This window comes from Furipterus horrens, unplaced genomic scaffold, assembly GCF_987537825.1.
Source record: "Furipterus horrens unplaced genomic scaffold, mFurHor1.1.pri manual_scaffold_1, whole genome shotgun sequence".
In the NCBI taxonomy this organism is placed as follows: domain Eukaryota; kingdom Metazoa; phylum Chordata; class Mammalia; order Chiroptera; family Furipteridae; genus Furipterus; species Furipterus horrens.
Genome location: NW_028327171.1, coordinates 149,041,768 through 149,185,946, shown reverse-complemented (window position 1 = coordinate 149,185,946; position 144,179 = coordinate 149,041,768). Strand labels below are relative to the sequence as shown.

At 37.6% G+C, this 144,179-nt stretch overlaps 2 protein-coding genes and 1 long non-coding RNA gene across 7 annotated transcripts; 2 read left to right on the top strand and 1 right to left on the bottom strand.

Annotated features, from left to right (window-relative positions):
* Window positions 1-44,510: 44,510 nt before the first annotated feature.
* Window positions 44,511-50,400, bottom strand: LOC150022042 (uncharacterized). Of its 2 annotated transcripts, none has more exons than XR_016509158.1 (3): window positions 50,213-50,400; window positions 46,507-46,743; window positions 44,511-44,808 (listed from the first exon to the last, which is right to left on the bottom strand). It is a non-coding gene; the product is annotated as an uncharacterized LOC150022042 (long non-coding RNA). The 2 variants fall into 2 exon arrangements; XR_016509159.1 differs by lacking the exon at window positions 50,213-50,400 and adding an exon at window positions 50,029-50,205.
* Window positions 50,401-50,524: 124 nt separating this feature from the next.
* On the top strand, window positions 50,525-100,186 carry STAM2 (signal transducing adaptor molecule 2). Of its 3 annotated transcripts, none has more exons than XM_090279803.1 (14): window positions 50,525-50,689; window positions 67,363-67,447; window positions 68,235-68,310; window positions 68,416-68,514; window positions 69,429-69,575; window positions 71,189-71,258; window positions 71,837-72,023; window positions 80,633-80,727; window positions 86,190-86,272; window positions 86,385-86,472; window positions 87,440-87,494; window positions 89,793-89,946; window positions 92,412-92,581; window positions 99,190-100,186. In XM_090279803.1, exons 1-14 carry the CDS (start codon window positions 50,650-50,652, stop codon window positions 99,281-99,283), a joined length of 1,443 nt encoding a protein of 480 aa, XP_090135929.1. In that variant the 5' UTR covers window positions 50,525-50,649; the 3' UTR covers window positions 99,284-100,186. The 3 variants fall into 3 exon arrangements, with proteins under 3 accessions (XP_090135929.1, XP_090135921.1, XP_090135913.1); XM_090279795.1 differs by lacking the exon at window positions 99,190-100,186 and adding an exon at window positions 94,009-95,613 and having other exon boundaries at window positions 86,193-86,272; XM_090279787.1 differs by lacking the exon at window positions 99,190-100,186 and adding an exon at window positions 94,009-95,613.
* A 16,794-nt stretch (window positions 100,187-116,980) lies between these two features.
* Window positions 116,981-136,094, top strand: LOC150022040 (voltage-dependent L-type calcium channel subunit beta-4-like). Of its 2 annotated transcripts, XM_090267432.1 has the most exons (4): window positions 116,981-117,181; window positions 117,688-117,771; window positions 134,253-134,352; window positions 135,830-136,094. In XM_090267432.1, exons 1-4 carry the CDS (start codon window positions 117,122-117,124, stop codon window positions 135,886-135,888), a joined length of 303 nt encoding a protein of 100 aa, XP_090123558.1. In that variant the 5' UTR covers window positions 116,981-117,121; the 3' UTR covers window positions 135,889-136,094. The 2 variants fall into 2 exon arrangements, with proteins under 2 accessions (XP_090123558.1, XP_090123565.1); XM_090267439.1 differs by lacking the exon at window positions 134,253-134,352.
* Window positions 136,095-144,179: the final 8,085 nt, after the last annotated feature.

Sequence of the window (144,179 nt, the reverse complement as noted above, 5' to 3'; positions counted from 1 at the left end):
AAATGAGGTGATAAATGCAAAATGCTTATTACCATGGCCAGAACATAGGAGGTCCTTAATATAAAGTAGCAATTATATTATGCTTTAATGATTTGAGTAGTTTTGTATGTTTTTACTTGAATAATTTAATAACCTATTTATCCAAGGGTTTTCACCAACTTCTTATTATAGGAAGTTTGCATCTCACTGTGTATTTGAAGACTGTTGTATGAAATAATATTAGTTACTGCCACTGAAACTTAAAAATTCCCTGAAGTTTCAGCAACTTAATGTAATAGTTTATTTCTTCCTCACTCAGCATCCAAAATGGGTACTGCTTGTTGGTGGTAGGCTGCTTCTTTAAGTAGCAATTCAGGACCCCAAGCTTATTATACTTTGTCAATTTGCCATCTTCAATGTGACTTCCATATTCACTTAGATTTAACTAGAAAGGGAAAGATTATAGAACTTTCTTACAGATGGAAGTCTTTTTGGAACCATGTTTGAAAGGGCCAACATCACTTCCAATCACATTTCATTGACTAGAAATTAGACACATGGCCAAACCTAACTTCAAAGGATTTTGATGTTTAGCTAAGAGCTCAGGAAATTTGGTGAAAGATATCAGTCTCTGCCTCATAAACTATAGAAACAAGATGACAAATAAGTGACACACACAAAAAAGGAGAATACGTTGTTTCAAAAAGTGTGTGTATACTTTTTCCCCTTGTTTAGTATTCAACCACTCTCTACTAATTGTAGTATCTTTATTTCCAATGTAAAGAACCCTCCAGATCAAGATGTAGATTTGTAATCCTTAGCTGGCTATCGTTATCAAGATTCTAGTGTCCAGAGCAGGAAAAAAGAGATGTGATACTTTTAAAAGATGGTTGTTTTAAAAGATTTCTTTCTCTGTAGGTATCTTACACAAGGTGGGGCAAAAGTAGGTTTACAGTTGTCAATATGCAAAACCCAGAGTTTATTCTTGTATTACTTATGTATTATTGTATTATTTTCCATAAGAACAATTGTAAACCTTGCTGGTTTTTGTAGCCAGAAGTTATGGGGACTTATCTTCCTGGCACTGGAACCCTGGGCTGGAAGGTCTGGTGTGGGGCTAGGACTCCTTGCTCCTGAGATAGCCCTTCCAAATTTTTATCATCCACATATAGGTGTGGGACAAGCCCATTTCATGTCTCTGCCTCTCCTGCCAGTCTGGATGGATGTGGTTTCCTTAAGTCCATAGTTGTCAGACTTTCATTCAACTCAACTTTTTATGGTTCTGAGTGATGGTTGTTCTATAATTTAGTTATAATTTTGATGGGGTTATGCAAGGAGGCAAGCTGTGTTTACCTATTTACGTGCCACATAAATGGTAAAGTAACCAAGTGGACGGGCCTGAGGGCAGCCAGCTGACTTGGGGAGCCTCATTGTTGGGTGGAGGATAGGGGGTGACCTTCCTGGACCCAGAAGCTGAGAGAAAAGAGCCATCTTGACCCAAAGTCTCCACTCCTTAAGTTTTTAATGGGAAAAAAGTCCCACCTCTATTTTTCTTCTTGTTTAATTCATTGGTATATTTGAGCAGGTCATTCATCATTCCCTACCTTCCATACATTCAGAGTGGTAGTTATAAGAGAGAGTAGCAAGGACATGTTCTGAAACCAGTTGGAGATCTGAAAGCTACATAGCTTAGAATACCTTGAGAAAAATTCTAAGAAAATACAAGGTAGAATAGGCTGGTACAAATATGATGACCATATTTTTCAGGCCAAAAAATCAGAACATGAGATCTGACAAAGAATTTTTAATTTATGTGTGAATTTGTTCATATACAGTCTCACAGAGGTGTACTAAATTTGATATCTCACTGACTACATGCCACAGTGACTTCTTGTTTGAAATCAGTGTCTTTTGTCTGACAACACTCAGGTGAACTTGAGATCTTTCCATTCCATTTCCATCTCCTGGAGGGTGATCTAAAACCTTAAGGTACCTATCACATATGTAATTTCCTGTCATGGAGAAGTAAATGTGCTTGACTTCGTGGACTTCCTTTGAGTTGTTCGTTTTACTCATCTGTTTATTTGCCATAGTGTCTGAAAGTTCTAGGAACATTTTTCTCTTGGTTTCTGGGTCCAGCAAGGTCACTCTTTATCCTCCACCCAACACTGAGGCTCCCCAAGTCAGCTAGCTGCCCTCAGTCTCATCTACTTGGTTACTTTGCCATTTATATGGCACATGGGGCTTGCTGTGAGGTTTGCAAACTCCTTGGCCATATCTGTGGAAACCATGTAATGGTCCTTCTTCTCCAGGATTCCAACTCTTGCCCAATTTATTCTAAGTTTCTCTCTCAGCCAACTGCCCCACTCCACACTTTAGGACTTGGTCCAGGACACTGGGCCATTTGTCAAAGACAATCCATAGCAAACCTTAGACATATTCATTCACTCAGCTTCTTTCCCACCACTAGAAAGAAAAAAAGTACTTCTTTTTCTATTTGTGAAGAGATTATTCTTACCATCATGGCTTTTTTTTTTTTTTTTGCTACCCTGGCTTTCCATATAGACTGTTCTCTCAAACTTGGCTCTTGATACTCAAAATCAAGTTTTTAGAATTAAAAACAATCCACAAAAACAACACTTCTCTCTGACTGCATTTCATACAACTCAAAAGTGCTTTGGCATTCAAACTATTGCCTTGGTTATGTATTTTTACAGTCTTCTTAAAAGCTTAAAGCCAGGAATTTGACCAAATACTTTCTCTCTGTGTCACCCCAGACTGGAGAAGAGCGCATAGAGTAGTCTTCATGCTGTTTAAATGATCAGGAAAGGGCAGGGTAAATGAGATTTTTTTCAAATACATGACTTAATATCAAAATATTTTTCTTCTGCAGAAACCTAAAAGATTAATTCATTTATGTTGTCCTTAAATCCCATAAAACAATACGTGTGTGTTTTAAGTAACAGCCCACTAGTATTGACTCAATGGTCCTCACATTTACTGTTCTGAAGAATCATTCAGAAAAGTTGTTTAAAAATGCATCTTATTAAAAAATGCCGACTCCTGAACTCATCTCCAGAGATTGACTGGATAAGTCAGGGTAGGACTCACTAAGCAGTTTTAAAAGACACCTAAATTATCTCAATTTGGGTGGTCCTGAGATCACAGCGTGGAAAACATCCCAGATCAGGGAAGGCAAAGGTTCAGTCCCCCAGCTACCTTGTTCCATAACAAAGCTGCTGTAACTCAACATCATGGATCACCACCCACACACAAGGCAATGATCCTATGGCTTGCCAGGGTTCACTTAGAGAGCCTATCTGCTGGGGCAAGTGGGTGTGTACCCACAATATCCCATGCAGAATCAGCATCTCAACACCACCTGTGATTCAAGGATTTGCTCAACATTTTGGCCATCTGGACCCAAACTCGTACAGCAGATGGTGATGGGATTACCAATTAAATTACCTATACAGCAACAAGTTTTTCTTCAGCAATTGGACATCTTTTGTTCTTTACCAATAAGTTATCACTCTTAGAGACCTGGCTTTTTTCCCTATAGTAAGATACTGTCTCTTAATTCTCTAAAATTTAGCTATTATATATGAAATATTCTTGTTGCTATCAAAATACACTGAAAATTGCACTTACTTTATTAGCATAGGAAGTATGAAAGGAAGACAATATTTATCTTCATGAAAAAAAAAAAGAGGACAGGTGAAGCCATTGGCTATTTTTTGTTAAGATTTGGTGTTGTTGCTGCTGCTGCGTTGCTGTTAGCATTTTTCAAGGGTCAAAATTCACAAGAACAATCTCATTTCTGAGCATTATAAAAACATGAAATACAGACTTTTTTTCTTCATTTACAATATCAATAATGCCAAAGATTTGCAAAGGGCATTTTATTTTATTCTAAAGGTGCTAGCTACATTTCTAGACATCCATCTAAGTGAAACAGACAGTGTGTGCTCAGGTGCATTGTGCTAACTCAAGTCAGTCGTAATAATTGGACCAAGAGAGCTAGTACATAAAATATTGGACTGGAATGAAACAGGAAACTTTATAGGGCTTTGTGAAAATACAGTGGTGCTTATTTCAAAGTGCCTTACTGGGAGAGGCGTTATTTACTCTCACGAGTTATAAGTAATGAGGTGAAATGAAATAAAATAGGAATATGCAGGAAGCCTATCTAACTTCCTGGTAGTGAGATATTTACGGTGAGCTATGTTCTGCCAAGAAAAAAAAAAACTCACATCAGATGAAGCATTGAAAACCAGCCTAGACAATGCACTGGAAATGTATGGTGAAATCCTTTCTAGACAAACAGGAAATCAATGCACTAACCAAACTTAATATACCCTTTGTGCTACATCACAATCACCCCATTTCAGCATTCTAGGACCTAATGTTCCTAAAGAAATCATTTCTTCCCATGCATATGTCAGCACAGGAAACTATTAAATTTAAAAACCTAAAGAAATTTATTTTAAAATTGCTAGGGTACCTAGAGAAAGTGGAGGTAATAGAAAATATCCAAGCAAAAGGTTCAATAAGCAGCCCATAATGAATTGCTGGGCTTTGCCACTGTTGAACTCCATCTACCTCATTTCCCTCAGCTTTCCATAGCTTGGTCCACAATTTCTTTCAGCCTTGTCTCAGTCCTTAGGCTAATTCCAATACATTGCCCTCTCACTTTTTCTCTTGTCTCCAATCAAAGGGGACTTAATATTAAGTCCATATTTAGGCTAGGGCTCTGGAGACTCAGTGACTACTGTTGCAACCATGGGTTTTTGTTCAGAATTTTGGATCCCTGCTCATACTTCCTTATTGCCATGAGTAGACAGCCATCATTATTTGGCAACTTTATGCCCAGGTCCTAAGTAATAACAACTACTTTTGCTGGTACTTCCTACTGGTATTACCCATGGCTCTTAGGCCTTATACATCTGTGCTAAGGTGCTAAGCCCTTTCTTAGAGTCTGCCATAGATAGACCTTCATAAAAAACAATGGGCCATTTATTTGTAAGAATACCACCTTACTATGAGGCTGAGCATCTATTAGGGTACATTTCAAAATCTAGGTTCAAAGTTGTCCAAATGGGTAAGATCTTAGCAGATCTTGGTTTTAGATATATTTGCCCAATCCTTTCAATCCAAGCCTTTCCAGATTTAGACTCTATTGTTTTTTACTGTGTTTTTGTTTTTCTATCCAACAAATCTGTCTCTGCTTAAGCTCACTGGGCCACTGAAGAAATAGTGTTTCTACCAAGTTCTTAAGAACCTGTCAAGCCCTGGCTGATGTGGTTCAATGGGTTGCATGCCAGCCTGCAAATCAAAAAGATTGCCAGTTCAATTCCTGGTCAAGGCACATGCCTGATTATAGGTTTGGTTCTGGTCTGGATGCCTTAGGAAGGCAACCTATCAATATTTCTTTCTCACATTGATGTTTCTGTCTTTCTCCCTCCCTTACCCTCTTTCTAAAAGTAAATAAATAAAATCTTCAAACAAAAACTTTTTTAAAAGGGCCTGTCAAGACCTCAAGTACACTTTGTCCAACATCTTTCACACCATCAGTTTCTCTCTTGTCTCTAATCTTTTCACCAGACTCTGCTCTGTTCTAACTCTGTCTCATTCCTTTCTCTGATTCTCCTCTTAACTTGTCATCTTCTCATTTGAAGGCCCACAACCAAAGTGTCTTTCCCTGGAACCCAATCTCTCCTGGCTGAATAGGCTATGCCTGCCAAAATAGCAAATGTAAGCACAGAAATTTCCGAACAAGAGCATGAGTTATGCAGTGTGTCACACACAAACTGGGGACATAGGTGGCATAAAGACATTCCTGAAATAAACAAATTTAATTCAGGCCTAAAAAGATTGATATGGACCTAGGGTTAATATAATTGTATTTGTCTCAAATGTAGATGTCCAAAGAGAAAAATGCAAATAGCCATTTATGAGAGTGGTGCAATTAAGCAGAATGCTAGCATGCAGGTCTGATGGGGATGAAGGGAAACAAATGCTTCCATGTATGCTTAATGGAAATGGAAAGCAGCATGAATTTTGGAAAATATATTGGACAATATCCACTGAAATTTAAAAGGTGCATGCCTATGAAGTGCAAATCAAAACTACAATGAGATACCACATCACATCTGTTAGAATGGCTATTTTCAATAAAGCAAAAACAAAAGAACAAAACAAAACAAAACCAAAAAAAGTGTTGGTCAGGATGTGGAGAAAAGGGAAGCCTTATGCACTTCTGATGGAACCGTAGAGTGGTACAGCCACTGTGGAGAACAGTATGGAGGTTGCTCAAAAAAATAAAAAATAGAGCTACTATATGACTTGGTGGCCCCTCTTCTAGGTATCTACCTGAAAATTTTGAAAGCATTTATTCATAAAGATATATGTACCCTTATGTTTATCACAGCATTGTACTTGGTGGCCAGGACATAGAAACCTTGGTGTCCTCCAATGGATGATTGAATGAAGAAGATGTGGTTCACAGATTATACTGAATGGATCTTGTTCAGATCCTGACCTCTCCCTTCCAAACAACATTTTAATTTAAAAACAAAGTATTAAATGGTACCAAGAAATAGGGGTAATAGTGGCATTGTAAATATAAGAAAGTTAACATTTTTAGAGATGCATACTGAAGTACATGGGGACAAAATGGCATGATCAATGGGATTTGCTTCAAAGCAGTGTAGCAAAGAAAATAAAGGGATAGCCCTGGCTGGTGTGGCCCAGTAGACTGAGCGCTGGCCTGCAAACTGAAAGGTTACTGGTTTAATTGCTGGTCAGGGCACATGCTTTGATTGCAGGCCAGGTCCCAGATGGAGGTCATGCAAGAGGCAACAGATGGATGTATCTTTTGTGCATTTGTGTTTATCTCCCTTTCTTTCTCCCTTCTTTACCTTCTCTCTAAAGACAAATAAGTAAAATCTTTAAAAGCAAAAGAAAATAAAGGGATACAAATAAATGCACATTTGGACTTCCAGTCAAGATGGAGGCACAGGTTAACATACTTCATCTCCTCACACAATACAGAAAAAAATTAAAACTAGACTACAAAAGATATCACCAGCACCATCAGAAAATTGAGCTGTCTGGAAATCCAACAACCAAGGATTTAAAGAAGACACATTCATCCAGGTGGGTAGGAGGGGCTGAGATGCAGAGAGAAGTGGAGAGGCAAGAAGCTGTGGGAGTGGTGTGGAGAAGCAGTGGAACAGGCAGTCCCACATTCACATGTGGTGGGTAAAACTTAGGAGGGATACCTCAGGAGTCAGGTATGCCAGCCCCAAACCAGACCACCCAGAAGTCCAGGGTTCCAGCACCAGGAAAATAAATACCCACAACTTCTAGCCGTAAAGACCAGTAGGTGTTGGGGCAGCAGAAGAGACTGCCAGATTATCAGGAGATTCCTCTTGGAAGGCCCACGTGAATTTAGGACTCATGAAGACCCACCCTCTCTAGGATTCAGCAACAGGGCAACAGCTGGAAGGGCACAAGTGGCATATGGGAAGAAAGTGAAGTGACTGGAAACAGGGTGAGTGCCAGGAAAAAACTACCTCCTGGGCAAACCTCCAGAAGTGAGGCAGCAGCCCTGTCCCCTCTCCCAGACAAGGTAAAGCTAAGGGAGTTCATTATCACCAAGCCATTATTATATGAAATGTTAAAGGGACTTATTTAAGAAAAAGAAGATAAAAAATAGCATCTATTTTAAAGGGAGCAATGATGAAGAGTCTAGTATTTATGGACTTACTAATTTTCATTTACTTTGGCATATGTCTGGTAAGTGTATATCTGTGTGGGGAGCTGGATACACACACAAATGTACATTATACGAGTATATTTATTTACACTGTGTATATATAAAATAATGTTTATTTTTTCCCTTTTGGAAACTACAGAATGCAAAAATAATAGGCAAACTGAGACTGTTTTTAAAAATCATTATATGTATTTATCTACATAGTTGTATATGGCACTATAAATTGATTAGTTTATTCCCACACAGAATAATTCTCAATATTTACTTATTCATATGAAAATGGAACCATCTCATCCATTTTAACATTTTTGGCCACTAAAGTTGTACTATTTTCCAAATATGTTATCAAGTACGATTGCAAAATAAGCAGATGAGGTATTTTATAAAATATTTTAAGATGTGTCTTTTAACATTTAAGCACCTTAAGTTTACTTTTAATAAAAGGAATAAGTCACTAATAATACATTGTTGTTTACTATGTTAATTCATGTAATTCAGAACTCATGATGAATCTCATAAATGGACCAAGTTTATAAAATGTGTAAAAAGCTTTATCGGCCCCGGCTGGTGTGGATCAGTGGGTTGGGTGGTGGCTTGCAAACTGAGAGGTTGCCAGTTCCATTCCGGCCGGGGCGTGTGCCTGGGTTGTGGGCCACATCCCCGGCTGGGGGTGTGCGATTGTTTCTCTCACTCAGGGACATCTCTCTCCCTCTCTTTCTCCTTCCCTTCCCCTATCTCAGAAAATAAATAAAATAAAATGAGTGTTTTTTTAAAAAAACTTGATCAAAAATGCTGAATATGCATACTTCGTAATTTAAAGGTAACTTAAATAAGTCCCTGGTTAAATAAGAGCATCTAAAATCTGAAACAAACAAGGAGCAAAAAAAGAACTTTAAGAGAAATTTGAAAATATTTTTCTCATTTTTGTATAATTTATTAAGATTTCTTTCTTTTTTATCACATTATGTTTATACTTTGGATATCCATCCAATTTATAATTATAATATATGAAGCACAACAGAAGACACATGAAAAGTAACTGGATTTTTAAAAATACACAGAAGCAAACATTGATTTCTGATAATACATCGTATCGTATCGGCAGCCGTCCGTCTCGAGAGACGATGGTGTAGCTTCTTAAGAGTCTATCTGCACCGCCGAGAATGGTTGTGCAGTCCGACTCGGGAGTGACACAGTATCTGTCTCCTCCCGTGTTGAATCGACATCTTGCGATGACGCTGGAGTGTCCTCTCCAGTGAAGCTGAAGCTACAGAGCCTGGGCAGGGTGATATGGAGGGTCTGCTGTTGCCCATGCAGCAGACCCCCCCTCTCTTCGCAGCTGAAGGGTCCAAGGGAAAGACGGAGTCAATACAGCTTGGCTTCAGGTGCGCCGCAGGAGTTGCCGGTGTTGACTACAACGTCAAACCGCCTTAGGGACTCCGGCTCCGGATTTTCTGTCAGGGTTTACTCCCTTAGCCTTTCCCCTGAAGAGGTATGCCGCAAGGCAGCGGAGGTTTTTTGGAGTCAGAGTTTTCCTTCTCTGATGTGCCCTGACTGGAAGATCGAACCAGCGACACTTAGCTCGCAGGCCGACGCTCAATCCACTGAGCCAAACCAGCCAGGGTTTCTGATAATACATAACACCTCAGAATCATCTTAAATATGAATATAATTGTTTTGCTGACTGCCCTTACACCACAGCTTTCTCAAGCCAAACTGCTATTTCAAGCACAACATTGCTATACTCTTATGAAATTCTGAAATGTTTAGGAACTCAATACCGAGTTATTTTTAAAATAAGCATTGCATATGTCTTTGAGTTGCTGAGCAGAAATGCCAAAAAATGTTTTGGTCCATTGTCCTACCTTTAGACAGTGTCTATCTAATCATCCTAAAGAACTTAGATGTTATTTTATTATTTAAAAAAAAATTCAATCATGATGATTTCATAACCTCCCTTGTAATCTATTCTAGTATTTAAAATTCCTTTTTCTTAAGAATCCCTTTTCTAAGGTAAGCTAGAAGAAACAGTAAAAGAGGACTAAAAGGACTTTAAAATATTCATTTCTTTTAAAATAAAAACAAAATGGATATTCTCATAGGGAACTTTACTGTCCTGAGTCAATTAAGTGTTGACTTAAGTGGGAAGGTCAGTCTTATAAACTGCACTCTGGGAGGCGCCTTCCCCAGGGAAGGCAAACTTGGACTCACAGTTGCTGGTGATCCAGTGCCCTACTGGACAGAATCCCAAGGAGGTGATACCATGTTTACAGCTCTCCCCTGGCTAGGCTCAAGCATCTGCCCTGTTAGAGGCTTTTCCTGCCTCTTTTGGTCTCCCCTGTCTTCACTATGAACCCCAAGATATTATAAGAAGCAAGCAAGGGAAAGCACTCTGCAAGAGTAAAGTGGTATGGAATTTTAATGTCTTTGTTTATTACCATCCCCAGGTTTGCTCCCAACCTTTCATCTTTCCTCTCTGTACCTTCTACCACTACACTTGTACATTTACAAACACTGGAACTGGAGATTATTTCTAGAGAGCCTTGTTCTGTACCAATCAGATAAACAAATCCCAGTAAACCCAATTACCATTTATCATCATATTAATATATTACCACTATTACATTTGCATTTTTTTTTCTTTTTTTTTTTTTTTTTTTTTTTTACCAGGCCTTTTATCTCGTGGACTTTTATTACCTTTGAAAGTCAGTCCCAGTTGCTCAGGGCTTTTTGGTAACAACCAAAGCCCAAGCATGTCTCCTTTAGGCATGACATTCCAGTCAAAGTCTTAGTCAAAAAAGTCGTTGTTAACAACTGGTCTTATTAGTTTTATGCAAAGAAACTTAGGTCATTGCTTACTTCTTTACAATGCCAAATTCTGGAGGGATCAGATAGGGAGAAAATATATACAGTGTGAAGGAAAAACCTTGTCCTTCTAATATTCACTGAACTTGCATTTCTATTCTTTTTATTTTTATTTTTTCCCCCCACTAAAAATTTTTCTGTTTGTTTGTTTTTCCATTACAGTTGTCTCACTTTTTTCCCCCTCTTGCTTCTCTGCACCCTGCCCCTCCCTTCTCCCACATTCAGTCCCCACCCAGTTGTCCATGTCCATGGGTCATTTATACATGTTCTTTGACTAGACCCTTCCCCTTCTTACCACTTCTCTCCCTCCCATCTCCCCTTTGTTACTGTTAGTTCATTCCTCGTTTACATACCTCTGGTTCAATTTTGCTCATTTGTTTGTGTTGTTCATTAGTTTCCTGTAACAGGTGATAGCATAAGGTAATTTTCTTTCGTTGCCTGGCTTATTTCGCTAAGCATAATTCTCTCTAGTTCCAATCATGTTGTTGCAAATGGTAGAAGTTCCTTCTTTCTTTCAGTACTTATTCATTGTCATTTTCCCCCTTTGTACTCGTGTTCCTCTCTGTCTCTCTCTGTTTCTTCATCTTCTTAAAGCAGACCCTTTAGCATCTCTTGCAATACTGGTTTGGTGGAGATGTATTCTTTTAACCTTCTTTTGTCTTGGAAACTCCTTATTTCACCTTCCATTTTGAATGAGAGCCTTGCTGGGTAGAGTATTCTTGGTTGTAGGCCTTTGTTTTTCATTACTTGGAATATATTTTGCCATTCCCTTCTGGCTTGTAGTGTTTCTGTTGAGAAATCTGATGATAGCCTTATTGGAGCTTCCTTGTGTGTTATTAGTTGTTTCTCTCTTGCTGCTTTTAGGATTCTCTCTTTGTCTTTGAATGTTGGCATTTTAATTATGATGTGTCTTGAAGTGGGCCTGTTGGGGTTCATCTTCATTGGGACCCTCTGTGCTTCCTGGACTTGCATGATTCTTTCTCTCTTCATGTTAGGGAAGTTTTCTGTCATTAGTTTTTCAAAGAGGTTTTCTATCCCTTGCTCTTCTTCTTCTCCTTCTGGAATTCCTATGATACGGATATTATTACGTTTCATGTTGTCCTGCAGCTGTCTTAGAACCTCTTCAGTCTTGTTCAGCCTTTTTTCATTTTGTTGCACTGTCTGTGAGTTTTTGTCTACATTGTCCTCCAGCTCGCTGATCCGATTTTCTGCTTCCTCTAGCCTGTTTTTAATTCCTTCTACTGTGTTCTTCAATTCAGAGATTGTATTCTTCATTTCCTCCTGGCTCTTATTGATAGCTTCCATGTCCTTTTTGATGCTGGTATAATTCTCAGTAAGTTCCTTATAGTTCTTCTGGAGTTCACTGTAGTTTTTCTGGAGTTCTTTGTAGTTTCCGCTGAGCTCATTGAGCTTCTCCATAATACATGCTTTCAATTCCACATCTGATAGTTGGCTCCCCTCTATTTCATTTAGTACTCTTTCTGGGGACTCTACCTTTCCTTTTGATGGGGGGTTGTTTCTCTGTCTCCCCATTTTTGTGACTCCTATTGTTTGTTGGTGCTTCTTAGAATGATCTGCACTTCCTGGATCTGCCCCTGGTGGCGTCAGATCCTGTACCAGTCTGGGTCTAAGCAGGCTGTTGGAGACTTCCAGGGATCTATTGCCTTTGTCTGGCTTCTTAGTTGTTAATCTATTCAATCTGTGATTAGCCATCAGGCTTAAGGACTGTGGGTGTGGCAGCTTAATTCCTGTAGGCAGGGCCTTTGCTTCCCCTCAGGCTGATGCCACTTGGAGGGGAATGTTCTGCCTGCAGTGTGGGGATGAGTCAGCACTGGGACCCAGTCAGCTGCTTCCCCAGTTCTCCCCTCAAAGCCACCACACCAAACTCTCCCCAAGCATCTCCAGTCCTCTCTGCCTTTTCTCCGCTTGAGCCCAGGGTAAGTGGGGGCCAAAATATTTTTGTATGTGATCCGCTTAAGAGCTCTTTTTCTCCAGCTGTTTCTCTCCGGCTAGCAAGAAACCCTGTGGCTTTTCGCTTTTCTTAGCTGGATACTATTTTACTTTCCACTCTGTTTCTATAGGCTGGGAAGCCCAGCTGGGGGTTTAGACCCCGCCCTTCTCAGGGGGAATCCCCGGATGCTGAGCTGTTTCTCAGTCCCTTCAGCTGCCACCCGTGTGAGCCCAGCCAGCCCTTCTGTGTCTCCGTACTCCCTACCGGTCACGTTGTGATGTAGCGGCCTTTTTTGTCTCTCCGTGGTTATAAGACTTCTCTCCAGCTGGTGTTCGGTTGGTTATTCCAGATGATTTCTCCAAAATTACATTGTAAGTCCAGACTAGTTCTGGGAGGAAGTTAGTGTAGCTTCCACTTACTCCTCCGCCATCTTGTTTCTCTCCCAAAATATTTTTGTATGTGATCCGCTTAAGAGCTCTTTTTCTCCAGCTGTTTCTCTCCGGCTAGCAAGAAACCCTGTGGCTCTACATTTGCATTTTAAAAGGAACTTTCTTCAGGTAAAATCTTATAAAGGCACCTTGGTGAGCTAAAGGGCAAGGTAATTTTAGTTCAGAAAGGTAAGTCTCATTAATAGTTTACTCATGGCAATGAGAAAGGAAGGAAATAAATCATTACCTTTGTAAAAAGCATTAATTTGTCCATGGAAAATGCTAGTATGCTGTTTGGTAAATTTAGAGTGTATTTTATTCCTTTTCTGCTTCTAGTGTACTGTTTAATTCCTATTACTTTTATTTCTGTGTTAAGAAAGCAAAGTTAGTTATATCATTCTCAGTGCTAATAAAATTGATGCTGAAAATCTAACAAAGAAAACAGTTGGGTTTTTTCCTCCAAAGATCCATCAAATCTCTATCTGCAGCCAGGCCTTGTTTCCTGGATCCTACGTGTTTTATTGTTTGATGCAATTGAAGACATATCATGGACACAATAAAAAGGCCAGATTGATTTTTTTCCCCCTGGAAGGGCATTCTCTCACACTCATGTTACTTGTTTATTATAATTTAGGAGAGTCAGATGACAAATTTCTGAGCTACAGAACAGTAGAATATCTGAGTTCTATCCCCAGATTTACCATTAAAAACTCCAGGCCAAACCACCTGATTTTTCTTAATGCAAATTCTAATTCAGTAGTGTTAAGGTGGGGCTTCTGATTCTGTGGTTCTAACATACTCCTCCGATGTTGGTGCTGGTTCTCAGATCACAGAGCAGTAAGACCTAGGATACCTAACTCGTGTGTGTAACTAACAGTTGTCCTTGTTACATGTTGCAACTGTGTAGCATAGCACCTGAGAAGATATTTGGAAATTAAAAATCTATGTAAGTGTTAAGTTTATTACTTAAGATATTTTAGCACCTTGATTTTGAAACAAACCCAATGTGAAAATATAACTTTGCAAAATAGATCAATAATTAAGAGCTAATTTATTTTCTTGATGACTCTCTGCTTTATAGGAGATGCCACAGTGATTTTTTAAATTATTGAGATCCCCTAATGTATTTAAGGTGATTCAACATTAAAAATTACGTTTAATTCATGGATTTTCATGAGTACAACCATTTCCTAAGTCTGTATGCCAATAATTTATCACAAACTTAAATGATATCTGCAGTCAGAGTCTATTTAATACCTAGGTGATCATTCTGTTTCTGTCTACCTGATCTAAAGTCTTAATGGAACTCAATTCAAAGAATTAATTTGACTGTTTTTCCCCACTGAGTGGAGGAAGGGTAGCTACAGCACTTTGTGTAGGTGAAGAGTGCATGCATTTACTATTGGACTGAAGGAATTAATTCTAGCTGGAGGAGTAAATGTACCACCCTAGAAATAATGGTCTATATTTTAGAGACTCACAAAGGGAATATCTCTTCATTACTTTGCAAAATTTCTCTATATGATTTTAAGCCTATGCCTAGTTCATCCAAGATTTATGGTGAGATATTAAAAATAAATAGTTCTAAATTTCTGACGCATACAAAGTCAAAATCTTTCAGTTGATGAAGAGAATAAGAAAGAGAGCACTGAAGATATGTGTGTGTTAATGTGAGGACTGTTTTTTGCCAACTACTATAGTTCTTACAATTTACATTGAGCCAGTGAACCTAAGAATGAAAACAGTACATGGATCATTAAGGACTGCTTAAGCAGAGAAACGAATAAAACCACAGATGTCCTGGATATGTGGATTAGGAGTTGGCATGAGGTATTTATTGAGCTGTATCTAAAAATTATAGCATCAGTTCAAGTGATTTTGCAATTTGGCCTCTGAGCAGAAAAACAAAAATAAAAGTAAAAAACCTAGTTTGTTTAAAAGTCATACTTTAAAGAAGAAAAAAAATACATATTTGCTGCCCTAATTGATCTGAGTAGCAGTAGCCTGGCACTTCCATCCTATCCCCCTTTCCAATAGGTAATTGATCCATTGGAAATATTTTGTAAAACATAGTCTTTTCTTTTTTTGATGTTAATAGCTCCTTGTTTATATTACTGTATGTGGTATTGATTATAAAGACATTTGCTGGATTCTAGTTTTATACTTATACATTTATAGGAACATAGCAAGGATTAGGAGAGACTATATTTTCTCTATTCATTGAGTAGTAAAACCAGGAACAAAGAAATAAGAGAAGTCAGAGATTAGATGACAATGTACTGACTTTGATTGAATCCAGTACAGGAAGACAGTTAACTGCTTCCAAAAGTATTTATAAAAGTTTTGGCCATAAACTGTATATTTGAGCCATATTTGACTAGATATCAAATGCTGTTTGATGTACACATGTTCTTAACAGCACTATTTACAATAGTCAAAAGATGGAAACACCCAAATGTTCATCAATAGATGAGTGAATGGATACACAAATTGTGACACATATAATATTCTGTTATGTGTGATATATATTATATATTATTATATACAATGGAATATTATTCAGACAGAAAAAGGAATGAAATACCGATACCTGCTGCAACATGGATAAACCTCAAGAGCATTATGCTAGTAAAGAAGCCAGCCAAAAAAAAAAAAAAAAAAAGGTCACTTATTATATGATCCTATTTATATAAAATATCCAGAGTAGATAAAGCCATAGACACAGAAAAAAATTGGAGGTTAACAGGGGCTAAGAGACTGAGAGACAAGAGAAGAGGACAGGTGGCTTATCAGATATGTGACTTCTTTCTGGAGTGGTGAAGATGTTTCAGAACTAAGAGATAGTGGTTGTACAATGCTGTGGATGTATAAACTAAATACACTAAATTTCACCTCAATAAAAACAGTCTGAGAATAAACAAATACAAGTGCAATTAATTAACACTTAATGCCTCATCAGCATAATGCCTGGATGGTAGTAGGTATTCAATCAACATTCATTGAGTGATGAATAAGTAATAAGATTACAGTTCTCTTGCTACATGGCCTCTTTTCAGAAAGACAGTTTTGGGATTTTTGGCTTATTACCCACTTCAAGAAACAGTGGTACCCGAAAGTATTATTAAAATGACAGGATTTAGAAGGGGAAGAAATGTTAGATGACAGAGTCTAACCTCATTATTTTACAAGGCCCACAGATGTGAGTGGCCTTGATTAGATAACACAGCCATTTAATCTCATTAGCAGACTAGAATACAAGGCTCTGAATTTCCAGCTCTCTTTTTTACTCCCCACTCCTCAACCATGACCCAAGATCCCTGAGAAGGGTGGAGTCTGATGGAGAAGGAAAGAGTTGGCCAGACAATAGCTGTAATAAAATTAGTTTACTCTTGTGGATCAGGACTCAGGCCATATTTGGGTGTGGAGGGAACATAGCCGTACTAAGAAGACGAAAAACAAAGTGGATGGTGAATAAATTATTAAAAGTATAAAATGTAAATATCCCAATGGTAGATGCAATTCTATTCCCAGGAGGCAGATATTTAGAATTCTTAATTCTTATTCATAAGAGAGGTTAATATTGCTTGAAAGAAGAAAGATGAAGGTAGATCTCACTTAAAGCCAAGGGAAATAAATACGTGTACACATCATACAAATTTATTAAAATTCTTTAAAACTTGATAGAACTTGACGATGAAGGTCTATTTCAGAGGAAATTTGGCTAAAAGTAGGATTTATACTCCTGTACTTTATAATAATGCAATTTGCTTGAAGGTGAGTTCATTTTTTATTCCTTATCCTTAAAGATACTACTTTAGAATTTTCATTTAAAAAAATCCATCATAAGGAGGCTTTTCCTGGTATACACTTTAATGACAAGAGATGAAAGTTAACATAAAAGGAATATTATTTCTTCCTTTTTATTAATACTCACCTGAGGATATGTTTATTGATTTTAGGGAGAGATAGAGATAGAGACAGACATCGATGTGAGAGAATAACATCGATCTGCTGCCTCTTGTATGCACCCTGGCGATTGAACCCATAACCTAGGTATGTGCCCTGATGGGATGGAACCCGCAACATTTTGGTGTATGGGAAGACATTCCAACCAACTGAGCCACTCAGCCAAGGCTCTTCTGTATTTTATTAATACTAAAACAAATGTGAACCAAGCTTTAAAAGTGTGTGTGTGTGTGTGTGTGTGTGTGTGTGTGTTTGTACATTGAATTTCAGTGCTGATGGAAATGGGCCAAGGACTGTAGTACTAAGAACTGGCTCTTTGCCAAGTGACTTTGGTTTTAGAGAAGGTAAGAGCCTGCAGAGAATGCTCTCAGCACTGGTGGGAGGTTGTTTGAAGTTGAAGAGGTCAGCCTATTTGATGCCCAGGAGCAGAAAGAAAAAATGGTTCTCTGATAATTAGGATAGTAATCCCAGCAGGGGAGCCCATCAGCATTGTCTTCTCAGAAGTTTCTCCTCTCTACGCTTAATCTTGCAAGGCCTCTAACTTTGAGGACTCATAATATCTTTGTATGCTTCAAACTGATTCTTTGTGTTTACTTAGCAAACTTTTTCTTCTAACAACAGACATTATAGAAGGTGAAATTTTATGACTTGATCTTGTTCAAAACATTTTGTAAACCATAGCAGCAGTAATACCGCAAAATCACTAAAACGAATGCATATTTCTTGTCAGCCTACTTATGTATGTCTAATTCTCTCTTCTGTCCTTCATTTCTTTCTCTTTTGATATCTTTATTTCTCTTTTTATGTAATGTCAATTGATTCTGTCTTCTTTTTCCCCAAGCCCTCCTTCCATCTGTATTCTCATTATTAAAATACTTTTCCAGCCAAGGCTGGGTAGCTCAGTTGGTTAATAGTATCATCTGGATATGTCCAGGTTGCAAGTTCAATCTCTGGTCAGGGTACATACAAGAATCAACCAATGAATACCTAAATGAGTGAATAGCAAATAGATGTTTCTCTCTCTCTCTTTCTCTTTCTCTCTCCCTCTCTCATCAATAACACAAGAAAAAAGTAGAATACTTTTCCAGGCTTGATCCTTTAATTGCACATATAATATTTCTTATCCTGGAACTTTCTAAACTTAAATATTAAAATCAAATATGAAGTCCCACTTCTAGGATTTCTTATCATGCCATGTGCACTCATATAGCCCAAATCCAACCTTTTCCTAGGTTTAATGCCTATGCTATTTTTTTCCATATCTGTATCACCTATATCATATTTCTGTGACTTTCTTTATTGATCTGACCCTTCAACATTGTCTTTTGTTTTTAATGTTTTTTATTGATTATATTGTTACAACAGTTCCAATTTTCACCCCCTTGTTCCCCTCCACCCAGCACCCCCCACCCCCAGCAATCCCCCCCAAGTCCATACCCCTGGTTCGTAAAAATTAACTATCCCCCCCCTCTCAAATATTAGGACCCTTTGTAATCTTGTAAAGGACAATGGGCGAAGGTCTCAAGCTCCTCTAGCTGCTTCAAGCTGGACATGGTCGTCGTCCTACCTACCCTTGGGTCCAGAAAACCCTAATAGCGCGCGGGGCCCGAGCGCGGCGGGGGCGGCGCTGCGGGTGGAAGCGGCGGTCCGGAGCCCTCCCCTCAACATTGTCTTTTGCATTGAGTAAAGTTCAGTTTTCACTTTAAAGTTTCTTTTGACAGTGACTGTAAAACTCACATTTTTGTGATTTACATATACTACAATTCAGTGGTACTGTTCAAATTTTTCTATTTTTAACACAGTTTACCTCCTATTTCTGCAAGTTCAGTTCTTATACAGAGCTATACCCCTTTATTGCTGAGGTAACAGTCCCCTAAATCTTTGGACAAAATAGAACAAACATGTTGAAGTCTGTTAGCAGCTACTCGTGTCTAGACTTTTCTCCTCCAGAGTTTCCTTGGTACTTCATCTGAGCCTGAGCTCCCAAGTGCGATAAGCTAAGTTCTCCATTACAGATGGTTTTCTGACTCACAGTAAACAACAAAATTTTGGGTGGAAAGATGCCATCACAGCAGAAACTAATGTTAATGGGGAAATACTGAAAAGCAGCCTCTTATATGCAACAAGGTCAGGAAACAATGAACAGTAAGATGGCAGACATCACATACTCACTGTACTTAGAGACGCTAATGGGTTCTGCACATGCTTTGCACTTAGGCCAAAAAAATTAGATATTAGTATTCCATAAAGAATAATAAAAATACTTTAAATTTGCAGAAATCCTTTCCTCCCAAGAGATCAAATTACTCTAATACACCTGAAAGCCAAGGACGATTACTAAGAGGAAACCTGAAAAGCTTAGAGAAGTTGAGTTGACAGAGCAAGTCAGTGGCCAAGATGTAACTGAAATTTAAGCCTTTACTTATTTCAGAGAGTTGGCAATTACTCGGTGATTGTAGGAAATGTAGACAAGCAATAAAATGTCCCTTTTCTCCCAGATCATTCTGACCAGTAACTAGGGCCTTAAACTATGCACAGAAAATTAGTTGGCTAGACAGAGATTCAGAATGAACACACACAACCATGCCACTAGTTAATCTTTACAATATAGGGAAAATATGACATTTCATGAATATTGCATTATTAAGATTTTTATTTAAAAGATTTCATTAAAGCATAATTACATTAAAAAGATAGAAAAGCTTATAAAGCATAAGAACCTATTTATGTTAAGAAATAAATGTGTCATAGTGGTTGTCATATCACTTTATACAGCTTGCTGAAGCCAAGAGAATCCTATGTGTTTTTAATACCAATTTAACTTTTAAATCGAAGATTTTCCCAATTACAGTACAATAAAAGTAAAGTAATGAAAATGACAACCTTATATGGAATTATTCTAAGAGGCTTATAGTGAAAAAGAACTTAAACTTAAGATAATAATAACATTTAGAGAAGCAAGTGAGACATTTGTGACATTCTGTAAGTGTATAAGATAATCTTTCCTTAATTAACATAAGTGGCAGACTGAGAAAATTACTAATTCAGTGTAAATGAGCTGGCTGTAAAACTGGTTACTTGACATTCAGTTATTTTGCACATTTAATTCCATTTTATTTTGAGTTAAGAATAAAATTTAACATTAAAAATGCTTTGGGATACAATTGGCTTCTTAGGAATTATAAGTAAATAGTAAAATAGCTATAAATGAAACTTAGAACCCTAAATAAGCACCAGTTACTCAAATTTTGATTACCCAAAATGGGGGTCATGTCTTCTGAAATATATATTTCACAAAAATTTCTCTTACTCAAATTTCCAATTATTAGATGAACTCAATCTTCTTATCCTTGACCTATGATTAGCTGAGAAATTATTTACTTTTCTATTAGAATTTTAGTGATTAACATAATTATTATATTGGTGATTTATCAAAATGTGATATTTATTTCTACTTTCACCATCTTTCCAGAAAAAGCTAGAATCTTAGAACACTTAAACAATATTTTATCCCTCCTAAAATACTATTGTTCTTCATTTTTCTCCATATTTTAAAGATCAAAAATCATTATTACTATTTATGTAGTAAATATTCATTTAGATTTACTCAAATGTTTAAATATCATTGCTTCACTGCTATATACATCCCCAACTGGGATGATTTCTTTTTCGACTTAAAGAATATCCAATAGGATCCTGGTTAGTGTAGATATGCATGTGACTAATTCTTTCAGTTTTTGTTTGTATAAATATGTCTTTATTTCCCCTTCATTATTGAAGAATATTTTCACTGTGCATGAATTTCTCATTTTGTTATTTTTTTTTTTCAGTGTCTTGAAGTTTTCATACCATTGTGTTCTGACTTCCATTGTTTCTGTTGAGAAGTTAGTTGTTGGTTCTTAGTCTATGTATTGCTCCTTTGGCAGCAATCAGTCTTCTTTTTCTCTGGCTGCTTCCTCCATAACCTTGGTGGATTTTTTATTTTTTATTTTTCTTTCCTTTTCACAAATTTTTCTGTGATAAACCCAGGTGTGACTATCTTCTGGTTTATTCTGTTTAGAGTTTATAGGAATTCTTGAATTTTAAACTTAATCTTCTATAAATTTTGGGACAATTCTCAGCTATTATCTCTTTAGATATATCTTTTTAGCCTCTTCTTCTTAGATTCAGTTATATCTATGTTTTCCTTTTACAATTTATCCTCTATGACTCTTACACTTTTACCTATAATTTCCACCCTTTTGACTCTTGGTGCTTCATCCTCAATGTATCTTTTGTTCTAATATGTCTAACTTGAGTTTTAATTCCAGCCATTAATTTTTTAATTCTTTTTATTTCTTGGATTCCATTTGAAAACATTTGCAAGTATTTTATTTTATCTCTGAAAACTTTTAATCTTACCTTTTACCTTCTTAAACATGGTAAGCATACTTATTTTAAAGTTTATTTCTGATAACAACAATGGATCCTGAGGACCTGATTCTGTTGTCTATTATTTCTGCTGGTTCTCAATTATATTGTCATATCCTTTGGGGTACCTGGTTATTTTTTATTGTATGCTAGACATTGTATTTAAAAAAGCTTATACAAACAATTTGATGCTTACAACAATATTATCACACTGCATAGTAAATTTATTTTTCTTCTGCCAAGCTTTGGGATACCAGCAATCTTGAATAATCTTAATCAAATTATAGGGATTCAAATAACACAAAACCTAGTCCCTGAGGATTGATCTATATTCTATTCACTAGTTTCCCCAGGGTTCAACCCTTTGAGATTCCAGCCCTATCATGGAGAGTGGTTTACTATGGGTTACTCCTCCCTTGCAGATCCTTACAGATCTTGGACTCCAACTTTTGTCATCCTAATTCCATTGGTCTATGAAATGTACTGATCAGACTCCTGGCTTTTCTTCTTTAATAGGCAAGCTTTCCAAGGGAAAAGTCACTATGAGTAACAAGCTTACTTTGGATTTTCAGCTTTTTTCAAATATTATCCTTAAAGTTTTTGAATTTGATGTTTCCAAACAATTTTATTTTGGAGTTTTGCTTTATTTATTTGTTTGGTTGGTTTGGTTTGGTTTTTAGCATTTTCCTAGCAAGTTATCTTCAGCAGGATAATTGGTCCAAATTACTTAGTTTCTAATCACTACAGGTAGAAGTTAATCTCATAGTTAGGCATTTCAGACACAACCAACTAAAGATAAATATGTAAATTTGAAGACTACTAACTATTACCTCATTCTCAATCTAACACATTTCCCTAGAGACAACTAGTTACTTAGGAATGCAAGTTGATTTAGGACCAATCTAGAACTTTGGTTTTGCTCTAGAATTTATACATTGGAGGTAGAATGTCAGTCAGTTCTCATGATTACTGCAGAATTGGGTATTTTGAAGCGTCTATCTATATGTTCGGTGTGCTCTGTGTTAAAATTGTCTGCTAGAGATGGATATAGACTTTGTCCTAGGCACTTGCCTCATAAAATTAAAATCTAAGTTGATTATATATTTACACAGGAGTTTCTCTGATAACTAAATGAACTCAAAATGGATCAAATACCGAAAGGCAATAGCTAAAATAATAAAAACTTAGGAGAAAAGATAGAAGTAAATCTTAATGACCTTGGATTCAGCAATGTTGTCTTAGATATAACAGCAAAAGCACGAGCAGCAACAATAACAAAATAGATAAATTTAACTTTATCAAAATTAAGAACATTTGTGTGTCAAACCACACTAACAAGTATGTGAAGCAACAACTCACAGAATGGGAGGAAATATTAGCAACTCATATATTGGACAAGGACTTTTATTTAGAATGTATAAAGTACTCACCACTCAATAATGAAAAGCCAAATAAACCAATTAAAAATGGGCAAAGTGCCCTGAATGGTGTGGCTCAGTGGGTCAGGCATTGTTCCACAGACTGAAAGGCCACCGGTTCAATTCCTGGTGAGGGCACATGCTTGGGTTGTGGGCCGGGTCCCCAGTTGGGAGCATGTGGGAGGCAAGTGATTGATGTTTCTCTCACATTTTGATGTTTCTCTTTCTCTCCTCTCTTCCTCCCTCCTTTCCCTTCTCTCTAAGAATTAATAAGTTAAAATCTCTTAAAAATTGGGCAAAGGATCTGAATAAATATGTCTCTAAAGAAAATATACAAATGGCCAATAAGCACATAAACATTATTAATTATCATAAAAATGCAAATCAAAACCACAAAGAGATATCACTTCACACCCAACAGAATTGTTATAATCAAAAAGACAGAAAATGAAAATGTTGGTAAAGATATGAAAAAATCAGAACCCTCAGACTGCTGATAACAATGTATAATGGTACAGTTACTTTGAAAACAGTCTGACAATTCCTCAAAAATTAGACATGGAGCAATTCCACATCTATGTATATACCCCCCAAATGAAAACATATGCCCACACAAAAACTTGTACATGAATAGTCATAGCAGCATTATTCATAATAGCCAAAAGATGGAAACAATCCAAATTTCCAACACATGTGGTATATTCATACAACAGTATATTATTTAGCCATAAAAATAAATACTAATAAATGTTACAACATAGATAAACGGTGAAAACATTATGCTAAGTGAAAGAAGGAAGTTACAAAAGAGATCATATGATTTCATTTATATGTAATGTCTAGAGCAGTCAAATCTATAGAAGCAAAAAGTAGATTAGTGATTGCCTAGAGTTGGGTGGGTGGGAGGAAGATAGAGGGGTTACAGGTATTAGGGACAAGATTTCTTTATAAAGTGATAAAAAGTTTCTAAAATTGTAATGATGATTGCCTATATCTGTGGTATACTAAAAACCATTCACTGTATGCTTTAAATAGGTGAATTGTATTTGAGTTTATCTTAATAAATCTTAATAAAGCTATTACCAAAAAATTTAGATGATAAAAGGCAGCCCTTCGTTATACTGACATATCACAGTCGTATCAATAATTTTTGTGCAGAAAGCGATAGTAGCAAATGTAATATCTTGAAAGTTAGTCTAAATAATGAAAAATCTGGAAAAACAAGGTGAGGTAAATCTGTACTTAACATTGAAGTTAAGAAAAGGATAGAGTAAGTCTTCACTTAAAGTCATGGTTAGGGTCTGTGACTTTAAGTGAAACACATATAATGAAACCAATTTTCCCATAATTAATATAAACAAGACTTTATATTACCAAACTTCATCAGTGTAATAATGAAACAATGTTGAAAAAAAAAGATATTATTTGAGGATGTGTACAAGCAATTTCTGTTAAAAAGAGCCATAATTAAACTTTATTTCCTACATACTTTAATGATAAAAAATGTTTTAGTAATTTTTGCTGCTTATCTACAGTCAGTCTAGCTGAATATATCATGCAAATATAATTCAGAAAATAAGATTTTCTCAGAGGTTTGGAAACATGTGATGCCCCTGTAACTAGGGTCACAACCAGCTTGAGTAGGTATGAACACTGAGAGACAACCTCTCCTCAATGCATTCACACTTTGTTCCAATATAGCTATAAAACTAGCATAAAATGCTGAAACTTATGTGTTCAATATTGTGAGTTGCTATGGATAGGTCAAATCATAAGCCTTGTCTTTTTATTTTTATTTTTTTTAATGCAAGGTAAAAATGGACTTGAATGCTCCTTTGAAAATGACAAATGGTTTAACTTTGACTCATTGGGACATATTATGAGGTAAATATGGTACTCCAGGGGTACTTTTTATAAGATTCTAATCTGATTTTTCACATCTAGCTAAGTGATTTGATACTTTAAATAAAATTATAAAATGAAAATATGTAAATTCACCCACCTATCACATGGAGAACATAAGTGTATATGAAGAAAGTAACTTCTTTAGTAGTCAGGAAAGAAGACCAGCCTTTGCAGGGACTTGGAGGCTATAATCAGGATTCTTTGATGTATCAGAAATAATATCTTTTGAGAAACCTGAGTCAACATTCTTTTTTTTTGTTATTTTTATTATTTTTAAGGTATATTTTATTGATTATACTGTCACAATAGTTCCATTTTGTCCCCCTTGCTCCCCCACATCCAGCACCCCCCTCCCCCATCAATCCCTCCCTTCCCTAGTCCATGCCCATGGGCCATGCATGCAATCTCTCCAGTTTCTCCCTTTCCTATATTATTATTGTTTTAGAATTAATTCATTAGTTGATTTCTTTTTATAACAATAAAAAAAGTAACATTCCCCCCCCCCCCAGACTTTAGACCCTTTATAATCTTATAGAGGACAGTGGGCGACGGTCTCATGCTCTTCTAGCTGCTTCAAGCTGGGCATGGTCATCATCCTACCTACTCTTGGGTCCAGAATTTCCTAATAAGAGTGGGGATGTGGGGGGTAGGGTGGCTTCCCATATGGGGAAGGTTCTTGCAGACTCCAGGTCAGTTGGCTGTCCCTGGACAATGGCATGCCTGGTTTAACAGGCTGGCATCCTTGTTGTATTCTGGGGGCAACAGATTTGGCAACAGGGTTAGAAGGCATCATTCAATCCATAACCACTAGATGACAAAAGTCAGGGATTAATTTTTCAATGTCCCCAATTAGGGAAAAAAGAGTGGCTTCTTTGGAGGAAGGTGTGCCAGGCACATCATACCTGTCCAGAACCCCTTTGTCCACAGAATAGAGAAATCTGTTTTAAGGTAAAGCCCACAGACCATCCCATTCTTCACCAACCCAGCCACTTAGTTCAGCCAAACCGTTGAATCTCAGGAGGCAGCGATGCAGACAGGATTAAGTGAGGCCTATACCTACAATCACTCAAGTAGTGAGATCCTAGGCTTATGCCCTTTGAAAACAGAAAACACATGTTAATTTATGTAACATAACCCACAAACCATTCTCTAAATCTGTAAAGCTATCTTAATGGGAAGACAACCAGTTGCAAGGCATTTGACATTCTTCTTGCCTGTAGATTAAGCATCTTTAATGATGTCGCAGATCTAGTTTAACTTGCAAATGAAAGGTAACTTTAAATGAAAAGAAACTTTAATTACAGTTAGCTGTATTACTTTACAGTCTACCAATGGGCATTGTGATTTTCCTTGGGTCATAATTTTTCTCCCTAGGATTACCCCCCTTGTCATTAAAAGGACTGCATTTGGTCCATTTTTAATTTAAGGATATATTACATGAACTCAACAAAAGCAGCAAATAATCACTTATGATCTTTAAGTCTGCTTTGCTGGAACTTACACATGGAACACTTAGGGTGACATTCAGTCTGCCCTTCAGGGCACAGAAGCTGAGTCATATACCTGCCATTCAGCCTTGCCTGTAAACACCTGTCTTTTCCAAGCCCTTCAGGTTTTCCATTGTGCTTTAAGGTCACTTTTAGCCATCTTTCAGGAAAGCAACCTTCATTCCTTTCCTGGAAAGATTGCCATGGACCACACATCCAACCTAGGTCTTTTTCCTTATGGGCTTTTATTACCTTCTAAGCTCACCCTTGTGAAACAACATTCTTTTAAAAAGGTCACGGTGCATCATCATGTGGGCATATCACTACAGTCATTATCTAGCATCTAAAATTGTATACTGCTTTATACTGAGCACTTTATGTTAGAATATTTCTTCATATAAGAAAATTTAGATAATTTTTGGATAATAAAGAGCGAGACTTGTTTTCCTTGAGGACATTGGTATGCTTCATGATTAAACATAAAATATTATCAAAATTTTGCAAAATAATAGTGCCTAGAGATTCCTATATGTATCCTGACAACACATATCTATTTTCACAAATGTAGTTACCACTTAAATGTAACTGATTTCATCTGGAATATTTTCAGGTGATTATTAAGGGAGACAAAGTGGAACCTGAAAGCAGGATTTGATAGTAGGGCTCAGCAAATTGTGAAGCCTGTGCTCTGCTGTGGTTTCCACACTTAACTTCCTGATTTCTTTTCTCTCCTTTTATTGCCTAAGAGTCCTTTACCTGGCATCCACTTTAGACTTCATGCTGCCCTCTGTTTCTCTTTTGGAGGAGAATCTCTGATAATAGAATTCACTTTAAGATGCCAGCAACCTGAAGTTGTCCCTCCAGAAATCTTTGTGTGTTTGAAAAAGCAGTCCTGTCCCAAGGAAAAAAATATGAGTTCAGACTTATGCAGGGAACATAGTTCAGACAAAATCTTGGCACGTAATTTCTTTCTGCTTAAGAAGTCAATTAGTTTATTGCCAAGCATATTAAAAGAATCAAATTTCATCAATATGCCTAACTTTATGAAATGCTTATTTTGATATTTCAGCTGTTACGTGCTTAAATAAAAAAATACCATCAGCCTAGAAATAAATACACCACAGAGATAGGTTAAAAGCAGAAAGAAAAAGGTCATCACGGTGCATCAGCAACACTTCTTCCTCCACGTAGCAATCAAAAGCAGGATGAAGACAGGGAAAGTAGCATATTCATTATGTGTAGTGAGTTTCTTCCCACTTATTTATGAGGAAGGGAATTGAAGACATTGTTGAATTTCTAGTGAAAATCAAAGTGGTAGATTCAGGAGGAGTGGATCTGGGGAGGAAATAAATTAGGTTAGTGATCTGTGTTTTCCAATCTTGTATGTGAAGCGGTTTCATGCTCTGGTTTCATTTTGAATATCTGCAATTACCAAAAAGTTTGAACATTTAAAAATATGTTTATGAGACTTTTCTGCTTCATCTTATTGAAATTTCTGGTTATTTCTGTTAACTCTCTTGCTATTGGAGCATCTATATTTTCCTTATTGAGTCTCAGAAATTGTTTGTATATTTTGGACTAATTCTTTGTTGGTTATATGTATTTCAATTATCTTTTCACTCTTAATGGTGTCTTTTGATGAACAAAAGTTCTAAACTTTAATATAGTTGGTTCATTATTTTTTGTATGATTATTGGCATTATTATTTTTTTTTAGGTAAATATGATTTGCTAATGGGTTGTTTAGGGTTTTTGCATTTCAATTCATGAAGGGCATTGGCTTGACCAGATATCGAACCCACAAACTTTTGGTGTATGGGACGACACTCCAAGGAAATGAGTCACCCGGCCATGGTGAATGTAGTTAGTTTTTGTATTTTTTAATCTAGTTGTGTAACAGTATAAAATTGTAACCCACCCCACCATTCTTTTGACATTGTTTCTGTAAGTGCTGACTATAATATGTAGTTTATAGGTAACAGCATGTTTTGTATAAGAATTCTAGGAACTAACTTCAAAAGATACAGACTTAAACCTTCAGGCATCCCAGCTCCTGGAGATTTGCTGACCTTCAACCATGGAGTCAGGATGGCATAAAACCACAATGACGTGGGGCCAGGATGACTAAACCAGGATGACACACACCGGACCATCACTTGCGTTATTGGAATGGACTGTGCTAGTCTGCACATGGAGAACATTACAACCCCCTTCTTTGATCTCTTTGTTCTGTTCCCCTCTCCCTCCTTATAAAACCCTCTGCCTCCACTGAGAGGTGGAGATGGGCTGGGAGACATGAGTCCCCCATCTCACAGGTGGGCGGCACCTGAAAATAAACCACTTCCCTTTACATCAGCACCTGCCTCTCAAGTATTGCCTTTCGTAGCCCCAGGCAGTCAGACCTGCATTGGGTTATAGCCAGAGTTCCAGTCTCTTAGGAGTTTACTCACCTATACTGGGAAAGAAACTTTTCCATATCTTTAGTTACAAGATCATGTTTTAGGAAGAAATGTTAGCTAAACAGACACTTAAAATCTAGTGACAACTGAAGGGAGTAAAATAAGCCCTGGTACTACACATTTATTGATGAAAGAGTAGAAGTGCTTTTGCCCATTCTTGCAGCAATGCCACACTGACCACCCTACTCATAGGCTTTTTAGGGTTGTTCCTAAAGACAAGAAAGACTGTGAATAAGCTGGGGTGATTCTGTCATAAGCCTTTCAGATGTCTATCTCAGTATGGTTTATTGTAAACCACTGACATTCAGTGTGGAGAAAAACTCCTCTGAGATAGCGTTCAACTCCTGGCTTTCTCATGATCATCATAGTCACCAACAGATTAATAATGTCGCAGCAACAATTTCCCAGAGCAGACATTACTGTTTTAATAGTGCTTTCTAGGTGGCAGAGGTCATTTACCTCAGAGACATTTCAAGAGTATTCATTACTGTCTTTTTGTTTTGAAGGATGGAAAGGTGAATGAATGCCTGAAGGCTGTACAAACCACTGGGGTAATGTGTGGAGGGGCCTCAGGAGCACTAATGGCTTGTTCGGAGGCATCTAATGATACACTGTATAGGATGCTGGACACATATAAATACTAACCTTGTCAGAAACATTCTTTTTTCATTGTTCTCATGTTTACTAATGAAATAATCTCAATAAGACTTGGCAAGTCTAGAAATAGAACTTCTGGTCAAGATGGAGGCATAGGTTAATATGGCTCTCCTCCTTGCACAACCACAGCAAAAATTACAGCTAGACTACAAAACAAATATCACCTGGAATCATCAGAAAATTGACCTGTATGGAAGTCTGACAACCAAAGAACTAAAGAAGCCACATTCATCAGACCGATAGGAGGGCTGGAGATGCAGAGAGACTCAGAGACACAAATGGGCGGTCCCACATGCAACTGTGGTGGATAAAAATTAGGAGGGATGCTGTGGGAGCAGGGGATCCCTGACCACCCAGCCCAGGATCCCAGCACCAGGAAGATAAGTCCCCATCACTTCTGGCTGTAAAAACAAGTGGGGGTTGGGCAGTAGAAGAAATTGCAAGATTCCCAGGAGTCTCATTTTAAAGGGCCCACAAATGACTTAGGACTTACACAGACTCACTCCCTCTGGGCTTCAGCACCAGGGTAAGGGCTGGAAGGGCACCAATGACATATAGGGATAAATTGAAGTGTCTGGCATCAAGGCAAGTACCAGGAGACAGTTTCCTCTGGGACAAAACTCCAGAGGCCAGGCAGCAGCATTGTCCCTTCTCTGAGCCTTCCCCAACGCAGAGCCACAGAGCAGTGACACGGATTGCCCTGCCCTGACAATTATCTAAGGTTCTCCCCCACCCTACCTAACAGTGCATTTTTCTACAGGGAATACTAAGACAGGGAGTCAAAGCAGCTCGACCTAATACACAGAAACAAACACAGGGAGACTGCCAAAATGTGGAGACAAAGAAATATGGCCCAAATGAAAGAACAGATCAAAATTCCAGAAAAAGAACTAAATGAAATAGAGATAAGCAACCTATCAGATACAGAGTTCAAAACACTGGTTATTAGATGCTCAAGAACTCCCTGGGTACTTCACCAGCATAAAAAAGACCCAGGCAGAAATGAAGGTTACACTAAGTGAAATAAAGAAAAATTTACAGGGAACCAACAGTAGCATGGATGAAATTGAGAATCAAATCTATGATTTGGAACATAAGGAAGAAAAAGAAAATGTTCAATTAGAATAGCAAGAAGAAAAAGTAATTTAAAAACATGAGGATAGGCTAAGGAGCCTCTGGGACATCTTCAAACATACCAATATTTGAATCATACAGGTGCTGGAAGGAGAAGAGAAAGAATAAGAAATTGAAAACTTATTTGAAAAAGTAAGAAAACTTCCCTAATTTAGTGAAGAAAATAGATATACAAGTCCAGGAAGCACGAAGAGTCCCAAACAAGATAGACCCAAAGAGGACTACACCAAGACACATCATAATTAAAATGACCAAGGTTCAAGATAAAGAGAGAATCCTAGAAAGAGCAAGAGAAAAATTAGAGTTACCTACAAAATATTTCCCATAAGACTGTCAGCTGATTTCTCAATAGAAACTTTTCAGGCTGGAAAAGACTGGCAAGAAGTATTCAAAGTGATGGAAAGCAAGGACCTACAACCTAGATTACTCTATCCAATAAAGCTATCATTTAGAATCGAAGGGCAGATAAAGTGCTACCCAGACAAGGTGAAGTTAGAAGTGTTCATCATCACCAAGCCATTATTATATTAAATGTAAAAGAGATTTATTTAAGAAAAAGAAGATCAAAACTATGAACATTAAAATGGCAATAAATTCACAACTATCAACAATTTAATCTAAAAAGCAAACCAAACCAACAAGCAGAACAGAAACAGAATCACAGATATGGAGATCATTTGGAGGGTTATCAGTTGGGAGAGGGAAGGGAAAGAATGGGGGAAAGGGTGAAGGAATTAAGAAGTACAAATTTGTACGTGCAAAATAGGGGGATGTTAATAGCGGTATAGGAAATGGAGAAGCCAAAGAACTTACATGCATGAACCATGGACATGAACTAAGGGGGGTATTGCTGGAGGGAATAGGAGTGTAACTGGTGGAGGGGGACAAAGAGGGAAAGTTGGGACAACTGTAATAGTATAAGCAATAAAATGTGTTTAAAAAAACACAAAACTTGGCAAGTCTAAAAACGTTCCAAGATCTTTAGTCTGTACTTCTTATAATATTTATGGGTAAAAGCTAATGTTCATGACTGTGAGAGAAGTTTGTGCCCTTTAAATTTCAAATCTTGTGTGTGTGTGTTTAAATGGACAGTTTTATGTCATGTTTAAATATTTTAAAGCAGTGTTTCTCAAGATGTGGCCCAGTGACACCCTGCATTAAAATTTCCTGTGGTATTGCTTTAAAAAAATGCAAATTCCTAATCTTCCCTCAGCCCTAGAGAATTAAAATCACAAGTAGGGAGAGTAGGAGAGCTAGAACCTTTTATTTTTCTTTGTCAGCTCCCCCAGGTGAACCCCATGCTCGTTAAAGAACTACACAGGCACACCTCAGTTTTATTGTGCTTCACTTTATTGTGTTTCACAGGTGTTGTTTTTTTACAAACTAAAGGCAAGACACCCCTCCCCCAGCAAAAACAGATTATAACTCACTTTATTGCCATACTCACTTTATTAGGGTGGTCTGGAACCAAACCCACATCTCTGAGGTATGCCTGTATTGGATTCTCAGGAAGATATTCTTTAGCATAAATATGATTGTAAAATGATTTAATAAATTCTGATATTTTTAAATTTAATACATTTACTATATATCCTCAAAGTACAGAATACCATGCTTGGTGCTGGTGGGACATAAAGCATGGAGGTTTCATTACTCAAGGCAATTCTTCTAAGGGTGCCCATAATAGCTTAATTAGGAAAAAACAAAACAAAACAAAACACTGAAGGTTCTAACTGGAGTTGTGGTTTGGAACAAATGTGTCTCAGGTCCTAATGTTTAACGGTTTCTTGAGGTATCTGATGTCAAAGAAAAAGAAAAGTCAAGTTAATGAGAGACTATCTTATAGATCCACCTCAGAGATAGCTGTAATGTCTGAGACCCCCAAAAAGAATAGAATTCCAAACAAGGCCCTGACCAGATAGCTTAGTTGGTTAGATAGAGCATTGTCCTGATATGCCAAGGTTATGGGTTCAATCTTTGGTCAGGGCACACACAAAAAACAACCAATGAATGCATCAATAAGTGGAACAACAAATTGATGTTTTCCTATCTCTCTTAAAAAAAAAAACTAAAAACTGTTTTTAAAAAATTCCAAAGATATTTAAAAATAGATTTCCTCAGTGTCTCAATTCAGTGCCTAGAAGCAGAGCCTAAGACAGAGATTTATGTGCAATTGGTTTATTGAGAGTACTTTCTTGAAACACTAAAAGGAAGTGAGGGTAGCAGGAGAGGGCAGGGGAAGAAGCCAGAAAAAGGTGTATTTCAGAAGAGGGTCTAGTCTCAGCTTCGTCTGCCTCTACAGGCATCATTCAAGCAAGCTGGGAGCAAGAGTGAAACACTTGCCACAGAGGTCTTCCTGCACACCTGCACAGCCACTGATGGGCTGTCAGCCACCTCCAGCAGCCTCCCAGGCCTCCTAATCATCTCCTGTCAGACCAGGGCAATCCTTTCCCAAAGGATGCAGCTGTGAGCTACTATTCATGGTGGCTGGGGACAGTACACTGCCCCATAAGGGGATCAGGGAGAACACTGAAGGTGTCTGCCCCACTCACCCAATGCCTGAAATGATTCTTCCTTTGTGCTGTACTGATTCTTCTACTCAGGATACATAGGAAGACCTCCTGGGTTCAAACCTCAGCTTCATCCCTCATTGGCTGTCCTACATTAGCCTCTTTGTACTTCAGCATTCTCACCTTTAAAATGTAATTTATAAAGTTAACTATTAGAATATTGCAGAGAAGATAATCAGATAATTCACACCAAGTGGTTTGCACAGTGCCTGGCATATAGCAAGCATTCAACAAATTTTAGTAAATATTATCTATTATTTTCATTCCCTTACTATACTCCTGATTAAGACATTGATTACTCTGTCTAGGATTTTCTATGAGCTTCCTGTCTGGTTTCTCTGCCTCAGACACTGCCTCCCCTCTCCACCAAAACATACTAAACAGACACATACATCTTTTTCAAAGTATCCTACATACATAAGCTTATATACCAGAGTTCTCTTTCTAAAAATTGCCTTTCATCATATTATCTCTCTAATCTAGACTTCATTACCTCTATGGAAAAAAATCCTTATTTTAGCCTGCAGTCCAAGTTGTTCCACAGAGTGGCTCTCATTGCTTTTCCAGTTTTTCCTGTTGCTATTCTTTTACACCAGAGGTTCTCAAAATTTTGGTCTCATGACCACTTTTTGTTCTTAAGAGCAGTTTCTATCTACTGATATTTATCATATTTTAAATTATAACTGAGAAGCATTGAAAAGATTTAGCGATTGATTCATTTAAAAATAACAATAAAAATAGTTTTATGAAAAATGAAACTACTTTCCAAATTAAACAGATTTAGTGAAAAGAATATCACTCTCACTTTTTCCAATTTGTTTAAGAACTGGCTTAATAGAAGACAGCTGCATTCTGAGGTCTGTTTCTGTATTCAATATGTTGTTTTGGTTCAAGTAAATCAAGAAAGCCTGGCCTCATGCAGATATGTAGTTGGAAAAGGGAGATGTACTATATACCAGTAGAATCCTGAAACACAAATTCAGAACAACCTATGCACCACTATGTTCACAGCAGGGCTACTTACAATAGCCAGATACAGGAAACAGCCTTAGAGCCCAACAGTGGATGAGTGGATCAGAAAAACTGTGGTACATTTGCACAATGGAATACTATGCAGCAGAAAGAAAGAAGGAACTCCTGCCTTTTGCAACAACATGGATGGAACTGGAGAGAATTATGGTTAATGAAATAAGCCTGGTGGGGAAAGAAAAATACCATATGATCTCACCTAATACAGGAAACTAATAAACAAAACAAATGAGCAAAATAAAACCAAAGGCATGGAAACAAGGAACAACAGACTGACAGTGACCAGAGGGGAGGGGGGAGGGGGAGAAGGGGGAAAAGAAGGGGAAGGGTTTAGTCAAGGAACTAATGTAAATGAACCATGGAAATGGACAATGGGGTGAGGATTTAAAAAAAAAAAAGAAATAGAAGGGAAATCTATAATAATGATGGGCCTAATTTAATAAAGAATAAAGGAAGAATTTGGGATTATCATAGGCCCAACATAATAAAGGAGGGCACATTTAAGAGATAACAGTGTAATCCTGAGATAAAAGTGCAATCACTGGAGGAAAAGATCAGGGGCAAGAATTACAAGGAGTTTTTTTTGGAGGGAGGGGGACATTGTACTATTTCTGTTTATCACTATACAAGGTTAAATTGCTTTATTCAATAAGTTGTAACATAATTTAAACATGATTGGATGTTAAAATGGAATTACCGTTAAGTAACAAGTGACATTGCTGAACAGCAAGACAAGCAAGTGTCGTGGTGGATCACTCTCCACAGTAAAGTATTTAAGATTTTTCAAATAGAGAAGACATTCAGAAGTAATGCAGGAAACACTTATTTACTTTTCTATAAAACCATAGTCTAAAAGCTGTGGAAATATTTTTAATGTTCTAGTTATATGGTACATGAAGAAGGCTAATGACTTTCAAAAAAAAATCCAGAAAGGCATCATCAGATAAATTATATTGGGGGTCTACCATATGAACACCAGCCAAATGATTGAGAAACACGGATGTTAAGATGCCTGATCAGAGTTTTTAAACTATAGCTCACACATATATATGGCACTATTTTTCAAAACACTGTCACACAGTATTTCATTTGCTTATAAAAATTTAGTAAAAATTAAACATTATAACCTTCTTTTAAAAAATAAACAGCATGCAAAACTATGAAGGTAATTGAGAAATGAAAATATACCTCTTAACAGAATATTAATGTATTATAAGTGGGGGTGTTTCTCTGTAGTTTGTAAGAGAGCCATTAAGACAATGAGCATAATGACCATGAAATGTTATACAGTAGACAATAAATTTGAAACACTTTTTTCACTCAATAAGGTTAAGTCCTCAAAGTTAAGAGGTTCTAAAGGAGACTAAGATCAATTAGTAAATGATATATCCAAAATGAGTTCTTAGAAGAAAATAGAGGACAATATTCTTCCATAAATTATCCCCATAGTCTAAGAGAAACCTCTGATGCTAAAACAACTCTCACATGAATCCAAATAAATTGTTGTATTTTTCTAAATACCTTGTATGGGAGTCTTAATACAGTACCAAATTACTATTCTAGGACTAACCTTTAGTCATAAGATTAATATCTTTCATATTCTACTTAAAATAAAATGATCCTAGCTTCTGAAATTCATTAACACGCTAGCAGAATCCAGGCATAACAATGATTAGAGAAATGGCAAAATGAAACTCTAAGTGTAATTAATGAATAATTTTACCACTCCTACACTGAATACACGTGTTCCCTACTCTTGCCCCGACTCAAAAATAAAATGTTCATGTCTTTGTAGTCATAAAATGATCTGGAGGTTTAAACAGAGACAAATGAAAAAATAACCTTTTTCTTTTTTAAACAAAATTTTATTTATCTTTAGCTAGTCTCCAAATACCTGTTAATTTGTTGTTGTTTATTGGTTACATCTAACCTAACCGTAGTACAAATTAAGCTGTGATATTGAGCCAAAGCTGAAGAAAGGAAAATATAGGTCCTAAATATTCCATCATAATCCTGTGTTTTTAAGCTACAGTATATGACATTTATGAGGTGTTAATATTTATTTCATAACAATCTTTCAAATAAGACTCATTAGCTAAATTAAAGTATTGCCCCTCCAAGGGGTAGCTAATTCTTAAAGATAGCAAATAGCTTCCTTTGGAGCACAAGCACAACGTTAGTACTCAAACCAACAAATCTTGTGTCCATACCCCTTTTTATTTCCTTTTATCAGGTTTCTGAAGTCCAGGACACTACCACCCTGCTCTAAATCATCCCACGGCAAGGTATTGGACAGCTAGAGACCACACCTGTAGCCCAGAGCCCACAGAAATTATTCAAACTATCTGATCCAAAACACGCTCAGCAGCTTACCCTGTCTCATGCATTCCTTCCCATGAAAACCACAGCAAAGGCTTTTGCCCATACCTTCCCCCTCTCTTGTTCTGCCTGCTGACAGACCCAGTGCTTCCTGCAGCCCTGCATGGCGTGGCATGCCCTCCTCCTGAAGACTGTAAGTAACCAACTCTTTTTTTTTTTTTTTAAGTATATTTTATTATGTCGTTACAGTAGTGCCAATTTTTTTCCCTTTCCCCTCCTCTGCCCAGTACCCCACTTCCCTTCAGCAATTCCACCCTACTTAGTTCATGTCCATGGGTCATGCATATGAGTTCTTTGTCCTCACCCTTTCCTATATTATTCTTAACTTCCCTCTGTCTTTGCCAACCAGTTATGCTTCTTAATCCCTGCACCATTTCCCCATTTCTCCCCCTTTCACCTCCCAGGTGATAACCCTCCAAATGATACCCATACCTATGATTCTGTTCCTATCTGGTTTGCTTAATTGGATTTTGTTTTTATTTTTTAGATTCAGTTATTGATAGTTGTGAGTTTGTTGTCATTTTAATGTTCATAGTTTTGATCTTCTTTTTCTTAATAAACCCCTTTAACATTTCATATAATAATGGCTTGAAGATAATGAACTACTTTAACTTTACCTTGTCTGGGAAGCACTTTATCTGCCCTTCCATTCTAGATGATAGCTTTGCTGAATAGAGTAGTATTGGTTGTAGGTCCTTGCTTTTCATCACATTGAATACTTCTTGCCAGTACTTTCTTGCCTGCAAAGTTTCTTTTGAGAAATCAGCTGACAGTCTTATAGGGACCCTTTTGTAGGTAACTTTGCTTTTCTCTTGCTGCTTTTAAGATTCTCTATCTTGAACCTTGGTCGTTTTAATTATGATGTGTCTTGGTGTGGTCCTCTTTGGGTCTAGCTTATTTGGGACTCTGCACTTCCTGGACTTGTATGTCTATTTCCTTTGCCAAATTTGGGAAGTTTTTCTTCATTATTTTTTCACATAAGCTTTCAATTTCTTGCTCTTCCTCTTCTCCTTCTGGCACTCCTAAGATTCAGGTGTTGGCACGTTTAAAGTTGTCCCAGAGGTTCCTAAGCCTCTCCTCATTTTTTTTCAATTCTTGTTTCCTCATTCTGTACCAGTTGACTGTTTTTTTCTTCCTTATGTTCCAAATCATTGATTTGAGCCCTGGTTTTCTTCTCTTCACCATTGGTTTTGTGTTGATTTTCCTTTGTTTCATTCAGCATAGTCTTCACTTCTTTCTTTATGCATTTGCCATACTTAAGCAAATCTGTCAAGCCTGTGAGCATCTTTACAACTAGTGCTTTGAACTCTATGTCTGTTAGGTTGGCTATCTTCTCATCGCTTAGTTCTCCCACTGGAACCTTGATCTGTTCCCCCTTTTTGGGCCCTACTTCTCTTTCTCCTCATCTTGACAGGCTCCTATGTTAGTTTGCCTCTATGTCTTGGGTAGAGCTGTCGCACCTGTTATGTTGTAAGGGGCAGAGCCTTAGATATTCATTAGTACAGGTGACCTGTTTCACCACATTGTGGTGCTGTATGTGGGGGAGAATCCTGAGAGGGAACAATGCCGCTTGCTCAGCACTCACCCCTTTTCTGAGCACTTCTCCTATTTCCATATGGGACTGGCACCTCTCTAGCTGTTGCCTTGGTCTTCATTCCCAGAGTGGATGGATATGCAGATGTTCTAGGATCATGGGGGCCCTTTAAACAAGCAGATTCTGCTGAGAGACCAGTAGTTTCTTCCTCCACCCCAACTTCCACTGGTTTGCACAGTCAGAAGCAATGAGGCTTTATTTCCCCCAGCGCTGGAACCATGAGCTGTGCAATCTGGTTTGGGCTGGGAATGCTCCCCAGGTGTCCCTCCTGACTTTTTAAACATGTGACTGTGCTTTCCGCTGTCCTTCCACTGCAGCCGCCACCATACCATGTCCTCTCCAACCTGGCTCTGCCCCTCCTACCTGTCTGAATGAGTATTTCTTCTTTATATCCTTGTTTGTTGGACTTCCATGCAGCTCGATTTTCTGGAACTTCTGGTCATCTCTAGTTTTGAGGTAGTTGTATTCCTTTTTAGTTGTGGAGGGAGACACAGCATTTCTGTCTAGGCCTCCAGTAATCAACTCTTTTTAATTGCAGTTGTCTCCTAATCAGTTGGCCTCCCCATAACCTGAGTAAAATGAACTTCCAGGTACAGTTTAAAAACAAGAGATGCAGAATGCAAAAGGTATATAAAGAAGTGATCTCTGAGTGAGATAAAAATCATGCTACAAAAAAATCACACTTGAGAACAAGGTCCTCTCAGGGTACAATAGCCCAGTGGTTGCTAATGTAACAGACTAAGAAAGGGTCATTGATACGGTGCCAGACTGTTCATTTTAGCTGATCTTTGATGTTACCACTTATTGAATATTGGTATTGTATCATAGAAGAATATCGACAGTTATCTGAAAAGCTTTTAAAATACAGTATTTGGGAAAAAACAACCTAAGCTGCATGAATGCTGGGTTAGAAGTCATGTTTTAATTATGAGTTAGAATTTTGAAGTTGGTTTGCTAAAAGAAATAGTTCATGCTCAGCATCTTCAAGAAATTATTGGAAACCAAGAATGGAAATATACTCCGTCGGCAGCCGTCCGTCTCGAGAGACGATGGTGTAGCTTCTTAAGAGTCTATCTGCACCGCCGAGAATGGCTGTGCAGTCCGACTCGGGAGTGACACGGTATCTGTCTCCTCCCGTGTTGAATCGACATCTTGCGATGACACTGGAGTGTCCTCTCCAGTGAAGCTGAAGCTACAGAGCCTGGGCAGGGTGATATGGAGGGTCTGCTGTTGCCCATGCAGCAGACGCCCCCTCTCTTCGCAGCTGAAGGGTCCAAGGGAAAGACGGAGTCAATACAGCTTGGCTTCAGGTGCGCCGCAGGAGTTGCCGGTGTTGACTACAACGTCAAACCGCCTTAGGGACTCCGGCTCCGGATTTTCTGTCGGGGTTTACTCCCCTAGCCTTTCCCCTGAAGAGGTATGCCGCAAGGCAGCGGAGGTTTTTTGGAGTCAGAGTTTTCCTTCTCTGATGTGCCCTGACTGGAAGATCGAACCAGCGACACTTAGCTCGCAGGCCGACGCTCAATCCACTGAGCCAAACCAGCCAGGGTACCCATTTGGGGGTAAATATTCATAAAGCAGCAATTTTAAGTCATAGTATCTGCGCCTATCATAGTCCTGAAATGTCCATGTCCTCTACAACTTTTCATAACAACAGGATATAAAGGCTCTTTTAGCCCTGACCAGTGTGGCTCAGTTGGTTGGGTATTATCTGCAAAGCGAAAGTGGGTTGTGGGTTCAATCTGGTCTGGTCGAGGGGCATACAAGAGGCAACCAACCTATATTTCTCTCTCACATCTATGCTTTTCTCCCCTTGTCCTCCTCTTCCCCTCTCTAAAAATAAACAAACAAAATATTTTGCTTAAGGCTATTTTACAACTAGAGTATTTATCACATACACAATGTATTCGTGTGAAGGACAATTATGAAGAACATAATACAGCCAGGCAGAATTACCTATTCATCTTCCTCAGGCCCCTCAGGCTGTTAATGAAGGGAGTGGTTTTGTAGTTCCAAGTTAATGCTCACAGTTTTGTGTGCGCTGGCGAGTGCACACAAAATCCTTGTGGGCGCCAGTCCACAGTAGCATCCTCTGTTTACAATACAACTGGGCAAAGGTCAAGGAGCCCAGGGTGGATTTGTAGTACCACTGGGTAAATAGTCTAGCTTATCAATGTAAGCAAAGCAATTAACTACAAAAACCTCATTAAATAACAATAAGAGTGTTTTCGAATAATACTGCTGGGAAAGAGAAAGAATAACTTTTTTTCCCCCAAAGGCAAAAGAAAGCCTGGTATAAAATCATGTTACATCTCTACCTGGAATGTTTCACTTCAAGTAATACTGCAGTAATTATGAAAAGGGTCAAAATAGGAAACCCAAACTGGACAGGAAACAAAGACAGTTATCTTTTAAAAATAATTATTCTTCTGTATTTTGGAAAAAGAAATATTTTAAAAGATAAAATCTTAGGAGGATATAGCTGAGTACAAATATTAAATAAATCCTAATTACTAAGATTGAATGTACCCTTTAAAGCTAAAAAGAGGTAAATTTTAGGACAACTAATGTAACTACTCCATAGCATGTGTAAATATGTCCATGTATTGCCTTAAATCAACATTTTAAATCTCAAATGTGTGTTGAGATTTTTACCTGTTTTAGTGCCCTGCCCAGAAAACTGCTCTTCTGATAGTACCTCTACAGACATCCATGGAGTTCTGCTCATCATAGGCATAATAAACATTGTTATTATGAATGACCAGCACAGAGGAATTACGTAGAAATAAATACTGTACTTACATTAAAACTTGAAATGAGACAATTAAATCCTCATGATAAAAATTAAGTGAATATATATATTTTTAAATTATTTATTTGTTAGTTTTTTAATTTATTTTTAGAGAGAGGGGAAAGCAGAAAGAGGGGGACAGAAACATCACTGTGTGGTTGCCACTCACTTGTGCCCCCAACTAGGGACCTGATGTGCAACCTAGTCATGTGCCCTGACTGGGATTCGAACCAGTGACACTTGGTTCACAGGCTGATGCTCAATCCACTGAAAAATTGAATATTAATTTTAAAACAACATGTGCTGATTTATGACATTCATTGGTAAAATGAATTAGTCAACAAATACTATTAGTGTAAAATAAGTAAAAACTTGGTACATATTTTTTTGAGAAAAATTAGAAAATCACAGATATAGCCCTGACTGGCGTGGCTCACTGGATTGGGCATCATCCCGCAAACTGAAAGGTCACCGGCTTGATCCCCAGTCAGGGCACATGCCTGGGTTGCAGGCCAGGTCCCTGTTTGGGGGCGTGTGAGAGACAACTAGTCGATGTAGCTCTCACACATTGATGTTTCTCTATGTCTCTTTCTCCCTCTCTTCCCCTCTCTCTAAAAATGAATAAATAAAATCTTTTCTGAAAAGAAAATGAAAATCACAGAGGTAGAAGAGAGTCGTAGAAGAAATGGACTTCAGGAAACAAGTTACAGCAAAAGAAGGGCCCTTGGAGTTTACAGGAGAGAGGAAAGGAAAAGGTGCTGGGGGCTAAGGGGATGGGGAAAGGCATAGGTGTGCTCCTTAGAGATGCCAAAATTTGGTAGATTATAATGAGGTATTATTCATACGACTTTTTTAAGTAGAAAGGAAAATGTTTTTAATGTTAGCCAAATTAGATCCCTGAAATTTATTTCAAAGTTTGCCTGCTTCATAAAGCCATGCTAGTTGATTCCAGGAGTGAAGCAATGTCGCCACCTACTGTGAAGAGCATTGCTATGATGATGATAGAGGGAAAAATAAGTATTTCTGTTCTAAATAAATTATAAAGAATTAAGCTACTTTTTAGTGTAATTAATTACACAATTTTTCAATTGTATTTCCAGTAAACAGTTACTGAATAGAATCAGATAATTCTGCAAGGAGTCCTGTAAAGCTAGAGCTTTTTATTTGTGCTTGTAAGAACCTTCATCTCAGTATTTTTCTTTAAAAAGACACACATGTGCACACACAATTCCCTGAATCTGTGCATCTTTCTTCTTCTACAATATGGCCTGTTAATGTTATTAGTTCTGTTCATTCTTTACTTTTCCATATATTTTTCATTCAGTTGATTTCCAAAATGATTTTTTTCCCTAGACTGTCCATAGTTTCTTTTCATTTTCTAAGGATTCAATATATTCAATTTATGAGTTTAGATTTCATATTACAGTAAGAAACATTTCTAAAACCAAATTTGTTGGGCTATTCTCAACTAGGCAACTAAAATATTTTAAATGGGCACATACCAATACATCACCAGTCTTTATTCAGTTAGCACTTGGTATTTCCCTTTTTCCCAATCTTCTATTAATCATTTTCCTGTTTCTCCATCTGCATATAACTCATTAGAGGGAGCTATTATATAATTTCCATGGCCTCCCATCATTAAAACATGCCCCCACCACTAGTACTTTGCAAATAGGAAGCACCCAACGCTTACTAAATGACACATGAAAAGCATAGTATACTGAAAAATGTTTTTATTCACTGGAGTAGGGAAGATAAAGTAACACAAAGGAAGAAAAAGGGGAAAAAAGGTAATTAAGCATTTGATTATTTGGACACCTTGTTCTTTTCAACCAACATTTGGAGAATGGTTGTGATGAATGAAAAGCAAGAGGACTGAATCAGAGGTCAATAACAAGCAATCAATTCAACATAGGATTATTCAATGTGTCTTAGTTCACACTGCTATAACTAAGTGCCATAGACTGAGTGGTTATTATAAACACCACAGATTTCTCAGTTCTGGAGCCTAGAAGTCTGAGATCAGGGTGCCAGCGTGGTCAAGATCCTCTTGTGAGTTACAGACTGACAACCTCTCTTATTTTCCACATGGTGGAGTGAGCTAGCTCTGGCCTCTTCTTATAAGGACACTAACCTCATTAATGAGGTTTCTATTCTCAGGACGTAATTACCTTCCAATGGCCCAACCTCCAAATATCATTTACACTGAGGGTTAGACTCAGCATATGAATGGGGGGGGGCACAAATATTCAGCCTATAATGTCATGTTTGCAGTATTCTAAGTAATAGGTTAAATGCTTGGGAGGGGCACAAATCTAAAAACCAGACAGATCCCTGTGCTGTGTTATTTGGGAGTTAGAACAATCACACAAGACAGGTCAGAGGAATATTAAAGGCTAAGTAGTGTGATGTTGACTATCTGTTCAATAAGTTTCAGAGAAGTGGAAGACGTGGATTGGGGCCAACAGAGGCATGCTTCTGGAGAATATAGGTGTTGAATTGAATCTTCGATTTCCATATGTGAAAAATAAAGAGGTAAAAGAAGGTAGGTGGATAGGAGGAAAGCATGTATTTTTGGAAAGTGAAATATCGTTAAAGCACAAGTAATACAAACAAGACACTTCCATTTCTCCTTCAATTGATTTTTATGATGTTTAGTGCCACTAATATGCCACATGTAGCTGTTTGTTTAAATTAAAATGCAATGAAATTAAAAACTGTTTTCACTAGCCAGATTTCAAGTGATCAACAGCTACAGGTGGCTAGTGGCTCCTTTATTGAGTGGTGCAAATATAAAACACACCCACACTGCAAAAAGTTTATTTTCTAAGTGCTATAAGTGCTACTGAGCACTTATATGAGCTCTCATGATCATATTTAATCTTCAAAGCAAGCATATACTTGCAGATAAGACAACTATTTTTCCAAAGTCACATAGTCAGTGGCAGGGCTGTGATTTGAAATTTTATCTGACTTCAAAAACTGGTGCTGCAAGCCATGGAAAATAAAGTTATTGGTCAGGGGAAAATAAATTATTTATCAAGACAATGACATCCCAGATTGAACTTTCGGTGGCAGACAAAATCCAGGAGGTTCTTAAGGGAACAAAACTATATAGGTGGTATTTCAAGATAATTTATGTGTGCACAACTATGCTAGACCAAATGATGTCTTTAGGGAAAATATGATTCACCTAACAGAACACGTAGATCCCAGACCCTTCTCACCGCCTACATGGGTGCCCCTTTCTCATGTGTAATATTTATTTATATTTTCACCATTTTAATAGGTGTGGTGTTATCGCATTGTAGTTTTTAAAAAATACTTTATTTTTCAGTTACAGTTGACATACAATATATTAGTTTCAAGTTTACAACACAGTGGGTGCCCTTTTGCAAAGGGAAGAATGAAAAGGCATGGAGGAAACAAGAGTCTGGCATATAACGGAGGTGATGCTAAGGGGAATAGAGGAGGGGAGAAGAGCAAAAAGAGTTTAAACAAAGAAGTAAAAAAATTGTTTTAAAAAATAGAACATTAGAAGCAAGAGAGAGCGCTTATTCCAAGGTTTCTAGTACATGGGTCCAAAACACTTGGTATTTATGACAGAAAAGTGGAAAAGAAAACCAACTTCTGGTTTCTGGTGCAGCATCTAAGGAGCTTAGACGTCATCACTTCTATCCATACAAATAAAAAAACCCAAAAAACAAAAAAACAACTGAACTGAAAATCAATAGCTCTTCTTAGATCCATCAGAGAACTGAGTTCACAGGGCAAACAACTGCCTCCAAACTGGAGAGACACAGGCAGAAGAGAATCATAATCTATGGGAGCAGAAATCTCCACTGTAATTGACAAATTGCTTGAGGCTCAGGGTGTACAAGTTTGAGTTAAAAATTTCATAGGGTCCCAGTCATAGGCAGGCCCCCCAATTTTTGTGACTTTTACCTCTAGGAGCCCTTCCAAATTCTCACAGTGAAGATTTAGAGAAAATCCTCTTCTGCTTCCTGCAGGGAGAGGGGGAAAGTAGCCATTTTAAAATAAGCCCAGAGCATTTTGTTCTTAATGAGCCTGGCCTCAAGAGAAACTATTTTACTTGAGCCTAACCAACTAGGGCGGCAGTTCTCAACCTGTGGGTTGCAACTCCTTTGGGGGCTGAACGACCCTTTCACAGGGGTCGCCTAAGACCATCGGAAAACACATATATAGTTACATATTGTTTTTGTGATTAATCACTATGCTTTAATTATGTTCAATTTGTAACAATAAAAATACATCCTGCATATCAGATATTTACAATTCATAACAGTAGCAAAATTAGTTATGAAGTAGCAACGGCAATAATTTTATGGTTGGGGGTCACCACAACATGAGGAACTGTATTAAAAGGTCGTGGCATTAAGAAAGTTGAGAACCACTGAACTAGGGTTTTACCAGAACCTAAACAGACTGGGGGAAGGAAAACACCCAAATGCACCCCCTCTAGCCTTCCTGTCTCACCTAAAAGGGGAAGAGATAAGCCTGAGAAGCACTTGTGAAAGATGTCAAATTCTGAGAACTAATTCTGTAACATCACAATTACTAAAACAGTGGTAAATTGGAGTAGGGTATAGGTAGAAGGGCATGCACTGGCTTCTATAATAGCTCTGGCATTTGAGAAAGATGAAGACATTATAAGGACTGTGAAGTTGGTTGCTTATTTACTATTAATGTACTGCAGGAAGGAAATGACAAGCTCAGGTTAGCCAGCTTACTCAAGGTACATCATGAAAGCCAGAAATCTATGGCAGCTTTTAAAGAGACCGTCAGAACCAGGATTCTTTTGAGAAATGGTTCTAAGACTGGACAGAGAATATACAAGATGAAGCTGGAGAATCTTGTAGTATAAGAAAGTGAAGATATGCTAAAAAAAAAAAAAAAAAAAAAAAAAGGACAGGGACACATCAAAGGGACACAAAAGTCAACTGAAAGAGCTGCTTCCAGTTACCAAAGCTGGATCAATTTGAGCAAAACAACTATGATAACAACAAACATATTAGATTAAACAAATAGAAGAGACAGTTTTTTCTTATAGAAGAATTCCAATATATCTCAATATTCCTCTCTATAGGTAAAGCTTAAGTCCCTTGAGGATCAGCTAGACTCAATGATCTCCTTCCTTAGAGTAAGGAAAGGGAAAAATATTAACTTTAAAGTGGAAGAACTTGGCAAATGCTTCATCTACCAAGGGCTGAAAGTTACTCTCACCAGATATCATGTAAATGTCCTATATACCCTCTACAATGATGTTATGACACTGCACCTCTGTGGTATTCTTCCTAAAACCCCGTAACACCAACCTAAGCATGAGAAAGCTAAGAGGCCAACCTAGATTCAGGGACAGCATACAAGATATGTGGTCTGCACTTCTCAAGATTGTCAAGAACATGAAGGCCTGGTTGCAAGGTTGGTTCTTGACTGGCGTCTGGGAATTTAGATTCTAAGAGTTTCCATAACCCTTGATAAGAATGGCTCGTGGTCCCTAAACTATTTGTATAAACAATGTAGTTTATATTGAACACCTGCTTTTCTTTTGAGAGTCTGGAAATTGGGTGCATGTTAGGGAAAGGGTGCCTGTGTGACCAGCCCCCAATAAAATCTTGGGCCTTGAATCTGCAAAAAGCTTCCCTGCTAGACAACATTTCACATGTGTTGTCACAACTCACTGATTAAAGAATTCAGCATGTCCTGTATGACTCCACTGAGAAAGAACTCGTGAAAGCTTGTGCCTCCAGATTTCATCTCCATGTGCCAATTCCCTTTGCTAATTTTGTTTTACTTCCTTTTGTTGTAATAAGTCATAGTCATGAGGATGACTATATGCTAATAGTTCCGTTGAGTCCTAGCAAATCATTAAATGTGGAAGTGGTCTTGGGGACCCCTGACACATCTGGATTGGATTCCTGTGGAGGAAAAACAAAAAAGACATTAATGTAAACACTGGTAAAATCCAAATAAAGTCTTAGTTAATAACAAAGAATTGATGTTCGTTTCTTAGTTTTGACAAATGTACCATGGAAATATAAGATGTTAACAATGGCATAAACAGGGTGACAGCTAAACGAGAACTGTCTGTACTACATGTAAATCTAAAATTATTCCAAAATAAAGTTTATTAAAAAGTCAAACCAAATGCTTTAGAAACTCATGAAAAATATCACACCGCTCATCCTAGAGAGAGAAATTATCCAAACAGACACAAAGAGAAAAATGAGAAAGCAAAAAAGGGCAAGAGAGCATGCTTCATTCACTGTAGGCAGAGGGGCATCAATTGTGTTAAAAAAAAAAAAAAATTCAGACTCAAGACCTGATTGTCAGTGTAGCAGAATTTTTAAAAAAAGGTTTAATTAATAATCCATAACATGTCTAATAAGTCAGGGCCCTAAAAGGGAAAGAATAAGACCAAGATCCAGAATGGAGATATCTGTGTGGACCCTCTTGAGAACTTCGAGCTGAAAGATCTACCTCAATCCTCTGGACCAAGAGAAGTGGTACACTTGCCCTTGCTAGAGGATGGTGGCCTTCCTTTGTCTGAAAAACATGCAGAAATCTCAGCTGAGGAAAATGCCTTAAGATGCTACTTTCTCTTCTCACATTTGCCACAACTGCCTCCAGTGTTTCTAGACAACTAGGGTCAATTTTCACATGTACTGGCAGGATTGAAAGAACATACCTGGGGATGGATCTTGGTATAGGCTTAGGGGAAGTGGTCTGAAGTAAGGATATCAGATTGGTTGAGTGTAAACCCCAAACCAAAAAAAAAACCCTAAAGGGACAATATTTAACTAACTTTAGGAAGATTATTTTCAGGAGCTCAAAAGAGATTGTATGACAGAAAAATGACAAAGTTGCATTTCTTTGTGTACCAGAGTTTGCAAACTGCCACGGATATATCTTTTAATTTTTCAATAACTTCATTAGCTCAAGTAATAATCTTTGCATCCTCTTGTTTCTAACACAGTCTGGCCTTTGGTGACTTAAATTTTTTTGTTAATGGGAGGGACTCACTAAGAAACCAAGTATACACACAGAAAGGGAAATGCCCATAGATTTTTGAGGATGCTTGCCATTAAAGATGGGGAGGAGCTAAATGAGTCTCTTTAAAATTTGCATGCTTTCCAAAGCCTAATTCTCAGCCCTTTGCCCACAATAGCCACCTAAACTGTCCTGCCTAGGTCTGCTTCTTCATATACATCACACACACTAATGCCAGATTAATATCTGGAAACTTAAGAAAACCATTCTCCTACTGAAAACCCTTTAAGTGATTTAGCCTTATACACTAAAATTTTGTTAAAAAGTAGCTTGTTCTCAGGGCTCTTCCCAATCTACATCCTCTTACCTCTAGCCTTATTTTCCATTCCAATGCTAACCCTTAATCCTAGACAAATCCAACCAGAAAGTCTCCAAACATAGTTTGAACAACCTCGGGTCAATGTTTATTTAAAAAAAAAATTAATCTTTATTGTATTTTTTCCATTATCATTTAATCCCCTTATATTCCCCTCCCCCTAGCAATCACCACACTGTTGTCCATATTCCTTTTCTGCAAACCAGCTCCTTTCACCTGCAAATGTTTATTTGTGCACCCATCTTTGTAGTATAAAATGCAACCACCTTCCTGTGTAAAGATTCTTTCCTCTGTATCCAGTCTTTGTACCAGAGGTTGTAAAATGATTTTGTTTGATCCACTATTACAGTGTTAAAGTAATTCTTAACATTTAAGTCATTTTAAAATTGGAAGCCCTAGTAGGGCCCACACTTCAACAAAAGGCTAAAGTTTATTAGTAGCTATAATCTTCAGATACAAGTTGTCTGGTTAGATAGTCATGGCTACATTTGAAAAGTATTTATTGAGTACCTATTACTGGCCAGACACTGTTTTAGATGCTGGAGGATACACAGTGAACAAAACTGAAAATGGAATTTATATTTGGAACAGGGGAGACAGAAAAATGTAATAAGTAAATTAAATATTAGGAAGGGATAATGCTATGGAAAAATAAAGCAGCGTTAAGGAGATGGAGTATTTTGGTGAGAAGGGTGCGTCCACTTTTACATTCATTTAGATACCTCGCTGGTCAGGCAAGGTACGTCACGCGCAGAGGCTACGCGCAACGAGGAGGCGGTCCAGAAAAGATCGAGGCAGAAGCAGCATCAACAGCAGCAACAACAGCCATCTGCCTTCACCTGTAACAAGTGCGGCAGGGATTGTCACTCCCGAGTCGGACTGCACAGCCATTCTCAGCGGTGCAGATAGACTCTCAAGAAGCTACGCCATTGTCTCTTGAGACAGACGGCTGCCGACGACGAGATACCTCGCTGGATCCTATGGGAATTTGAGTTTGTGACCCCAACTATACAGCAGTCCACCCTTATCTGTGGTTTTGCTTTCCATGGGTTCAATCATCCACTGTCAATCGTGTTCCCAAAATATTAAACGAAACATTCCAGGAATAAATAACTCGTTAAGTTTTAAATTGCTAGCCATTCTGCATAGCATGATGAAATCTCCAGCCATCCTGCTCCAGCTGGTTGGCACTTGCATCATGCCTTTGTCCAGCATATCCAAGCTGAGTGCACTAACCCCTCAGCAGGCACTTAGCAGCCCCCTCCTTCTTTAGGTAGAGTTGTGCTATCATAGTGCTTGTGTTCAAGCAACTCCTATTTTACTAGTGGACTCAAAACCATTGAGATAACATTGAGTACAGTATTATAACTTCAATTTTATTATTGTTAATACTCTCTTACTGTGTCTAATTTATAAATTAAATTTTATCATAGATATGTATGCACAGAAGAAAACATCAGTAATATCTAAGGCTTCAGGCATCCAATGGGGGTCTTGGACTGCACTCCCCTCCGATAAGGGGGGACTACTGTGTACTAGGATCGTCATATACTGTCATGTATATGCTGCTGTCAGCAACCTGAAGATAGGGAGTGTGCCTCATTCCCCTTGGGACTCCCAGAGTACAGCAGTATCTTCAGAGCGCCAACATGATAGAAGCAAAAAAATTAGGAGTCCCCATACTCAAAGTTACTTTGACCATCGCATCCCAGAGTGGTTATTCAGGTGCGATTTAAGCACAAAGGATAATACAAAACCATAAGCGCTCCCCGTCACTGCCCCCCCACCCCCGCCCCACGAGAGAAGAGCCAAACCCTTTGTCCACTTTCAAAGCCACCTCTATGTCAAGGCTCCATCCGTTTCCAGAGCAACAGGACTGGGACAAGAATGCAACGGCGGGTCCACGGCCACTTAGAGGAACCAGCCTGCCGCTTAGAAATCAACTATTTAGCTGTTTGATTCCGCAGCCCCACGCACAAAATCCCAGACAACCAAGTCCCCGACAGTGGCCCTGCTAGCACCTTAGCTTCGACGCTCTGGCATCTCCCAGCTGTAGGCGCGACAACTTCCGGCCCCCGAAGGTCCCCCACTCCGTGGCTTGCCGGGGTCCTACAGAGATGGAAAGGTTCCCGCGGCGAACGCCTGACCCCTATGGGGCCCGGAATTAGGAACTGTCTCTTCCTCTGAGCAGGCGGCGGCGACAGAGGCGCTGAGAGGATGCCCAAGGCTGGCCGGACCGCGCCACTGGGGCAGAATTGGGGGCGGAGCGCGGAGGCAGAGCGCAGACCCAGAGCAGGCGAGTCAGGCGTGATCTGGACAGGTGTGGTGGCGGAAGTAGGTGGACGCGGGTTGGGGGAAGCTGAGCCATCTAGGGAGCCTCGGCAGCGGGTCACCTAATCCCGAGTCGCTGCCTGTCTCATCCAGACTGTAGCGACGTAGGGACTCGCCTGTCGGTGAAATGCCTCTATTCGCTGCCAACCCTTTCGAGCAAGACGTGGGTAAGTGCTGGTTCCGGGGTGGACTGCTGTTTGTCGTGATAGGAAGTGGGCGGTGGCGACTCCCAGGACTGGAAAGTCAAAGCAAAGGGAGAGAAAGGGGGCGGTGCCGTTGCCTTGTCGCCTGGAGGGTCCCTTCGGCCTCGAGAATGCTTTTTGCCCACCTGAGGTTGGGGACACCGAAAGAAGGCCATTCCTCTCGCCAAGCTCGAGGTGGGGAAGGAGAACGTGGGGGTTGCTGGAGACTGGGTTAATTAAACAATTGGGAAGTTGGCGGTACAAACTTTTTGCAGCCTTTAGATCTGGTTAAGCAACCCCCGTCATTTTAGGAGGTGATGCAAAAGTGGAGACCCTGCTGTGTAGGGCAGCCCAACACTAAAGACCTTGACTTGCCCGCATTCAGTAGGGGGGGGGGCGTGTTTCACCTCGCTTATATACAAATTCATCCAAGCTCTGGTAGCATAGCTTCAGGATTTATTTACAACGGTTGGAAGTGTTACTCTCTATCTGTGGAGGGAGCAAGTGCTATGAAATGTTGTGTTGGCGTATGAAAAGGAAAACCCTAGGGTGTCAAAACAGTCCGGAACAACTAATACTTACTTCTTGGGGTTGTAAGAGTGCCTTGTCTCAGTGGCTGTGGAGTGAGAAAAAGATGGGTGGGATACGAGAACTCATTTTTTATTTTGGGCACTAGAATAATAGTAAACCAAACCGGCTAAGTAAGACTTTTGTAGCAGTAGGTTAACAACCCTAGGTAGAATTTTAGGACTTGGTGGAATGAAAAAACACATGACTTAAAACCACTAGAGTCACACAGATACGTACATTACAGCAGTGAGCCACCTGTTTCATAGTTTCAATTTTATAATTATGAGACTAGAAAGGGCCAGATTTTGATATATTATGTGATTCCAAAAGCATGTTCAAAAGTGAATACAATATATGTTGTTTCCATTCCCAGAGAGATAAAAAATTTTATAATTATATCTTGACCCTAGAGAGTCTTCAAATATGTATTTCCATAATTTTGCTCAACCTCTATCTTGGTAATTTAATGCAGGTGACTGGCATAAATCTAGGAAGCGTCTGATTTTGGAACACCTAATGATGTCTTCCCTTATTGCAGTGAGACTTATATTTTTTATTGCTGGTGTGAAGACTTTCGTTTTGTCCTAGTGAAATAAAACAGAAAGGGCAAAATAGAAAAGACAGATGATTTTCAAATTTAAAAACTGGAACTTTTTCTTCAAGGGAAATCTTTCCTGGAAGCCCATTCTTTTTTGATTGAAAACTTCCGGAAGTGTGCTGAGTTGCTCTACCTTTTTAGGTTTTCTAAATCGTCAGTGGCTTCTGAGGTCCCTGCCCAGTTTAGTGGATCACAGTTTAGTACCAATGTAGTAAAAAAGAGTCATTAGTGTTCAGACATAAAAATACTGCCGTGTATAGATTATTTCATGGGCAGTGCCATTAAACAAAGCTTCAAGTACTTATTTGTTAACTCAAGTATGACTAAATCAGTATCCAAAAGGCAGGTTAAAGGTGAAAGAGCGAATTTGGTTGAGGCCCATCTGTAACTTCTTTTAGACAAGTGAATGAAATTAATAGAAAAAGTGGAATGAAATACCCAGGAGTTCAAGTTATCCTTAAAACTTTATCATAGAAGGAAAATTATGTAGTACATTTTTCAAAACTTAAAGCTCCTTTTAATTTGAAATGGTTAAGTAATGTAAGCAAGTCATTATTTAACTTTGATATCTACAGGAATGTTCCTTTGCCATGTCATTGTCTTTTTCACCTACTCTCTTTGAGTTAGTCGGATTTTTACCATTGATTCTTTTTTTGTCGTATCTTTGTTCACTTTTCATTCAAACATGCAGTGAATGATTATTGTGTGTCAGACATTGTATTTCGGTCTGGGGACACAAAAATTTAATAAATGGACTGAATTCCTGCCCTCAGGGAACTCAGTCTAATGGAGGACACATACACACATATAAAGGTAATTGTCATATAGTTTTATTATTATAATACTAGAAATACATGACATCTTTTATTTACATGCTCCCTTTATTTAAAACAGTTGTCGTCCCTGAAAAGACGACAAGAACCTCCAGGCAGACTCATTCTCTGTAAGGTGTTGACACTATCCTCTCTTTCTCCCCCACTTTTTTGGCAGTACTTCTACCTGCAGGAAGTAACTTAACCTCTTACTATATGTATGATACAGTCATTTTATAATTAAGAGCCTTTAAAGATGACACTGCATTCTTTTGGTTCATACAGAGTCTCACCAGAGGGTGAGCAGTCTTTCTGACATTTATTTAGGGAAGAAGCCCTTTACTGAGATGCAGAGAAAAAGCTGTAGTGGGTCAAAATGTCTAAGGGGGCACTCATAGTTGATGATATGATCTGTCAAATGGAAGCAGGCCAAAGGCTAAGAAGTTCCTATTTTTGCAGAGTCAGAATCTGCAAACCCAGATTGGTATGCTAGGAATGGTAGCATTAGAAGTCTTTAAATATTTATTTGGATTTAAGTCTGGATTTACTTATTTATTTATTTTGTTCAATAAAATTTATTTGAAGCTTGCTGAGGAAAAAACGAAAACACACATACCCCAGCCCTGTATCATAAAAGGGAGAGTACAGGGATCCTGATGTGGAGCCATAGTAGGAAAATTTAGTGGTTAGTGTGAAAAGGAGTGTCATTTCCTTATTCTGTACCAATTTTTCTAGTTTCACTACATTGATTCCTCACTCGAGACTTGTCTGTTCTCCCTAACTTCAGTTCTTACTTGTGTATCTTTTTTCTCTTTACCTGGTCCAGGCAATCTTTCTTGCCAGGTTCTGCCTCTGCCATTTACTATTCACTGATAGACTTAACTTCATCCAACAACCTTGGTATCTCCTTCCTTAAAGATAGGTTTACTTGTGTCCCACAGAGCTGACCTCAGATTCTACCTCTATAAAATTCTGGCACAGCGAATTGAAGTGTGAACTCATTCTTAAAAGGAGACTGCCCAAGTGAAATTTGTATGTGTGTGTTGTTGTGTCTTTGGCTTTTGTTATGTTAGAACTGGCAATGAGGTAGTGTGGGGCTTTTATTTTATTTTATATTATTTATTTTACTTTATAAGAAACCCTAATATAAAAATGGGTTTTTACAGCACTTCAGTAATACACATTTACTTTATTATGTTCAAATTTATAACTCTTATGTACTAAAGTCAATTCTTGAACACAATGAGATTCTATACTATTCATTTGCCTCCCTTCTCAGAATTAAACACTATCCAAAAAGCTATAAATTCTACTTTATAATATACACTTGCCCCTTGAACAACATGGGGGTTAGGAAAAGTGACCCGCTGCACAGTCCAAAATTCTCATGTGACTTCCCCAAAACTTAACTACTAATAACCTACTGTTGACTGGAAGCTTGACTGATAACATATTTTTGTATATGTGCTATATATTGTATTTTTACAGTAAACAGAGAAAAAATGTTATTAAAATCATACGGAGCCTGACTGGTGTGGCTCAGTCAGTTGGTCATCATCCTGCAAACCAAAAGGCTGCCAGTTCAATTCCCAGTCAGGGCATATGCCTAGGTTGCAGGCCAGGTCCCTGGTTGGAAGCGTGCAAGAGGCAACTGATCAATGTTTTTCTCCCTTTTTTGCTCCCTCCCCATCTTTCTAAAAATAAATACATAAAGTCTTTAACAAAACAATCATAAGGAAGAGAAAATATATTTACAGTATTGTACTGTTTTTATAATTACTGTATGTTTATGTCATCTGTTTTAGGCTATGTGGTTCATCTGCAAGTTTTTCACATTATCAAAAAAAATAATCTGCATATGAGTGGACCCATGCAGTTCAAACCAGTACTGTTGGAGGGTCAACTGAATGTACTCTACATATGTATACTATATTGTATACATATATTAAACTTCATTAAGTGTCATTGTTTGCATTTTGTTTGCAACTAGCCATTCAGCATCTTTTGTGATAGTTCTAGCTCTAGTTCATTAATTTTATGACCTATGTGGTATTCCACTGTATGAATATACCATATTTTTTACCCATTCTCCTATTAATGGACATGAAATTTTTTCCAGTTTGCTGTTACAGACAGTATTGCAGTGAAAATTCTTATCCATGTTTTTTCGTTCATCTGACTGAGAGATTCTCCAGGGGTTGTACCTTGAAGAGGAATTCCTTATTAAAAGTGTGGATAGTGCAGAGTTGCAAAATATTGATTTTAGATAACAGAATTACACTTTTAAGTGTTTGTGGGAGATTTTACTCCCACCAGCAGTGGAAGTGAAGTCCCTATTGTTGAACATTCCCATTGACACTGGGTATTGTCAGATTTTTAAATTTATGCCAGTGATGGGTGTGAAATAGGGCATTGTTTTCATTTCATTTCAACTTCATTGCTAGTGAAGTTTAGCACCTCTTCATATATTTCTTGGTCATTTCATTTTTTTTTTTTTCCTATAAATTACCTTCTCATTTCTTTTACTTACTCTGTAGGATTATTTTTCTTGATTTTTAGGGTTCCGTATGCGTTCTTCACTAATCTCCCATTGGTTATAAGACTTGCAAGTATATATCCCAATTTGTTTCTTTTTACTTGTTTCTGATGTCTTTTATTGTTAAGAACATTTGTTTTAATTTAGTGATACCATCTTCATTTTATTTTTCTTGTTAGGAATTCTTTCTCTAACCTGACTTTATAAGGATTTTGTCATATTGTCTTCTGAAAGGTTTATTAAAAGTATTGATTTTCATGGTTAGGTCTTTAATCCACCAGGACTCAGTCTTTTTGTAAGGTCCAAAGAAGGATTTGATTGGATAGTCAGTTGACAATAGACAGTGATCGATTTGTCTAATCACCATTCACTGAATTGTCTACTTTTTCTCTGCTGTTTTGGAGAAATCTCTCCTTCATACAGTATTTCCTTTTATGAGGTCTGTATCTGTGCTTTCTGTTCTTCTACACCGTTCTCTTTAGGTATTGTGCGCCAATACCACATTCTAATTTCAGAGACCTTTATAAGTGGTAGAGCAGGTCTCAAGTCTTGTTTTTCTTCATTTTGATAGTTTTACCTTTTTTTGGTATTCTTTCATATTGGTTTTTGATCAGATTGGTCAAATCATAAAAGGGAATTTCTTTTAGGCTCTTTTAGGATTTAAGAGAAAAAACATTATAATTTATATTTTGTAACATATGAACTGATGCTATTTAAAACGTTCATTTTTATTACTTTATAATAGCATTTAATTCTAAGTTTACTTATAATTTGAAAGTAAGGCAAGAGGATGATTTTTCTATAAGTGAATATACGAGATAATAACACTATAGCAGTGTACTTAGGTGGATATGTCTTCGTGCTGCTTTTTTGTTTGTTTAAATGAAAGGACCTCAGAGGTGTTCTTAACCTTAGAAGACTACATCTTGTTTATAAGTATGTTGAGCAGACTATCACACCAGTCACTTGACAACTGATATTTCTAACCATCTATCACCAGATATCAAAATGAAACTTAAAGATATATTATTTATTTCCTGTTATTTTTCCCCCTTCTTGGTTGCCTTGTCTGTCCAAATCTAATCTTCTCCCTCCCCCACCTTGGTTTTTCTACTTTTCATTTTTTACAAAAATTTTAGAAGTGTTTTTGCTTACAGTCTTTTTCCTATTTTAAATAGCCAGTCAGCAACATTGGTGAGAATATTGTTTCTAGAAACCTGAGATACTTTGGTATCACTCAAACATTCTTTTCCTTTCTTCCTTTTTAGGTCTGAGTTTCACATTCGCTTATTGGCATTTTTAGGTCTTCCTTTGGAGTAATAAATATTGCTTCTGTCTTCTAGACCACCCTTACGTTATTTTCTTACTGGACCTACTACTGTCTATGTTCAAGGGGATAAGCACCTCTCTGTTTCTATGACACTCTGTGCAGTGCTTAACATTTTTTACTATTGAGACCTGTTTGTGACAGCTATGACTGTTCCATTCAAAAAGGAGTTTTTTTAGTTTCCTCTACTTAAGGAAGGTTGAAAATTGAAGATCCTGGGAAGTACATAGTTATAATTCTGACTGACTTTTAATGAACCTCAGAAATTGTACTTAATAGGGAAATGAAGGGAAATGATGAATGATTTTTAAATTTTGTTATGCACAATATCCCATTGTTTAGTATAATTTTTAAATGGTAGCATACAGAATAAAAAAATTGTTAATGGAATTTTTTTGTAACTGAAAACTCATAATCTCTTTCGTAGTAAATACACGCATACGGAGCAGTTGTTTATCAGTTTTCATTTGCAATGTGAGAAATGTAGTGACTCAATTTTAGTTCATTTGACCTAAAGGGGACTTTTATTGTTATCTGTAGCAGCTTCTCTTGCTTCCACATGTCATGAGATGAATTATCTTAACATTCTCTTCTAAAAGCTATGCGTAAATACTTAGAGATCTAGTATGCTCAGTGTTGGGGTTTTCCTACTAGTAAGCACCTGAGGTGGAGGGTGAAGGGGGAGAACTTTTTTCTTTCTTTTTTAAATATTATTGCCTTATTAAGGCTCTGTTACTTTACTTGTGTTAAAACAAACAAACAAAAAAATCAAAGTTCAGTTGAATAAGTCTGAACATCCAATTGGCCTTACTAAACAATTCATAAGTCAGGTAGCATCTCATCATGTAGCAAGCACAGAGATAACTCACAGGAGTTGTACAAAATGGAAGGCTTTTATAGGAAGGAGGGGTAAGAAGTCATTAGGGAAAGAAAAATGAAAGTTCATTGGTGGGAAGTAGGAGTTCAGGGTGATGACGGCTTCTCATTGGCTGAAGTGTGGTGTTTTCCATTGGCTGGGCTTGCTGCTGGGCTTGATGAAAATCTCTTGCCAGGGTAGTCAAGTAGAGACACCTTCCTGTTGGAGGTGGCCTGCTTGTTGGGGGTAATTGACTCGGATGGTAGGGTGTGAGCACTCCCTCTAAAGGCCTTCCCAACCCTAATTTTAGTTGAGATTTCATTTATTAATTTTCACACTTGATAGTGAATACATACTTGTATTTAGTATAGGGATTGAACCTAAGAAGATCAATGTTTCAGCTATCAGACGTTGCCCCCTGAAAATTACTGACATTCTGAACTTATTTTTAGCTCGTATTCAGTTTCATGTCAGAAATCTGTCGTGGTGGTATAGTTTTAAGAATTTTAGCCATTTTAGTGGTATCTCATTGTGGTTTTAGAATATATTTATCTGATTACTGTTGCTTTTGGGCACCACTTTTCAATATAGTTATTCACCAAATAAATGTCCTCTTTTTTGAAGTATCTATTTAGTATTTTACCCCTTTTTCTTTACATTTAATTTCTACAACTGTTTTAAGCATGGCAGCCATTGTAGTCTTCATTGTACAAATAAGAACATAGATTCAGATTTGATTCAGAGCTGAGGTGAACTACCTAGAGACTTGAAGCTAGTAAGTAAATTTCAGAACTGGATGTAGAGAAGGCAAGTCTTCATTGCTTAATGGGTGATGTGTGTACTTTGCATGTGCTCACAGAGTGTGCGTAATGATTTCCTCAAGTCTGCAGAGGTCATGTGATCACCTGCCCAGTCTAACAGCTTTTAATTTTCCATCTGTGACATTTTGGCATGGTTATGGGTACTTTAGAGACTCATTCTCCCCCAGCTATCAGTAAGTGTCTTAAATGTAAAGTTTCCTGATAGGTCTATTTCAGTGCAAATTATACTTATTACATTTATGCTTCTGCCCTGTTCTCTAACATAAGGGTGATATGGAAATGAACATCCTGTTTTTTTGTTTTTCTTTTTCTTTTTGGAGTTGTGAGGGGGTTTGGCTCTCACCTACAGGCTTATAGCAGGCATCTTGGAAGTATTAGCCCGGAAGAAAGTGAACTTGCAGAAATTTAAGGCTTCCCCTAGGTCTTTAGCTTTTTAAATAGATGGTTTACAATATTAAAAGGCAATAACAGGTAATTTTGATGTTTTGTTTTGTTTTTTAATCCTCCTCCTCCTTCCTTTCTGCCCCATGTGCCCAGCTCTCCCAAATCTAGGTTTCCCTCCCCACTCTCAAAATGTTGGTGGTGACATATAAAATGAAAAAAGAGCTAAAGTCACTCTTCTGTATTCAACCAGAGCAAAAGGCTCTTAAATATGTGTATTTTTAGATTATGTAATAAATGAAGTTAATTATGGCACTCTGACTGGTTCTTTCCTTATAAACAAGGGTTGAACTTGGGTTTGTCTTATTCAGTATATTTAAAATGTTTGTATATAAGGAAACTGAAAACCAACTGGTTGGGAAGGGTTCATTTATCAGTTTTGAACAAAAATTGCATTCAAGAAGCAGTTTATATAGTATTTAAACTTAGAGAATATACACTGAGGCAGACTGCCCAGATTGAAATTCCTCTTTTACTTCTTACTAGCTGTATGACCTTGTGCTAGTTACTTCCTGTGTCTCAGTTTCCTGATTTTTAAAATGAGGAAATCTTCATGGATTGAAGTGGAAGCCATTTAGCATATGTAAAATGCTTTGAAGCTATTAGTTTTAAATTGTTACTTATTCAGTACTCAGAGCTATAAGTAGGTTTTCATTTTAGGAGATAATGAACAGCATATTTTTAAGTAGAATTTATGTTACTGCTTTCCCCAGAGTAAACCAAAGATTTGCATCAATAAAAGTATTTTAATCTAAATTTAACTACATAAGAATCGTATGGTGTAGAAATTTACTAAAGTGTATAGCATTTTAATAGTGTAAACATTATGAATTATTTATAAACTAGAAAAAATAGGCTTACCTACATTTTCAGATAATTTTTTAGTTTATAATAAATTGTTCCAAAGAAATATTTTTAGTAAAAGCTGTCAGCTGTGGTTTCTTGTTAGATACCAAAATGAATTCTATTTATTTATTTGCTTTTCATTTTCTAGTTTATTTCTGCCCTAAAAAATGATTTTTGCCAGTTTTCCCAATTCTTCTGTAATTTAAGGTATAAAATAGTTGTTTTCTTCTTCTTCTTAATACATAAAAATAATTTTTCCTTTAAGATCTAAGCATTACTTTAGTCACATTGCAAGATATTAATATGAAGTATTCTAATTATAATAAAATTTTATATTGCCTTCTATTATAGTCTTAATTATTTATGTTCTGATTGTTAATTTCCATGTGATTGTTTTATATTTGGTCTAATAAATATATGTTGTATTCAGAGACTATACTGTGTGTATTGTCTTAAATTATTTCTAGTTTTTGGTAGTTCCATGCACATTTGAAAAAAGACTTAAACTCTGCTTTAATGTACAGGAAGTCTTCACTTAATGTATAATTCCAATATACGTGTTTTAGTTAAATAACATCAATCCCCCAACAGCAAGCCTTGTACTACCTTGAGCATAAAACCCAGGCAAGATTTTGAAATACAGAACTATGAACCACTAGCAGGTGGTGTTTTACACATATCACTTAATTTGCAATAATTTATTACATAGCAAGTTTAAAAAACTTAATAGACTGAAGCTCTGTTCAGCTTTTCAATCTTTTTTCCTCTGTTTTTCAAATCTGATTTATTAACTTATTCATGTTCAGTTTCTATAATCTTTAATCTGCTTTTAAGCTCATTCAGCAAATATTTTTGAGATCCTGTCCTTTTCATTACTCTAATTTCCATTTTTTCTGAGCATTTACCATCTACTCACTTATGATGACCATCTTTTGCTTTAAGTTCTTAAAAAAATAATACCAGCTCTAAAGTACTTTTTTCGCTAATTCTGACATTTGAGCTATGCAGTTATCTGTTTTTATCTTGATTGTGGGACACTTGTGTATCTAGTAATTTTTTTATATCATATTGGTCATTGTAGGTATTTTTTGCAAGGAGGCTAGATTATGTTGTCTTCCTTTAAAGAGTATTGAGTTTTATTTTGTCAGGTAGTTATATTATTGGAGGATCTTTTAGGTTTTTGTCAGGTTGGTTTTCTTTGTGAGGCAGGCCTATTCTGGTAATTGAAGTAAATTCTAAGGGCCTTTACTCTTATCCTGTGACCTTTTGGGGGTTTCAACAGAATGCCTGAAATGTTCTCTCTAGTCTAGTTGGATGGAGTATTAGTTTGTTTGGACTGCATAACTAAGTACCATATACTAGGTGGCTTAAACAACAGAAATTGTTTTCTCACAGTTCTGGAAACTGGGAGTTCAAGATCGACGTCCCAGTAGGATTGGTTTCTGGGTTGCTGATGACTGCCTTCTCACTGTGTGCTCACATGACCTCTGTGTGAGGAGAGAGAGCCTTCTGATGTCCCTTATAAGGACACTTAATGCTGCTGGATTAGGGCCCCATTCTTATGATCTCATTTTACCTTAATTAGTTAGAAGCCCCGTCTCCAAATACAGCTACACCGGGAGTTACCTACATGGGAATTTTGTGGGGACACAGACATTTAGTTCATAATAGGCAGGAATTCTAAAGGCTCTCAGCACTGTACCACCTTTGAGCCTTATCGTAGGTGATCTCTGCTAGGCCTCATAGAGCCTCACTCTGTGTGTGTGTGGAGGTGGGGACAGCCCGTGATCAACAAGGAGCATCTGCTCAGAAATCTGGTCTCTGTCTCCCAGCTGCTCTACTAGGGCTGGTCTACCTTATGTTGGGACAGAAAAGTGTCCCTAGGCAGAAAGCTGGAGCCATGAGGGGGTGCACTTCATATTTTCTTTCCCTTAAAGACCTCAGATCTGCGCTGTTATTCATTTTTTGAACACAGTTGCCTCATATATTTTGGCCTCTTTTATACATGTTTTTTTGTAAAATAGCAAATCTGGTACCAGATACTCTGTTATGGTTGGAAGCAGATCAGTTATGAGTTTTTATTTCCAAACATAGTTGGAGGAGCTTTAAAGATCTCTTGTGGGCATTCTTGTTTTATATAGTTAATTTTTTTTATTACTTACAGAGCATGTTTTATGAAAAGTTTTATAAGCAGACTTGAATTCCTTTTAAAGCTGTGTATTGAACATAATGGACTGTGGAGGGGGAGCCTTTTTCGATAGGCTGCTTCTTTATGATATTAGAATCTTTTTGAAGTATTTCACTGGGTGTATGAGGCTCTCTATATGCAGTAATCAAAACCTGGTGATGAAATGTTATGACTTGTACCCACCAAACCCTGGAAATTTAGCATGTAGGCCCCAGGAGAGCTTGTTTAACGCTTACTTTCTATGCATTTGACATAGGATAATGTGAGATATAGTTCCAACACTGGGCAAAGTGACATGCTATCAAAGAATAGTTCCTTAATTATAATATTTAAAATTTTTACAGGAGTTTAAAATACTCATAAGTACGTAATTTAAGTGTTATTTTGTTCATTTGAAAAATGAAATCCTTTTTGGCAGGCTATTATAAAGTGTTCAGACTTTATACTTTTTATAAGGACTAATTGTGAACCCTATATTTGTAGAGAGTAATACTGCTGGATAGAGTATTCAAATCAGAACTTTTAATTTTCTGTAAAATTAAGTCAAGTAAAAATATTCTGTTTAGATAGCTTTGCAGTTATTGAAGGGTTTTGGGGGGTATTGCATAGGCTTCACATTTAATTGTGTATCACATGGCCAAAATTGTGTGTCAGAATTTGGTAATTGATGATTCTGGTTTCTCAGATCAAAGAGGAAAGGATAGGATCTTAGATGTTGGAACTACTGAAAATATTTTACAAAAATACTTTTCTATCCCTGCCTCACGCCATGTGCTAAATGGAATTCCATAGTAGACTAAAGATCTACCCATAAAAGAGAAACTGTGTATACATGAAAGTGATTTTGGGTGAATATTTAATCTTCATGTAGTTCTAAACACTGTGCTGAAAGATACTATTTAAAGAAATAATGATAGATCTGTGAAGTAAAAACAACACTCCATAAGCAAAGAGAAAAGATGACCATGAAGTTGGCAAGTCATATGTAATATATGTGATTTGCTCTTTAGATTCAAGATATAAAGTTAGTCATCTATGTTTCACTGTACAAGAAGTCCTTTGCCTCTCTCTTAAAAAAAAAAGCAACAGATATTTATTTCTCAGTCTAAAGGCTTGGAAAGTCTAAGATCAAGATGCTGGCAGATTTGATGTCTTGTGAGAACCAACTTTCTGATTCATAGATTAGATGGTTGTCTTTTTGCTGTGTCCTGGCATAGCTAACGTGACTGAGATAGCTCTCTGGGTCTCTTATTTTTTAAGTTAAATTTATTGGTTAATAACATAATGTCAGTTTTAGGTGTACAACTTTATAACCCAACATTTGTATACTCTATTGCAGTGATTTTCAACTTGGCATGCTGCAAGAATTTTTAAAACATGCTATACCTGACTATTTAGTCAGGGACACTAAACTCTTTTTCCCTTAGATTGTCAAATTAAAAATGACAACAGCCAACACAACAATAACCATCTGGTGTATATGAATCAAAATTATTCCTATTTTTTGGTCAGATCAGCAAAAAATTAATATATTTTTGTCATGCCACAGAAATTTAGTTATTAGTTTACATGTGCCATGCAATGAAAAAGATTGATTGCTATGGCTAGGGACTTCCAGTACTATGTTGAAGAAGAGAGGTGAAAGCGTACATCCTTGTCTTGTTCCTGATCTTAAGAGGCAATAGAGGAAACATACCTAAACATAATAATAAAGGCCATATATGACAAATCCACTGCCAGAATCATACTCAATGGGAAAAAGGTTGAAAGTCATTGCTGTATTGTGTGCTCACCACCCAGAGTCTGGTCTCCTTCTGCCACCTTGTATTTCATCCCCTTTACCATCTGTGTCCTCCCCTCAACACCCTTCCCCTCAGGTAACCACCGTTTTAATGTCTATATCTGAGGGGTTTTTTTTTTTTGTTTTTTGTTTTTTTTTTTTTTGGCTGCTGTTGTTCGTTTGTTGCTTTTTGTTTTATATTGCATATATGGTGAAATCAGTTCTTTTCCTTTTCTGTCTGATTTATTTCACTCAGCATCCGTGTTGTCACAGATGGGGCAATATTTATCTTTTTTATGGCTGAGTAGTATTCCATTGTATGTATATATGTAGCACATCTTTATCCAGTTATCTGTCAAAGGAACACTGGGTTATTTCCATGTCTTACTTTGCCTTTTGAGGCATTTCCTTCCATATTTACCCTCTCTCCCTGTTGAGAGTCCCAAAGATATTGTCATTCCTCTCTAGTAAAATAATAAGAGAACTAGAATCTCATAAGCCCACTAGTGTTATGGCCTTTTGTTGTCACGGGGTGTTGCTGTTGTGGCTTGATCCTGTGCAGCACCTTAGATGTTTGTCTGCTTAGTGGTGAAGCTCTTGGTCCAGAACTTTGCACAGACTTCACTGGGACTGCACTGGGCATCATAAAAACTATTGTGTTTATATACTCAGAAGCTCTGTTATTGTTTTCCACATTACAGTGTTGTGCCAGGGTGATAGGATATGGAGGAGCAACCAGCATCATTCATTTGCTGAACAGATACTTATTGAGCACTTACTTTGTGCCCAGATACTGTCCTATGCATTTGAAATAGAAATAGTGAATAAAATGAAACAAAAAATTCCTATCATAATGGAGCCTACATTCATTCTGAGGGTTGGAGGGAGAGAGAGAAGTGGTGGCAGAGATAGACGATAGACAAGATGTACTTATGCTATGAAACATCTATATAAAGGCCTATGCATGAAATCCTGACATTTAAAAATTAATGTGTATTTGTTCTATGTGAATCATCAGTACAATTCTAGTGAATGTAACAAAGAAGAGAATCTGGGTACTTGATAGATTTGAAACTACAGTTTGCTGATCCCTTCTTACTGGATTGTATAAGGACTGTGGCCACTGTATATAATGGTACATCATGCAGCTATTAAAAATACTGGTATAAACATATATTTATGAACATGGAGAGATATTTATGATAAGTGGAAATGCAGATTAGGAACTTATACATTTAATATGATCACACTATTAGTGGGAAATACTTTTTCTCTACCCAGAGGTTTCCTTCCTGAAGAGGGAGTTCCACTAGTGTCACCCGACTTCCCCTGGTCCTGTATTCTTCCTGGTGTCATGTTGTGTCTGATTGGTAAATTTGCAGTTGACTGGCCCTACTGATGCTCTTTGTCCATGTAGGAACCAGCTAGTCTTTCCACAGCCATTGAGTGATTTCCCATCTATTTCTCGATGGAATAAGTAGAGCAGGGGCTCGCCCCTGCAGGGTGAGGTCTGCCCCTGTGTAGTGCTAAAGCATGCCCCGCTCTGGGGTTCGCTATTGGCAAGCCCATTTGTCCAGGATACCTAGAGCTTCCATTAGTAATAACAGAGGTATTTTCTTTTTGTTTTGTTTCTCAACTTACTTGTAACTGGCAGGGAAGGATGATCAGTTTTGGGGTGCTGTCTTTAGACCTCTCATACATATGATTCTATTTTATTTAGTTTTACTCATATTTTTATTTTTCCATATGCATGTATAGAAGAAAGTCTGGAAATATATGTGTCATAATTTTCAAAGAGGTTGGTAGAATTAGAAGATATTTTCTTCTTTTTCTTATATGTACTTCTGAATTCACTAAATTTCTCAGACCTATGTTATTAAGTAGTTAAGCATTTTAAACCTCTGGAAAAAAATATATCTTGGTCTGACTTTACAGGTAGAAGAATTAATCATCTCTATACAAGGGAAGAAGCTAGACCTGGGTAGATAATGTTTGTACCTACATAGCTTGGTGCTTGAGTCTAAAACTTAATGCTAGGAAAAAGTCTATTACTTTTCTAAAACCTCTGGCTTGTTATTTCACCACATGTTTCAGAATAATTGCTTTCTATGCATAGTGTTAGGTCATTTGCATGACTTTTAAAAGTGAATTCCAGCATTTAACTGAGGTTAACTGGATTCTGTGTTTTTCTTTCCTACTTGTCAATAGCTGTTTTCTTAAACCTGTTTATTTTTTGGCTTTTATTATTTATTGCCTTAAAAAGGAACTACTTTATATTCTTACCATCCTTTCTGTTTTTCACTATAATAAGCTTATATGTATCTACTGCCTTGGTTTGGCTATATTTGAAATTATAGGCTATAAAGTGGAAAAGGCATAAGTTTTTAAAGTGTAATTTTTATATCCTCACTCCCTATAGTAGCGGGAAAAAATGGTATCCCTTGATACTAAAATTTTGTAAAAATTAAAAGTAAAAATATTACTCAATTTAGTCATTATGTTCTGATCATGCTCTTAAAAAATTTACTTAATTTCAGACCACAAAAAGATACTGAGAATAAGAATAATTTCTGGATACTTACTTTAGAACTTAAAAAACCAAAAACTATAAATATAATTAGGTCTTCGTTTACCCCATTTTGATCCTCTGTCTCAAGTTTGATGTTTTTCATTCTCATGCATATGGAAATATTTTTGCTACCTAAGTATTTGTATCTCAAAATGTAGTGTATTTTTTGTGTTTTAAAACTTTATGTGGAATGTAAAATGGCAAAGGTACTTTGCAAAACTGCCAGATCCTAAAAAAAATTAAATAGAGTTGCTGTAAGACTCAGCAATTCTCCTAGGTACATACCAGAGGTATGAAAACATATGTCCACACAAAAATTTGTACACAAGTGTTATAGCAGCATTGCATTATTTATTTTAACTAAAAAGTTTTAAAAATACCCAAATGTTCATTAACTGGTGGAGAAATAAAATGAGGTGTATCTGTACAGAGGAATAATACTGAGCAATGAAAAGAAATGAAATACTGATACATGCTTCAACGTGGATGAACCTTGAAAACATGATGCTAAATAAAAGAAGCCAGTCACAACAGACCATACGTTGTATGATTCTATTTATATGAAGAGTCTAGAATAGGAACCTAGAGAGACACAAAGTAGATTAGTGGTTGTCTAGGGTGGGAAGCATAGGGGGAGAATGGTCTGTGACTGCCAGTGGGTAATGAAAATGTTCTAAAATTAGATAGCAGTGAAAAGTTGCACAGGTCTCTAATTATACTAAAAACATTGAGTTGTGTACCTTAAGTGGACGAATTGTATTGGAATATGAATTATATTTCAATAAGGCCATTTAAAAAGTTCATGTAAATGTTATATATTCTATTATTAGCTTTTTAAACTCAGCATAAGCCAAAACAAATCATTGTATTTTGAGATTTACATATTTTTGTACATTTAGTTCTGTAGAACTCATTTTCATATTCTATTGTATGAAATTTTTATATTTTATTAATCCATTTTTCATTTTGCTCTTAAAAAGCAATGACTCAGTGAATAGTTTAATTCATATTTCCTTATACAATGACACGTTTTAAAGGCTTTCTTCCAAATTAGAATTTGACAGGATTATTGATAGCTTTTAATTTATTATTAACTATATTTAGAAGACATTTTATTGGTGTAACTTAGAACATTTAATTCATTTAATTATACAATTTAAAATTGAAATTAGTAAAAGTACTCTATCTTCTGAAGTTTTTCATAGTTCCTTTATATTTGGCAAAAGCAAAGGTAGGGCTTCTTCTGTGCCTTTCTTGTTATTTTAGTGTTACATAAGATATGTCCTAATTTTTGTGTATGCCAATATTTCATAGAAAAAGCCACAAATGAGAACAACACTACGGAAGACTGGAGTCTTATTATGGACATATGTGACAGAGTTGGAAGCACTCCCAATGGGTAAGATGCCCCGTCATGGTCAGTAAATGTCTAAGGACCTAATAACCTGTGTCTCTTTTCTTGATGTAACTTGGAAAAGCTACTATTTACTTTGGGGAGAATAAAAACAAAGAGATCATGGTGGTGGGATTTATGGGAGTTCAACTGAAAACCTGAGATAAATTAAAATACATAAAGCCTTGACACAATAGAGATGCATGTTAACAATGAATAGGCTAGTTGTTTAGGATATTCTCTTGTTACTTAGACATGTATGGGAGGGAGTCTTCTAATAATGAAGTAAATAAATATAATAATTTAATAGTTAATATGCTGAGAAAGCCTTTCTGTAACCAGTAGGTAAATATAATATCATAATGAAAGAAGTGAATATCAGTAAGGGTGCTTTGGTGGGAAGATACAGCTCAAAGTTAAGCTGAACTGATTATAATTTAGAAGTTGAGAAGACTGAAAAAGCATTTGTTTTAACATTACAGCTTTTCAAAGGGCATTCATGGATGTTTATACTTAAATCTTTTAAGACTATATATCCTACTGTTTTTTTTTTTCAATATAAGAATTTACTGTCTGAAAGCTAAGTCTCTCGAACAGAGGTAAAGATGCTTTTTTTGTTAACTTCTGCAACTCTGTGAACAAAAGATTGTATACAATCATTTTATGTAATAAAGTAAAGTTTGCAGGATTTTATTTTTAAATTTAAAGTTATTTGGTAGTAATACACCTCATGTTTTTAACGTTTGATATGAAATTCTGAATAAATACTTAACCTTCTTTATTTTTTCCTTAGGGCAAAAGATTGCCTTAAAGCCATAATGAAAAGGGTAAATCATAAGATTCCTCATGTTGCTCTGCAGGCGTTAACTGTAAGTAAAAGTAATGTTATTATTTGATCCAAATTTTAAGTGTATATTTATTTTAGTAAGTTAATATCTCAATATATGTATATTGATTTTTATTTTAATTAATAGCTTCTTGGGGCTTGTGTGGCAAACTGTGGAAAGATATTTCATTTAGAAGTATGTTCCCGTGATTTTGCAACAGAAGTACGTGCTCTGATAAAAAATAAGGTAAATTTTTAAAAGAAAAAAAACTTAAGTTATTAAAAAAATACAAGTACTCTGTCATTTTACTATATATAGTGTTAATAAAGTTATATTATAAATGAAATATGTTTTAGATAAATTTGAAATGAAATAAAATTTTCTGTTCTAAAATTTGATGTTTTTATTTGTAGTACCAAAAACAGTTTTCCTCCTCAAGGCATATCATGCTAGTGATAATAACTAATCTTTACTGATGGTTAGTTACCAGTCACTGCTTTAAGCATTTTACATGTACTTTCTTGTTTAATACATTAACAACACTTGGAAGTTAGAATCTCTTGTCATTCTTATTTTATAGATGCAGAAACTGACCTTTAGATGTTAAGTAACATGTCCAAGGTCAGGCCAGGTAGTAAGTAGCAGAGCTGAGGTTCAGATGCAGGTTTCTTTGACTCCTGCGTCCAAAATAACCACCGTTCTGTACGGATTCCCATTAGAGGTGGAGAACAAAGGGGGCCTTTATCTTAGAGCAGGGTGGAGGAGGTCTTCACTGTAGGGGTGTTACTGATTTTTTTAAGATAGAAGCTGAAGCACCATTCTCATGCTATTAGTGGCAGAAATCCCAGAATTGTAATTTAGTTGACATAAAAAGCCTAATTTAATATTAAGAAAACATAGAAGAAATAATCTCTGAATATAAAAGACATCATTATAGCAAGACTTAGAAATTGATGTGCAAAAAAGGGTAGTTTTGCAAGAAATAACTATATCTTAAAATGTAAATAGGCATTTATCAAGTTCTTGTCTGGGCTAGGTATTGCTGGACTTTTGTTGATGTTCATATGATTAAAGAAAATTTGGGTGATAATTCTCTTTGTTGTTAAATAATTCAAGTACTTATTTTAACCGCAACTTTTTCTTTGCCTTTTCTTTAAAAGGCTCATCCTAAAGTATGTGAAAAACTGAAATCTTTAATGGTAGAGTGGTCAGAAGAATTTCAAAAGGAACCCCAGTTTAGTCTGATATCTGCAACTATTAAATCTATGAAAGAAGAAGGAATTACTTTTCCTCCAGCAGGTTCTCAGGTAAGAGATTCATTCAAACCCATGGTTTGATTTTGAAGGTATTTATCTTATGTAAAATCTGGGCAAGGCCTATTTTAATCATCACCCACCTCCACTCTCCACGTGCCTATCTGGCATAGTGTCTTATATTTAGTAGGTATGCCAGTTGTAGTGAAATTTCTTCTACATATCAGAACTTTGGGGAGTGACTCAGCCATAAATAATTGTTTAATGCTACTCTAGAGTCATGCAAAAGGCATAGGTGGATGAGAAAGCCTATGTAAGAAGGGGGTTACTGAGCAGAGGAGAGCAAAGGGAAAAAATATTGGACAACTGTAACAGCATAATCAATAAGCTATACTTAACAATTTTGGAAAAAAACAAAAAAAATTATAATAAATTTGAAGCATAGCTATGTACATGTGAAAAATAACTAAATTATAAGTGACAGATATGGATGAAGGGTACCTATAACTATATGCCAGGACAGAGAGGTAACTACAGACTGGGCTGATAAAATGGAAGAGGTAGAATTTTTGGATTGGAATGTATTCAGAAGATAGAGAAAGCTCAAGACCTGTTAAAGAGTGAATATGCCCAGAAGGAATGGTTTATATATATAAGATGGTGGAACTACAAGATGAAATTTACTTGGGGAGATGGGGGATAGCTTTAGTTAGGACAGAGTGGAAGCAGGGGTAGTGAGTCACTGTGTGGACTGTTTATTTAGGTTGGTGGGAGAAAAACATTGTATCTTGGGATTTGCTCTTAGTGCCTCTTGCCCTCTAATATTATCATATGGGTTAGGGAAAAAGACTAGGAAGACAACTATATATATATATATCTGTGTGTGTGTGTGTGTGTGTGTGTGTGTAAATTTTATTGTAGACTGTAGACTAAAGAGAGAAAAGGATCTTTACAGCTGACCAGGCCTAAGGATTCATGGTAGATTTGGAGGATAGAAGTCATTAAGTTAGAAAAAGCAAGCATTTTCCTGCTCTGTCCTTTCTGCATGCCATTCTCAGAAATCTGTGTTAAAGAGCTGATTAATGATTCAGAATCCTGGACATCTCTGTCTTCCATGCCTTAAAATTTAAGCATGACGTTCCTTTGTCCTCTGCTGTTCCTGAAGAGCCACTACCATTCAAATGCAATGAGTAGTAAAAGAGGGCTTAATATGCATCCCTAGAACTGCACCCCTTTTCTTTGTCCTCCCTCCTCTTCAGTAGTTATCATGGCTTCTTGCTGCCGCTTCTTTTGTGGCTGTACATCTGTAGTGATGTAGCACCTCTCACTGAGTAGAGACCTTGGATGATGTAGATCAGGAAGTGCAATCAGGGAAGATTCTTATTTAAGTATTTTCTGTATGCCAAGTGCTGTGTCAGATACTAAGAGTTATGCAGTATATAAGCCAGTTTGTGTCCTTTTTGAGCTTATAATGTTTTCTTGAAAATTCTGATGTTTTATTTTAGTATTTGAAAACACCTACTTAAAAATATCATAAAGAAATTCACTTTTAAATGAAACTCATTAGTTATCATCAGTTTTATTTTAAATTAGCATGTGCGAGTAATTATAGAGCTTGTGTTTTCTTTGAAAGGGTAGTTGTGTTTATTTTACTTGTACACTTACAGATTGTCTCAGCTGCTGCCAAGAATGGTACATCATCGAACAAAAACAAAGAAGATGAAGACATAGCTAAAGGTGAATCATCAAATATGTAATTTAATGTTGCTGGAAACATCCTTGACAGAACAGTTTATTGAAATAAAAATTATAATAAAACTGAGTATACTTTTAGTGTTTTACCTCAATTATAGACACTAGTAGGGTCTGAAAAGAAAGGAAAACAATTGACATGATAGTAAGATTAGTTCATTATTTTTGTCAGTAATATGTATGAAATGTCCTACCTTGGGAAAGCTTACATTTCACCTTTTCTTTAATGCCAAAGTTATGAGTCAAGCACAGAAATATATGTTCCCAGCTTGTCCTATATGGAAAGCTACCCATATTAAAATGTCACAATCTGTTTGCTATAAAAATAATAGCTGCTGTATATGACAGACTGTTATAATAAGGAATGAGCAAAAACTTTATTTTAAAAAATGTCGTGCTTCTCTGCCCCTCAAGAAAGTTAACTGCTTAATGTTTAATTGGATAAATAAAATATTCACTTGATTTATCCTTATTAAATATTACATTATTTTTTCTTTTTAAACTTTTAAAAAACAAAATTAATTCTGGCTACCTTTTTTTTGCATTTTAATTTTTCAAACTAGCTATTGAATTATCGTTGCAAGAGCAGACGCAGCAACATACAGAAACAAAATCCTTATATCCATCTGCAGACGTTCAGTTAAATAATAAAGTTGCAAGGAAAGTGAGAGCTTTATACGATTTTGAAGCCGTTGAGGACAATGAACTTACCTTTAAACATGGTGAAATTATTATTGTTTTGGATGACAGGTATGTTTTAAATCTTTATTTCTGGAACAGTTAGAAGTTAAAGATAATATCCTTAATTTAGAATCCTAGATATCCAGCTCTTTGACTTTGTCAATCATAGCACCTTTTCATATCTTAATTATTTTTTTCTAAAATAAAACTTATAAAAGAGACTAGGTAATGTGATCTTCTTAATTATGTTGAACTTGGTCTTTTTATCTTGGATGAAAAATGTATTAAATGATTGATTACCACAGTCGAGAAACATACATATTCAGTCATCTTAGTAAATTTACCTTGGCAATTTTGTATTCCAAAATTACCAGCAAATACACTTTAGGATAAATATAGTTATATTACCTTTTGATCAAAGCAACCAAAAGGTACGGTTGGCTTCTCCCTAATTCTTAATTTGTTACTCAACTCTCCCTGACAACTTCTCTATCATTTAAAGTTGTAATAAAGACTACATCTGTCTTTATTGGGCCTAATTCCAAACATTACTTTGCTTTTAGAAGAAGTTGATGAAATTTAACAAGAGCGAGACCTAACAGCATGTTGCTATGAACAGAGATTGCAAATGTATGTGGTATCCATTATGAATAGCTTAATAAAGATACATTAGTGTAGTGTATTTTTAAATGGATAAATACGTACACAAAAATGGCTTTGCTGTGCTGTGGTAAATATTGAGAAACTTGTGTAATAGGCTCTGTTTAAATAAAAAATGAACGAGGATACAGTTCTGTTTTCTAAAACCTAGAATAAAGTTAGGGAGTCAAAATTACTATACAGGTAATTGTATGGAATGCAGAGTGTGAACACCATAAAAGAGGTAATGTTGGTGTCCAAAGAGAGCAGATTAGCATGTGGTGCAGCATCTGGGAAAGAAGGCTTATCCAGGGTCCATTCAGGTGAACTTTGGTCTTGACAGGACAGGAAAAATTTTGTAACAGAAAGAACAGGAAAACAAAGGTCTCAGGCAGTCAAGATAACACTTATGTTCACAGAAGTTTTTTGCTTTTTTTAAAATAACCATTTCTAATGGAGCACATGTCCCTGAAGGAGAGTAAATAGATATGAAGGTGAAGAGAGAGTGTGGCCTTGAACACCTATAGTCTGAAAGGTCAGGCTTCTGAGTGTAGTTTTAGTTAGAATATATACAAAATAATTTATATTTATACTTCTGTAACTCTTATACAACTATACAATTAAAGACATTTGTAAAATAAATAGAAGCAAAACTAAAATGGAGTCATTTTTGCTCTGAGTTTCAAATTTTGATATTACTTGAATGATCATTACTTAAATGGTTCTAAAGTTACTTGCTGCTCACAAAGTAAATAAAATACAGATAAATAAATGGCACAAGTACTTCATCAGGTCTGTGTATTACCCTGTAAAATGATAACTGAATCTGAGTTTTTCTTTTGTAACTGTGTGAATCCTTTATACATATTGTATCCCTCGATGTCACTTGGTGTTTGTGTGGCATAATATACCTGTTACAGGCTACAGACTTGCAGTGAGTAATGGGTTATGTTATTGTGTTGCACATGTTATTTCATTGATATCTGATTATAGCACAAATTTATTAAATAACTTAGACTCACACAAAACTATTTTCAGTTGAGGCTTACCATTGCAAAAAAAAGGACTTTTTTCTTTGTAATTGATGAGAGAATTCAACATGCACATGATGGAATGTGTAAGTTGATTACGTATTCTCGTTTTGGAGATAAGAGACCCAGTCTTAACATTGCCACAGACATCTCATCAACATGAATAGGTTAAATGTTGTCATTCTGGGTGATTGGTTATCACTGCAAGATTTTAAACACAAAGGTAAACTTGGTTACTTAAGTGGCAGTCTTAGGTTAAATGGAGGCAATCTAGGTGATCCAGAATATGACTCTTATTTGTTGTATTTACATTGCTGTGGAAATGAAAATATAAAATTGGAAATTTCACATGTAGAACTTGGAAAAGTCCTGAAAAATAAGCGTTCTTGGACTTCAACTTAAGAAACACAGAGCTGATAGAAATGGCACACATTTCTTATTAACAATATACCAAAAAAGCTTTTTACTTTCTCCATTTTTAGCTTTTGTCTCACCATTCCTTGTTTGTTCTGTATGTACCATTTTAAATAATTAAGTGGAATTCTTGCAGTTCCAAAAATGCCATGTTTTCATTAGACTTTTATGGAATTGTTCTTTGGTTCTCTCTTCCTGGAAAGCTCTGTCAAAGAAGCAAATGCATTTAGAAAAGAAAAGGGATTTTACTTTCAAGGAAGGTTTTCAAGGGAGTCCAGGCTTTAGAAGGATTTGTTCCCCAAATTAAAAAATAAAACAGGTAAATTAAGGACCAGACACCCCCATGAGATGACCAAGGTTCCAGGTTTACTATTTGTATGTCTGTGGTAGAAATAGCACTTTTCTTACATGATTGTCACAGATCAAAGGCTAGGTTTTTATTTATTTTGAGGCCTAAAATGAGACAAGATAACTTTGTTTTTTGTTTACCTCAGTGTGCAAAGTATTTTATTTCTTTGTACTTCTTTTGTTCTTGTTTATCCATCATAGAGAAGGGCATTTTTATTTCCATAGCCCTCATTTCCTTTTCCTCCTGGTAAGTGCCTACTTAACTTTCAAAACCCATCTTAGATTTTGTATCCCCTAAGGAGCATTTAAACCCTTCTCTGCCTTTACCTGTAAATTAGGAGTTCTATCTTGGTGCTGCTATAGCTCCCTGGATATGTGATAGCATTTCTCATATTGTATTGTATTACTTCTTCACATATGTCTCTCCTGCTGGATGAATTGATTCTGAAGAGGGTCAGCACTTGCCTGGGTGGGAGGAAAGGGCGGGAGGGAACAAACCCTAGAAGGTAAAGCAAGGTAACATGTCTTAGTTGGTAGGGAGGGTTGAAAAATACAGTACTAGATTTTAAATTTCTTGAGGGTAGAAACTGTTTTATAATTATCTTTGTAGCTTCACTGTTTAGTCCAGGGTCTATCCCCTCTTTGCATGGCTTTCATAAATGTTAGCTGAATAATCAATTTGTTGAAGGTAAAGTTATATCTTTTATACTTGCATCATTTTTCACTCAGCTGTGACTGACTTTCTTAACATAAAAATCTGTAGATATAAAATTTTCCTTAATTATCAAATGGTTTATGTGAAACTACATTGCCAAATTACCTTAATTTAGGAATTTACATATTTTGTGCCATTAACATTCCATAGACTCAACTGATTACCAATGGAGAGGATATAGAACTGGATTAGGACTAGTAAGGAATCATTATGCATTGACATGGCATTTCGTTGTTTTGCCTCTTTTTATATTTCATCAAGGAGTTTGCAGCAGTGGTTGGGAGGTAAATTATCCTACATTAGTAGAACCACTAAGGAGAGCTACACATAAAATTGTTGATAGGTTCAAGTAAAATCCGTGCATCAGTTTCACAAGTTTCTGTTCTCTGGTTTTATTTAAAAATTCCTTTAAGTTCAGCTTTCCTTTTCAAAATGAAAATTTCAACTTAAGAAAGTATGTGAGAATAAGGGAGAGTTTCTCATCCTATAGATATGACAGTTCCTTAGAACTGTCAATATATCAGTTACTTTCTGACTTTAAGAATTTGGGTGATAGGTAGCTCTTTCATATCTTTGTAGCACTTATTTTAAAGATCAAAACTAAATTTTATTAAAATCAAAACATTAGTGGTCCCCCTAAAATTTAACAGACAAAGCTTTTGTCTCAATGTCCTTCACAGTAAGCAACATAACCTTCATGGAAAAAGAAAACTAATCTGATTGGCTAGTGTTATTCTCAGGAGCATGAGCCACCAGCATGTGAATTAAGACAGTAAATTCTCTTTGTTGTGCTTTTTAAATAAAATTATGTTTCAGAATCATAGACTTTTCAAAGAATATTTCGTTGATTATGCTGTTACAGTTATCCCAGTTTTTTTTCCCTTTGCCCTCCTCCACCTGACACCTTTCCTCTAGTAATCCCCCCTCCCTCCACTTAGTTCATGTCAATGGGTACTGCATATAAGTTCTTTGGCTTCACCCTTTCCTGTACTATTCTTAACATCACCCTGTCTATTTTGTACCAACCAATTATGCTTCTTGATCTCTGCACCATTTCCCCATTTCTCCTCCTTCCCCCTCCCAGCTGATCACCCTCCAAATGTCCCCCATAACTATGATTCTGTTTCTGTTCTGGTTGTTTGCTTAGTTTGTTTTTTGATTCAGTTGATAATTGTGAGATTGTTGTCACTTTAATGTTCATAGTTTTGATCTTCTTTTTCTTAATAAGTCCCTTTAACATTTCATATAATAATGGCTTGGTGATGTTGAACTTCTTTAGCTTTACCTTGTCTGGGAAGCACTTCATCTGCCCTTCTATTGTAAATGATAGCTTTGCTGGATAGAGTAATCTAGGTTGTAGGTCCTTGCTTTCTTTGCATCACTTTGAATACTTCTCGCCAGTCCCTTCTTGCCTGCAAAGTTTCTTTTGAGAAATCAGCTGATGGTCTAACAGGTACCCATTTGTAAGTAATTCTCTGCTTTTCTCTTGCTGCTTTTAAGATTCTCTCTTTATCTTTAATCTTTGGTGAGTCTTGGTGTGGTCCTCTTTGGGTCCACCTTGTTTGGGACTCTCTCTGCTTCCTGGACTTGTATGTCTATTTCCTGTGCCAAATTAGGGAAGTTTTCCTTATTATTTTTTCAAATAAGTTTTCAATTTCTTGCTTTTTCTTTTCTCCTTCCAGTACCCCTAAGATTTGGATGTGGATATATTTAAAGTTGTCCCAGAGGTTCCTAAGCCTCTCACTGTTGTTTTTAATTCCTGTTTCTTCTTACTGTTCCAGGTGAATGTTTGTTTATTTCTTTAGTTTCAAATCGTTGATTTGGATCCTAGATTCCTCCCATCACTGTTGGTTCCCTGTATATTTTTATTTATTTCACTTTGTATAACCTTCACTTCTTCCTTTATTTTGTGGGCCTACTCAGTCATTTCTCTGAGCATCTTTATCACCAGTGTTTTGAACTCTGCATCTGATAAATTGGCTATCTCCGTTTTGTTTAGCTCTTTTTCTAGGGTTTTATTCTGTTCTTTCATCTGGGCCCTATTTCTTGCCTATCAATTTGGCACCTTCCCTGTGTTTGTTTCTGTGTATTGAGTAGAGTTGCTTTGACTCCATATCTTGGTAGTGTTGCCTAATGTAGTAGGTGTCCTGTAGGATCCAGTTGCACAGCCTCCCCATCTCCCATGCTGGGTACTCGGGGTGCGCCCTTTGTGTGGGCTGAGTACACCCACCTCTTGTAGTTGAGTCTTGGTTGCTGTTGGCAGATCATTGGGAGGGATTTACCCAGGCTATTCATCTGTGAGGACTGGCTCTGACCACTTACCACCAACACTCACCCTCATGGGAATCAGCCGTGCAGGGGCAGTGTGGTGGTGCTCTTACATGATCTGTAGCTGTCCACTGGGTTTGCTGGCCCTGGGTTTCCCAGGTGGTGCAGACCAAGGTCAGCCCCCACCGGTGTTTTTCCTGGGGTACCCTGCCTGAGCTATATAAAGCAATCTGAGATGGCTGCTAATTGTGCTGGGCTTGGGGATTCTGAGGTGAAGCCAAATTGTGAATCTGAGCTACTGTTGCTAGTGCTGGTCCTTGAGCTCACTAAAGCCAGCTGTTACTTACTTGATAGGATTTAAGAGGTTGAGAAGCATGAGCCAAGATCAGCCATTCATATGGAAAAGCGGCTTCAGTGGGGTTGGAGTCTGGGGATCTCCAGGGTGGGTCAATCAGTGTTAACCAGGTTGATGGAGTCTCAGATATGGCTCCAGCTTGCTGGCTTTGTGGGGAAAGGATTTAGAAAAGAAACAATGGCCTCTGCTCATCTTGATGCCACACACTTCAGTTCTTTTCTGTATACCACTAGTGCCTTTCAAGCTGCTACTTTGGTACTAGAGCTCAGAGGGAGTGAGTCTGAGTAGGTGAGCCGTGTGTGGGTTAAGAGTAACTTCTTGGGGCTTCAGCAGTTTCTTCCATCGACTCATTCCCTTCTGGTTTTTGCAGGCAGAAGTTATAGGGACTTACCTTCCTGGCACTGGATCCCTGGGCTGAGGGGCCTGGAGTGGGGCTGGGACTCCTCACTCCTGAGATATCCCTCCCAAACTTTTATCATCACACATGGGCGAGAGACCAGCCCATCTTGATGGATGTAGTTTCTTTATTTCTATAGTTGTCAGACTTCCATTCAACTTGATTTCTGGCAGTTCTGGCTGATGGTTCTATATTTTAGTTGTAATTTTGATGTGGTTATGCAAAGAGGTGAGACATGTCTGCCTATGCTGCCATATGACCAGATCCCAGAATCACAGAAGTTAATTAATCCTTAAGTTTCATCTTTAAGAATGCCTGTTTAGTAAGTCAGATTTTAGATAAACTTACCCTTATTTCTAGATTCTATGATTTTCTATAGAGAAAGTTCAGGAGAATCAATGGACAAACTATTAAAACTGATAAGAGTTCATCAAGGTTGTTGGATACAAGCTCAAAATATAAATCAGTGGTATACTTTACTGTAATCGCAACTACTTAAGAAAATGTAAGAGAACATGCAATTGTCAATAGTATCAAAAATGATAAATGATCAAGAATACAGAAACCTAACAATGATGTATAAGGCCTTTATGGAAAAAATTATATAAAATTCTTTGAAAGGTATAAAGGAATATAAATATATATGACATTTATATAAATATAAATGAAGGGAGATATACTGGCTTCATGATAAAGAAACCTTAATATTATAGAGTTAATTTTTCCCACAAGAATACATAAATTCAGTGCATTTCCAATTAAAATCCCAACACAACTTTTTATAGAGAACTTGAAAACACTTTAATATTAACGTAGAAATGTAATGGTATACAATAACAGAGAGGGCTGATTCTTTCCCTGCTTGGAATCAGGCATATTAATAAATTCTAGTACGTTAATGTATAGACTATTGCAACAGAATAAAATCCAGAAATAGATTCATGAACAGATAGTAGCTTGCTGTTTGAAAGATAGGATATGATAAATCAGTAAAAAAAAAAAAAAAAAAAAAAGAGTGATATTATTCAGTCAGTTTTGCTGGGGTAAATGGCTCTTTATACAATACAAATAAAATTTGATCCAGATTCACACAGTACTTAAAATTTCATTCCAGATGAATTAAAGACCTAAACATGGGAATGGAATAATAAAACTAAAACTATTAAATACAAGTATATAGAAGAGATTTTGGAGTTCAAAGATAAAGATTTCTTTTAAGGTGTAAGTTAAAAAAAAAAAGATTGTTAAATTTTATAACATGGAACAAAAAACATGAAATAAAAAACCATAAACATGTTAAAAGATAAGTTTGAGAGAGAAAGTAGTTCATAATGAAGTTCAGATAAACAATTGCTATCCAGAATGTGGAAAGAACTCCTACAGTTCCATGAAAACAGACAAGACACAGTTGGGAAAAAAATGGGCAGAAGATACGAACAGCCAGTTTACAGAAGAGGCAATCTGAAAGGCCGGCAATCATGTAGGTACTTGGGAAGTGCAGATTAGACAGGATTTCTCCCCTGTCTGATATCAAGTGTTGCTTGGAGAGTTAACACGCATGAGGGGAAATGACATTCTCACGTGCTGCTTAGGGAAGGAGGAGAGTGAATGCTATGACCTAGGGAACATTTGACAATATCTAATAAAATGAGAAGTGCTTATATCTTGTGGCCCAGCAAGTCCATGTTCATGCATGAGCCTAGAGAATTGTTGCATGTGTGCCCCCAGAATCTAGAGTGATCATTACTGCAATCTTTATAATGGTGAAAGACTGGAAATTCCTAAATGTCCATCTTTATGGTAATGGATAAATCAAATATGCCCTATTTGTGTGATGGAACTTTGATTTAGAAAGGATAAACTTCTGAATCAAAGATCTGAAAGTATTAATGTACAAAATTAAAAAGATCTATAATGGTTAACATCTAAATCTATAGAGTAGGCTTAAAGATATTTGTAAATGAATAAAAAATAAAGTGGCAGGAAGGCTACATATGAGCGTAGTGTGGTTGTTGATAAAGGGGACTTCAGTATTATCTATAATCTTTATTATTTTAAAAGCCTAGAATAAAATGTTACCAATTGCTAATTGATTCTAAAAGTATGTATGGGAATATGAATTTGTTTTATTTGTGCTTCTCTATATCTTTTATTGAATTTAAGAACTACTTTTAAATATAGTTGGATGTGCCCTGGCTGGTGTGACTCAATGGATTGAGTACCAGCCTCGCACCAAAGCGCTGCTGGTTCAATTCCTAGTCAGGGCACATGCCTGGGTTGTGGACCATGTTCCCAGTTGAGTGTGCATGAGAGGCAACCACACACTGATGTTTCTCTCCCTCTCTTTCTCCCTCCCTTCCCCTCTTTCTAAAAAAGTAAATAAAATCTTTAAAAATAAATAAATATAGTTGGATGTGAATTAGTATTTTTCAAAGTAGGCTAAATTTAATTTTTATTTTAATTCATCTAAAATGTATAGAAACAAATGACATTTTTACACTGTATTTTCAGTGATGCCAATTGGTGGAAAGGAGAAAATCACAGAGGAGTAGGACTCTTCCCATCTAATTTTGTAACAACTAATTTAAACATGGAATCTGAGGCAGGTAAGTTACATTTTAGGAAAGGTTAAGTTTATTAAAGTTTTTTGCACTTGAATTTATGGTTTAATTTTGACTATAAAGTAAATTGGCATTTAACTCTTGTTTTAAAACATTTATAGGTAATACAATTTAACCAACTTCTTAACCAGATTAAGGGGTTAACTTATCCAGGTGAATTCCAAGAATTATTTCCTTATCATAATATTTTAAATCCTTTGACATTTAACATACATAGTTACATATAAGGCATAAAATAATCTGTGATCACGTATATTTTTTAACCTAATTATGACTTAAGAGGCCATTTGTGTCTGTTCAATACATAAAATACTGGTTTTATTCATCACTGAACCACAGTGTGGAAGGAGGGATGATGGGGGTAGGGGGTGGTTGACCAGTGCCAAGTGTGATTACAGAGGTTAGAAGTACTCCTAAGATTTAGACTACTCCTTATCTTGATTTGATCCTAGAGCACTCCAGACAATATTAAAGTAATGTAATCAAGATAGTAGGTTCCCTCTCCCAGTATTGTAGCTATGGGCAGTTCCCCTCAGCGGCTATCAACCATGCAGAGAAAGCTTCCATTTGTTATAAGGCAAGGAGGTGACCAGAGCTGAGTGTAAAGAACAGCTAATAATAATAATACTAATAATGCTGGTGATCAGAAATAAAAGAGCTCAGTGATGTTTGAGCAGTCATGTATCAGGCATTTTGCTAAATCCTTCGGTTACACTATTTGATCCTCACGAGTCTGTGAGAATATGTGCTTTCGTTACCCCATTTTACAGGTAAGGAAACTGAGGATGAGGGGTTATGTGGCTACTAGGTCATATAGCCAGGATTCTAAAGTCAGTCATTCTTTATACTGACTCATTGCAGGACATGTTGATGATAATCCGTACCAGTTCTAGAGGACTTAAATTGAAAGCTCTATGCATTGTATATAGCAGTGATTTTCAATATTTTTCATCTCATGGTACACATAAACTAATTACTAAAATTCTGTGGCACACACAAAAAATATTTTTTGTCAACCTGACTAAAAAAATAGCTATAATTTATTAAATTTTTAAAAATTTTATTGATTTTATTGATTTTATTGATTACAGTTCCACATTTTCCCCTTTGTCCCCTTCACCGAGCACCCCCCACTCCCTCAGGCAATCCCCACACCATTGTTCATGCCCATGGGTCATGCATATAAGTTCATTGGCTACTCCGTTTCCTATACTGTACTTTACATCCCCATGGCTATTCTGTAACTACCTATTTGTACTTCTTAATCCCCTCACCTCTTCACCCATTTCCCCATACTTCCCTCCCATCTGGCAGCCGTCAGAACCCTCTCTATATCCATGATTTTGTCTCTGTACATATTTGCTTAGTTTGTTTTTTAAATTCAATTGTTGATATGTTTTTATTGCCATTTTATTGTTCATAGTTTTGATCTTTTTCTTAAATAAGTCCCTTTAATATTTCATGTAATAATGGTTTGGTGATGATGAACTCCTTTAATTTTTTCTTGTCTGGGAAGCTCTTTATCTCCCCTCCAATTCTAAATGATATCTTTCCTGGGTAAAGCAATCTTGGCTGTAGGTCCCTGCTTTTCATGACTTTGAATATTTTTTGCCAGTGCCTTCTAACCTGCAGAGTTTCTTTTGAGAAATCAGCTGACAGTCTTATGGGAACTCCCCTAGAGGTAACTTACTGCTTTTCTCTTGCTGCTTTTAATATTCTCTTTATCTTTAACCTTTGGCATTTTAATTATGATGTGTCTTGGAGCAGGCCTCTTTGCATCCATCTTGTTTGGGACTCTCTGTGCTTCCTGGACTTGCATGTCTGTGTCCTTCAAAATTAGAGGAATTTTTTTCATTATTTTTTCATAGATTTCCTATTTCTTGCCCTTTCTCTTCTCCTTCTGGAACCCCTATGATACAAATTTTGGACTGCTTGAAGTTGTCTCAGAGGCTGCTTACACTCTCCTTGTTTGTTTGGATTCTTTTTTCTTCTTGTTCGGCTTGGTTGTTTTTTGTTTCCTTATGTTACAAATCATTGATTTGCTTCTGGCTTTATCCACTCTACTGTTGTCTCCCTGTAAATTGTTCTTTATTACAATCAGTGTATTCTTCATTTCTGACTAGATCTTTTTTATGCTGTTGAGGTCTTCACTAAGTTCTTTGAGCATCCTTATAACCAATGTTGGAACTCTGCATCTGATAGATTACTTATCTCCATTTCATTTTGTTCTTTTTCTGGAGTTTTGATCTGTTATTTCATTTGAGTCATGTTTCTTTGTCTTGTCATTTTGGCAGCCTCCCTGTGTTTGTTTCTATGTATTAGGTAGAGCTGCTATGACTCCCTGTCTTGATATTTTAGCCTAATGTAGTAGATTTCCTGTAGAGTCCAATGGCACAGTCTCCCCTATCACCCAGACTGGGAATTCAAGGTGTGCCCCCCATGTAGGCTGAGTACACCCTCCTCTTATAGTTGAGTCTTGATTACTGTTCGTAGGTCAATGGGAGGGATTTACCAAGGGCAATCAGCTGCAAGGACTGGCTGTGACCACTGACCACCAACCTCCACCCTCCATAGAGGATCTACTGTGCAGGTGCAGGGTGGTAGTGCTCTGATGTGGTCTGTAATTGTCCACTGGGTGTGCAAGCTCTGGTGTTTCCCAGGTGGTGCAGACCACACTGCCTGAGCTATAAAGCAATCTGAGATAGCTGCTGATTGTGCTGGGCTTGAAGGTTTCCAGGTGAAGCCAGGCTGTGAACCTAGGCTGGCTACTGCTGGTGCCAGGCGTTGGGCCACTTAGCAAGAGGTATTGGGGCAGAGGGCTCACTGAGGCTGCTTGTTGCTTGTTTGAGAGGATTTAAGAAGTTGGGAAGCTTGATCCCAGACCAGCATTCATATGGAAAAGTCACTGTTAACAGCTTGGGTGGGCCTGTAAGTTGGGTAGGACAGAGTCCCAAGAGATCTGTGTGGGGCAAAGGTTGATGGAGTCTTAGATATGGCACCTGACCTCTGGCTCTGTGAGGGATGGGATCAGAAAAGGAACAATGGACTCTTCCTGCCTTTCTGTCTGGGAGAAAGCTGTCCCCCATCTTTCACCTTGGTCCCAGACATTTCAGTTCCTCCCTGTATGCCACTGGTGCCTTTCAAGCTGCTACCCTGGTGTTGGAGCTCAGAGGGAGTGAGTTTGAGTAAGTCCGTATGTGGGTTTTTGAAGAGGAACTGCTTGGGACTCCACAAGTTTTTTCCACTGACTCAGTCCCCACTGGTTTTTGCACCCAGAAGTTATGGGAACTTATCTGCCTGGCACTAGAACCCTGGGCTAAGGGGCCAAGCGTAGTGCTGGGACTCCTCGCTCCTGAGATATCCCTCCAGATATTTATCCAGGTCACATAGGTGTGAGACCAGCCTGTTCCACATCTCTGCCCCTCCTGCCACTCTGGATGGATGTGTTTTCTTTAATTTCATAGTTGTGGACTTCTAATCAGCTCAGTTTCTGATGGTTTCTGAGAGATGGTTTTTCTATAGTTTAGTTGTAATTTTGACGTGGTTGTGTGAGGAGGTGAGCCATGTTTACCTACCTCTCCATCTTGACTGGAAATTGCCATTTATGTCTTTAACCAAGTTTCTGGTAATAACATTAGGGCAGGACACCTTTTGGAACCCGTGACACAGCATTAGGAACCGTCCTCCTGCCTGGTATTTGATACATTAATTGGCATCTTATGATTGTTTAGGCACTTGTGAATCCATCTGACTACCCCACAGTGTATATTTTTCGTTTTTGTGACTAAGTCTGTTAAGTGGCTTGATGAATTACACCTAACTTTTTTTTTTTAAGTCATAATAGAAAAGAAGAGCATTGAAATCAAGGTGGATACCTTACTGTCCAGCATCCATGTTGTGCTTGGGGTTACTTTTTGGTTTCCTTTTTTTATTCTTTCTTCTAAAAGCTCTTGCTCTTTTTTTTTTCTTTTCTTTTTTTTTTTTCACTTTTACTTATACTCTGAGTGCTCCTTCATGGCCAGAACAGTTCTGCCTCCTCCAAGTAGCCAGCACTCATCTTGTCTCCATTAACTCCAGGCATTCACATTTGCTATCCTCGTCGGCAGCCGTCCGTCTCGAGAGACGATGGTGTAGCTTCTTAAGAGTCTATCTGCACCGCCGAGAATGGCTGTGCAGTCCGACTCGGGAGTGACACGGTATCTGTCTCCTCCCGTGTTGAATCGACATCTTGCGATGACGCTGGAGTGTCCTCTCCAGTGAAGCTGAAGCTACAGAGCCTGGGCAGGGTGATATGGAGGGTCTGCTGTTGCCCATGCAGCAGACCCCCCCTCTCTTCGCAGCTGAAGGGTCCAAGGGAAAGACGGAGTCAATACAGCTTGGCTTCAGGTGCGCTGCAGGAGTTGCCGGTGTTGACTACGACGTCAAACCGCCTTAGGGACTCCGGCTCCGGATTTTCTGTCGGGGTTTACTCCCTTAGCCTTTCCCCTAAGAGGTATGCTGCAAGGCAGCGGAGGTTTTTTGGAGTCAGAATTTTCCTTCTCTGATGTGCCCTGACTGGAAGATTGAACCAGCGACACTTAGCTCGCAGGCCGACGCTCAATCCACTGAGCCAAACCAGCCAGGAGTAAAGTGAACAGATCAATGCTTAGAATTCTTATAAACTCGCACACAATGCATGGCACAAAACTGGGCATACAGAAGTACTCAAATAGGCATTTGCTAAAAGTAACCTGATGTTATACTCTTATCAGTTTCCTTGAGAATCATGCTGTGACTAATGACTAATTACGCAGATCCTTTGAAATGGATTTATAAACAAAGCTGTTGTTTTAATTTTGGAAACTCTTAAATTGTGGACTAAAGGAAGCTTTATTCTGAAAATGTTAGACTCTTCCATGCTGTTATTTAAGAGGCAAAGAATTCTTCTGGATGAGCAAGTACAACTTAGAAAATAGATTTCAGCCTTCTCTATATGAAAAGTATTTTTGTTTTGCTTTAATTATTATCAGTTAGGTTGCAATCAACTCTATTTTTTGTTCATATAGAAAATACATTTTTATATCAAGGAAAGACTGTAAAAGGATTTCATAGATTTAACTGGAATTAGCTAACTAGATAATACCCTACTCTCTTGTATATTTTTCCACTTTACTGGAAATACTCTGTTTTCCAGAAAATGCATGTAATAATTATTCTCATTAATATTGCTTGCTTTTTCCACTAAAATGTAAGTTCTGTCAGAGCAGATGTCTGTTTTACTCAACTTGTGTATTTCCAGTGCCTGAAGCAGTGCTTGGCACATTGTAAGGACTAAATGAATATTTGTGGCATGAATGAATGAACATATGTAATGTTATTGATTATGAAATGTGATGACTACCATTTAAAGGGTTTCCTTTTTTCCTAAGTAAATGCTGAGGAACTTAAAGTTTACTTTGTTTTCCTAGCAGCTGTGGACAATTTGAATGTAATTGATGAGGAGGAGGAAGAAATTAAGAAATCAGAGCCTGAACCTGTTTATATAGATGAGGTAGAGTTCTTTTGTTTAATAGTTAAATTATCAAGACTTTCAAAATGTGTTATCCTTATTCATTGAAATTAAAACTCTAGTGAGTTTTTAATGTGTTTTATCATCTTTTTAGGAGAAGATGGATAGAGCCCTGCAGATACTCCAGAGTATAGATCCAACTGACTCAAAACCAGACTCCCAAGACCTTTTGGACTTAGAAGGTAGTCAATAAATATTAGGGATTATTTTAATGTCCTTTAATATTTTAGCTATTTATAATGTCTTAAATTTCTTTTGCCTTGTGTTTGCTTGTAGAGATTAGAAATCTCTAGTGGGAAACAGACTAGTATAGTTATTTAATGAATATATTACATGGAAATTGTTGTTATAAGATTGCCTATCTTGTTCAAGAAGGAAGTCTTTGTATTTCTGTAAGTCCACTGATGAAATTGGCTGAAGAGATTTGCAGTCCAAAAAAGGACAGAATTAGAAATAGTAGCCTATTAAATTAACTGAGTCAAGATGTTAGAAATTCTTATTCCTGTTTTAATTCCCTTATATCATAATTTTAAAGGTTAAAATAAAATAATACATGATCTGTGTTAACTTAGTAATATAGTCATTTGATGCACATTGGTGTGTCTTTTTAGATGTCAAGAAATTTGAAACAAGTAAAAAACAATGCTTTTTATGCCTTTAAAAAAAATCCTTTGAGAGAAAAATCTATGATAAATGGATAAATCTTCTTAAATCTTTTAATAGAAGAAAGTTCAGTTGTGAATATGGAATATTGTAGTGTTCATTATATTAGTGTTTACATTAAAATACATATATTTACATTTGAAAATACACTTATTTAATTTTGAAATGGCTTAAGTAAATGAAAATGTTCATATCTCATCTGTACATAATTACATATTTTATACACTAACTCAAGTTCATTTTGAGCTAAATCCAGATTTCAGTCTGTAAAACTTAGTTCTTTCAGAGAACACAATGGGATTTCTCTTTTTTGACTTAGGTCACATATTAATATTTGTGCTGAATAGTATTAAAATTAGGTCTTATATAGTCCTTTATCATAATCTTAATTCTCTTTGTATTATTCATGGTGTTGCATAATAAATTGTTGAAATTTACTTAAACTGGTTTAAGATAAAAGATCTTAAAATATTTTTGTATTTACAGATATCTGCCAACAGATGGGTCCAATGATAGATGAAAAACTTGAAGAGATTGATAGGTGAGATTATTTTGTGCAGGGAATAAAAAATATAGTTTTCTTATGTTTACCTGTTTTGGGCAGAATTTTAAACTAGGAAGTTTTTATGAATCTAATCAGTCTGTTGAATTTTCTAATCAGGTTCCTAAACTCTTACAACCTAATAGGAAGGTGGTACTTTTATTTTTGGTAGCAATTTTTTTTTCATGGTAATAGAGTATATGTAGATCCATGGACCCTTGCTCTTATGGTGCCGGTCTTCATTTTTCTTACTTGGGCTGGAATTGAGGGGTAATGAGTAATGATGAATAAATTTGTACAGAATACGAAATGAGAACAGAGATCTTAGGCAAGCATTGTCTTTAAGGACTGCAGCGAGGGTGTCTTCATTCACACCAGATCCGATGGCAAGCTCTTCATTGTCTTGTTATGTGATCAGAATTAGCATTTGTAAACCTTTCAAATGAAACTTGCCTTTTATTTGTGAAGCTAAGTCCAATGCACACACCTTGTTTTTCTTTCTTGTATTTCTATTGTGCTTTTAATTTCATTATACCACCTAGTCTTACTCTTCCTTAGAAATAGCAGCAGCACCAAAGGACAGACACTCAGGTTTTTGAGCTTTTTACTTAGTTTTGCGCCTTCTCCTATTCCTCAGAACGGTCTCTCTGAAGTCAGAGGGAGAAGCCATAGTGAATGGAAAACAAGGATAAGTGTTTAGTAGGCTGTAGTCATCCCTTTCTAGATTCTGTTTATTGAACTACTATATAAAACAGTACAAGCAGAACAGGAACTACTTATCTGCCTTTACCAGAGAACAGTAGTAGCAGTAAGATTTTTTCTAGTCACTAAAGATTATAATTTTTGTTCCATTGGGAATTTTAAGTAAATTCTTTGTATTTTCTACAGAAATGAAAAATAAGTCTCTGTTGCACTTAATGAAATTATGGTGGTAGTCTCATCACATTTTTTTGTTCTTATTTTGGAGAAGACATTAACTGTCTATAAATCTGCTACTTTGGTTTCAGTGCAGGGATGATAATGGTCAAGGAATAATCAAACTGTAAAAGAAGCTTATGGTTAATTCTTAGTCACACTTTTGTTAGCATGGGCACTAATTTCTGAAGCTTCCTTTGTGGTTGACAACTGATATTTCTGAAAATAGAGTTTAACCTGCCTTATACAGCCACACATGCAGGAGAGGAAGCACCATGTTTTGTTTTGTTTTGTTTTTCCCTCCCGCTATAACATTCTAATAGAGGAAAGGTGACAAGTCTCAGTGGGTCTCAATCCAGGTCATTTATTGATAGTCCTGTGTATGGTTACCCACCTCTGCCTCTTGTCTCTTGAGCCTCTTATGTATATATAGAAAGAACTACCTTTAATAAAAGGCTTGTTGGATGTCTTAGGCCAGATAAAGTGGCCTTTTAATGTTCATGAAGGTGTCAGTTGCGAAGGGCATTCTTTACTACTCCCAGGAGAACAGACAAAAATGTTCCCAGTCAGAAGGATTTCCTCTGGAGTTCTTTGGGCAAATTTAAACATATTTTTATTTGGATTTGTTTTTACACAATAAGGTATCAGGTTTTACTCACTTTCTCAAAAGAAATCAACAAATAAATGCAGTACTAGTTTATAGAGACATTATTTTCATTTGCAATTTTAAGGATAATTATTGAAAAAATTTTTTTCAGTTGATCCTCTCATAGTATAACCAAATGAAAATCTGTGTGATTTTGTTTGTGAATGTGTTTTTATTTCAGTCATATTATATTTCATAGCAGGCCTAGGCCTTGCCTGAGTACTTTTCTCCTACTAAGATGTTTAAGACAGACCTGGCTGGACTCTTTCTAAATTGAGAATATTTTCTTCTTTGTAACTGAGTTTCCAACAGAAATCTATAACATGGAACAAAATTTTCCTAGCACCAAAATTATGAATTGATTGCATTTTGTGAGGTGTGGAAAGGACTTTCCCTAATTTTATGAAGTCATATTACCTAGTTATTATAGGAATTAAATAATTCCTCCTCCGGTTTTCCCTTTGTGAATATTCTTTCATTGTACAAAGTGGGGCAAAAGTAGGTTTCCAGTTGTGAGTACACAAAATATAGAGCTTATTTTTGTATTAATAATTAGTAATTATTGTATTATTTTCCATACGAACAACTATAAACCTACTTTTGCCCTACCCTACATATAAAGAACCATTTAAAATATGAATAGAAAATGTGCTAAATTAAAAAAATAACTTGTGCTGCTAAATACATGCCTAAAAACTTTATATAGAGAGTATTAAAGTGCTTTTCTTCTGTATCAGGAAACATTCAGAATTGTCTGAATTGAATGTAAAAGTCTTGGAAGCTCTGGAACTATGTAACAAATTGATGAATGAAGCACCAGTGTATTCAGTTTATTCAAAGCTCCCTCCTCCAGCACATTACCCACCTTCATCAGCTGGGGTTCCAATGCAGGTGAGCATGTTTTTTGAGAACATTTTTTGAAATTAAAAAAGATTAATTAAGCAAAGTTTTAAAGCATAGTATTAAAATTTCTGTGGTTCTAAAACTCATTTTTGATAGTCAGAAAAATATTGATTAGCTCTGGCCCTTGTGGCTCAGTTAGTTGGAGAATTGCCCTATAAACCGAAAGGTCACAGGTTCAATTCCTGGTCAAGGCACATAACGAGGTTGTGGATTTGGTCCCTGGTTGGGGTGTGTATGAGAGTCAACCGATCAATGTTTCTCTCCTCTCGCTCTCTCCCTCCCCTTTTCTCTAAAAATCAATAAGCATGTCCTTAGGTGAGGAGGTATATTAAATGATTAGTGCTCACCAGGACAATTTAGATACTAGTATTGCCCAAATACATTTAAATTCATTTTTAACATTAATAAAGTGACCGCTAAATATACTTGGGGACTTCTGGTTCATTATATATGCTTTTGTAAATATAAAGCATAAATCCTTTAAGTAAATATAAGTCATTGAAGTAAATATAAAAAGTAAATATACTTTTTGTAAGTATAAATATATAAATCCTTTGATTTAGGTCACCGACATATCTAATACTGTTCCTGTTACTCAACAAGGAAGATTTAACATTTCTGTAAAGAGCGTAATTATTAAAAGCCTTAGTTAATGAACTTCATTTGTTCTCAGATCATGTTTTATATTTTCTTTTCTTAGATGCATGACTGAAATTGTTAAAAACCTGTGTACGATGAGGATATGATACAGGCCTATTGATGCAGGTTCAATAAGCTATTCATGAACAGCATCTTTCTCTAAGACTTTACACCTTACCTGTTATTCCTGGCAGAAGTAAATACTTATTTATCAGTGTCCAGTATTCTGAGGCCTTTTTCAAATTTCAACCAGTTAGCAATTATATTTAAAATGAGCTCTGATGAATGAAATTTATGTTAATTTATGAAAACTGGTATGTAAAGAAGTGTGTGGAGGAGATACCAAGGAGAGAAGATGGAATGTGGGTGCATAATCTTGATGACTTGACATTACATAATTGTTAAGTAAAAAAAGAATAATTACCATGGTAACTGTCACATCAGACAGGATGCATTTATTAAATATGCCATGCCCTGAACTTTTGAAAATAATAAAAGAGTCATTACAATTGAGGGTAGAAAAGTTTCTGGCTGCAAAAGACATCTTGAGTTTATTCAGTATTGTTTTTTTCAAAGAGTTATTTGCTACTGCTGTGAAAATTGAACAAAATAGAAATATCTGTACCATTGCATAATAGAATTGTATGTTATATTTGCTGCTTTGTTTGTCTGTAAGGGTTGTCATTCTTATGTCAGGTTTTTGTGCTGCGTACAATTTACCATCTGTATTGTGCTAAGCACAATTCATTTACCTAAAAATTAGTTTTCTGCCACTCTGTTTCCTTATTTCTATGTACACCATTTATAACAGCATTTGAAATATTCAGTTTCTATTCTAATGTGGAAAAAAAGTTTGTACTAAAATAATTGGAGTAATACACCATTAGTTATGTCCGTGAAGGCCACCCGAAACCTTGAACTGCAGAAGAGGTCCATTCCCACGGTCTCAGGCTGTTGTCAGTGAGTGGTTACATGTCTGCTTAGGAAGTATTATGATGGCACTTATTATAGTTAATTTGGCATTTCTAGCATTCTAAATTTTCATGTCACTGGTTTTTGCTTAAAAAATAGCTTAGTTTAAAACCGGAGTGATGATAGTTACTATATGATATTTATTAAACATATGCATTGTTTTGAATGCTGTATTTGGTAGACAGATGGTAGATCCTGTTCTTAAGGAGATGTTACCCTGAAAATTAAGTCGGTTACATATAAATATCCAAAGAGACTTAGACCATTTTACTGTTTCCTGAAGATATCTTCTCCTTTACCCACAAAATTATTCTTTACTTTTGTTCTGTCTGTCCTAAAGACAGTAAGTAAAGGCGACATTGCCAGAAAGGACCTGCACCCTGCCCTGACGCCATTTATTCTGCAACTTTTTGTCCTTAGCTTCATTTTTAGGGAGGATTTATATAAGTCATCCTGGGATGAGGGTGAAGAAGGTCATCATTCTTGTGGCTGCCCTTCAAGAGAATGTATTTAGTTTTTTGTGGCTCTACAGCTAGACACATTACTGAGTAATGGGCAACCTGGATGAATTCCAATCTGCTACTTAAAGATACACTACCTCCCTTCCTTTCAACCCCCTGCAAAATAAAAGAACAACCAGGTAAATAATAAATTTTCATAGAGTTGGTGCTATGATTTGGAAGCTCTCCGCTTTTTATACTAGGTGAATGGATTGGTGAAACCAGATTGTTCTCCAAAGAATTATAACATTTTATTTCATTTAAGTTCTTTAAAGTTTTAAATATATTGTTAGGCAGATGTCTGGAAGTTCAGTGAGTAAACTTTTTCTCTTTGCTTAATAGACATATCCAGTTCAACCACATGGTGGAAATTATATGGGTCAAAGCATTCACCAAGTTACTGTTGCCCAAAGCTACAGCCTAGGACCAGACCAGATTGGTCCACTGAGATCTCTGCCTCCAAACCTGAATTCCTCAGTGACAACACAGCCTGCTCAAGCTCCATATTTAAGGTAAGTTTTTGGGAGCTGTGTTAATTTAGTAATTATATACATTAAATATTTACAGACTTTCAGAATGAGAATAAATAGACCTTCCTCTCTGTAATAATAGTGCCATGTTTTACTATTCAGATGAAGTTATAGCACTGCCCATTTATAACCCCATAAAGTAAGAATTTTGTGCTGCTCTTAGCTTTGCTACCCATGCTGAGATGGTTGTCCATGGCTTATAGTCTGGGTCCCTGGAACAAAATAAACCGTCCCTTACAGGAACCAAGCCTGTGATATAGTCTAACATACATATACCATAGCATTGTGCTGTAATCAACCTAGCAAAGTAGTCCCAGACATGTTTATCTGTATGCACACATAAGAATCAGAAAACTGTTGTTATTTTGACTCTTAAAAGAAGTGTGATTGAGTTGTGGAATTTGTGGTCTAATTTTTTATACTAACACTTCTATTCAGAAAATCTTATTTAAATCTTGCCTTCTATTAACTTTGCTTATTAGCCACATAAAATGTTCATTCAGTAGAGGCATGTATAAGTGATCTCTTAAGGTCTCTCTTTACTCTTAAAATTCCATAAGTATAACTTTTAGATATCTGAAAATTAAGTAAACCTCTTCATATTGGTGTTCAGTTAAAATGTAAAATTTTGTTATCTTGGCTGACACTAAGAATTGTGGAGAAGAAACAAATAAACATTAATCCTCCTATACTATAAGCAGTGAATTTGGAATAATATGAAATTATATATCTTTTAAAATAAATGTATGTAGTTACAGGAACAAACAGAAGTCCTGCATTTCAGTGTGATTTTTCAGCTTAGTTTTTTTTTTTTTTTTTTTTTTTAAATAGTGTTAACAAGTAAACTATAGGTCAGGACTATCTTGCAGGTAGATTAAACATCATACATGGAGTATGCCAATTCTCCTTGCCTTCGTTAATTTTATATGTAGGGATTTAGGTTCAGCTGACTATTAGGGGCAGCTTTGAAAGTGCCCTGCCAAAGGAAAGTGTAAAGACTATGTGAAGAAAAGAGGTGGTCTCCTTTTGTGCTGGATTGAGAGATGGAGGAAGGGAGAATATGGACTGCAGGTGTACTTGAGCTGGGGCTTGTTCTCATTGAAGTTGGCCCAGGATACTACTGTCAGAAACAATCTACATCTCCTCAAAAGATTTTTAAGATTCAGATTAAATGGGCCATATAATCCTGTGTTCTTTACTTTCTGGATACTTTCTTCTTACCAAATACAAAAATTACATTAACAGTGTTGAATAGGTGAAGTGAGTAAATCATTAACAGAATAGCACAGCTAATAAATTAAAAAGATAGAAAAGGCATTTTTTTTTATTTTTTCAGGAAGATTGATCTCTGACCATAACCTAGATAATGCAAAGTAAACATGGTTTTCTTCTTAAAATTTTGTTTGTAGCCCTGGACAGGATGCTCTTTCCAATCCTGCTTACATGAACCGGAACTCTGCCCTTCATTCGGCTGCTGGCACAGCTGCTTACGCACAGCAGATGGGGCTGTCTGTGGACCTGTCATCTTACCAGACCACCGCGTCCAGTCTGCCACAGCTGGCAGGCTTTCCGGTGGCAGTTCCCACTCATGCAGTTGCACAGCAGCAAACAAATTACCATCAGCAGCCTCTCCTTTAGAAACAAACCAAGCGTTTTCTTGAAAGCCTTCATATGTGCATTATTTGACCAATATGATTCTAATCTGAAAATACTGAAAGAAAAAAATTTTTTTCCTTAACTCAAAGGATGGACCATGCGTAAATAAAGCACAAAATCTTCTTACTCTACTAGGCCATAAAAGAGTTTTTTCACTCCAGTTTGTTTGAAGTCAAACTTTAGAACAGAGGCAGCTTCAAGTTGTTTTAAGTTGGTTTTGTCTTAATTTCAAAATTTCCTACACAGATCTGGACATCCATTGGGTAGCCTTATGACACTAAACAGCATGAGATAGAAGTGTGTAAGTTTTATAAAGAAGCCACCCTTTACCCCTAAAACGTAGTGGAGTGTGTAAATTTTATAAAGAAACCACCCATTACCCTTCAAATGTCATGTTGATTGGGAGAGCATGGAAACCTTTAAATATATTTTGTCTGCATATTTTTTTTCAGTTTCCCACACACATTATTTTAAAAGGCGAACATCTTTTTGTGCAAGCTTTTAGCTTGCCAACGTATTTCCTTTTGGCTTCTTAAATTGCAGTTGTATTTGCAATACTTTCAGTTTTTCTCTCAGTGTATGTTGAGTACTAATTACCAGATAATTGTCTGCAGAAGCAAGAGCAATTTGGAAGGAACAAAAATATTTTCTGTTATTAATAGTGAAGACCATGTAAGTGCAGATGTGTAATAAAGCATTCAGCTAGTCCTCCCGTCATGCTGGCAGTGGGCTAAGAAATGCCCCGTAAAACATTTCCATACCTGAAGAACAACATTTATTTCCCTACAAGGGTCCCTGGTATTTAGAATTGCCACTATATTGACCTTTCTGAATGACTTTGGTCATTCTGTAATAAAGATATGGTTTGTTTGTTTTCCTTCATACAGTGCAGTGGGCAGAGATGCTACATTTCCTTTTTACAAATGACATGTGAATTTGAGCCATGAGACATTCCTAATTGGTGTGATGTATGCCAAACATAGGTGTTAAGTGTGCTTTTATTGATATATTGCTTCTTTACAGAGGTGATTCGATTACCATTGCTATGCAAGGCTGTCGAAAAATTTGGCCATTCCATTCAGGAGTAATTCTGAGCATGTGGAATAACAGCAGGCAGTGGACTGATAGGGAAACTTTCAAGACAGTTTTTTTGAAGCCTACATTTTAAATTACTGTATACTGCTAATAGATTCCACTGTAGGAGTTAGTAACTCAATAGGGATTGTTTTCTCTCCTAAAAATTTGTACACTACTGCATCATCTACCACTTTTTTAGATAACACAAAATAGAAAATGCAAATATATATGCTTACAGATACATACCAGACTGGGAAAAACCATGGACATAAGTTTTTTTTGTTGTTTGTTTGTTTTTAATGTTAATTGTATAAAAGCAGGATTTCTGTTATTTTATTTTATTTTTTTGTAAGGAAAGCCCTTAATCTTTCTACTAAGAATCCATGTGAAGACAGTGCTCTGGAAATTTTTTGTCATTTACTGTTTAAATAAATTTGATTCTAAGTATACTGCTTTCTTCAAAGAAACTGTATTCTAGAAAAAAATAGTCTATATACTACTTGGCCTACATTTAAAGGGAAAAATAGGCAGTATTTCAAAGCCCAGTTTCTGTCATTATTGTATTTCAGATATAGGTGAGAGGAAAGAAAGGTTTAACCTTTAATACTTCGTGTTCTGTTATTCATCCTGTATTTCTTTTCCTTCCATGAGAATTCACTTATAAACTTATAAAAAATTCTAAAAATGGCACCTTACTTTTTGGAAACAAATCTATTCTTTAAAGACTACAAAGCATAAAAAACATTTACAAAGCTGCTCTTGATGATAATGTTTGCATATATATAGAAATTTTTTTCTCCCCAACAATATTTAATAAACAGCTATTTTAATATTTGTGTAAATATTTTATGTATAATTGATTAGAATTGTAAAAGCTTTATTCTGCTTAAGTCTTAAACACGAATGAATACTGCAGACCCACTAAATCGGGATCAGTCAGTTGAGTTTACCTAATGTAGTTTTGGAATAATGTAAAATGCAACATGTACATAAATAGTGTATATTGGCATTTATCTGTGAAATTTTATATATTCAAAAGTTTCTTCTCCTTCCTAAATTAAAAATAATTTTATTTTTGCCATATTGTAATGAAGTTTGTGTTACAGGTTGTCGATAGTATAAAAATGTTATTAAATTGGCGTAGTGAGATATTTTTATGTTAAGAAATACAGGGTTGTTTTCTTTTCCATGATCTAATGGATTGTATTTATTTTCAAACCTGTTTATAATTAAATGTTTTCTGCCAAAGGAACTGTCTAACATCAGATTTCTACATTTGGTTCATACTTACTGTTTTTATATTAAAAAATAAAAATAACTTCTGCTTTTTCACATGAGGTCTTGGTACATGAGAAAGAATTCCTGAAAATTAAAATAAAGTTTTCATTAATGTAGAAAACTGTCCCCTGAGTGTTGAAATATATGAAGTGGGATATGTTCTTACAGTGTGGAAAATGTAGTCTACAAACATGGTCTTGGAATTCGGTGATTTATTTTTTAAATTACCTGAACATGAAATAATTATAACATTATCAATTAGAATTTGAAATTATTTGCAGATACACTGTCATCATATGCTATTTCAATACTTGATTTTTTTTAAAGATTTCATTTATTTTTAGAGATATGGGAAGGGAGGAAGAGAGGGAGAGCAACATTGACGTGTGAGAGATATATCAACCAGTTGCCTCTTGCACACCCCTAATGGGGACCTGGCCCACAACCCAGGCATGTGTGCTGACTGGGAATCGAACTGGCGACCCTTTGGTTTGCAGGCCGGCGCTCAGTCTACTGAGCCACACTAGCCAGGGCTCAATAATTTTTTTGACCACATAAATTTCACTGTACATTCTGATTATTCGATGATTAGTTGTAAAATTTTGCCATCCAGGTTGTAAAAAACTTGATTTTAAAGTTTTTTTTAAAATTTATTTATTTGTTTATTTATTTATTTATAGAGAGAGGGGAAAGGAGAAAGAGATGGGGAGAAACATCACTGTGTGGTTGCCTCTCACTCGTGCCCCCAACTGGGGACCTGATGTGCAACCTAGTCATGTGCCCTGACTGGGAATCGAACCTGCGACACTTGGCTCACAGGCAAAAACTTGATTTCAAATGTTTAAAAGATTATGGGTTAGGGACTTTAAAAAAATTTTTGCATTGTACAATAAAAATTGTATGCCAAATCTCCTGACTTCTAGGAGAGGATGGATTTATTGAATTGTTACAATGACAAAGCTGACATTTTTGTAGGTAACAAATTGTAAAGAATATAGTACAAGTCTATCATGCTTTGTTTCAGTCAGAAGAAATTTTTCTTATTTGCCTACATCAGTTTTAGTTAATAAAAAGAAGGACTCAATTCTAAGGATCTGACTTTTTTCATTAGTTTGATTTAGCTTCTTTTGAAAATTAAAGATTTAATTTTTAAAAAATATCCAAGAAGAATTGTTCTAATTTTACCAAGCTAAATTAAATTAGACCTTTTCAAAAACATTACTGCGTCAAAAAGACAAATTGTGTTGCTTATATAGTGTAATGGGATAAATAGTGTCCCTCCAAAATTCATGTTCACCTAGAAAGTCAGAATGTGACCTTACTTGGAAGAGTCTTTGTAGGTATAATTAGTTAAGGTCTCGAGGTCATATCTTCCTGGATTTAGGGTGGCCCCTAAAGCCAATGACTGATGTCCTTATGAGATGAGAAGACACAGAACAGCGAACAGCGAGTAAGGCATGTGAAGATGGAGGCCGAGATTGGAGTTATGCTGCCACAAAGCAATGACTGCCTGGGGCCACCAGAAACTGGAGGGAGAAGAAGGACGGAGTCTTCCCTAGAACCTTAGAGGGAACTTGGTCCTCCCGACACCTGCATTTCAAATTTCCAGCCTCTAGAACTGCGATAAGGAATGTATGTTGTTTTAAGCCACAGTTTGACGTACTTTGTTACGGCAGCCCTAAGAAGCTAACAAACAGGTAAAAGTGTACAGTGAGGTCTGAGTACCAAGCTTCCCAGCCTTCTATAAGATTGGTTAAAATTGTCACAAGAGTTCTGAGATGGATGTCCAGTAGCAGTTATTATGTTTTCTAAACTATATGAAATTGCATGAATAAATGAAACCAAACCCTTGGTTAATCCCATAACCCCATTTTTAGTATTTTTTAAGTACCATATCTATATTTCAATTGATTTCTTTATGCCAGAGGTGTTAACAAATTATACATTTACTATCCACTCTGCCCATCTTGAGTAGTGGGTGTTGAAGGGAGATATTCAAAGGCAGGCAGAGGAGCAGAAGAAGAAAAAACTGGATGAATATGCCCCACAAAACCAACTGAAGAATGGAGTTTAGTTTGGTCTAATTTTATACTATTTAATATCCTGAAGAGGAAAATAAAGGCTTTCCAGCACCTTTACAGCAAAGTCACTGCCCTCTACCGATTACATTGTGGTCCAGAGAGCCAGCTATCTTTTTAAAAAAAATCGAAGTGACATCATATAAAAGTAGCCATTTTAAAGCGAATGTGATTCAGGCATTTTGTATATTCACAGTGTTGTACAACTACCACCTCTAGTTCCAAAATTAGATGTTGTGTCTGTCTTTTTTCACTTAGCGTAATGTTTTTGAGGTTCATCTCTACACAGACCATATTATATGAGGTTCGTATACCACAGTTTGTATATCCATTCATAGGTTGGTGGGTACTTGGGTTGTTTCCACACCCTTTGGCTGTTGTGAAGAGTGCTGCTATGAATGTATGCGTACATGTATTTCAGTACCACTTTTTAAATTTTTGGGATATATACTTAAGTGGAATTACTGGGTCATATAGTAATTCTATGTTTAATTTTTTCAGGAACTACCAAACTTGCACAGCTGAACCATTCCCACCAGCAATGACGACTGTTATAATTTCTCTACATTCTCACCAAGACTTATTTCCTTTTTAAAAAAGTCCTTATCTAAGGACATTTTTTCATTGCTTTTAGAGAGCGGAGGAGGAGAAGGAGGGAAGGAGGGAGGGAGAGACAAACAGACAGACATTGATGTGAGAGAGAAATATTGACTGGTTGCCTTCTCTTAAGTGCCCCAATTGGGGACTGAACTCGCAACCTGGGCATGTACTCTGACCAGAAATCGATCTCACAGCCTTTCAGTCTAGGGGATGATGCTGCAACCAACTGAGCCATCCTGGCCAGGGTGTTATTTTCTATTTTTTAAAATTATAGCCATCCTAGTGGATGTTGAAGTGGTACTTCACTGTGGTTTTATTTGCATTCTAATGACTAGTAATGTTGAGCATCTTTTCACATACTTATTGGCCAATACAAGAGGGGACCCAAAAAAACCTAAATTATCTTCTGGACGGTGGGCCCCTTATAGTATAGGCTTCCCCCACTAGCTGAGTGTTCTAGGAACCCATCTGTATCAGTGTACTAGCTGGTGGTCGTGTGAGAGATTGCGTTCAGCTTCAGTGAATTTTTTTTGAAGACAACATGTTTGCCCATTTCGTGATGGATGATTTCCGAGCACACCTGCCCACACTGCTTTGAGCGTTCAGGAGTTTTTGACCAAAAATGGCATGGCCCCCATGACCCATGCTCCCTATTCACCCGATCTCGCCTCAAGTGCCTTCTTTTCATTTCCCTGTATGAAAAAAGTCCTCAGAGGAAAATATTTTGCTGATGTGGAAGAGGTGAAACAAAAAACACCAGAAGTACTAAAAGGCATCAAAATCAATGAGTTCAAAAACTATTCTGAGCAGTGGAAAAAATGGCTCGATTAAGTGTACTGCATCAAATGGAGGGTACTTTGAAGGTGACTGAAGCTTAAACGTGAGAATAAATACACAATTTTTAATTAATAAATTCCATGATTTTTGCCCCCCACCCCCTGTATCTTCTTTGGAGAAATATCTGTGTATTTAAGTACTACTTTTCAATTCTTTGCCCATTTTTTGAGTTGTCTTTTTGTTGAGTTGTAATAGATTTTTTATATATTCTGGATATTAGACACTTACTAGATACATGATTTGCAAATATTTACTTCCATGCTGTAGGTTGTCTTATCTCTTTTTGATGATGTTCTTTTATACACAAAAGTTTTTAATTTTGATGAAGTCCAGTTTATTTTTTTTCTTTCGTTGCTTACGCTTTTCATATCATAAGAGTCCATTGACAAATCCAGGGTCATGAAGAGTTTCTCTTGTTTTCTTCTAAGAGTTTTATGGTCTTAGCTCTTATAATTGGGTCTTTGATCCCTTTTGAGTTAATATTTGTACATGATGTCAGGGAGGAATCCAACTTCATTCTTTTGCATGAGGTAGTTATCCCAACACCATTTGTTGAAGAGTGTTTTTTGCCTGCCACTTTTTGACACTGCTATAACATAGCCTAATGGTTCTAGAACCTAAGTTTACAACTGCCATGGATCAACCCCAGAGCTGTATAGTTTTCAGTTTTAAGATGTGACAGCCTTGTCCTCATCTGATCACTTCTGTCACATACCTAAAGAGGAGTCAGTGTTATCTTGTTAGGATGTAGCTCCGAGCGGTGAAGACCCCATGAATGGATGTTTTAGGTGTCAATGTAGAGATGGTTTTCAGCTGTCACATTTTTTTTCCTCCAAGTAACTTCAGACAAGTATTGTGAAAAGTGCCCTGTTTAAAAAGAACAACAGGACTTAAAACCCTAGCCAAAAATAATCATATTTCTTTCCTGGGAAAGCCCCCAGGGATTTTTACCTGCATGCCATTGGTAAAACTGAATCAAAAGGTTACTTACTTAGTGGCAAGTGAGTCTGGGAAAGTGAGTATTTTGCTTTCCAGCCTCTAATTATATATAGAGAAGGCAGAGGAGAATATTGGGGATGAAGCTAGTGTTCCATTATATAGTAGCTATCATGTCCAAGTGTGTTTCCAATGTAAATAAATTCAAAGTCAAAATGCTCTGTTGCTATTCCATGGTCAAATATGACCTTGTTAAGATTCTCTAATATAAACATACCATTGTTTTTAGTCTATAAAGGCTAGAATTAATATATTTACATCTGACATGATTATTAAAACTGAAACTTTTTAAAACACCATCTAAGGAGAGACACAGAGCAGGCCCTCCAAGTGGAGATGGGGATATAAGCTTCAAACTGCTGTCTCTTCTATTTTGAAACAAATGAAGAAATTAAAGATTTATTACACTGGGGAACACAATTTTTGTTGAGTTAGACCTGACACTTGTTTGTAACTTTTGGCATCTAAATCCAAAAATGACCCCAGTTTTTCTCTATCACATCAGCTTTTTAAGGTACAGGATATGCTCCCTTTGTCCCCCAAATCATACAAAATGTACATACAAAGGAAAATAAAAAATTACCTGAATATACTGTTTATTTAGAGTAATTTTATTCATATAAAGGCTATATATTGTTACTATAAGTCAAATTGTGTACAAGTAGTAAAGTTCTGCTACCAAACATACATATTAAGATATTTTATCTTTCCAAATGACAGGCTAATAAATGCCAAAGTGAGATACTTGAAACAGTCTCCTTCAGTTGGCAAAGTTTTAACAAATTGCTTCATGAGCCCAGTTTTATGTGCAGGGGTGGGAATATAATGTTCTTTCTGTCAACAAGTGGCTCATGGAGAATGTTTCGATCACCAGGTTTGAGGTCAGATCTTGGAGGCCAATTTGACTCCACCCAAAGCTCTGCTGTCCCACATACACAGAAAACAGGGATACTTGATGTATCCGCATTGCTGACGAAGAAGGAAGCAGACCATTTGAAGGTCAACACAGATGATCCAATTGTGCTTGTGAAATTGCAACAGATCAATGACTCTCTTTACGTCTTCATATTCTTCATGAAAACAAACTGAATGGCCAATTGGGACTGTACCAAATAAATTGGCATTGTGAAGGAGGACACACTTCAAGCTCTGCTTTGAGTTATCGATGAACAGTTGCCATTCAGTTGCATTATAGATTGGAATTCCCAATTCCTCCACTAAACCATGTATGTTATGGCAATACACAAAGCCACCATCACTTTGAAAGTACTTCAGAAATGTACTTTCTCTTGATCGAAAGTAGGATACCTTCGCTCCTTTTTCAACCAAGTTTTTCTCATGCAGTCTTGATGCTAGGAGTTCTGAAGCCTTTTTGGATAGTCCCAAATCTCATGCCAAATCATTCCACTCATGCTGATCAAATCCCTCACAAACTGAGTCATCTTCAATTTCAAAATCTTCATCGTTGCTGTCACTTAGTTCTTCACCATACTCCTGTTTTTCGAAAGAGGGTAGTTCAGTGAAAACTGGCATTGGGATTTCAGCTGAATGAGGCACTGGGCATATAGCTGATGGAAGACTAGAATACTCTATTTTACATTTATTTTTCTTGTTATATCTGATGTTCTCACTATACAAAAGTAACAGTCACTTGAATGATCTCTGGGCTCTTGCCATAGGTATACCAAATGGCAATTAATCACATGTTCCCTTCATCCACATCCATAAACTCTCAACACACTGCTTGCACACCTTGTGAGGGGCCCAAGACTTACCTTGATCACCAAGTTTTACTTTAAAATATGCAAAATATGCTTGCCTGACAAATGTGCTGATGTTTGTCCTTTAACTGGGAATGGTGAAACTGCCACAGATATAACAAAACAAATCAGGATTGTTTAGGCACTTACGATGAGAAATAGCAGAGGCAGACATGACCTGAAGAGAAGGAAATAAGTACGTATGTAAATAAAAAAATAAATTATGTTAACTCCTTGTATACAGACAAGAACTCAGACTACACTTCAGAATACGATTCACTATATAGAGCGGCACACAACCTCTCACTACACTGTCTCATGTGTAACTGAATAGCCTAGACAAGTATGAACCTGTCGCTGGTCTCCAAGGTCATACCCCCACCCCTCCCCATTTGAGGGAGGTTTGCTCTCAGCCAATAGTAGAGCGCTAGTGCTTCCCTTGATCCAGGCTCCATCCAGCCTAGAATGGTCGCATTAAGATAAGCTGTACAGAAAAAACTTGATGTGATAGAAGAAAACTAACTGCAGTTCTGAAATCAGCATGCCTATTTATGTAAAAAAACAGCTGAAAAATCGAACTCAACAGGAATTATGTTGAAACTTGTTCTCCTGTGTTTTCAGTCACTAATTCACTCAACTTTATTATAAGGGTGGTGCAAAAATAATGTCCTATTTCGATGTCTTTTAAAAATGAAAAAGCCCATGATTGTGAAAATATTTATTCATTAACATAACCTTTGCTTTCTAGAACCTCATTCCATCTGTCAACTAGTTTATAAATGCCATGCTTATAAAATTCTTTAGGTTTTGAAGCAAAATATGAATCCAAGTCATTTTCAACCTCTTCTCTTGATGTCAACCTAAGACCATCAAAATGGTTCTGTAGTCCCCAAAACAAGTGATAATCAGAAGGAACAATGTCAGGAGAATATGGAGATTGAAGCAATATTTCCGAACCAAGCTCTTTCAAGAAATTTTTGGTAAGTTGAGCTCTGTGAGGATGAGCATTATCATGATGGAAGATAACACCCTTTCTGTTGACTAAGGAGGGTTGCTTTTTGTTCAAAGCTGCTTTCTAACGACAAAGTTGTTCACAGTAAAGATTAGCAGTAATTGTCTGATTGTTGTCTAACAGTTCGTAATGGACAATTCCTTCCATATCCCACCATACAGTCAACATGATCTTCTTTGGATGAAGTCCTCCTCTTGGTTGTTAAACTCTTCTTCCTTCTCCACTGATCCACGATTGGTGGCATTTAACATTATGGTAAAGGATCCACTTCTCAGCACCTGTAACAAGTCTACTTAAAAATCGTGCCTGAAGGTGTCGCAAAAGCAATGATTCACAACAAGCAACACGCTGTTACAGATTCTCTGGAGACAGTTCGTGTGCGACCCATTTTCCAACTACTGAAACCTGTATGATCATTTTCAGTTGGTGTAGCATGGTTGTATGGGCTACGTTAAATTTTTCTGCAAGTTCCCTAGAGGTAATGGTGGGGTTTTCTGTGACAACAGCTTCCAACACTTCAGAATCAAGTTTTTTTGGACAATCCTCTTTTGGATTATTTTTCAAACTGAAATCCCCACTTCGGAAATGGGAAAACCACCTCCTGCAGCTTCTTTCAGTCACTGCATCGTCCCCATAAGCACTCTGAGTAGACTTTGCTGCTGTACTTGCATTGGCACCTTTATGAAACTCACAGAGTTAAATATTTCTAATGTGGTCTTTAGATGCGATGAACATGGGTGCAAATACTGCAGACGGTTATGAACAATACTTTGATAATCTGAAAAAATAAGGTATAAATTGGTCACTGTGACATCAAAAAATTATAAGAAGAGGCACAAATTTAATCAATACTACCTAAAACTTACTTTTAAAAAAGTCAGACATTACTTTTGCACCATCCTGCTGGGGATACTAAGAACTGGAGTTTCCAAGCCTGAGTTGTATTTGTGGCTTCACCATGTACTAACTAGTTGTATAAAGGTATACATTGCACTTTGACTTGATTGAAAACCATTTTCATATACACTGTCATTGAATTCTCATGACACTTGTTAGGGAGAAGGGTATGAAGACAGTAGTCTTCACAAGCCAGTAGTGGCAAAGCTGGGATTCTAAACCAGGCTCTGATGCTCAAGTGTGTGCTTTTCCTCACTATACTAGTGTGACTATTACCTAGAAATAATTGTGTAATAAAGTTGTCAAATAATGTCCTGTAACAGCTTCTTTTCCCACAAAACACAGATTAATGGGGTCCCGAAGGGCTCACCTGGGTAGAAAATGCCTTCAGATGTGAGCATAGTAGTGGCTGGATCTATCTGATGTGTACACTGCAGTACAAAGAGCTGTCACACTTGTGGGCTGATGAGACCAGAGCTTGATGTAAACAGACTGACTCTGAGATTCTGTGAGGATGAGGGGTCAAATGTCAGAGAAAGCCACTTACGGAAGCTTATAGAATTATGTGTTTCATGAATAGAAAAGAGCAAAATTTGAGGAACTGCTCTGAGGATAACACCAGGTGATAACTAGATGAGGCTGTTTTTGAACTAGGAGAGTTGTTCTGAGTTGAAGTGATGGGACCCAGGGCCTACACACATAGAATCAGAGTTGCTGAGAAAAATCATCCAGCCTGAGCTCAGGGTCCTGTTAGGTTCTGGATTAGAGCCAAGCTCTTTAGAATCACATATTAGTTAGGATCTTCATGTTTTCACCATTGACAACCCTTCTAACCCCTTCCACTTTCCTGCATGCATGCTAGATTCTAACCGTCAAAACTAATCCCTCAGGTGCCAATTTTACCTTCTCACACCTGTGTTTGGCCCTGTTCTTTTTCACTGCCTGAAATTCTTTTGTCCGTTTAACAAATTGTCTTTTCGAGTGTCAGCTCAAATTTCCCTGACTCTGGCTCATAGTAACCATGCTGCACTTCTGTAGCATCTTTTGACTAAAACTTTGAAGGAAAAGGCTTTTGGCTCTTTCCCCTTCTCCTGGCTTAGAAGAGAGGTGCAAAGTTAGGAAATAAAGCAACTGTTTTGTGACCAGGAGGGAGAAAGTTATGATGGCTCCGGAAGACTAAAAGTACCTGGCTCCTCCATAACACCTTTGAGTGGCTGTACCAGTTCTAGACAAGCTTCCTCTGGAATTTTTCTTATGTGAAAAAAATAAACCCTTGAACTATTACCCTTATTTGTCTAGGCTACTGTTGGTAGGGTTTTGTTATTTGTATCTGAAAACAGTCCTACACCCACTAGATCTGTAAAATACTTCAGACCTTGGAGCTGTGCTTTCCTCAGGGCCTGGCTTAGGCACATGAAACGTCTGTGGGATGAAGAATAAAAATGGATTTAGCAGAGAGCTGCACAGTGCCTCACAGTGCCTGGCACTCACTAAATGTGAGTTTTGTTTGACCCTTTCTTAGCCTTGTGCTTGTTTATCATCATCATTCCATTTTAACCTGTGTAAAATCAGGATGTATGCTACAGTGGATCAGCATGTACTGTAAGGTTTCATTTTATTCCCTTAAAGCTATTCAATCAATGATGCATCTTAAACTTCAGGTTGTCTTAGAATTCAAGGAATATGCCATTATTTTAGTTATCAAGAGACAAGGGGACTAAGGTCCTGTCTATGTGTCAAAAAGGCCAATGGCTCTATTTAAAAAAATCTTAGTGTCCCCAATGCTCATCAAATAATACTCATGGATGCTTTCCAGAACAAGATGCTCATTTCTTCACTCTGAGGCCAAGGATTGCAGCAGAAGCAGAAGCACACTGAACATTGCTTTCTGACTTGTGCAAGGAAACTGTACATCACCGACCCTTGCTGTGGGCTGGGGGAGAGGAACTGATTATGAAAAAAGACTCAATAAAGGGGTCACCTAGAAGGTTGAAAGGTCATAGATACTCAGGCAGCTGACATTAGCAAGAGGCATTGCAAGCGGATATGGGGGTTAAGGGCAAAGCAAATTCTATATAATGGTCCTGACAATATTGGATAGTTCAACTTTTATGTCCCACATGTTTATTATACTGGTTGCAAACCAATAGTAGATTCTTTCAAGTTCTCCAACTTCTCATCTCTAAAAGCTTGTGTTCTTCACTGGGCACAGAGAAATAGAAAAACTAGAATTTGAATATTGCTTGAAATTTAATTTACATCATTTGGCATCTTCATTTGAACTTTTAGAAGAATACTTCCTTTGAATGTTGTAGGAAGAATTAATTTATGACAACCACAAAAAATGGCAGAATGAAGGTGACAGAGGTCATCAGATTTTATAACTGTCTAGTTAAGTAAGCTATCCTTCATGTGGAGGACTGTATTGTTGCTTGTATTCTTTTACTCTTCTCCTTTGCTCTGAGAGGATTGTACATATATGCCCATTCCCTAGACTCCTGGAGTAGCATGCTCTCATTCAGTGATTTTGGTACTGGTTGCATATCATGCATTACCAATGGCTATGAGCAGATGCAACAGAGACGCCAACACCTAAGCAGAGACTTAAAGAGGCATCATGAAATCCTGAGTGCTCTGGCTTCTTCCTCTTCAGAGCTGGCATGTCTCAGACCAGGGCAGCTTCTTCAGCCTGGGCCTGGGAGTGGGAAGACAAGGAGAACTGAGCAACAGCCTGGACCAGAACCAAGGGCTTACTTGATGTTATAATCCAGGAAGATTTTAGGGTTGCTTTTTACCAAAGCAAAGATGATAGATATGCCAGATAAAAGAAATAGAGTATAAAAAAATTTAAATTAGCTAATAGGTAACATCTCGAAACAATTCTCTATTTACTTTGTCACCTGAATCATTTGTACCCTTTAAAATTGTACCCAGAGAATAGCTTTTTCACTGGGTTTTATAGTATATAAATTTTTTAGGCTAAGAGAGTAAACAGTTTTTTAATCTAATTTCTAAAAATACTATAGTAGTCTTTAATATCCCAAAGGTGCATGGTTTATGCGCCTTTTGAACAGATTTTCAGTGTTTGAACCGGAGCACTGGGAGACAGTGGAAGGGGGAGAGAGAATTTTGGAAAAATTCTTTAGAACAAGAGAAAGTAGATCCTCCAAGAAAACAACTCAGAAAATTTACACCAGGGTTGTTTGGACATAAATGTAAATGATTAATTCCATAAACCCATAATGTGTAATTAAGCACTAGTGCCACTATTGTGATTTTATATGCTCCTAGATTAAAAATACAAACAGTATTCTCCTAAATGCATAGACTCTAGACAAAATGTATTATGATTTGGTTTTTAAATATGAAATGCCCTGTCATCTTATGATTCTGAGCTCTGAGAGATCTGAAAATCATGTCTTTTTTTTTAACAGCACCTTGGGTGGGACTTAATCTGTAGGAAGCACTTAACAAAATATTTATTAAGTGACAGAATAAAGTATATGAAAAGAGTATTTGTTGCTGACAAAGTGATTCAACAGTTTTCAATGTTTTAGTAAAGAAAGCAGAGTATAATAGTGGTCACCTGCTCCTTAGCAATTCATTCTCTTGAGATCAGATTCCTAATTTGCTAAATGTGGGGCTTGTTCGAGATGGTTACTAAATTCCTTTCCAGGTATAAAATTTTAGAATTTTTAAAAATAAAAATATAAAATAAAATTTATTTTGGGGTACTTTTAGATTTACAAAATAACTGTGATGATAGTACAGAGGTGTATACCTAGTTTCCCCTATTATAAATATTTTACCTTAGTATGCTACATTTGCCACAATTTTTAAAAAGTTGTTATTTATTTTTAGAGAGAGGGGAAGGGAGGGAGAAAGAGAGGGAGAGAAACCTCGATTGGGATTGGTTGCCTCTGGTATATGCCCTAACCCAGGGATGGAACTGCGACCCAGGAACATGTCCTGACTGGGAATTGAACTGGTGGCTTTTTGCTTTGCACAGTGATGCCAAAAAAAAAAACTGAGCCACATCAGTCAGGGCCATTTGTCACAATTTTTGAACCAATTTTGATATTTTACTAAAGTCTATACTTTATTCAATTTCCTTAGGTTTTACCTAATGCCCTTTTTCTGTTCCAGGATACCATCCAAGACGTCACACTACATTTGTCAATTTCTATTAGGCTGCTTTTGGCTGCTAGTTTCTCAGACTTTCCTTATTTTTGATTACTTTCACAGTTTTGATGATTGCCAGTCACCATGACATTTGTAGGCTGTCCTTCAGTTATGATTTGTGTGACATTTTGCTCATGATGAGACTGGGGCTATGGGAAGAAGACCACAAAGGTTAAGTGCCTCTCATAATATCAAGGGTAAATACTACTACCCTGACATCACTGTTAATGTTAATTTTGATCACCTGACTGAGGTAGTGTTTGTCAACTTTCTCCACTTCCTCCTTCTACATTTTACTCTTTGGAAGGAAGTCACTAATTTGCAGTCCATACCGAGGAGGGGAAGTTTGGTTCTTCCTCTTTGTCTTTTTTTATTAAGTACTTCTTTACTTTCTGGCACAACAAGATGCTACAGGCTCATCTTCTGTATTTCCTGCCCCAATACTAGAATAAGGTATTTCTTCGAGTCGTCTGGGTTTCTTTCATTTGATGATGGTATTAGAAACCAGGACCTGCGTACTAGATGTGTTTGTCACTATTGAGATGTTATTTCTAGGCCTTCAGTTGAAAGCAAGAAAATATACTTGTGTACACTAACCTTTGTATATATACATATCTACAAATATTTCTCTATATAGCTATCAATATCTATATTAAGCTACACTTGAGCTCATATTGATGTCGACTTGAATCCATTACCACATGGATCATCCTAGCTCTCTCCCCTTGCTTATCTGTAACCCTGCAAAACCTGTCTCTCAACATCTGCTGTCCATATACTTAATAGTTCAAGTCCAGTATACGCGTATAGTGATTTTAGCATTGTTGACCCATACTCCTTAGGAAACAACTCGGTGAACAGTTGCCCATGCACAGTTCCTTTTGCATTTAGTCTTACAGACTCCATTCACTTCCAAAGTTACCTGGAAGTGAAGTTGTTTCATATATTTGTAATACAGTTATGTTCTTTTGTCACCTTATGCATTCTACCCTAGAATCTCCCAACTTCCTAAATGATTTTTTTTAATTGCACACATTAAGGTTCACTCTCTGTGTTGTAAATTTCTATGGGTCTGGCAGATGCATGATGCCATATAGCCACGATTACTGTATCAAACAGAATAGTTTTAGTTTTAGGATTTGACCACCCTAAAAATATCCCGTGCTTCACCTAGTCAACCCTTCTCTTGAATCATCAATTGTTTTCAGTCTTTATGCTTTGTCTTTTCCAGAATCTCATATAAATTTAATCGTATATTATGTAGCCTCAGACTGGCTTCCTTCACTTAGCAATATGCATTTAAGGTTTACTCATTTCTTTTTATGTCTTTTAGCTCATTTCCTTTTACCAATGAATAGTATTCCACTGTATGATTTTACCATTTGTTTACCCATTCACTTACTGTAGGACATCTTGGTTGTTTCCAGTTTGGGGCAATTATGAATGAAACTATTATAAATATTTGCATACTGTTTTTCAGTGGACTCAAATGTTGAGCAGCATGATTGTTGGATTGTATGGTAAGACTACATTTATTTTTTTTTTAATGTGTTTTATTGATTATAATATTACATTTGTCCCAATTTCCCTTCTCTCTGCTCCCCTCCACCTTGTGGCCCCCCTCCCTCCAGTTGTCCCCCCCTTTTAGACCATGTCCATTAGTTTTGCATATAGTTCTTCTCAACCTCTCTCTGTCTATTCCATTCCCTCCTACCATGATCCTTAATTCCTATATCATCTCCCTCCCTCTCCCCGTTCCCCCTCCCTGTTGACCTCCCCCCCAATATGTTCCCCGTACCTATAGTTCTTTTTCCACTCTCGTTGCCTGTTTAGTTTGCCTTTGTTTCAATTCCCTAGCTTCTGTTGTTTCTTGTGATGCAGTTTTCATTTTAGATTTCATAGTTTTGATCCTCCTTTTTCTAAACCAGTCCCTTTAACATCTCATATAACAGTGGTTTGGATCTAATGAACTCTTTCAGTTTTATTTTTTCCTGGAAACACTTTCTCTGCCCTTCTATTCTGAATGACAATTTCGCTGGATAGAGTATTCGTGGTTGTAGGTTTTGGATTTTCATTACTTTGAATATTTCTTGCCAGTCCCTTCTTGCCTGCAGGGTCTCCCTTGAGAAGTCAGCTGATAGTCTAATTGGGACCCCTTTGTACATGATTCTTTTCTTCTCTCTTGGTGCTTTTAAGATTCTCTCTTTATCTTTAATTTTTGACATTTTGATTATAATGTGTCTTGGAGTGGTTCTCCCTGGGTCCAGTTTTTTTGGAATTCTCTGTGCTTCCTGGACCTGTAAGTCTATTTCCTTCCCCAAGTTTGGGAAGTTCTCCTTTATTATATTTTCACTCAATTTTTCAAGTTCTAGTTCATCTTCTTCGCTCTCTGGCAAGCCAATGATTCTTATGTTGGACCTTTTATAGCTGTCCCAGAGGTTTCTGATCCTCTCATCGTTGCTTCCCGTTCCTTCTCTATATTCTGGTTTGTTGAAATGAACTCTGGATTTTTTTCCCTCACAATCCGTCTCGTATGTGGTTTTGTTCCTTTCGTTATGAGTGTTTTTCGCTTCTTTCTCATCTTTTTCCAGATCTTTTGTTAATTCTGTAAGCCACCTGATAACAATGGCCCTGAACTGAGCCTCTGACAGGTTTCTTATTTGTTCATCTGTCAGATTCCTCATCTGTTGCCTGGTGAGCTGCGCCACCGGGATTTCTATAGTTGTCTGCCTCATTTTGACAGATGCGTTTTGTTTTCTTGGGCCGGCAATAGGGGGCATTGCCTGTGTACTTGTCACGACCCAGCGACCGGCGCCGTTCCGCAACCTATTTCGCAGCCCCGTGGCGCTTTCTTTGGGGGCGGGGGTCCAAGATGGATTCACACAGTTATTCAGCTAGGAGACCGGGATCCGTCCTCCCGCCCTCTGGGCCTCACTGCTCAAGGCGATGTGGTGGCTGCTTCTCCCAGCGTTGGGGCCGCGAGCTGCGGGGTTCGACTGCCGCTGGGATTGTCCTCCCTGCCGCTGGGATTGCTCTCCCCGCTGGTGTCCCAGGTGCGACCGCAAACAGCTCCGCCCCTTTTCGCTCGTCCTACCTGCCCAAAGGGCGCGGCTGGTTTATAACTTCATACGTTGGGCTTCCGTGTAGCTTTATTTTCTGGAATTTCTAGTTATCTTTTGTTTTGAAGTAGTTGTATTCCTCTTTAGTTGTAGAGGGAGACCGAGCGTGTCCGTCTAAGCCTCCATCTTGGCCGGAAGTCTAAGATTACATTTAACTGATTAAGAAACTAGCAATGTATCTGCCAGAATGGCTGGACAATATGGCATTCCCATCACCAATGAATAAGAATTCCTCAATTATAAAAAAATATTTGCCATTATGATAGGTATATAATGGTATTGTCATTTTAAGTTGCATTTCTCTAATGACAAGTGATGTTGAACATCTTTTCATAAACTTATTTGCTACCTATATATCTTCTTTGGTAAGGTGCCTACACAAATTTTTGTCCATTTTAAAAAGTGGGTTGTTTGTTTTCTTATTGTTGAGTTTTGAGAGTTATTTATATATTTTGTTTATGAGTTCTTTATGAGATTTGTGTCTTGCCAATATTTTCTCCCAGTCTATAACCTGTCTTTTCATTCATTTAACAGTCTTTCACATAACAGATATTTTTATTTTAATAAAGTCCAACATATCAATTTTTACTTTCTTGGATCATGCTGTTCATGGTGGTATCTATCTAAAACTTCATTATCAAACCCAAAGTCTTAAAGATTTGCTCCTAGAAGTTTTGTACTTTTGCATTTTACATGAGGATCTAAAATCTATTTTCAGTTAATTTTTATGAGGTCTGAAGATTTTTTAAAAGTAACAGCTTTATTGAGATAATTCACATACCATGCAATTCAACTATAATATTTAAAGTGTAAAACTCAGTGGTTTTTACTATGTCCACGGGAATGTGCAACAATAACTACCATCAATTTTAAAATATTTTCTTCATCTCAAAAAGAAGCCCTGACTCTTTAGCCATCACCTGACTATCCCAGCCTCCCAGCCATAAGCAACCACTAATCTTTTTTCAGTCTTTATAGATTTCCCAATTCAGGACATTTCATGTAAATGAAATCATACAATATGTGACCTTCAATGATTAATTTCTTTTACTTAGCATAATACTTTCAAGGCTCATCCATGTTGTAGCACATACAGTATCAGTACCGCATTCATATTTAATGCAGAAGGGTATTCCATTGTATAGATATACCACATTTTATTTGTCCATTCATCAGTTGATGGACATTTAGGCTTTTTCACTTTTACCTACTATGAATAATGTTGCAATGAGCATTCTTGTATGAGTTTTTACATGAACATAAGCTTTCATTTATCTTGTATATATGCCTAGGAATGGAATTGCTGGGTCATATGGTAACTCTGTTTAATTTTTTGAGGAACTGTCAAAATATTTCCTACATCAGCGGTACCATTTTACAATCCCATAAACAGTGTATTATGGTTCCAATTTCTCCATATCCTTATCAGCACTTGTTATTATCTGGCTTTTTTAAAAAATAAACAATTTTATTTATTTATGTATTTATTTATGTAGCTACTTATTTTTTTAGAGAGAGGGGAAAGGAGACAGAGAGGGAGAGAAACATCACTGTGTGGTTGCCTCTCATGTGCCCCCAAATGGGGACCTGACGTGCAACCTGGTCATGTGCCCTGACTGGGAATCAAACCAGCGACACTTGGTTTGCAGGCCGATGCTCAATCCACTGAGCCACAGCAGCCAGGTTATTATCTGGCTTTTTGATAATGGTTATCTTATTGTGGTTTTGATTTGCATTTCCCTGATGATTAATGGTGCCAAGCATCTTTTTTTATGGATTTATCGACTATTTGTGTATTCTTTTTTCTTTTTTTTTTTTGGAGAAATGTCTATTCAGACTCTTTGTCTAACTTTAAAATTGGGTTATTTGTCTTCTTATTACTACTGAGTTGTAAGATTTCTCTCTCTCTCTCTCTCTCTCTCTCTCTCTATATATATATATATATATATATACACACACACATACACACACATATACATATATATATAGTAGTTAGAAGTTCCTTGTTAGATATATGCTTTGCAAATATTTTCTCCCATTCTGTGGATTGTGTTCTCATTTTCTTCATAGTGCCCTTTGAAGTACAAAAGTTTATCATTTTGACAAAGTCCAATTTGTTTATTTTTTTCTTTTGTTGCTTATGATTTTGGTGTCATATCTGAGAATTTATTGCCAGTGTTTTCTTCTAATAGATACACATGTTAGGTCATTCACTTAGGTCTTTGGTCAATTTTCAGTTAATTCCTGTATGGATCTAACTTCATTCTTTGAGTTCTGGTGCTGGATGCAGGGACAGTAGTGCAGCTCTCTCTGAGTGACACCCCCACTGCAGGAGCTGAGTGCTTGGTGGAGAGGGACAGTAGTCCCAAGGTCCCTGGCTTGCCTCTCTGGGAGCACTCGGCACCCGAGTATTCTCAGGGGTGCTGTGCCCACATGCACCTCCATCTCATGAGTGGGTGGGGTTGGGCTAAAGAAGGGAGCCCCCACCTTTCTGCTGCATTTAATGGGAACTTAGCCTCAGCAACAGGGATCTAGGCGCAGGACGATACACGCTGACGTCCTTTGCCTCCCAGCAAGATAACCCTCCAATGGGAGCGGAGGGGAGAGGGAGCCCTGTATTCCAGGCTGCACCAGTGTGGACTGACATTTCTTTCTCGCTGAGCTGACTTTGGAAGCAGAAAGGGAGATATTTGTTTCAAACACCATGGACTCACTTATCTTATTGACCTTTAGTGAACAGTCTTGAATAAATATTTCTTCATTTGCTGAGTATCCTTTGGACCACTACCAGAGATTTAAATAATTAAAAAATAATTTTCATCAGTTTTTCTGTGGGGTGGGTACAGAGAGGGCCTTACTGTCATGCTGATATAGATTCTCTTTTGGTAACACAAAGTCAATGAGACTGTAGGCGGTGGAAAACCAGAAAACTCAACTTCCAGTACCCACACAATAATTCATTCTATAGATATTGATTAAGTATCACCTATGAAAATGGCTCATAACTGAAAATACATTGAGCTGACCATAACCAAAGCAGGGAGTTGGGAGTTTTGTATTGGCAGACACACCATGATCCATAAATTTCATTAAATATCTACTGTATGTGAAGTAGAAGAATAGAAGATGAAATGCTAAAAATATCTTTTAGAAAACAGGAGATTTTCACAAAAAGAGAATAAACCAAGGCAGCCTATATTAAATGCCCAGAAAATAAATGTTTCCATTTTTCAGGGGCACAAGAAATTATCAAGAACTGGAGTAGTTGGTCCTGGAGGAAGAATAAGCTTAGCCAGGTTTGGAGGAAAAGTAGGATTCAGGCAGGGTGTGTGCCTGTATGAGTGAGTGAGTGAGTGTGTGTGTGTGTGTGTGTGTGTGTGTGTGTGTGTGTGTGTTGGAGGAGGCTGCATTCCAAGGCAGAAGTGAAGTGAGATGGTATTTGGTACACTGAAGCTCTAATGTGCAGACCTGTCTGCTTGCCAAAAGTTCTGTATATGTATAGAGCGATCAAGTTGGAGAAATGAGGTGGTGACCAGAAAAGCAAAGAGGAGGGCTTGGTTGTTGGGACTATGGAGTTTGGTCCCCCTTTTGTGGGCTGTTAAGAACAGTGAGTTCTTTTTAGAGAAGAGTGACTTGGACAAAGAGGTTTTAGGAAAATGGCTTTGCCTGTAGGAATGAAGTGTGTGCTGTGTGTGTGTGTGTGCATGCGGGCCCACACACGTGCTTGTGCCAGGAGGCAAAGAGACTAGTTATCAGACTCTTAGAAAGAAATGAAGGTTTATATTAAGTGAAGGGGGTAGGAATGGAAATAAGTGTCTGGTGAATGTTAAGGTATAGTCAGGACTTCAATAATGTCAACCAATTTTTAAAATATACAGGGCAGTTTCCATAAAAAAATCCTGGAATGCAATGTGACATGGACTGATTTAGCGATTTAATATTAGCAATTTATGATACTATGCATATTTTAAAGATGGATTTCTCATGCAGTAACTATAGTTAAATGGATTTTTCATTTTTGAATTTACATGTATTTTTCTTCCCTCTTCTTAATTTAAATTCCACCACTCCACAATTTGCTTAATTTGATCTGAAATTAATCTCTTGTATGTATTTGTAGGAGGAAACCCAGAATTGCAAAAATGGCAAAGATTGTATACAGTTTTATGGATGAGTTCCCTTCCTTGAAAACAGCTATCCATGTAGAAATGGGAGGCACGTGGCCAACTCCTGCTTTTTTAGCAGGTCTAATGTGACCTTCAAAACTCCTTAGGACAAGCTGCTCTCAAGCGGAGCTGCATCTCCCGTCAGACTCAGGCCGGCAGGGTCCCCGGGGCCGCCTGGATGTCTATGGCTCGAGGTTCTGAGGCCAGAGTTGGCAAAAACGATACAAAAAACACCGACAAAAAACAAACCACGAAACCCTTTGCCTTACCCCAGTGGGTTGATGAGTGAAGTCGCGGAAGGAAGGTTCTGCTCTTGCCCTTTTTAAATTCCAGTGCAGCACGCGCGCGCGCGGGCGGGCGCGCGCGCGCGCACACACACACACACACACGCCGGTCGGCTCTTCCCACTCCCTGCCACACTGCACCAGCGTGCCTCTCCAAGTCCTGATTCATGAACCGTGCCACCTTTGTCTCATTTTAAACTGTGCAGACTATTTTAATCCTCCCAGCCCCACGGCAGATTTCCCCCTCCCTTCATCCTCTGGAAAGCTCTGATGTAAGGCGCTCGCTAGGTGAGAGCGCGGTTCTCCCCACCGGCTGGGGTGGGCGAGATCCCGAGGAGCCCCTCCGCCGGACCTCCGCCTGCGGGGGCCGCTGCCCAGACCGCCTTGGCGAGCGCGGGGGAAGCGCCTCGGTCCCTTTAAGGTGTCGAGCTCTCAGAAGTGCGGGCAGGGAGCCGCGAGCCGGCGCGGTCCCGTAGCCGGGTGGGGAAGTCCTGACGCCCTCCCCTCCCCCGCTTCGAGCCCTCGAGGGCCGGGGGGCCCTCTGCCCACCGCGCTCGGGCCGGCCATGCACCTGTGAACCATGTCATCCTCCTACGCCAAGAACGGGACCGCGGACGGGCCGCACTCGCCCACCTCGCAGGTACCGCCCCTCCTCCGCTTCCCCGCAGCTTAGCCGCCCGAGAGCGCCCCGCCCTCGTGCCCGGCGCTCGGGGGCTCCCAGTCCTATGAGTCGGCGGCCTCTCTCCCCCACCCTCCGCGTCCCTTTCTCTTCCCGCTCCTCCTCTTTCTCCTCCTCCTCTTCTTCCTCCTCCTCACCTCGTCCGGACTCCACGCTCCCGCTCCGGAGCTCGCAGCCTTCCCCAGCAGATGCCAGGGATTTGGACCCCGCGCTCCGAGAGTCTTTGTTAATGGATGTGGTGGGTGCTCGCGGGCTGCGCCTCTCGGGCATCTTTTCAGCTGTCGAGGATCGGAGTGGGAGGGGGTTGGGGGTAGGGGCTGAATCGGGGGGCCGCCGAGGATGCTTGGGTGCGGGCTCTGGGGGACCCGTGGAGCTGGTCCGGAGGCGGACTCACGCCGGGGGTGGCCGCCTGGGTCCACGCGGCGGTCCTCACCCGATACTCTCTGGCCCCCGTGTGTCGAGTCCAGGTGGCCCGAGGCACCACGACGCGGAGGAGCAGGTTGAAAAGATCCGATGGCAGCACCACTTCGACCAGCTTCATCCTCAGACAGGTAGGAGGCGGGCGCGGGACGGAAGCGGGGTAGCAGGTTGGGCACGAGGCCGAGGGCGCGGCGTAGGGGTTCGGGGGCCGAGCGCAGCCCCGACGTGGCGGATCCGCGGGTCGCATCTCCGCGCGCCTCTTTCCGGCCCCGGCCGGCGCTTCGACTGCGTTCTTCTCGCTCTGCCCGCTGCTCGCGAAGTCTCCGGGTCTAGGCGTCTCAGCACCGCCCTAGGAAGTTAGTTTGTATGTGTGGACCCACGTCGGCGGGGACCTGGCTTAGCGCAGGGACCTTGAATTTAAGATTAGACTATTTCTGGTTGCATCTTTAGTGCATGCGGAAACGTCTTCGAGCCGTGTTACCTTGACTTTGGGTAACCAAAGCCCGTGGGGCCGGGCACCTGGCTAGATTCGTCTGAGAGTTAGCGATCTCTTCTCTTGAATACGCTTCTCTGTCTAGGTCTTGGGAGAGATCTCCGACTCTTTTCAAAAGGACACCTTGAGCAGAAAGTTTGGTCTCACTTTGGGACTGCTTTCTTGGTTCTCTAAATTAGGGAAAGAGTGCCGGATTTGTTTAAGTCTAAATAAGCCAAGGCCGGCACTCCGTTCCTGGGGGTCTGGGTGGTAATACACTTAGTGTTTGTTTCTTAATGGTGGTTTTCTTCTGCCTGGTTCTCGTGCGCGTTGCGTGTGCTGAAGATCATAGGTTACGCAGACACTAAGGTGCCTTTTATCTTGACCCAGGAAATTAGTCCTTAATTTTCATTCTGTGCATGACTTGTAAATGGAACCATCCCTACACAGCTGCTGGGTGCTAGGGAGATTTAAAAAAAAAAAAAAAAAAAAAAAAGTGAGTCACCTTGATCTCTTTTTAGAACAGAGACTGTCAAGGTGTGCGAGTTAGGGGTGACCTGGGGAGGACATTGGTCATTGCACCAAGATGCTATTATCCCAGGCTCCACTGTGGACTGCTGGGGTCACCTTGGCAAATTTTTTCCCTCTAGGTTACCTGGAGCATTGAACATTGTGTAATCTGTTTTTAACCTATGATGACAGCTTTGCTGTGTTTCTTCGGAGGTTATCTCATCAATTTGAACACGTTATCCACGATGAATGGGCATTAGACTCAAAACTGGATTCAAACCTTTCAGAAAGGGTCCATAACACATAATTAGATATTTGTTATGTAGATATTCATTTTCTGTAGACAGAAATTTTTACTACCTCTTTTTAATTCATTGAGCACTGAGATGTACTTTATTAAAATAAATACTTATTGGATTCTGAATTAATTCTAAAAGTACATTCTGTTCCCTTTGCTGTGCTTAGATTATGTATTTGATAGGCAAAGACATTCTTCAACTTAAAAAAAAAATTTTAGTTATGTGACTGATACCTTATTGTTTATTTGGTAGGTACCTATTTTTGGTAGTGTTTTATTGTTGCAAAATTCTTAGAAATAATAATTATACAGCAGCACTTGACTAAATGCTTTTGAATTCATCTATACCATCACTTCACTAATGCTTTAGTCTTCCAAGTACAAACAACAATCAATATTCTTTCTAATATTCTTATTCTGCCTTCAGTTTGCTCCAGTTAGTGATTGAGTGTGATAATACATGTATAAGTTCTTGCTAAGTATTCTGATATGTGTTGCCATAAAAATATGAAAAGTATTCCATGGTACAATAAATAATTTTGGAAGTAATTTAAACCAATGCAGATTTTTAGAACAAACATTATTTCATAAGTCTTTCTGAAAGTGGGATTTGTTAGTTTGATAAAATGGTCCAATTTAAGTTGAGGAATTAGTTGTAATTATATCATATATACAATCTTCCTATTTTTTTCTGCAAAAAACACACAATTTTTAAAAGCACTTACAGTTCAGTTAATATCTTACACATGAATCTCATTTAAATGGCATAATTCAGATTTATATAATGACTACAATAAAAAATAACTGAAGTATTTTCATTTCTTTGAGAAGACTTAAAAATGATTGTGAATGATATTTAACAGTGTATTTTTTAATAAAATTGAACAGTTTTTACCTAAATGTCAAAAAAATTTAAAGCACAACAGCTCTTTATGTTATTAGAGCTTCATTATTTGTTGAATGACCAGTGATTTATTGTTTTTGAATTACTGATGCATTTAAGTGCTGGAATTTCTTTTTACTGTTTCCCAGTCTGTGTATTGCTTTTGCACATGAAGGAGACACTGGCAATACCAATGAAAATTGTGCTGCTCATTTCTCTGTTATATTATTCACAAAATATATGGGAAGGAGACCTTCACTAAAAAAAAAATATATTGATGAGTCAAATCAGATTGGTAAGACTGGGCTGGTGGTAAAAAACAGAGGACAGTTGGCAAACTTGCTTAATACCACACTGTCTCTTCTTTGAGCTGGTAAAAATTTTAGTGTTTTGTGTGTATACATGCACAGATGTATGTGTGTGTGCATGCCTACTCACACATGCACACATGTGAGAGCCTGCCTCTACTCTGAGGACTGTGCGCAAAGTCCCTCAGGCATTCCCGACCTTGTTTCCTGCTTTACTAGATTGCTGGCCTCGACAATTCAGGAGAGATGGAGGTTTTGGAATGAATCCAGGAAGCAGCTAAGTGGTTTCTTTGAGGAAGGTGAGAAGATTTAGCATTTTGCCAGTGAAAAGAGAGGTACAGGTGACCCAGTAATGCTCTTCAAACCAAGGCATTCTTTGAAAATGTGATGGACTGTTCTCTGTCCTCACTGAGAATGAAACTCAGAAATTGGCTACAGTGAGAAAGAAATGAGGTTTCACAATAAGACTCTCCTAAGAGTGTTGCTATCATTGGAATGGCTTTCCAAGTGAGGCTGTCAAGTTTTCTCCCAGGAGATTACTTCTGTTTAAGAAGTAAACATGTTTTCCATTTTAAGGAAACACTTACTAAACATTTGCTATGTGCCCAGCAGCCTGCTAGATACTATGAAGGAGCAATGAAAAAGATGGATGGGACACAGTCCCCATACCCAAAGGATTTTATAGTCTAGTTATGGAGATATAGATGTATAGAAAGGAACTATTTATGTATAGCATAGTGTATAGCAGCAATATTGCAGGCAATGAGGGAGTGGCCAAAATGCCCATGTGGTCTGACTACTGAATTGCCCATATATGTCACTGCACATACAGTTTGTATAGTGGAGCAGTCCAGGTTACCCTCACCGGGGTTATTCCCAGTCTTCTCCCCACTGGGATTGATAGAGAAAATCTGATCAGAATGGAATTGGTTTGTTGACCTCTCCCTGTTAAGTCTGCTCTTATAGGGATTGCAAAGTCTTAGAAAAACTGACCGCTATCAGCCTCATCTTAAGCCCAGATCTCTTAGTTCTGAACACAGGTCTTGAACACACAATTCTCCCTCTTGCCATAAAGCCTTTTGCATGTGCTGAGACCTCTCTGTAGAGGGTTATTTCTTTCCTCTCTGCCTAGTTAACTTTTAATCTTCCTTGAGACCTAACTTTAATCATCATGTTTTTTTCTAACCTCTCTGATGAGGTCAGTTCCTTAATCATGCCCCTTATCCCAGAGTGCATTATGCCAGTTCTCAGTAGTACCACCACTATCATAATTTAACATGTAATTATACTTCTCTGTTAATGTCTTTCACCCCATCCAGATAATAAGCTACACTAGGACAGGGACATGTTTGCATTTGGTTGCCTTTGCATTCTAAGCATTTAGTGTAGTATATGTTCAACAAATACAGGGGTGGGCATGGTTATATGGAAAATAATACAATAGTTAACAAATAATAATACAAGAATAAACTCTGTGTTTTTTGTACTCAGAACTGTAAACTCACTTTTGCCCAACTCTTTTCATTTGAATGAATGAAGGAATGGATGGATAGAGGACTAGCTTGATATATCTTAGTCATGGAGCTTGGTTCCACATTAAACTTTTTGTTTAATGGGGAAAAAATTGCTTCCTAACAAACCTTTGTAAAGTTTAGTGGCTTAAAGCAATAACACTTAAAATTTTTTTCTGTATACTGACCAGACATTCTGCTTTATGTGATTTTATCTGGGCACAGACATGGATGAAAGGTTTAAAATATCAGTTGCACATGTGGTTGGGCAGCTGGTGCTGGCTGCTGGCTCAAAATCGATCTAAAACTTTTGGCAGGGGGCTCAGTTTTTCTTTACCTGTGTGTTTGCTTAAGCTCCTTGGTGAATGGGTTCCTAGAAGGAGCATCCACAGAAGTAAAGGCTGAAGCTGCAGAGTTGATAAGAACTAGTATCAAAAGCTATCTGGCACTACTTCTGTTCTAATCTCCAAGTCAAAAAAGACCAGAGGGCCAGCCTAGTTTCAAAGGGAGGATAAACAGACTCTATATTTTGAAGGGGTGCAGCAAAGTCACCTTGTGAAAAGAGCATGTAGAATGGGAGATATTGTGGCAGACATCTTTGGAACTATCGATCTTTGAGCAAAGAACCTTGTATTTTTTAAGGTATGCTAAGTAAATGATCATTACAATAATTCAATAAACCCACACTGTACTTAGAGATCTAAGACCTAGTGACATACTTCGTTGATACTATGATAAAACAGGCTGACAAAAAATTATTTGGGTTATAATTTGAACATTGATTATAGACACCTTTTTCTGATGAAATGCAAATCTTTCCCCAATTAAATGCAAATTCATCCAGACAAGGTAGGTATACTTTGTGCATAGCTCTAAGAATAATCATATGCCTAGAGGCATATATATATATATGCAAAATTTATCCATAAACTTAGACTCACAAAATTTTAGAACAGGAGCATATTGCAGAGGAAAACTGCTTCAATTTCCCAATTTCAGATGACTAAAACAGAAACCAAAGGACATAAGGCCTTATCAAAGCCACACCAATTGATAGTGAGACATTCTCAGATTCTATAGTTTTTCTACCACAACACTCTTCATTCCTGAAGAATCAAGGCAGACATACAAACATACATATGTGGACATATGAAAAGACATATGGAGCTCATTCCTCTTAGGTCCTGGAAATAGTCTTAATTCATATGGTTATTGTGAAGAACAAAACAACAGCTGGAGAATCTGGAGACAGGAGTTTGTTTTCACAATTTTATCATGGGATGGAATTTTTGTTTGCATTGTTCATGGTTGCACAGAGGTAACCATGTTGGTGAGAATGTGGAGAAAAAAGAATCCTTGTACACTGCTGGTCAGAACGTAGATTGGTGCAGCCACTATGTAAAACAGTATGAAGGTGCCTCAAAAAATTAAAAATAGAACTACTATATGATCCAGCAATTCTGGAAACAAAAACACAACTAACTTGAACAGATGTCAGGGGATTAAGAAGTACACATGGGTAGTTACAAAATAGCCATGGGGATGTAAAGTACAGTAGAGGAAATAGAGTAGCCAGAGAACCTATGCATGACCCATGGACATGAACAATGGGGTGGAGATTGCCTGAGGGAGTGGAAGATACTGGGTGAAGGAGGCAAGGGGGCAAAATTGGGACAACTGTAGTAGCATAATCAATAAAATATAATTTTTTTTAAAAAAAGAAAAGATGTATGCTTCTTCATGTTTATTGCAGCATTGTTTACAATGACCAAGATAAGGAAACAACCTAAGTGTCTATGGATGGATGAATGGCTGAAGAAATTGTGGTATATATATATTATGGGATATTACTCAGCCATAAAAAGAGGGAAATCTTGCCATTTGCAACAACAATATGGATGGACCTTGAGGGCATTATGCTAAGTGAAATAAGTCAGACAGAGAAAGACAAATACCAAATGATTTCATCTTTATGTGGAATCTAAAAACAAACAAACAAAAAAAACATTGCCCCCTGCACTGCCCCCCACCAAACTCCAAGCTCATAGATACAGAGATTTGATTGGTAGTTACCAGAGGTGGGGGTGGATGAAATGGGTGAAGAGGATCAAAACATACAAGCTTCAGCCAATTATAAAATAAGTAAGGCCTGAGGATATATAGCATGGTGACTATAGTTAATAAATAATACTGTTTTGAATATTTACAAGTTGCAAATAAGAGTTACTCTTAAAAGTTCTCATGACAAGAAAAAAATTGAATCTTTGAATGGTGATGGATGTTAACTAGATTTGTGATGATCATTTTGCAATATATACAAATACTAAATCATTATGTTGTACACCTGAAACTAACATAATGCTATTTGTCAATTATATCTCAATTAAAAAGCAGAGAGAGACACAGAGGACATGCAGCCTCTGCCAAAGAAGCCACTTGAGGGGGAGAGAATGGGAGGAAGGTACTCTGGCTTCTTGCTTTGTTCCGCCTTCAGCCGACACCCTCACTCCCTGGTCCCCTGTAGTGCCTCCCATTGACTGAGCATAAGTGGAAGTCAGCTAATCAGCCCACAGGCCTAGGCCCCCTGAGATAGAAAGCACAGCAGGGAAAGGGAAGGAATGAATATAAGGGAAACAGGCTAGGACTGGCACAATCACTTATTCATTTATTATATTTTAGTTGCATGGAAGACAATAATGAATTATTTTTCATCAGCAAAATTGGAATTTTTGATCTGACCTGTAAGTAGAACTTCCTTGCTAAATGGTACACTCCAGTCACAATGAACTTTAAGGAAAAGTTTGAACTTTAAGGAAAAGTTTATACCCATTTCCTCTGTGAATTTTCTCAGTAATACATCTTTCCAAATTGAGATCTGACAGAACAAGAAGGAACTCTGCCTCTTGTGGCAAATTCTTGCTCTTGGCTTCAAATAAATGGATTGAATTGATGAAGCTACTGATTGGCAAATCTAATTATTGGGCAGCTAATCAGTTAACCAGTAATTTTTGCTTTTCTCCAAGTCTCTGTTATTGTGACACAGAGTTCCCTAAGTGTTCTTTTTGTAGGAGAAAAAAAATATTTATTCTTCAGTTTAGGATGGTAAAATTTTGTTGAAACTTAGATAAATTCTGATTCAGATCTTAATCTTTCTAGAAAGTTAGAGGATGCTGTGTGGAAACATAAGCTGAAAATGACCTGGCTTTGCTGTGCTTCTCACCTTAATACTGGATGTGCAGATAGTGTGGTCCCTGGGGGTCAAGGAGCAGAGACTGTTCCTTACTGAAGGAAAAAGCAAAGGCGGAGCTGAGAAAATGTAGTTTAGACAAACTGCTTGGAGTAGTTAGTTGTAGAAACTGGTCTTTCCAGTCCTGGTGAGTCTACTAACTCAATGGGGTTAACTGGGCCCAGCAATTCTAAATCTGACCCATCTTTTCAGGCTGAGGGCATGACATTGTCCAAGCTCATCATCTTCTGAGTTCGGCCTGTTCTTGGACTCATTTCTGCAACTCAGACTCAGAAGAAAGCATAAACCCTAACCAGGGCACATGGACTTACAAATCACCCAGATTCACTGTCGACTCAGGGACCCATTCACAGACACGTGGGGCAGGAGTGAACATGAAGCCGCATTTCGCTCTGTAGCTCTCTGAGTTTGGCCTCTGCATATTTTGAGCAACATTTTGAAACCAAGTTCTTCCTAGGGTCACAAGCAGTGCCACCCTCTCCTTGTTACCTCTTTGCTGGAGCTCCCATCCAAGGGGCGCTGTGTTTACTCAGAAACAGAGATCCTCTGAGCCCTGCAGGCAGAGCTCCCGGATGCTTCTCATTTCTTTTGAAACCAGGTGTTGACCAATAGTCCCTCTGTGGGCTGAACAGAGCACTTCCTTAACCAACTGCAATCACACTCTCTTTAGAATACCTCTTCAGATTACAAATCATGAAATTAGTAAATCAAGAAGAGGTAGGCCTTTATCTCCAAAGCACCCTCATAAGCACACATTCTGATTTAAGCAGCCAGTATTGTCCTACTTTCACAGTTACCAGTTCTGGTACTTCATGAACCAGGAAGACCTTCAGGTAGGAATTCAGCACTTTTTGTCCTAGAAAGAAGGTAAGTTATAGACTACAGAGCAAAACATCATGAATTTTACATGGACGTAACCATGTGAACTGGGGCAAGGAGAGAGTACAGGTTTAAAACTAGAAACCTGCATCAATGAAAGGACTAAATCAGAGATTCAGTTTGAAGGGAATACTTTTATTGCTTTCAAGTCGTGATAGTGATAAGCTGTGTGCTATGGCAGCAAGTTTTCCAAAATAGATAAGGCTGATGATGTACGATCAACACCTGGCCTGTACACAGGTCGAGATTTGAAATTCCTTGAAGGTAGTTCTTATTTTAACCAGAGTAAACATGCCCCTCTGCAAACTTTCTATTTTATTTAACATATCCTTTCTTATTACATAGAGCTTAGGTAATTACTTTAATCTGAAGGGATAGCATTCAGCACTTGTACTTCAGGTGTGGAAAGCATTATGAGAGAGGGGCTATAAAACTTATGCTACATGACTGGATCTTTCTGATCATCTCACTGCAATCATTTGGATGACAAGCCATTCCTATATTATCCCTCCTTTTATGTTCTTTTCTGTTGCTGGAGTATCTTTGCCCAGAGTTGCAATTTAATTGCTATGGTTGTACTCTTGAAAAGAATCTGTATTTTTCTGGTTATCAAAATCACTAGGAATGGTAAATTTTTGTAGTGTTCACTGTGTTATATTAATTATTTCTGAATTAGGGAAAAACATTTTTGGAATTCCTTTTTTAATGCAGGAAAGACCAACAATAGTGGAAATGCATAGTAACTTATATAGATGAATTTATCATACTCTCCTACTTTCTTCTTGAATACCCAGTGCTAGTGTTAACAGCTCAAGTGCTGATTGTGTTTCCAGATCAAAAGGTGAGTAAATGATTACTGTCAAGTTTAGAGTGCTCTACAGGCAGAACTTTTTGTTTGGCCTCATTGTGTATGTGTGTGTGTGTGTGTGTGTGTGTGTGTGTGTGTGTGTGTGTGTGTAACAGAAAGGAGGAAGTCATTCAGGAGTTCAGAGGCTGTATTCTGTTACCACCGTAACCTAACTTTAGATCACTTTCATCACCCCAAAAGAAACTTTGTACCCATTACCAGTCATTCTCCATCCTTCTCCTCACTCCCAACCCTAGGCAACCCTTCATCTGCTCTCTGTGTCTATAGATTTACCTATTCTGGATGTTTCATGTAACTGGAGCCATACAATAATATACGATCTTTTGTGACTGCCTTCATGTTTTTCATTAACATACTTTCTACTCCCACTGAGGGGTCCCAGTTGTAGCTCCTGGTCTAAATGTGCAGATATTGACCTGTGTGTGGAAAGGAACTTGCATTAAGCCCATGCCCCAGATGGCTTTTCAAGTGAAGGTGTTGAATGGGGTGTATCACGTTTATATTTATTTAGGAGCTACAGTGTTAGGTCGTTTTTAGTTGAATTTTTTGGCTGCATGGAAATCAAATCCCGGATGTTGTCCTCCTTATCCCCGGATTGAGCAAAACTGAGTGGCTCTCATCTATAGAAGAGGATACAATGGGATGAGAACAACAGGATTACCGAAAACTGTCAGAGCAATATAAGTGCTTATTGCCATCATTTTCAGTAATTTTTAGTAATAGAAATATCTTGGGTACTTATACTTCAACATATTTCTTTTATTTTATCTAGATGTTCCTAATAACTCAACTTTGGTAATTGTAATTTTTCCTTGAGAGGTACAATTCAGAAGAAAGCAGAGTGCTTGAGTCTTAAGCTAAGTACAATATTTATGGGAATTATTGGGTACATAGAACTGCACTCTCTATGTGGCAGGTGCTGCTCAATTATGTTTGAGCACTTCCCTGGGGGACAAAAGTCAATTATCAACACAGTCCTCTGGCAGAGAAGTAGGTCAGCTGCAAACATTCTCTGCTAATTCCAGAAAGATTGAGGAGTGATTTAGTTTGGAGGATATTTTTTGTTCTCTTGGTTCCGTGTTGTAGGGAAACCTTGCAGTAGTGAAGGCTCAGTGTTTCATTTGGTGTTGATTGTTTACTCATTTAGTTTAATATAACATAAATATTTCTTTTTAACCATAAAATAGAAATTAAACCAAATACTATCTTTTTAAAAACTGTCAAATATACATTGTCAGACTAATAATGTGTACCATGGTTACTGTTATTATTTTGTTATTTCTACATATATAGTGATGCTCAAAGTTTAAACTAACCCAATAAAATGCAAATTTCATATTTCTAAGTATTTTGCTTAACTAATATTTCTACATACAAAGAATTAATTGTAAAAAGGAGAAAGGACAATGGTGTTTTTAAAAAATTATGCTTTTTGACATTGTGGTAAAATGCACACAATGTTAATATTACCATTTTAATCATTTTTAAATGTATAATTTAGTGACATTAAGTGTATTCACTGATGTCATTTTTTAAATGAGTATGGCAGGTTATTGAAAAAAGTGCAAGCAAACAAAACTTAAATATATTTGGCTTACAAATATGCTAAAAAAATCCACCCTTATCCAGACCTCCTACCATAACTGTGGCCTTATTTTAACAACAAAAACAACAGAAAACAGACCTTGGAGTGTTCACCAAGCCATGGGTCCCCAAGTGGAGAAGAAGCAGGAAGCACTGTGAAAAGTGACCAGACCCTCAGGGAGGGCATGGGAAGTTAGGGCTGGGGCGGAACCCTGGGCAAGATGGTTTCCCCACCCCAGAATACCTGCTTTCCCATCCTGAATGCTTTTCTCCTTCCTTCACTGTCTGAAATTTGAACAAGATGATTTGGGTTACTGAGCAGCCTATTTTTAAAATATGAATGCTCCCAGGAGTCTTAAGGGGTGCTAGCCATTCATACATTATTGTAATTTGACTCACTGCTTGCAGATATGCTCATCTTACCATCTTACAGAAGCCTACCACGAGAAAGCAGAGGTGCTCCCCAACAAAGACCCCAGTGTCCCTGGGACTATTCGTCCTTCCACACAGCGCATTCCTCCCCTTACTTCCCTGTCAGAAAGCTTGTCTCCTCTCCCTGCATTCTGCTATCCACCACCTCCATCACGCCAGTCTTTTTCCTTGAAGAGGTCTCACCACTTCCACCTGATGACCACCTTCCCATCTGCCAAACTTCTCTAGAACCTTCTCCTCCATGAAACTGTGTAATACAGCTCCATGTCTTCTCTGGCACTCCTTGACATCCTGTTTTACTGTTTATTCACTTCTCCTTGGTGTATCCTGGAGGTCCCTATGACTCATCAGCTGGTGGGTCTACATGGACCTCATCTCTAATGTATCATGTGGGACAAGAGGAAAGAGGAGCAGGGGAAGTTGTAAGCTATCACCATTAATAATCCACATTTTGCTTGTTCATCTTTCTTAACTATAATCATATGAACTCACACCTTGCCTCGCCTTTCTGTGAGTACAGGTGTGCTCATTACTCTGCCCCTCATTGATGTCTGCTGTCACAAGCCTTTGAAGAAGGCCTCTCCCAGTCCAGTTGCTCTGCCTTTGTGAGAACCCCACTTTCTTCTCATTGAGGGGCCGTTTCTCAATCAAAACCTAGAAGATGGCAAACAACATCATATTCTCAGCTTCTCTGTTCAAGCTGTATTCCAGACATTCTCAACTCCGGGTCACTTTCTGTCCCATAGGCCCTTAAATGGCACGTCTCACATCTTGCAGATTCCCTTGTAAAGCCAGACTTCCACACTATCGGTCTGCATCTCTCTTTGTAGGGTTACACTAGGGAACAGACATCATTCCACCTCTGCCCCAGACTGTACAGAGGACTTCCTTCTAGCAGTGACTCTAATACAGGTTGACCTACACAAATTGGTGTAGATGAAGACTAACTTTGAATCCCTTTTAGCCTAAGCTACAACATACTCATAATAATTTACGCATTTTTCTTTGTTTTTGATTTATGAATTTGCATTGAGGTCATGGTATAGAAGAAGTAAGAGGAAAGGGAAAGGTAATGTTGGAGGCTGAAGCACTTTGGGGGTCAGTGCAGGCCTGGGTAGGGTATCAGAATGGAGACTTCGGGACAGATGGAGGGCACTGGATATCTGGGGACAAAAGACAGTGGCTGGTGGGAGATGGCTTCAGAAAAGGTGGAATGAGGATCATACTTAGTCTATGTCAGTCTTGTTCTGGAACTGTACCTGTTGGCGATATTTCAGTTGCAAATAAACAGAAACTCAACACTAAGTGGGCTAAGACAAAATATTGAATTATTGGCAGATATAAGTGAAAAGTCCAGGAGTAGGTCTGGCTGACTTCACGTGTGGCTTGTTCCACGAGTTCATGACTTCATCAGGGCTTCTGCTCTCTCTCTCTCTCTCTCTCTCTCTCTCTCTGTAGTTCTTTCAACATTGCCTGCTCTTCTGCGCTCAGTTTCATGTGCTGGGCTAGGCCTCAGATTAGCACCTGTCATGGTGGCAGCAATGGCCACAGTGGTTCAGGATCTCCCATTCACCTGTTGTCTGTCGGTAGGAAGAGATACCCTCTCTGATGGTAGCTCCCGCAGAATGCACTGGGTTTCTGTTTTGTAGTCATGCTCTCCTCCCCCTGCAACACTCTCTCTCTCTCTCTTTCATACTTGAATCTTATCAGCCTGAAATGGGTCATGTATCAACACTGCACCAGCCAGGGAACTGCCTAAAGCCAATAGGTGGCTACCCCTAGAGAAGAGATCCGGGTCAGCCTTGACAAGGCTGAGAATGGGAAAAACCAGTTCCCTAAGGGACTTTTAGGAGCGAATGGTAGATAGAGGGCAATATGGTTATTGTAGACGTAGTTAGCCAGACATTTACTCAGAGATGACTCATCAAGCAGAGACAGGCAAGATAGTGGGAATGTCTTCCTTTTCTTGCTCCTTGTTCTTCATGTACCATGTTTCAACTGGTGTGTGGGTTAAGTAGGAATTTTCACCAAATTGTGGTAAAATACATATAATACAACATTTACCATTTTAACCATTTTTTAGTTAATAGTTCAGTGACACTAAACACATTCACTTTGTTGTGCTATCATCACTACCGTCTATCCTAAATATAATTTTGTAGATTCATCTGGGAGTCTGACTTTTTATTGTAATATTGTTTCTTAATGAGAAAAATATGTACCAAGTTTCAAATAACTGACAAAACAATGAATTTCTGGGATACCACCCAAATATTAATACAGGAGTGACTACCTGAATTAATATTTCTCAGAGCTTCTGTTTTCCTGTCTGCAAAATGCGGGTTTGAGGGGGGTGGGCTCAGTGACCTCTGAGGTTCATTCAAGCTCTAGTATTACAGAACACCATGTCTGTGTCCACAGATGCCTGTGGCTGACTCATTTGTCTTGATAGAAAACACTTCTGTAGTTTTTGTGGAAATCCTGTGACACTTAACTGCTGAGATGAACTCATAAAACACAGAGTCACCAAAAATTATTGAAAGTATTAGATGAAGACATTCTTTGAAGAATGTAGCAGAGAACTGACATGGAGAATTTTACAAAATGAAAGATGATTTGGAGAGACCTGGAATTTATAACTCTTTCAAGCACATGCATGCAGAATGAAAGGATATGCATGGAACAGAGTGGGCTGACAAGAATGAAGTATTTGTGAAATGTGGTGAGACGGTTCTCAGATGTGCATCCTGGAAGCTAGTAAGAGGAAGTTGGCTGAGGAGTAGTATAGCTCTTGCTATTATAATTATTAAAGCCACCAGGAAGAGCAAGGAGCTAATGGGGCTTTCCATCTATAATAAGAATAACAAAAGTTGTCAGATTAAAACTTTGCTCTAGGTGAGTAGAACCAAAAGATGGATTTTCATCATTTGAAAGCACTGCATTACGAGCTTTCAATACTGGCTTTCCTGCTTATCTCTGGTTTCTCAGGACATGATATTTTGCATAGGTAGTTCAGTATGGCTTCCCTTATTCCAGTAAGTGAGGCAGGAATTTCTGTTTGTAGGTGAAATTAACTACTAGGCTCTAGGGGATATGTTTATAACAAACCTTGTGTGTTCAAGTTGCCTTGAGTAAGCTGGTGCAGATTGACTGTTTTCTCATCCCTCTTACAGTCAGTGGCACGTGCCCCATATTATCATAAAAAAAAACATATTTATATACTACTTTGTTCTGGACATGGCTTAAGTTACCTTGTATGTTATCACAAATGAATAAAATGAACCAAGCAGAAAGTAAGGGTAAGACAGTGTACTGAGTACACAAAATGTGTGCCAATGAAATACGAGTCACTTGCTCATTGGGGGCCTCAAGTTTATCTCTGAACCTTCTAGGAACTACCCATTGGGGAAAGCAAGAGTACTTACAGGATTTACAATGCATAATGGTAAAAGAAAAAGCGCAAATATTTCCCTCGCTGAGACTAGAGATAAGTTTCTCCCATGTCCTCATAGAGTTGACACAGTGTAAGACAGTAAATTAAATCTTATAATTCTGGAGTTGTTTCTTAGAATATCATTCAGTATATGGATAATATCCCTCATCATGCTGGAGTACAGTTCAATGAAATCAGTTTTTGGGAGCCCTTGCAATATGGCCCACGGACATCTGTGGTTCTTAATCTTGGCTGCACATTAGAATCACCAGGGAAGTATGTAAAAATACCCATTCCCAGGCCACGTTGCAGCCTAATTAAATCAGAATTTATGGGGGTAGACTCAGGCATCAGTATTTCCCAAACTCCCCAGGTGATGGATGTGGTTCCTGGTCTCATGTAATCCAGAGGGAGATTTTAGAACAGCTGTTTTCAACCAGGATGTATTAGTCAGGATAGGTTAGGTGATGGTGCAATAATCAAAACTTCCCCTAAACAACAATGATGGCCTATTTTGCACTCACACTTCATGTATCTCCTGAATTAGCTGGGGGCTTGTCCTCTGTTATTCTTACTCCAATAGAGCAGCCATTATTTGGAACATTTCTGTTTGCTGCCGACCCATGGTGGATCCATTGGCTGTTGAAATTCTGCATGAGTATATGTGGAGCTGCTATAACACTGAAACTAAAAGATACAGTGTATATTTCTGTCACTTAACAGTCCAGAGGTAGGTGAGCAGTTCAAAGTGGGTAGATGGGTCTATTCTAAGAGTTCAGTGGTCCAAGGTGGGTAGGTCCATGATATTTAGCTTTCAGTTTTGGGTCCATTGTGGCTGCTACAGTCGTCTCCATTTCTTAGGCAGCCCCAGAGGGAAAGAGGAGAGTAAATAGTTTCATTTTTAAGGGGATGACCCAGAAGTTAACCATATTTCTTCTGCTCACGACCCGTTGGCCGTACTTTGTTATGAGGCTACAACTAGCTTCAAAGGAGGAGAAATGTGGTCTTTAGATGGGTAGCCATGTGAAAGCTGAAAAATGTGTGGGTTCTATTTCTGGAAGGAAGGAAAGAATGGATATTGGGGTCAGTTAGGCAGATTCTGCCTTCTTACAGTAGTGGTTTTCAAAGTTTGGTTTTATCATGGAAACCCATTTTTCAAATGAAATTGCAGTCACCATCCTTGGTAATCAACATATTTGGATATGCTTTGATTGATGAGGGGTGCTATATCCGGACCCCTCCCAGTTTCCTCCTCACGCTCTCTGCAGCAGTCCTAGAGGAATCTTAAAAGATCATGAAAATCATTGATATAGATGAATTCGTGGTTTTGTAGACCATTCTCCCAAAATACTGTTCTTCTTTTTTTAATTCTCATCTGAGGACATTTTTTCATTGCTTTTAGAGAGAGGAGGAGGAGGGGGAGGAGGAGGATTGGAGAGAGGGAGGGAGAGAGAGAGAGAAAGCTGCCTGGTTCAGGGATTGAACCCACAACCTAGCTATGTGCCCTAACCAGAAATCAAACTGTCAATCTTTTGGTTATGAGATGATGCTCCAACCAACTGGGTCACACTGGCCAGGGCTTCAAATACTGTTCTTTACAACAGAACTTTGGAATGGTACTGAAATGATGCATCTGAATAATTCTCTCAGCCAGTTCTATCTCAGAAAACCACCTCAAATCCATGCATTTCTCTCCATTTCTCCTGTTGCCACCTTACTTCCTACTTTGACTCACCACCATCTTTGTCCTGGTCTACTGAGTCTCCCTGCTTCCATTCACCACCAGTTCCACCCTCCACACAACTTTTGGAGTTACCTTTTTATTTCTATTTTAATTTTTATTGAATTTATTGGGGTGACATTGGTTAATAAAATAATATAGGTTTGAGGTGTACAAGTCTATAAATCATCTGTATATTGTATGGTGCATTCACCACCCCAGGTTAAGTCTCCTTCCATCACCAATTATCCCCCCTTTTACCCTCTTCTACTTACCTAACGCCCTTTCATTCTAGTAATCACCATACTGTTGTCTGTGTCTAGGAGGGTTTTTGTTGTTGTTCTTGTTAATCCCCTTGCCTTTTTCATCCAGACCCCGAAAACACTCCCCCTCTGACAGCTGTCAGTCTATTCTCTGTGTCTATGAGTCTGTTTCTATTTTGTTTATTCTCTTATTTTGTTCATTAGATTCTACATGTAAGTGAAATCCTATGGTACTTGTCTTTCTCTGACTGGCTTATTTCACTTGGCATAATACTCTCCAGGTCCATCCATGCTGTTGCAGAAGGTAAGATTTTCTTCTTTTTTAGGGCCAAGTAGTAGTCTGTTGTGTAAATGTACCAGAGCTTTTTTATCCATTTATCTACTGATGGGCACTTAAACTGCTTCCAAATTTTGGCTATTGTAAGTAACACTGCAATGAACATCGGGGTGCATATATATTCTTTTGAATCAGTATTTTAAATTTCTTCAGATACATTCCCAGAAGTGAAATTGCTGGGTCATAAGGCAGTTCCATTTTAAATTTTTTGAGAAAACTCCATACTGTTTTCCACAGTGGCTGCACCAGTCTGCATTCCTATCAACAGTGCACGAGGGCGTCTTTTTCTCTACATCCTTGCCAGCACTTGTTGTTTGTTGATTTATTGATGATGGCCATTGTGACAGGCGTGAGATGATATCTCATTGTGGTTTAAATTTGCATTTCTCTGATGATTAGTGATGTTGAGCATCTTTTCATATATATGTTGGCCATATATATGTCCTCTTTGGAGAAGAGTCTATTTTTGCCCATTTTTGAATTGGATTGTTTATTTTATTGGTGTTAAGTTGTATAAGTTCTTTATAAATTTTGATTATTAACTGCTTATCAGATGTATCATTGGCAAATATGTCCTCCCATTCAGTGGGTTGCTTTTTCTTTTTGTTGATGGTTTCCTTTCCTGTACAAAAACTTTTTAGTTTAATATAATTCAGTTTGTTTACGTTTTTTCTTTTGTTTCTCTTGCCTGAGGAGATAATCAGAAAAAAAAAAATCACTACAAGAAATGTCTGAGGTTTTACTGCCTATGTCTTCTAGGATTTTTATGGTTTCAAGTTTTATATTTAAGTCTTTCATCCATTTTGAGTTTATTCTTGTGTATGGTGGAAGAAGTTGGTCTAATTTCAATTTTTGCATGTATCAGTTCAATTTTCCCAACATCATTTATTGAACAGACTATCTTTACCCCATTGTATGTTCTTGCCTCCTTTTCAAATATTAATTAACCATAGAGACATGGGTTCATTTCTAGGCCCTCTATTCTATTCCGTTGATCTATATGTCTGTTTTTATGCCAGTACCATGCTCTTTTGATTACTATGGCCTTGTTTTACACAGGGTGTTGCAAAAAAAAAAGTATCCACAATTTTAATAATTATAAAATCTGTATTTATTAGCATACAGTTCCCTTTTAATGTTCACAATAAACTACATAAATGTACTTTTTTAATACTTAGAACCTGTTTTCAAACTGATGACCATTCTGGTCTAGACATTGCTGGCAACGCAAAGCAATGGAATCACAAACATCAAGAATCATTTCACTTGTTATTTGGGCACATTCTCTTTCAATGGCTACTCATAATTCATCAATGGTTTCAGGTTTTTTAGCATAAACGTTATTCTTGAGAAACCCCCAAAGGAAAAAGTGTAGTGGTATGAGGTCTGGTGATCGCACAGGGTAAGCATCAGGACCTCTTTGCCCAATTCATCTGTTTGGCAGGTTCTCAAGATAGGCCCTTACATCATGATGGTAATGTGGAGGTGCTCCATCTTGTTTGAAATGAAAGTCCCCATCATGAAAATCTTCGTCCCCATCATGAAAATCTTCGTGAACACACGGCATGGCTGATTCCTGGAGTAAGTTCAAGTAACTGGCACCAGTTACAGTACCTGCAAGAAAGAGAGGAGCAATTAATCCGCGCATGGAGAAGCTGCACCACACAGTCAGTCCTGTCTTTGCCCTTTACTGCATTTTCATATTTCCAGTAGCACTTCAAAATAAACTTCCTTTGTTCAAAAATTAATCTGGTTTCAGCCATTATTTCTCAACAGTTAAGTCTAAAACAAAAAAAAATTCAGCAAGTAAACAGCTATTAAAATGTGGATACATTTTTTGTGTGTGTGTGTGTGTGACCCCATGCAGTTTGATATTAGGTAGTGAGATTCCTCCTACTTTGTTCTTCTTCCTCAATATTGCTGTGAATATTTGGGGTCTTTTGTGATTCCATATAAATTTTTGGGATATTTGTTCTAGTTCTGTGAAATATGCTATTGGTATCTTGATAGAAATTACGTTGAATCTATAGATTTATTGGGGTAGTATGGACATTTAAATGATGTTAATTCTTCCTATCCATGAACATAGTATATGCTCCCGCTTCTTCGTATCTTCTTCAATTTCTTTCTTCAATATCTTACAATTTTCTGAGTACAGCTCTTTTACATGCTTCATTAAGTTTACTCATATGTATTTTTTGGATGCAATAGTAAATGGGATTGGTTTTTATTTTTTATTTTTATTTTTTAGCTTCTCTTTCTGATAGTTCATTCTTGGGATATACAAATGCAACTGATTTTTGGATGTTTATTTCATATCCTGCTACTTTACTGTATTCGTTTATCAGTTCTGGTAGTTTTTTGGTGGAATCTTTAGGTCCTCTATAATATAGTATTATAACATCTGCAAATAATGACCATTTTACCTCTTCCTTTTCAGTTTGGATGTCTTTTATTTCTTCTTCTTGTCTGATTGCTGTGGCTAGGACTTCCAGTACTATGTTGAATAAGAATGGTGAAAGCTGACACCCTTGTCTTGTTCCTGATCTTAAGGGAAACACTTTTAGTTTTTTCCCATTGAATATGATGTTGGCTATGGGTTTGTCATATATGACCTTTAATATGTTGAGGTATGTTCTAATTATTTCCACTTTGCTGCACGATTTTATCATAAATGGGTGCTACGTTTTATCAAATGCTTTTTCTGCATCTATTGATAGGATAATGTGATTTTATCCTTTATGTTGTTCATGTGGTGTATCACATTTATTGATTTGTGGATATTGTATCATTCTTGCATCCCAGAATGAATCCCACTTGATCATGGTGTGTAATCTTCTTAATGTATTGCTGTATTCTTTTTGCTAATATTTTGTTGATAATTTTAGAATCTATGTTCTTCAGGGATATTGGCCTACATTTTCTTTCTCTGTAGTGTCTTTATCTGGTTTTGGAATTAGGATAATGCAGGCTTTGTAAAATGAGCTTGAGAGTCTTCCTTTCTCTTGAATTTTTTGGAATAGTCTGAGAAGGATAGGTGTTAGTGCTTCTGTGAATGTTTGGCAAAATTCACTTGTAAAGCCATTTGGTTCAGACTTCTGTTTGTTGGGAGTTTTTTGATTACTGCTTCAATTTCAATTGTGATGTTTATTCATATTTTATGATTCTTTCTGATTCAATTTTGGAAGATTGTATGTTTCTCAGAATTTATCGATTTTGTCCAGATTGTCTAATTTGTTCATGTAAAATTGTTTGTTTTCTTAACAATCCTTTGTATTTTTGTGGTGTGACTTGTTACTTTTCCTCTTTCATTTCTGATTTTATTTATTTGAGTCCTTTTTTTTTTTTTTCCTTGATGAATCTAGTTAAGGGTTTATCAGTCTTGTTTATCTTTTCAAAGTACCAGCTTTTGGTTTCATTGACCTTTTGTATTCTATTTTTAGACTCTACTTCATTTATATACTTTTTTCTGTTCACTCTGGCTTTGTTTATTCTTTTTTCCAGTTCCTTTAAGTGAAAAGTTAGATTGTTTATTTGAGATTTTTCTTGTTTCTCTGAGGTAGGCTTGTACTGCTATGAATTTCCCTCTTAGGATTGCTTTCACCGTGTCCCACAGATTGTGGATTGTTGTGTCCTCATTTTCATTTGTTTCAAGGAAATCATACGTCATTTTTCTGTTTAGAACCTTCCTATAGGTTTCAATTGTGTTAACATATAACCTTCATTTCTTTTTGTAATCTAAAAGGCTCTGTAATGATCGAACTACTGCCAAACTCTCATATTTCATCTTTAACTCTTCTGTTTACTACTCTGCAGTCTTTCTTCTGCCTTATCCTTGTATCCATGGCCTTCTTTATGTTCTTTGAGTCCAGCCAAGATGAATTCTGTCTCCAGACCTTGTGCTTCTGTTCTCTTATCCTGGAATGCTCTTTCCCCGGCTCTTCATGTGCCTGGGCTCCTTCTCATTCTTCTTATCTCAGCCCAGCATCTCCTTCTTAGAGATCTCCTCCAGCTGCCCATTTAAGGTAGACTCCTCTCCTCTGATATTGCTAGTACTTTCTTTTACTTTCAGAAATCATCTTATTATGTAGTTTTCTTTTAAATTATTCATCCTTTCAATCGTCACTGGAATATAAGCTTCAAAATGGCAAAGACTTGGTATATCCTCATCATCGAACATTCCAGGAGAACAGAATAGGCATCTGACACCTAATGAGTGTTTAATATTGATTGATAACTGAATAGAAATGACAATGATTTTGTGATTCAGTAGCTGACTAAGAATCTGGGTATGGCCTAGACTTTGTTGTCACTTAAGTGAGAAATCATGCTAAGGATAGACTTGATGTTTTCCTTTAAGATCTGAGGTGTCTAAGAAGGAAATGTTCCTGAAAAGAAGGCTTAGAGGTGATCCAAGCCCTGAAGTACTTCTTGGAAAGTAAGTTTGGAGTTTACTCAAAAACACACAAATGGATGTTCATGAATCCATAGTTTCAAGCTCAAAGGCATAGCTGCAATGATTTTGGCTTGGAAAAAAAAATTAAAGCAGTTGTGGTCACATGCCACCTTAGCCCCTAACATGACATATCTAGGTTTAAGCAATTCCCTTACTAATCTACTTTCCAAAAAGACCTCATGACAAATGATATGCCACAGCACTGTCTGCCAAGGCTCAATGTCAGGGATATTAGCTACAAGGTGGTGAAGTACAGGTGAGCACTCTTTGCTTCATTTGGGGATTCTGTTCTGCATTTACTTCAGGACAGTTTCTGCCCAAATAGAGGTCATCTGAGAAGCCTCTTGGTCCTCACCAACTGATCAGCACTTGGCCTCAGCTCTTCATCTCTTTGTGGCTGTTGCTTTGGTCTGGTGCCCAGTGTTGGATACCCGAGGTCCTGCAGATCAGAACCTTTTGTCCCAGACTTCCTTGGAAGGCTACAGGACTCTTAGACTCTGGAATTAGAGCCCAGGTTAAGAAAGGCTGAGCTAAGTGTCTGTGTGTGTGGCTGAGGGATGTATGGCTTCATAGAGGTAAAGAGACAAGCTGATAGTTTGACCAGATCAGAGGGGAGGCTGTCAGTCAGGACAGAGGTCAAATGTGGGAAAATCAGCACAACCAGTGGGAGAAAGGAAACACCGCCTGTGTCCTTCTCATCTGCTCTGCTCACATCCACCAGGAACACCCCTCCCTCCACTGCTTTTTCTGGTGAATGCCAATGCCTACTCCTTCTTGTCACGATTGCATAAACGTCATATCCTCTGAAAAGTCTTCTCCAACACTCCCTGACAGGATTAGTTTCTTCCTCCCTTAGTATATTCGGAGCACTTTTCACATTGTTTAGAAATGATATGTTTGCAGACCTCTCCCATTACCAGTGAACACTTCAAGCACTTGGCTGTTTCTTTATTTTCTTTAGAGAGGCCATGCAGCAGACCTGTTAATGGGATCCACTGTGACTCAGGTGGACAGGAGTGTGAGGACAGGCTCCATCACTTTCTGCTTGTGTGACCTTGAGCGAGTAATATCATCCCCAGGCTCATTTTCCTCGTTCGTTCTATGGGGATAACAATATCTGCCTCCTAGGGTGCTACGAGAATTTGGAGAAATGAGATAATATATGTACATTCTGGGTGAAAATTATTTTATTTAAAAGCACAACCTGCTGTTGCTGTTCTGCTTTTTAAGCAGGATAGTTGTCATAATTTATATCAGCACTGCTACCTTCCATTTTCAGATACTGGTGGAGAGGGCTGACACTTCAAAGCCTCTGCCAGTTCCTCTGTGCTTGTGAAAGGGACATTCTAGAGGGATGATGATCAAATTGGTGATAGTGATAGTGGTTGTGGTGATGGTGGGGTGGAGATATTAGTGGCAACAATGGTGGTGCTAGTGATAGTGGGTGGTGATGGTGATTATGGGATGGTGCTGTGGAGGTGCAGATGATGGTGGTAGTGATAGTGATGGTGATGGAGGTGGTAGTGGTGAGGTGGTGATGGTAGTGGTGGTGCTGAGGATTCTCATGTTGGTGATGGTGATGATAGTGAGGATGGAAGGTGGTGATGATAGTTGTGGTAGATCTGATGGTGGTAGCATTGGTAGTTCTGAATGTTTTGGGAACAAGGTGGTTTCTGGCACTTACTCTGGGTTTTTTGCCTGTTGCTCAGCCTGCCACTTGGGATTCATGGTCCTCAGCTCTTGGAGTGATGACAACACAGCTTTGTTTTTTTTTTTGTTTTCTTTTTTTTTGCCCCTGTCTACTTTCTTTATTCTAAACTCAGAACCCTCCACATAGGCTTACCTGCGGCTCTTCCCCTGGTTCCCAGGCCTTGACTCTTATCTGGACATTAGTTTTGAAGGCAGTTTCCCAAATCTAGCATAGACTCTGTCCCATCTGCACCCACCCTCTACTCCATAGAGTCTTGCCTCTCCTGGTCCTAGAGCCCTGATCTTCACTGAGGATCCAGGAACACATCCCCAATAAAATTGTCCTTTGAGTTGCTTGTCAAGTGAGAGATTTTAATGCTAGAGGAATACATTTCTTATTGAAGAGAGTGCTCCACGGTCAGAGAGCCCCCCTCTTGAAGAATACAGCTGGCAATAATGGAGATGGGCTTTCCTTTAAGCAATGACAGCAGGCTGACATATCTGCTCACAATTATCTTCTTTTCTTTTTGGTTCTCAAAATTTATCCTTATTCTCACAAAGAGTTTTTATTATCCTACACTGTGTTCTAATCTCTTAACATAACCTCACTGTTTATTTATTTATATATTTAGCAATTCATTTGTTTACATTTCTATTTCAGCTTGTTCACAATTCATAATAATTTAGTTCTCCTGCTCACTTATGCCAGGCTTGGTGGTGGCACTAGAATCTGGGGGCGGTGGCTAAATTCTCATGTAAACCTAGAAATCATGAAAACATGATTGCCAGCTTACTACACACAGCAAATAGCACTGAGCTAAAAAGCAGTCACTTCAAAGGGGAGGACACTTCAAGTACGCTCAATTTGGTGCAGGAGTGAGGGGGGAAGGTGGGATAGGAGACTATTTTGGGCCTTTGATAACAAGAAGGTCATCTCTTTAAGGAAATCATTATTTTGACATTGTGACATTTGCATTTTCTGATGGCTGACTATCCTCAGTTTTCCAGACCTTATTTATTCTTTGCCAGTTGCACAAAGTAGATATGTATAGATTTCTTCCAAAGACCAATGGCATTTGTGATATATTGCTCTGTGAGAGCATGTCCCTGTTGTTGCATAAAAACCACTAAATAGGCACTAAATTCTGGTCTATTAGAAAGAGCACAATAATTACAGCAAAAATGCAAGGTCAAGGCGTAGTTTAACAATTTCCAAGACCTTGAGTAAGTCACTTAACTTCTCTGACTTTTAGTTCCATCTCTGTAATATGGAACTAATAACTGCAGTGCTTTTATTGTAAGGCTTTATAAGTTTGGCTGAGATAATATCTGTGAAAAAGGTTTATAATGTTAAAAGTTTACTATTGCTAATTTTATATTTAACTTACAACACTTATCTTGAGGAATGAATGCTCTTTAACTGGGAAGTTTGCTGTTTAGGAAAATTAATACAAATAGCACAGATATTTATGAAAATCATTATACTTTAAAATCACTTTGCATATAAAATTTCCCTCAAACTAAACATTTATTAAGTCATTCTAGCCATGTTGAATTTCTCAAGTTGTCTTAGAGCTGTGAAATAAAAGATCAGTGCCAGACATTCTCCAGATTTCTGCCTCCACACTGTGCTCTCCTAGCCTGGAACGATTGTCCCCATCCTGCCCGTTGTATCCCTACTCACCTCTCAAGCCCTGGCTCTGGAATCTAACTGCTCCTGGCACCAGGAGTCATTTGAGTCATTTTACAGCTCCTTGTTCTCATCTCTAAACTGCTCCTCTTCATTATTGTCATCTAATTGTAAATGACACCTGAATGTAAGCCCCAGGAGGTCAGGGATTTTTGTTCCTTTGGTTGCTGTGCAATTCCCAGTCCCTAGAAACATGCATGGCTCATCATGGGTGCACAGCAACCCATTACCGAATGAATGACCGGTGAATGAATGAAGCAGATAAGTCACCTTCAGTTTCTCAAAGGCACAAACTGGCTTACATCGATGTTTCTTGTACCTTCATCTTAGTCAGGGCTTAGTGCCTACTAGGTTTACATGTTTGCCGAGTGAATAAATTTTTGGGTCAAGGACTCATATCTAAAAAAACCGAAGAGAAAGGTTAAATATTATAATGTGCTAAAACTGTCATTGTACTTTCACACCATAATTGTTTAAAATACATTTTTATTTTGTTTTCAGCTTACCAAAGACCCTATTACTATTTTTATAAGAATCTGTGGTAAACATCTGGAGCAGTTTTTAAAACCAAACAAACCAAATGATAAGCTTCCCTGGACTAGTTTTTAATAAAAATATTTAATTTTTCCCCTAGAAATGATATAAACATCATTAGCACAGAACATGCCAAAATATGTTTTACATCTTTAGTATCCTTATGTACAGATATTAATAGTTGCCTCTAAATAAAAATTATTGCAAATTCAGAGTATCAAAATAATGATAGCCAGATTTTTGCAAACAGCTATTTGCCAGATTTCTGTAACTTCCTCCCCTACTGTGTTTAAGGAAGTCTTCCTCATAGTAAGGTTTTTAGAATTATACTTACAAAATTTTATATTCTCGTCAGCAAATGGGCTGACCGGTTTATAGTCTCCATGGTAACAAGGTTTCTGTATCTCCCCCAACCCTTTTTAAAATAGCCTAAAGTCACAGAGGGAACTTAGATATTAATAGCCTATGAAATTTCAGTGTGAACAACAGTTATTAAATATGCAGCTTTTGATTATTTATTTCTTGATCCAGAATCATCATGATATATAGCAACTATGACTAAGCATATATGGATATAATTTTAATACTCGTGAAGATTAGGATGTTGGTTTGCTGAAATGATTTAAGTGTCAGGCAACCAGTTTAAATTAGCCTTTACCTCCCAACTTCCTTTTTGCTAGTCAAATCAGATTGTACACTATCCTCCACTTAGGAGTAATAGCATAGTAATAATGCTTTAAATTACTTTAACATCGATGTGAAAGATAAAACTAGGGCTCTTTTTTTGCTATGCAATTTCTGTGAATATCCATTTATGTTAAATGGAGGTGTGGTGTTTGTGCTAAATAAAGGAAAAGCAAGAATGGTTTCTTGGGGCTGTAGACTCTGTTGACTTGTTTGGGTTCTTTGATACCCATACAAAATTGCAACCCCAAACCCAGATCATGCATCAATGATTCTCTAAACCTAGTATACTAGCAAACTGTGAAAAGATATTTTGAAAGAGGGTTATATTTAATTTCTTGAAAATCTCTTTTTCCCCAAGAAGTACCCTATTTTTGATACAGCAGGGATTGAACTTCACACAGAAAAAGTGATTTTTATTTTGGGGCCTACTTCTAAATGTTTATTTTTGAGAAGTCATGACAATCCTTGCTTGTTTAGCTGTAAACATTGACATAAATTGTTATTCTATCAAAAGATCTAGAATAAAGGATGCATTTTTCTCTAAAACAGCAGAAATTTATTAACAATATCTGGAGTTTCTGATGGGCTTTTACAAATGTATTGGAGCTAAAGTCCTATCACAAGATTGTCTGAGAGTTTTACCCAAAAAGCACTAAAACTTTTTCTGCCTCATGTTCCACTGTCACCTCTCTATACTTATTTATTTTTTGCTGTCACCTGATCAGGTTGAACGGTAAA

Coding starts and splice junctions, on each gene's coding strand:
- LOC150022040 (XM_090267432.1), top strand. CDS start 117,122: ATGTCATCCTCCTACGCCAAGAACGGGACCGCGGACGGGCCGCACTCG. Junction 117,182..117,687: donor CGCACTCGCCCACCTCGCAG/GTACCGCCCCTC, acceptor TGTCGAGTCCAG/GTGGCCCGAGGCACCACGAC. Junction 134,353..135,829: donor CATCCATGCTGTTGCAGAAG/GTAAGATTTTCT, acceptor TCTGTTTGGCAG/GTTCTCAAGATAGGCCCTTA.
- STAM2 (XM_090279787.1), top strand. CDS start 50,650: ATGCCTCTATTCGCTGCCAACCCTTTCGAGCAAGACGTGG. Junction 80,728..86,189: donor AAACATGGAATCTGAGGCAG/GTAAGTTACATT, acceptor TTGTTTTCCTAG/CAGCTGTGGACAATTTGAAT. Junction 87,495..89,792: donor AAACTTGAAGAGATTGATAG/GTGAGATTATTT, acceptor CTTCTGTATCAG/GAAACATTCAGAATTGTCTG.